Source organism: Giraffa tippelskirchi, chromosome 1, assembly GCF_054371585.1.
Source record: "Giraffa tippelskirchi isolate mGirTip1 chromosome 1, T2T-mGirTip1v1.2.pri, whole genome shotgun sequence".
Taxonomy (NCBI): Eukaryota; Metazoa; Chordata; class Mammalia; order Artiodactyla; family Giraffidae; genus Giraffa; species Giraffa tippelskirchi.
Window position 1 is genome coordinate 29,390,715 of NC_137275.1, and position 106,868 is coordinate 29,497,582.

General features: G+C 39.0%; 2 protein-coding genes across 7 annotated transcripts; one reads left to right on the top strand and one right to left on the bottom strand.

The window, feature by feature from the left end:
• Window positions 1-4,527: 4,527 nt before the first annotated feature.
• MOB1B (MOB kinase activator 1B) lies at window positions 4,528-58,982 on the bottom strand. 5 transcript variants are annotated; one of them, XM_081587509.1, is made up of 9 exons: window positions 58,658-58,982; window positions 56,337-56,440; window positions 56,148-56,223; window positions 28,442-28,463; window positions 26,695-26,861; window positions 20,528-20,621; window positions 15,901-16,034; window positions 13,306-13,469; window positions 4,528-10,344 (listed from the first exon to the last, which is right to left on the bottom strand). In XM_081587509.1, exons 5-9 carry the CDS (start codon window positions 26,747-26,749, stop codon window positions 10,267-10,269), a joined length of 525 nt encoding a protein of 174 aa, XP_081443635.1. In that variant the 5' UTR covers window positions 26,750-26,861; window positions 28,442-28,463; window positions 56,148-56,223; window positions 56,337-56,440; window positions 58,658-58,982; the 3' UTR covers window positions 4,528-10,266. The 5 variants fall into 5 exon arrangements, with proteins under 5 accessions (XP_081443635.1, XP_081443622.1, XP_081443624.1 ...); XM_081587496.1 differs by lacking the exon at window positions 28,442-28,463; XM_081587498.1 differs by lacking the exons at window positions 28,442-28,463; window positions 56,148-56,223; window positions 56,337-56,440.
• Window positions 58,983-85,626: 26,644 nt separating this feature from the next.
• Window positions 85,627-104,818, top strand: GRSF1 (G-rich RNA sequence binding factor 1). 2 transcript variants are annotated; one of them, XM_081587438.1, is made up of 10 exons: window positions 85,627-86,035; window positions 88,453-88,609; window positions 90,309-90,464; window positions 90,849-90,992; window positions 93,325-93,460; window positions 95,049-95,233; window positions 96,149-96,270; window positions 97,435-97,570; window positions 97,918-97,993; window positions 103,435-104,818. In XM_081587438.1, the coding sequence occupies exons 1-9, from the start codon at window positions 85,679-85,681 to the stop codon at window positions 97,965-97,967; spliced, it is 1,443 nt and encodes a 480-aa protein (XP_081443564.1). In that variant the 5' UTR covers window positions 85,627-85,678; the 3' UTR covers window positions 97,968-97,993; window positions 103,435-104,818. The 2 variants fall into 2 exon arrangements, with proteins under 2 accessions (XP_081443564.1, XP_081443567.1); XM_081587441.1 differs by lacking the exon at window positions 85,627-86,035 and adding an exon at window positions 86,196-86,321.
• Window positions 104,819-106,868: the final 2,050 nt, after the last annotated feature.

A 106,868-nucleotide genomic window follows, 5' to 3' on the forward strand; every position in this document is an offset into this window, starting at 1 on the left:
AGGGGAGAGGCAGTGCATAGTACAAAAATCAAACGGATTACCTTGTTCTCAGCTTCCCAGGGCTAGACTGTCATCAGGCCAGGTGGCGCTGGGCGATCCAGGCCTCAGGGAATGTATTGCAGTCTTATTGCATGCCAGACCTTATTTCGAAGGTTTTTCGTGGATTAACTAGCATCAAGTGCCAGAGGTCCTACTATTTATCGGCGAGTAAACAGACACTGAGGGGCTACTTGTTGAAAATCTCAAAGTCAGTGAGTGGAACTGGGATGGGAATTTAGGTATATAGATGCCATACCGGAAGAAGCCTTTCTTTATCTCTCATATCCTGGTTTGGATACCCCGTTTACGCTGAAGGGGAGCACATATGCCACCCCCAAGTTGGCCGCATTGGCATATTATTTTGAATTAAGGACACTCTGACTGTCTTTCGTGCCTCCTGGAAGCAGGAGCTAAACCTCTGGTGTGAACGGTACCCTCCGTGTATCAGGAGGGTAGAAAGCACAGTTCTCTCAGAGATGGGGAATTTAGGGCAGAGAAGGCTGGATAAATAAAACTTGTTACTGCTTCATCAACTTATTACACAAGGCCAGCACCCCTTCATCTTGAGAATTCTTCACAAATTTATTGTTTGTCTACAAGGTACAAAGCTTCTTGCTTTAGTTATTTTATTTACTCACGTTTTTATGGGGCATGCATGCAAGCATGCTAAGTCGCTTCAGTCGTGTCCCACTGTGCGACCCCATAGATGGCAGCCCACCAGGCTCCTCTGTCTACAGGATTCTCTAGGCAAGAATACTGGAGTGGGTTGCCAGTTCCTTCTCCGTTTATGGGGCTCCCCTATGTAATTGTTTTTCTCCTGTTAATCTGTCTAATGTCAATTTAATTATTACGCTAGCACCTAAGAGGAAAAATTTCTCCACCCTACAGTGCTATAAAGAAGTTACCATACCGGGTAGGTTTCTCTTCAGCGTAACAATAAGCTTAATTAACCTTGCATGCCTACACCCTGGTGGCTCAGTAGTAAAGGACCCACCGGCCAATGCAGGAGATGGGGTTCCATCCCTGGGTCAGGAAGATCCCCGGAAGGAGGAAATGGCAACCCACTCCAGTTTTCTTGCCTGGAAAATGCTATGCACAGAAGGAGCCTCATAGGCTACAGTCTGTGGGGTTGCCAAAGAGTGGAACATGACTTAGTCACTATACAAGAAAGCACAGTTAACAAATGCATGTTGAAGTTGTGAATGCCTACATACGTTCCATGTCCTCTTATAGATGACTCATCTTTGTTGTTGTTTAGTCACTGACTAGCTGGGGAAGGAAATGGCAACCCACTCCAGTATTCTTGCCTGGAGAATCCCAGGGACGGCGGAGCCTCGTGGGCTGCCGTCTGTGGGGTCGCACAGAGTCGGACCCGACTGAAGCGACTTAGCAGCAGCAGCTGGGGACAAATGCAGTGTGATAAAGATGTTTGGGGTTGAGTAGATGGACAAGACTCTTGAGAGTCCCTTGGACTGCAAGATCCAACCAGTCCATCCTAAAGGAAATCAGTCCTGAATGTTCATTGGAAGGACTGATGTTGAAGCTGAAACTCCAATACTTTGGCCACCTGATGTGAAGAGCTGACTCATTTGAAAAGACCTTGATGCTGGGAAAGATTGAAGGGAGGAGGAGAAGGGGATGACAGCGGATGAGATGGTTGGATGGCATCACCAGCTCAATGGACATGAGCTTGAGTAATCTCCGGGAGTTGACGATGGACAGGGAGGCCTGGCGTGCTGCAGTCCATGGGGTCGCAGAGTTGGACACAACTGAGCAACTGAACTGAACTGAACTGAAGAAATCTTTAAGTGTGTTTCTTCCTCCACCAAAACAAAATGAAACTTTTTAAAATATATATATAAAAAAACAAAAACCAAAACCACAATAGTACAGTGACTGAAATATTAAGCACAGGAAACTCTTGACATCAAATTCATTATCCTCCGTAACCAATGGCTAACACAAGGAAGAGACTAAAGAAAAACACTCTCAAAAGTACTCCCTGATTTTTGTCCACAGTCTCTTACCTGAAACCCTTGTAGTCAATTCAGTTTCAGAATTTTTAAAGTTTTGGAATTTAGAAAAGAAAAATAGTCACATATTACATACATTATGTAACCATTCCTCACCCTCCTGCAGAAGTGTTAAATACACTAACATTTTCCAGTGAAACATCAGTTTTCACCATGAAATAAAGACTGTTAACCTCAGATCAGGTTCAGCTTGCAGTGAACTGAAGAAAATACTTTGTTTTCTGAGCTTTTCAGATTTGGGAATTACAGATAAAATACAGGGTATTAGAGCACTCAACCAGGAACAAGTATGCTACCATCTTAACTCTTGCCAGAAATTATACTACTCCTTCAATTTAGGAATTCCTTTGCTCCCGCAGGAATGATGGTATAAGTAAAGAATGAGACAGGGTCTCCTGATAGCATACAGGTTTATTAAGAAAACTAAACCAACTGAGAAAATGAGAATAAAGGCAGAAAAAATAAGTGGTTACACAACCCATGCATTTGTGTATACCCACCCAACAACTTCTGTAAAAGGATGTTTATCAACATAGTAAACTTGCTTATAAATTTCTCCTATCCACCAACCCAAGTGTCCTGCATTGTAGGCAGATTCTTTACCATCTGAGCTGCCAGGGAAGTCCAAGAGTACTGGAGTGGGTAGCCTATCCCTTCTCCAGGGGATCTTCCCAATCCAGGAATCAAACTGGGGTCTCCTGCATTGCAGGGGGATTCTTTACTAGCTGAGCTACCAGGGAAGCCCTTTAATGGTCTACAATGAAGACAAAAGGACTGGAAAAGGTCAGTTTTCATTCCAATCCCAAAGAAAGGCAATGCCAAAGAATGCTCGAACTACTGCACAATTGCACTCATCTCACATGCTAGCAAAGTAATGCTCAAAATCCTCCAAACCAGGCTTCAGCAATACGTGAACCATGAACTTCCAGATGTTCAAGCTGGTTTTAGAAAAGACAGAGGAACCAGAGATCAAATTGCCAACATCCGCTGGATCATCGAAAAAGCAAGAGAGTTTCAGAAATACATCTATTTCTGCTTTATTGACTATGCCAAAGCCTTTGACTGTGTGGATCACAATAAACTGTGGAAAATTCTGAAAGAGATGGGAATACCAGACCACCTGACCTGCCTTTGAGAAATCAGTATGCAGGTCAGGAAGCAACAGTTAGAACTGGATATGGAATAACAGACTGGTTCCAAACAGGAAAAGGAGAACATCAAGGCTGTATATTGTCACCCTGCTTATTTAACTTATATGCAGAGTACATCTAGAGAAACGCTGGCCTGGAAGAAACACAAGCTAGAATCAAGATTGCCGGGAGAAATATCAATAACCTCAGATATGCAGATGACACCACCCTTATGGCAGAAAGTGAAGAGGAACTAAAAAGCCTCTTGATGAAAGTGAAAGGGGAGTGGAAAAGTTGGCTTAAAGCTCAACATTCAGAAAACTAAGATCATAGCATTTGGTCCCATCACTTCATGGGAAATAGATGGGCAAACAGTGGAAACAGTGTCAGACTTTATTTTTTGGGGCTCCAAAATCACTGCAGATGGTGATTGCAGCCATGAAATTAAAAGACGCTTACTCCTTGGAAATAAAGTGATGACAAACCTAGATAGCATATTAAAAAGTAGAGACATTACTTTGCCAACAAAGGTCCATCTAGTCAAGGCTGTGGTTTTTCCAGTACTCATGTATGGATGTGAGAGTTGGACGGTGAAGAAAGCTGAGTGCTGCAGAATTGATGCTTTTGAACTGTGGTGTTGGAGAAGACTCTTGAGAGTCCCTTGGACTGCAAGGAGATCCAACCAGTCCATCCTAAAGGAGATCATTCCTGGATGTTCATTGGAAGGACTGATGTTGAAGCTGAAATTCTAATACTTCGGCCACCGATGCGAAGATTTGACTCATTGGAAAAGACCCTGATGCTGGGAAGGACTGGGGGATGGAGGAGAAGGGGACAACAGAGGATGAGATGGTGGATGGAATCACCGACTTGATGGACATGAGTTTGGGTAAATTCCTGGAGTTGGTGATGGGCAGGGAGGCCTGCCATGCTGCGATTCATGGGGTCGCAAAGAGTCGGACACAACTGAGCGACTGACCTGAACTGAACTGAACTGGCTTAATGGAAAGGCCAACAATTATTCTGCTAACTATTCTTATAGTAATAGTATATTTAAAGAAAATAAAAGCACTGGCCTCAAGGTCAAGCATATTTAGGTTTTTAAACCCTGGTTCTCATCAGTGACTTCTACAGTTTCTAAGCTTTAGCTTTCTAGTATAAAAAATACTGAGATACTAACTTCCAGGGCTGTTGTGAACATTATCAAAAATAAGGCCCGACAAGTTTTAAATGTTCAAAATATTTCATAGACCTTCAATATTTCTCTAGGAATGTATGCAGTGTGGGAATACCTATAGCAAAAATGAACGGTAATGCAGTCAGGATTCATGTCCAAACATAACTATTTATTATTTTTTAAATAAACATTCAGTTTCTTCCTTAAAAAAAAAAAAAAACCTAGAAATTAAATAGTTCCAATCCCATCACATACAAGTCTGTATACTTTATTTACATCTCTCAAAACACATTACAGATTTTCTGACATTCAGTACCCTCTTTTTTTTTTTTTTGCCACATCCTGTGGCTTGCAGGATCTTAGTTCCCCAACCAGGGATCGAACCCAGGCCCAGCCAGTGAAAGCGCCAAGCCTTAACCACTTGACAAGAATTCCCTCAGTATCCCCTCTTAAAACAAAAATGATGAAATAGTTTAAAGTTTGATCAACAGTAACTATAATTTCAGTAATCTTGGCACAGTTTACAATACAGTGCCCATATTGTATTTCATGTTTTAGATGATTCCGCCCCTTCAGCTACTTTAATATAGAGAAACTGCCCATCCCCATGAGAGCGGGGTCCTGCCTTACTCATTCTCTACAACATTTGCACAGTGTGTATGCCACCACACGCTTCCATTTATGGCACTAGTGGTATTCTTCTGGTTTTGTCCTGTTTGATAGAAATGAGTCTATTAAAACTTTAAGTGTTCTTATAATTATTGTATTTCATGATGCTGTTCCTAGGTAATTGTAAATAATAATGTATAGGAAACATTCAAATAAAACAAAAGATTTTCCCTACAAGATTAGTGCCCTTACCACCCTAGCAATGCATGTACAAAAATAACAAATACAATTTAGTGGCTGTAAAAAACTATTTCCTCTAAAAATAGTTATCTCTGCAGAACAATTCAGGGAGAAAAGTGTTCTTGAAATGAAAATGTGCGAATCTATTTTACACCTTGCCCAATTAAGTAAACAATAAAAATTAAAACGTGCAAACCTGTAAGAAACAACCACACAAAAGAATTTATAACAGACATTAATATAACAGACATTAAATATTAATAAAATTTTAAATGTATATCACTAATAATATCAGCCTCAGTGACATAGTTTAAAGAAAGTTGTCAACCAAAATAAACCAAAAATGCTTCTTTCAGTTGTATTGTCCAACATTTCAGCCACAACCTATCTATTGACAGCAATCACTTTAGAATCACCAATAGTGTGGACCTATATAACAATCTGTTTTGTTTTTTGTCCATGTGAGTGTGTGTTGCAAGATGGGGGAGGGAGGAAGATATGGAAAGTCAAGAGCCATAAGGAAATAATTTACTTCCAAAGAGAAGGAGATAACAAGTAAACACACAGTTTGGAAAGGCCAGTGATTTCACTATCTTTGAGGATTTAATCCAAATTATTCTATTGTGTAGTATTATATGCAGAAAAGAAAATGTGTCATACTTGCAAAACTGAGAGTACTCAGTATAATAATCTGTATTTTCTCTTTTGTCAAAATTTAAGTATTAATATTAGTTCACTTACAAATGGCAGACACGGAAACACAGTTTTATAGCTCCAAAATGATTTTTTTCTCTATGATTAGCCCATTAGGAAAGCCTCAAAAATTCAAATTGTCTGCGATCAGAATTGTTACTATATATTAAAGTCATTTTCCATTAAATCATGAAATAACTTTACCTCTAAACAGTTTTCTCATACACCATTACACTGATAGCTGAACAACAGTAATTCCTATGTGAAACTGAATACTATGACAAAATGCTAATATTTAAATCATTTTAGGAGTGGTTCTTAAATTATAGATCTAAAATAGTGTTTCTAGGAATTGGTGTATTTTTTAATATCCCAGATATGTTTCAAAATAAGTTTTTCTCTTGGTATGCAGTGACATTTTCAAATATACTTCTTGATTGTATCTTTTAAAGACAATAAAATGTTAAAGTTATAAATGACATATGAAATGATTATACAGTTTGAAATATTTTACTATGATATACAGACTTAAATTCAGCATAATTGATATATAAAATGTGTTCCAATTTCTCCAGCCTTGAAATTTAAATTGTACACTTGCATGAAAGTAAGTTTTTTTTAAAAAAGGATAGAGGTAAGGGTGGTTGTTTTCTTAAGCTACTTCTATTTTAAATATTGGATCCTTTTTAAAAAGTTATTATATTTAACTGTAAGATAATTAAACTAAATTTTAAAAAATAAAAATGTATACATCCAAATGATATTGCCTACCTCAAAGTAGTGACATAAGGAAATTATGTTTTTATTAAATGATGCCACAAATCAATACTCAAAACATTCTCTTCTGCAATTCAGATCCTATGGCATATTCTTTTGAACTTCCTTAATAGTTTAGTTCTAAGAAAAAGAGCCAAAGCAGAATCGTTTTGGTAAATGAGATAGGTCATATTAAGCTTCCAGAAAAGTTTTTGGTGCAACTAAAATGATGAAATGGATTTTCTTGTATAGTCACACACCAACTCTCAAGGCATCTCTGAAAGTGATTACACCTCTACAGTGTAGCTGGAATAAGTAGTGCTCCCAAAGAAACCACTCCGAAGATCAACTCTCACTTCGCTGTTTAAGGTGTGGTATATTTATTTTAAAAGGAAGTCTTACAGCCTAATAATTGTATCTCCCATATCTTACCATTTCAGTGGTTATCAAAACCTCTCTCAGAGAGGGTGAAGACAAAAGTATAAAAGAGATCTGTTACTGTGCTATTTTCCCCTAAGCAAGGAAAATACTAATATATAAAATGGAGTATGGTGATTACATGTAAAATATAAATATGCACATTATCTGTAATTCCTGAATGTAAGAGATTGTAGTGCTTTCTTTCCTACTAAGCCAGGTGGTAACTCAGTCTGAGACATATTTATTATACTCTAAACATATCTTCTCCCATGTAGTTTTATGTTGACCACTTAGCATTTACATATAACAAGCAAAGGTAGGAAGAAACAGCTATCTAAAATCTTTCAATTTAAGGTAAATTGACCTCCAAAGCCTCTACCAGCTAACACATACTTACTGTTTTACTGCAGCCTAATGCCATGGTTTTTGTGGGAAACAGAATAATCAAGCCAGCAAATAAAAGCCAGTAGCACCACCTACAGCTAATGAAAAGATTTTCACTCTTTCTGTTACTAAGTTCTCTCCACCACCATTACTCCATCATTTAAAAGAATTCCTAAAACTTGCTTTATATCAACATTTAACCAAAGCACTGTGACATTAACACTATATAAACTTATTACTTTATATTTCATGCTGTCATCAGCAGATGAGAAAACCAACTTCTGCTTTGTATCTCTGTAAGAGGGTGGGACAGAGGGCAGGAATCATTATCCTGGTTATTTATAAATTAAGAGACTTGGAAAGAATCCAATAGACATTTGTAAGCAAACTCTGTTGCAAAACAAGATGTGACCCTTATTTGATAAAGGGCAACTTACTAATGCTCATGGGAACCAACTGAATCAAAGCAGCCTTTTATGAAATCCGTTATTTCGCACATGCTCTGGTGCTTCCCTACCTGCAGCCGTGTCAACACCATGTACTCTGCCAGGCCTCTGCCGGGAGAATGTCTCTACTTTGTTACTACATATACACATACATATGTCCTTACTTCCCAGTACCTCTTTTTCAAGGAATACTCAGAAGCAGGCACCTGAGATTCTGGCACAGTGACAAGAAACCCCTATCTACCTCGAGTGGAAAAGTCAGTCCTGCGACTAAACATTAATTTATAATAACATTTGTACAGTACTGTGTAAGGCTTAAATGAGCAAAACAAATGTTTCATTTTTCTCTCCACACTTGGCTACTGCAACCCCTTTATTATCAGGTTGATATGAAGTCAAATGCAGTATGGAAGACAATTTGAATAATCATGTGCTTCATTTTCCTAAATGGATAGGACCCAAATCATTGGATGTCAAATTTTATTTCTGAATCAACCAATAGTGGCTGATGTTGTATATATGGATACTAAAATATTTGTTTTAAGGAAATCAGCAGTTCTCACTGCAGTTTACAAATAAGTATTACCAATGAATGTCCAATGTATTTGCCTCTGCCAGGTTCTCCTGTTAATTCCATGTTGGCACCTGGAGAATGATTGCTAGAAATGAAATGGGAGAAAAAGTTCCTAGTGATCATAATTGTAATGGCATTAAATTGTATCACTATTCGATTTGTTAATGGCAAAACCAAACTGATTTTGTTTTACATTCTTTTCTATTAAGTGTTTTTAGTCTATACAGTTTCAGAGCAAGATTTCTAGTCTACAAGGGAAAAGGTATATATTTTGAACTTAAGGAAACAGTTTTACTAGAAACGACAAAATTAAAACTGCAAGTCTAAGAGGATATTTTGCAAGAATAAAACTGAAGTGAAAAATGTTAATATTTACTTTAAAAACTAAGTTTCTGAATTTTTTACTTATGGGAACAGTTCACTAGAAAGTCATGGCAAAAAAAGGTAAAAGTTAGTAAGTACTCATTTGACACTTTCATTATCTGATATCACTGCAAAGAAAGACTTCCTTTCACAGTGGAAAAATCAGAAGTCAGAATGCTTCGACCTACAACAAGCAAAGAAGGTACTGTATCATTTTAAAATGATAAAACACCAGCTCCATTCACTGAATGGAAATGCTGTAAAGTGATCAATTTTCCCACAGAGTCCTTAAATTCCATGTGTATGCCTATATCTAAAATTAGTAATTTATTTTTAACTTCACATGGAAGTTGATTCCTAAAAGGAAGTCTCTAAGACTTTGTTTACAAGATATTGATTAAAATCTTCATGCCATTCTAGTCAAGGGTTTTGAGAAAGGACTTTCTTGAACTTGACTCCCCATACTTAATCCCATCTATAACGCCCCATTCAAAGTAACCCCACCCTCGACCCTCACAAGCACACACCCCAGTCCTCTTCAAAGCAGAAGGGGATTTTGCAGACTTATGGCTCATTTGGCAATTGCTAAGAAACCTCACAGTTCAGCATCACCTCTGAAGATCGCAAACCTATATATAACCTGAATTTTTACACCTACAGTGCAGTTAAAGTGTAGAAAGAAGCCAAAATATAACAGCTATTACATTTCAACATCTTCAAGTTTCAATATCACAGATATCAAGAGATGGAAAAGACTTGCTTGTAGAACTTTAAGCATCTGTTGAACAGAATTACTATGAATATCAAAAATAATTAAGAAATACTAATTTTTTATGCCCTACACGCAGACCTTTACAAATTATGTTTCTCTAATGTAGTAAAAGTTGGAGATCATCAATTTAGGTAAACTATGGCTTCTATCAATATTTTAAAACATGCATCAGTAAGTGCCCTGGGTAGAAGTCCTAATATTGTTTCAAGCCCTGTTCAATTCTATGTTTGTGCTTTGCACCTCAGAAGTGAGCCTGCCAAGGCACTTAAAAATGTCTTTTGGGGACTTCAAAAATCAGCCACAATTTACACAAGGAGAACCCCCATCCATGAGCAGTCCAATCAGTAAGCATTTCTTTCAACATATAATATTATTAAAAATTCTCCAAGTTAAAAAAAATACTATATGCCACTAAGACAAAATTTACCCCTATCAAATGTATAGACAGTGGTTCTTGGCTTCCTCGAGCAATAGTATATGGTTTCATTTATTCAGATTAAAGAAAAAGGAACCCAACAAACCCTCCAAGCCTAAGATAAAAACAACCAAGATAAAAATAAAATACAACAAAATCCAAATACACTCCACACAGCTTCATTTGAGGAATAATTTGCATACGTCCCCATCCTTTTATCTGTCCTTTGAGGTGAGTTTTTCAATCAGTTCCTGGAGTGGTGCAAGTTCTCTTCTATCAATAAGGTTGAATTCCTGTGTGCCGACAAAGGCAGAAGAAAGAGCAAGAACATATTATTTACATATCATTCCAAAATAGATTTCCATTAACATTTGTTGGAAATTAGCTTTTAAAGTAAATACAAGTCAAATCTTAAAAAAAAATTTTTTTTTTTTTTCCTATTCCCTACCTCTTGCATCTTAGGCAAATCACTTAACCACTTTTGGTATTTTACATTTCTACTAATATTAGGATAAATTATCTCATAAGATTCTGGAGAAGAGAACGGCAATGCACTCCAGTATTCTTGCCTGGAGAATTCCATGGACAGAAAAGCCTGGCGGGCTGCAGTTCGTGGGGTTGCAAAGAGTTGGACATGACTGAGCAACTAACACACACACACACACACACATATCTCATAAGATTACTATGGGGACTAAATGTGATACTGTGTGTTAACTACTTCATGTAATCCCTGGCACAAAGTAAACAATAAATGAGACTTGCTGCTCCCTGTTAGGATGAATAATTGGGACACCATTTAGATATATCCAATCAAGTAGGGACCAAAAAAATTCTCAGGCAAATTTCAGCATTATATGAAGAATAAAAGATGTAGTTTATGTTATTAACTAACATATCTGCAAGCTACATACGATATGGTATGGGAATGACATGAATAATGTGGAGTCCACAGATGATAAATAATAAAATCCTGTAAAGAACAAATAAGAAAGCCTGGATTTAATTTGTGCTTCTTTAGAAGTTTATCACTGTCATTCCGAAATTCAATTCTGAATAGCTTTCCCCTATAAAAATAGCTTATAAATTATAAGGTTAAAACATAAAGGTTGTCGATATTTCTGGTCTTCTGCCACAGTGGGGCATTCTGAGCTCTCAATTTCACTCATTTATTAGCACCCACCCTGTGCCAACCACTACAGTAAGTACTGAGAAGAAACATTAAGGGGCATTTAACAGCAAGTCTACCACTAAGATTTATGGGGTGTGGACCAAGAACACAAATGGATATTTATATCACATGACTGCTGCTGCTGCTGCTGCTAAGTCGCTTCAGTCGTGTCCGACTCTGTGCGACCCCATAGACGGCAGCCCACCAGGCTTCGCCATCCCTGGGATTCTCCCAAGAATACTGGAGTGGGTTGCCATTTCCTTCTCCAGTGCATGAACGGGAAGTGAAAGTGAAGTCGCTCAGTCGTGTCCAACTCTTTTGCGACCCCATGGACTGCAGCCTACCAGACTCCTCCGTCCATGGGATTTTCCGGGCAAGAGTACCTTCCCTTAAAACAATGGACCAACAGAAAAGATCCATGCAGATCCTGGAAATACACCTGGGACCACATGGGCAGGGAATTCTGAATCTCAGGTACCCAAGCACATACCAGAAGGGATCTATGCAGGTATGTTCTTGGCCCTGTGGGTTTCTCACTCTTTGGGGAGGAGTAAGCTGGAGAAGGGCCAGGATAAAACTTCTAAATTGTGAGGTCCAGGGCAGGGGCCACTCTCACTCAAAGAGGTGATAATATATAACCAATGGACCCATCTTTAAAACCATCACAGTGTCCTCAGATGTAATGAGGCTCAGATGTGGTAAATGCCACATACCAATTTCTTACTATTTGCTAGGAGTTGGGAGATACAGGGTACTTTAAGATCATACAATAAGGTAAAACTAAACTTTCTGGTGAGAGAAATCCTCTCCCAAACCACTGAAACCTTAAGTAATCATGTTCTCCCTAAACCAGGCAGGGAGGCAGAAATTTAGTATAACATTATCTTTGTTTCTATTGGTGTCTATAGATGGGACACCACAGTAAAATAACTGCTCAGAGCAATGGTCATGGCAAGTTATTATCTCTTCAATTTTTTTTGTTTATATAGGTGAAATTAAGATACAAAACATGTGCCCTCAGAGTGAAGAGTGTGAATAGAAGGAAAATAAACAAAATTTTCTTTGTGGAGATGAGTGTGAGAAAGGCATTTATAAGTTTATATACAAAAACAGATAAAAAAACAACAGAGATATAAGTCATGGACATCTCCCACCTACCATCTTCCTTCTCCAACCTCCACTGAAAAATATCTGCTCAGTTTATGTATTTCTACCTTTTTCACTCCTACCTGTTGGTTCTCTAATTATTATAGCAGGGCAAGAATAACCTCATTTCTTTTAGTTTACATCTCTAAGGCCAGTTGTCTGAGAACTAAATAGTGAAGGAAGAGGAGGTCAACCTAAGGAGTCAGATCAAAGATTAATGGACCTCTGGAATATCAACGCTCTTTGGGACATTTTTCCCCCTTTGCAATAATGGACAGTATCAAATTCAGAACTTACTCAGAATATGGTTTTAAAAAGAGGGAAAAGATATGCTATTTAAAGTTCATTTCCATGCCAGATCTTCGAAAAAAGATCTAGATCAGACAAGAAAAAGGAGTAGCAGGAGTGCTCAGAGACAAGTTCAACTCATATGTCTACCAAACAAGCCAAGTTCCCTATTTAGCTGCTCCATTACAGACAGCTGAAGTAAGATTGCTCAGATTCACTGTAGACTTGCGATGGAATTCAGAAATTGAAGGCAAGTCTTTATCATCATGGCAAGTATTAAAGAGGATAAAGACTAAAGAAATAGAGCAAATTTTATTCTGACAGTATGGATGTAGTATTCACCTCATAACTCTGTAGATAACTGCTTTTACTGAGCAAAAAATATCTCCTAATCCAACTTGAAAGTGAAAGTCGCTCAGTCATGTCCAGCTCTTTGCAACCCGATGGACTAAACAGGCCATGGATTTCTCCATGCCAGAATACTGGAGTGGGTAGCCTTTCCCTTCTTCAGGAGATCTTCCCAACCCACGGGTCAAACCCAGGTCTCCCGCATCGCAGGCGGATTCTTTACCGAAGTCTGAGAATTTGAGAATTTACCAAATTCTTTACCAAATACTGAGCTATCAGGGAAGCCCCTAATCCAACTTACCTGGACAAAAAAAATAAAGTGCTTGAAAGATGTATTGAGATGTGCTTCCTCTTGAAGCTGGATCACAGGGTCAAAATGCTGATGATAAATGTGAGCATAAACCCTAAAGAGGCGTTTGAGTATAGTTTTTGCCACAGACATGAAATTCTTTGGAAATGGGACACCTAATAAAGAGATAAACAACTCCCTCTATTAACAAGAAGAGAACAAGGTAGTGTGAGTTTGTCAGCAAGTGACAACATAAGTTACCAAAACAAGGCTGAAAATAAGAAATATTTTTATTACCACTTAATATACCTATTGTACTTTTCAAATGTTCTCAACATATCACGAATGAAAACAAACTTCAGTGCTTCTATGGAATAAGAATCTGTCTTCAGTAGAGCCCCTTAGGCCTAAGTTTACCAAAACTACAACAAATAAATGTCTGAGATGGTAATGGAGCTAAAATGCACACTTAGTCCCTCAGATTTCTTATGCTGAACACAAATAATGTATTACCACATATAGCTTTCCGGCAATAAATTTCTGTACTTTTTTCCTATGTAAGTTATCGCATTACTACACCAGGACTACAACTATCTTGAAATTAGCTGCAGTCTCTGCTCAATTAGAGACTGGCTTTCTGAATTAGAGCACTTTTATAGCATTAAACAAATATAAAACTATAAAAATACAAAAATCCACATCTCTTGTTAAACTGGCTAAATGATCCAGACTGGCAAAACACAAGCCAAATACTAGTATGGTACTACTGGCTTCAATGTGATCACATTGCCTACTGCCCATTTAAAAGTATTATAAGTCACAACAAGGTCCTACTGTATGGCACAGTAAGGAACTCTACTCAATGTTATCTGGCAGCCTGGAAGGGAGGGGAGTTTGGGGGAGAAAGGATACATGTATATGTATGGCTGAGTCCCTTTGCAGCCTACCAGAAACTATCACAACATTGTCAATCAGCTATACTTCAATATAAAATTAAAAGTTTAAAAGAAAAAAGTTATAGGTCACAAGAAAACATAAGACATTTGGGGGGACATAACTGTCTCCCAAATGAAGGGACACTATACAAAATAGTATGTTACACTCTTCAAAAATGTCAATGTCATGAAAGACAAAAAAAGACTGAAAAATTGGAATAAGATCTGTAAATTAGACAATAATATTGTACTGGTATTAATTTCCTGATTTTGAAAGTTACTCTGTGGTTGTCTAAGAAAATACACATTGAAGCACATGGAGATAAAGGTCATCATATATGCAACTTACTCTCAAATCTTCAGGAAAAAGAAAGGATGTGGGATCAGGAGGGAAGAAAAAGTAGGGAAGGAGAGAGGCAGGGAGGGAAGGAGGAAGAGAGAGGGAAAGCAAATGAGTTAAAATGCTGGCAACTAATCTGGAAGAAGGATATATAGGGGTTCTTTGTATGATTCTTACAAATTTTCTATTAACAGAAGTCTGAAATTGAGTTAAAATAAAAAATTTAAAAATACAGAAGATAAAAGATGAGGGCACTTGTCCCATACCATACTATGTATATAAGGAATGCAGTTCTGAAAAATAGACCTTTCATTACAAAGGCTTTGAAGTAGTTAAAGCATTCAATGAATGTGTCATAACAGCAACTATTTACGTTGATGTCTCCTCCACCACATACTTCTCCCCAAAAGTAAAAAAGCATAAAATACAGTCAAGAAGTTGAAAAAGCAAATTCTTATTTTTTTCAGAAAACACAGCTGTAAGCAGTTTGACACAGTAAAATCATATGAACTGTCTAAATGTAAATAATTTCTGCTTGAAAGTTTAGCCCTTTAAAAGTCCAGCGAATATAAAAAAAGCAAAAGTCACTTAGGTGCTAACAGGCCAACCCATCAAATCTTCTTGTTTTCTTCTCACCTAGTTTTATTTCACAGTCTGCAAGGTTCATGCTATGGGTCATGAATACAAATACTCTGACAAAAATATAATGTAATACTGGGTTTATGTCATATAAAAATGAAAGAAAGTGCAAGTCGCTCAGTCGTGTCCGACTCTTTGCGACCCCATGGACCATACAGTCCATGGAATTCTCCAGGCCAGAATGCTGGAGTGGGTAGCTGGTCCCTTCTCCAGGGGCTCTTCCCAACCCAGGGATCGAACCCAGGTCTCCCTCATTGCAGGCAGATTCTTTATCAGCTGAGCCACGAGGGAAGTCCCTTATGTCATACAAACTCTCTTTCTAAATATGAAATGGATATGACTATAGTAGATGATTACAGGCTGTCTACCCAGCATCCAGGTCTCTTTTTTTTCCTTAACACAGGCCAGATTTGTTACAATCCAAGATATACGGATCTTCTTCTTGTTTAAAATTATAGGGTAAAATTATAGGTAAAATTATAGGTTAAATTAATTTATCTTATTAATACATGATAAACTTGGTATGAAAAAGACACTTTTCAAGCATATAAGATTAGAAACATTAGAAATATTTTGAAGTGGTAATTAATCTAGCATGGTTCCTTGAATATACAGGGAATTCTATTGTAAGTCCTAGAAAAGTATACAGGTAGATAAATCATAATGGATCCCAGTTAAACAAAACAATTATACCAATTTTTGATGGAAATAATGTCTCATCATCCAACTGGTCCTGAACCCAAGTCATCAGGTAATCAATATACTTTGGTGCAGAGCACTTAATAGGCTTCTTTATGTTTGTTCCATCTGCCCAATGATACTCATATCTGCATTGGAAAGATAAAAAGCACACAGAATATCAATATAATCTATACATAATGCCTGTATTTTTGGTATTACACATATGTTTATTATGAATATATTCAGTACATATTTTAATCTCCTCCAAATAAATATTTTTTTTGTATTTGGCATTTTAAAATTGCTATTAGATTATTTTGCATTTATCAGGATACAAACTAAGATTTCACCAAACTCACTTTTTGTGAGCTTTCCTTCATATATAACTTTTATATTTTCGAATCACATACAGTATAAATTGCCATAGTAGAAACCCTAAGTTTATTTCCCACTTCTATGACGATCATTTTTAATCTTTATAATTGTTGTCTTCTTCTTCAAAAAACATTTCTCCTTACACAGTACAATTCTCTTTAACTTGGAGCGTTAAAATTTAGGTTAAGTATAGAGAATGAAACAGAAGTGCCAAAGTAAAATGAATGAAAAAGAGAATGATTCATTATTTGAGTATACTTGGTTGAGGAGCTAAAATAAGCATTTGAGGAAGACTGGAACTCCAAATAAAGATGTCTACTGGGTATTAACCAGACACTAGCCTTTGGTATAATAAGCTTTTAATATGCACCTACAATATGAGAAATGATGAGTCAAGGAATGCTGCTCTTGAACAAGGGACACTGAAATGAAAGACGTTTTCTCTATTCTCACAGAGAAAAGACTGGTAGAGAAGACAAACTTGTAAATGAGTATGTAAAAACAGTACAACAGAATGCTCATAGAGTTAACTATACAAACATACACTCACAACCACAACCTGATTTTTACAGTAATAAGCATGCAGCTGAAACTCTAAAGTACAAAAATGTCTAAACTGAACTAGCATTTAGTTTCTGAAAGGTTACCTCTGCCTCTCCCTTTGAATCAGTTGTGTTTTTCTAACCTTGCCCCAGAGTTTGGACTGGCAGAACAACAGATGAGTAAGGGTTGAAAGAAAATATAATGGAATATAATGGAAAAATACTACAGGGTATTTTAAACAATGAAAACCATCTTGAGACAGGATAAATAAGGATGCTTTCTATTTAGTCATAGCTACTCACACTTGAATAGTAAATGTTAAATAGGATACACTCAAATAAATATTGTGACACCATGTTTTATTGCCAACCCTGGGAAACAGGGATGAAATGTCAAGTTTACTTTGAAGGTCTCCAATAGGCGATTCCCCAACACTTCCTGGCATCCTGTTTCACTATTTAATCACTTTCAGAGTCAAGAGATTCTTCCTAATATAAAACAAAGTCTCAAGTGCGACTTAAGCTTCTTCTTGTTTGATTCTCTTTGGAGATAGAGAATATGAATGGTAGGACTTTAAACCATCATTACTTAGTCTTCCTGGAGAAGAAAATGGCAACCCACTCCAGTATTCTTGCCTGGGAAATTCCACAGACAGAGGAGCCTGGCGAGTTACAACAGTCCATGGGGACATAAAGAGTCAGACAAGACTGAGTGACTAAACAACAGCAACAGCTTAGTCTTCACTTAAAAAGACAGGAATTCGCCTACATTTTTTCCCTTATGTTATGAATCTTTAATGTTTTTGCATTTCTCTTATAATCATGTTTTTCACCCTGTTAATGATTCCCAGGTGTTCTATATTCATTTTTTTAAATTTGCATTTTATTTATTTGGCTGCACTGAGTCTTAGTTGCAGTATACAGGATTTAGTTGTGGCACGTAGGATCTAGTGCTCTGACCAGGAATGGAACCTGCACCCCCTACATTGGGAGCTTGGAATCTTAGCCACTGGACCACCAGGGAAGTCCCCTATATTCATTTTTAAATGCAAAAGTCAAAAGCAGACATAGTAAACCAAAAATCATTTTTAATATCCTGAAGTTTTATTAAAAAAATACTAATTTTCAATGTCCTAAAGCTTTCTGAAAAACAAAACTGTATATTGCTTATATTTCTAGAGTTTATAACTATGATCCCCTGAATCTTTTTCTTTTGTCATGTTTATACTTAAGATGGGGATTCCCTGATAGCTCAGTTGGTAAGAATTCACCTGCAATGCAGGAGACCCCAGTTCAATTCCTGGGTCGGGAAGATCCGCTGAAGAAAGGATAGGCTATCCACTCCAGTATTCTTGGGCTTCCCTTGTGGCTCAGCTGGTAAAGAATCTGCCTGCAATGCGGAAGACCTGGGTTCAACTTCTGTGCTGGGAAGATCCTCTGGAGAAGGGAAAGGTTACCCACTCCATTATTCTGGCCTGGAGAATTCCATGGACTGTATGGTCCATGGGGTCGCAAAGAGTCGGACACAACTGAGCAACTTTCACTATACTTAAGATGACTTCATCTTCTATTTTGTCCCCAATGATTTTTTTTATTTCACCTTTGACAGATAGTTGTCTGAAATTTATTTCTGTCATCATGGTATGAACTTTTCAACTGCAAATTCCCAAATATTCATTTCTTGGTTAACAACAACAATAAATAATAGCAGAGAAACCACTCCAAGAAAAAGACTGCAAAAAGTACCAACAGGTGGAGTCTAAACAACATACTACCCAAAAACCAATGGGTCACTTAAGAAATCAAAAGGGAAATCAAAAAATACCTAGAGACAAATGAATACAAAAACATAGTGATGCAAAATATATGGGATGCAGCAAAAGCAGTTCTAAGAGGGAACTTTATAGCAATATAAGCCTACCTCAGGAAATAAGGAAAACCTCAAATAAACAATCTAAGCTTTAATTACCTGGGAAAATGGAACAAATAAAACCTAAAGTTAGTGGAAAAAAAGAAATAATGAGGAACAGAGCATAATTAATTGAGATAGAAACTAAGAAAAAAAACAGAAAAGATCAATGAAGCTGAGACTTGGCTCTCTGAAAAAATAAACAAAATTGATAAACCCAAAGAAATAAAATCAGAAATGAAAGAAGTTAAAAACAACAGCATAGAAGCACAAATGATCATTAAGAGATTACTACAAACAATTACAGCCAATCAAATGGACAACTTAGAGGAAAGTGATAACTCCTAGAAACATACAATCTCCCAAATCTGAATCTGGAAAAAATAGGAAATATGAGCAGATGGATTACCAGTCGTGAAACTGAATCAGTAATTTAAACAAACAAACAAACAAAAAAACCTCCCAACAAACAAAACTGAAAGACCAAATAGCTTCACAGGTGAATTCTACCAAAGAATTCATATAACTTAACATCAAAAAAATAAACAACCCAATTAAAAGACAGACAGAGGATCTGAATAGACTTTTTTACAAAGACATACAGATGGTCAACAGACACATTAAAAGATGCTCAATTTCATCAATCATGAGGGAAATGCAAACTAAAACCATAATGAGATAATGTTTCTCATCTGTTAAAATGGCTATTATCAAAAAGACAACAAATAATAAGTATTGGCAAGCATGTAACAAAAAGGAAATTTTTATTCACTGTTGATGGCACTGTGAATTGATGCAGCCACTATGGAAAAATGTATAGAGGTGCTTCAGAATATCTTCAGAATATTAAAAATAGAACTGCCATAAGATCCGGCAATTTCATTTCTCGGTATTTATGAAAAGAAAACACAGACACTAATTTGAAAAGATATATGCAAACTATTTTTCATTGCAACATTATTTTCAATACCTAAAATATGAAAGTAACTTAAGTGTCTATCAACAGATGAATAAATAAAGAATATGCGGTATGTGTATATATGTATATTTATTTAAAGATACAAACCTCCAGTTATAGTTCAGCTTGAGAATATACTATTCAGCATAAGGAGTATGGTCAATGACACTGTAATAACTTTGTATGGGAACAGATGAATACTAGACTTAACATGACAATCATTTCATAGTGTATGGAAATGTCAAATCATTATGCTGCTGCTGCTGCTGCTAAGTCGCTTCAGTCGTGTCCAACTCTGTGCAACCCCACAGACGGCAGCCCACCAGGCTCCACCGTCCCTGGGATTCTCCAGGCAAGAACACTGGAGTGGGTTGCCATTTCCTTCTCCAGTGCATGAAAGGGAAAAGTGAAAGTAAAGTCACTCAGTCGTGTCAGACTCTTAGCGACCACATGGACCATAGCCTACCAGGCTCCTCCGTCCATGGGATTTTCCAGGCAAGAGTAATGGAGTGGGGTGCCATTGCCTTCTCCGAATCATTATACAATACACCTGAAACTAACATAACATTGTATTATCAACAATTATTTCTATTTTTAAAATGTAATGAAAGCATTTTTAATATCCTAGTTTGGATAGAGAAGCAGAAGCACATAGAAAAATAGGCAGGATGGAGGACAATACAAGAGAGAGGATCATAAAGCTTAGGCTAAGGAACTCTCGACTCAAAATACTAGTCATTGGTGAATCACTGAAGGAGATAGTAAATATAGAAATTGTAAGGTCAGAAATTTTCTTCTTATCTAAGAACTGTATGATACAGTAAAATTGAGAACTGATCATAAATCATATCTTACTTTGGGCCAGCTGACATCACCGGACAACTTTCTTCTGTACAAAAATCTGTGATTGTTCCGTAAAGCATGTTGATCTGATTGAAGAAATCGACAGCTGCAAAGCAAATATCATTTATAGGTAAAAAGTTAGATTTTAATTTTACTCAAAGAGAATCTTTTATTTCAGCAAAATATGAGCTCTATTCATATTCTTTCCTCAACAAAGAACAGATAATAAGTATACAAGAAACAATACTTAACTCACTGAATTTGGGAGCTTCTGATCAAGTGACTCCTTTAAGAGAATAAAAAGGCAAGCACACCATGTTGATGTATGGCAGAAACCAACACAATATTATAATTACCCTTCAATTAAAAATAAATAAATTTTAAACCAGGCAAGCACAGAGTGGGAAAAATTATTTGCAACAAACATAATCAATAAAAATCCTGTATTCAGAATACATAAAGAACTTACATAGATCACTAAGAGTGAGACAGTTTCTGAGTCTCTTGGCTATCTCTATGGAAAAGAATAAAACTCAACTTTTCACTTAGCTCAGTACAGTTCAGTCACTCAGTTGTGTCAGACTCTTTGTGACCCCGTGGACTGCAGCATGCTAGGCTTCCCTGTCCATCACCAAGTCCTGGAGCTTACTCAAACTCATGCCCATTGAGTTGGTGATGCCATCCAACTATCTCATCCTCTGTCGTCCCCATCTCCTCCTGCCTTCAATCTTTTCCAGCATCAGGGTCTTTTCTAATGAGTCAGTTCTTCCCATCAGGTGGCCAAAGCATTGGAGCTTCAGCTTCAACATCAGTCCTTCCAATGAATATTCAGGACTGATTTCCTTTAGGATAGACTGGTTTGATCTCCTTGCAGTCCAAGGGACTCTCAAGAGTCTTCTCCAACACCACAGTTCAAAAGCATCAATTCTTCAGTGCTCAGCTTTCTTTATAGTCCAACTCTCACAACCATACTGGAAAAACCATACAGCTTTGACTAGACAGACGTCTGTTGTAAAGCAATGTCTCTGCTTTTTAATATACTGTCTAGCTTGGTTATAGCTTTTCTTCCAAGGAGCAAGTGTCTTTTAATTCTGTAGCTGCAGTCACCATCTGCAGTGATTTTGGAGCCCAAGAAAATAAAATCTCTCACTGTTTCCACCGTTTCCTCATCTATTTGCCATGAAGTGATGGGACTGCATGCCATGATCCTAGTTTTTTGAATGTTGAGCTTTAAGCCAACTTTTCCACTCTCCTCTTTCACTTTCATCAAGAGGCTCTTCAGTTCCTCTTTGCTTTCTGCCATAAGGGTGGTATCATGTGCGTATCTGAGGTTATTGATATTTCTCCTGGCAATCTTGATTCCAGCCTGTGCTTCATCCAGTCCGGCATTTCACTTGATGTACTCTGCATGTAAGTTAAATAAGCAGGGTGACAATACACAGCCTTAATGTACTCCTTTCCCAATTTGGAACCAGTCCATTGTTCCATGTCCAGTTCAAACCGTTGCTTCTTGACCTACATACAGATTTCTCAGGAGGCAGGTAAAGTGGTTCAGTATTTCCATCTCTTTAAGAATTAAAAAAAAAAAAAAAAGAATTTTCCACAGTTTGCTGTGATCCACACAGTCAAAGGCTTTAGTGTAGTCAGTGAAGCAGATGTTTTTCTGGAATTCTCTTGCTTCTTCTATGATTCAATGGATGTTGGCAATTTGATCTCTGGTTCCTCTGCCTTTCCTAATCCAGCTTGAACATCTGGAAGTTCTCATTTCATGTACTGTTGAAGCCTCGCTTGGAGAATTTGAGTATTACTTTAGTAGCATTTGAGATGAATGCAACTGTTCAGTAGTTTGAACATTCTTTGGCATTGCCTTTGAGACTGGAATGAAAACTGACCTTTTCCAGTCCTGTGGCCACTGCTGAGTTTTCCACATTTGCTGGCATATTGAGTGTAGCACTTTAACAGCATCATCTCTTAGGATTTGAAATAGTTCAGCTGGAATTCCATCACTTCCACTAGCTTTGTTCATTGTAATGCTTCCTAAGGCCCACTTGACTTCACATTCCAGGATGCCTGGCTCTAGGTGAGTGATCAGAACCATCGTGGTTATCTGGGTCATCAAGATCTTTTTTGTATAGTTCTTCTGTGTATTCTTGACACCTCTTCTTAATATGCTTCTGTTAGGTCCAGACCAGTTCTGTCCTTTATTGTGCCCATCTTCACATGAAATGTTCCTTTGGTATCTCTAATTTTTGGAAGAGATCTCTAGTCTTTCCCATTCTATTGTTTCCCTCTATTTATTTGCATTGATCACTTAGGAAGGCTTTCTTATCTCTCCTTGCTATTCTTTGGAACTTTGCATTCAGATGGATATATCTTTTTCTTTTTCTCCTTTGCCTTTTGCTCCTCTTCTTTTCTCAGTTATTTGCAAGGCTCCTCAGACAACCATTTTGCCTTTTTGCATTTCTTTTTCTTGGGGATGATTTTGATCACCACCTCCTGTACAATATCAAGAACCTTCATCCATAGTTCTTCAGGCACTCTATCAGAGCTAAGCCCTTGAATCTATTTGTCACTTCCACTGTATAAGCGTTAAGGAATTTGATTTAGGTCATACCTGAATGGTCTAGTGGTTTTCCCCACTTTCTTCAATTTAAGTCTGAATTTTGCAATAAGGAGTTCATGATCTCAGCCATAGTCAGCTCCTAGTCTTGTTTTTGCTAACTGTGTAGAGCTTCTCCATCTTTGGCTGCAAAGAATATAATCAATTTGATTTCGGTATTGGCCATCTGGTGATGGCCATGTGTAGAGTCATCTCTTGTGTTGTTGGAAGAGGGTGTTTGCTATGACCAGTGAGTTCTCTTGGCAAAACTCTGTTAGCCTTTGCCCTGCTTCATTTTGTACCCCAAGGCCAAACTTGCCTGTTACTCCACATATCTCTTGATTTTCTACTTTTGCATTCCAGTCCCCTATGATGAAAAGGACATCTTTTTTTGGTGTTAGTTCTAGAAGGTCATGTAGGTCTTCATAGGACTGTTCAACTTCAGCTTCTTCAGCATTATTGGTTGGGGCATAGACTTGGATTACTGTGATATTGAATGGTTTGTCTTAGAAACGAACAGAGATCATTCTGTTGTTTTTGAGATTGCACCCAAGTACCCATTGTGGTTTTTATTTGTATTTCTTGGATAATTAGTGATGCTGAGCATCTTTTCATATGCTTATTGGCCATCTGTATGTTTTCTTTGGGAAAATGTCTATTTAGTTCTTTGGCCCATTTTTAATTGAGTTGTCCTCCATGTGAACAAAGGGTAACCTACGGCTTTGAATCCCAACTCTATACTTAACAGTTGTTACTTAACTTCCCTGGATCTCAGTTTCCTACCTCTAAAATTTGCTTTATTACAGAGTGCTAAAAAAAAAAAGAAAGAAAATACTTGTCTATCATAAAGGAGACATTTAGTCATTGTTAGTTTTCTTCCAAAAAGACATGGCCTCGAGATTCTATGCAACAAAAATTAATTATAAGCTATCCATCTGCTTTTTCCATAACTCTGAATTTTCTATCTTCTTTAAGCTATCACTCTTTCTAGCAGCAGAATGTTCAAAAACAGCCTCTGGTTTCTGGTTATGAGATTAGTTATTGAATTTGTAAAATGTCCCATCTTCTACCATTTATCTTCATCTGGCAAGTAAACTGAAGCCAAAAGGCCATTAAGATGTCAATCTTATCAACAAATTCCCTTCAGCCTTTTATGTACCTGAAATGTTTACTTAATCACTGTCAGTGAATGGAAATTATCTTTTCAGTCTCAAATCCTATTCACTTTATCAAGTGTCATTTGGAAAGATTGCTATATATAAGAAAAAACTGTAATCCAATATTTCAGTCAATTGCTATATTTTAAAAGCAGAATTCCATGTTCTATGGGGATGTTCTAACACTTCTTCAGTTCAAAGTAATTTTCTTCCGGCTATAATTGCAAAATGTCTGTGAAATTTTAGAAGTTCCTGAAGTTCTAGACATTTCAATAGTACAGACAGTTCTGGTTATGGAGGCAGAATACAGACAGACAACAATGACCTGTTTTTATACTTAAAAGTCATAATCTCATGTAGGACAGAAGCTCTATGTTACACTGCTGTGTTAGTTTCTGCTGTACAATGAAGTGATTACAGCTATATGTATACATAAACCCCTGCCTCTTGGACGTCCCTCCCACTCCCCCTACCATCCCACCATCTAGGGTCATCACAGATCATCAAGCTGAGCTCCCTGTGCTATACCACAAGTTCCCAGTAGCTACCTACTTCCTCAGGTTTTTCAAATTAGAAAATGAGCTCTCAAATAAATGGTACAAGGCACAAAAAAAGTATCAAAAAAAAAAAAGAATATGCACATATGTTGGAAATTTATTCTGAATATTGTCCTTAAAGTATCATAGAACTATCTAATAAGTTAGATGAGTCTCAACAATAAAGCAAACAAATTACTTTTATCTCTTCAGTAAATAAAGTCTCTAGGGTCAGGAGGATAACCGTAGTGTAATAAATACTGCTCTTAAGAAACTGCTGTCACAGTGAGGTTTTAAGACATCTCAGTAAAATCCTTTAGGTTCCTAAAAGTTATCAGTGGGTGGCAGCTCAATTTATAAATCCCGTGATATGTTTCAAACCACGATAAAATACCATCAAATATTATAATAAAAATATGGTTCTGCTTTTCCTTAGTCAAAGCCTAGACATTTAGTATATATTTTCAATTAAATTTAATTTTATTTCTACTAGAGTCATATAAATTTCCTCCAATTATAAAACTTTATTATTTCCTCACCAAGGCCGATAAACCTTGAATACTAAAAGTACCACTTTTATTTCCCCACTTTCTCTGCTTAACTCTCAGGAATATATTTACTTTTTACTTATATTTTTTTCTTCCTAGAGGTTAAGAATATATCATAAATATATTTCACTAATTTCATAAGATCACTATTGAATTAAAAAAAAAAAAGCATAGTTAAGCCCAATAACTGAGTATGCTAGTCAAAGAGGCAATTTTGCATAGTAGTTAAAGCAGTCTCTGAAATTTTATAACTATATTTGAGCCCAGCCTCTACCGCTACTAGCTATATAACCTAGCCTAATTACTACAATTTTCTGTCTCAGATTTCTTATCAGTATACTCGGATAATAATAATACCTACATCATGAGGTTGTAAAGATGAAATAAAGTAACCCATGTAGAAGAAAATAGAAACAATAATTTGAAAAGATACATGCACCCCAATGTCAAAGCAGCATATGGAAGTTAATAGCCAAGATACAGAAGCAACCTAAAACATCCATCAACAGATAAATGGATAACGGTGTGTGTGTGTATTTATATATATATACATATATATATATCTCCCTCACACATCTATACACACACAATGGTACATTACTGAGCCACAAAAAAGAATGAAATTTACCATTTGCAACAACATGGATGGACCTGGAAGGTATTTTGCTGAGTGAAGTTAAGTCAAACACAGAAAGACAAATTCTATATGATATCACTTAAATGTAGGAACTAAAAAATTAAATGAATGAATATAACAAAACAGAAACAGACTCACAGATATAGAGAACAACTATTGGTTACCAGTAGGAAGAGAGAAAGGAAGAAGGGCCAGATAGAGACAGGGAATTAAGAGGTACAAACTAGCAAGTATCAAATAAATAAGCTACAAGGGTATACTGTACAGCACAGGGAAATAGAGCCATTATACTGCAATAACTTTAGATGCAGTATAATCTATAAAAATACTGAATCACTATATTATACGTGTGAAAACAATATTGTAAATCAATTAAACTTCAATAAAATAAATAAAAATAATCATGTAAAAGAATAGCAGAGTGCCAGACACATAGTGTCCTACAAACATCAGTTGCTGTATTATTATTTTTTCCAAGAAGATGGTAAATCTATGCTTTGTATTACATGATAACAGGAGATAATTTCATGTAATTCCATATTCAGAAATAAGGTATCATAAAGGTTACAGTGGGTTGAGGTACCACTATATCGTGGTATTAGGTTGCTAACTAAATGCTAGAAAACACAGCACCCAACATTCATCTGCAATGAGTCTACTAACCTAACTGAGAGTCCACTGAGAAACAGAAAGGCTACTTACTGTTCACTGCAACCCACTCATTTAGATCTTCCCCCTCGGGAAGCATGACGGCCATCCGGAGGTTGCCACTGCCAAGAGTGGCCTCTGCATGCTTTAAGAGCTCATACTGGTGAGAACCCTCTGGAATGTTCTTCTTTGGTTTAAACGTTTTAGATGAGCGACTCCCACTATGAATAGAAAAGAAAAAAAAGTGGTTAAGGCATGACCTTCCACAGAGTCTACCACACTATATACTACTGGACAAAACAACACAGAAGTGATCCTAAATGTCCACCAATATATAGCTTCAAATTGTACTGGCTACATTAAATCTTGGAAATATCATTGCTGTAACTACTGTTTGATACCCCAAACTCCTACAAACCTTCTCTATATTCTCTACTGTAACTATAAAGGAGAGAAAAGAATTTTTAGCTATAACTAATCCAGCTAACAAATCCAACAATAAATTAATGATTTAGGATTACAGGTAAGTAGTCTGTGATAATCTTTAATCATTGTATTCTTTTTTACCCCTATTCTAAGTCTCTCATCTAAGATAAATAATTTCCTTTGTACAGAAAGCACTGTAGCCCACCAGGCTTCTCTGTCCATGGGGATTCTCCAGGCAAGAATACTGGAATGGGTTGCCATGTCCCCCCTCCAGAGGATCTTCCTGACCCAGGCTCAACTCTTAACACTGACCCCTCTCCATGCCAGGGTGTGGTGTGTGTATGTCTGTCTGTCTGTCTCCTTGCCGGGAGTGGATGTGTGTGTGTGTGCACACACATGTGTTAAATCACTTCAGTCTCTACTCAATAGCCAAGAATCTGTTTAGAAACACTAATCAGGCGATGTTACTCCTCTGCTTAAAACCACACTCAGTGGTTTCCCAGTGGACTTCAGAGTAAACCCCAAAGTCAAATATTAAACATAGTAAGGCTCTGGACCCACATTAGAGTATGGAAACTCTTCTTCAGTTTAATCAGATAATGTATTAAAAGTCAAATTCTCTCCCAGCATCTCTGAAATATGAAATATGAAAACGTGGAAAAGATTATCATGCCTACCAAACTTGAGGCTTATTTCATTTTCCTCCCCCTCCTTCTCCTTTATCAAAATTTAGTATGAAAAATAAACTTGACTAATAATTTTTTTTTTTTTACATTTAAAATTTTTTGTTTGTTTGTTTGTTTTTTTTAATAAATTTATTTATTTTAGTTGGGGGCTAATTACTTTACAATATTGTAATTTTTTTTTGACAAAGGACATTTTTACTAATTTGTGTATGATTAAGTACAAAAATAGCTTTTCTAACACCAATCTGGTGTATGTATTCAGACCAAGTGTTACACACTCTCCCTTCAATTAGCCCACTGATCAGACCGGTGCCGCAACTGATGATGTAACAAAGCTGCTCTGAAAAGGGCCGGCAGAGAACATGAGAACAATAAGCACATCAACCGAGCCTGCACCCAGGAGGGTCCCCACAAATATCTACTTATTGAACCACTATCCCTTCAAGTGTTAGGCTTCCAAATGTTTTCTTGATTGATGACCCATTCAGAATTGGTCTTCCACAAAACTAAACACATTCTCCTCAAAGACCTTACACTTAGGTAAAAAGAAAAAAAAAAAAATCTGAGTTTGGTTTTGTGAAGGTCAGTTCTGACACTAATCAGCTATGTTATTTAAGGCAAATTACCCAACTTCCTTGAGCCTATTTCTTCTTTAATAGTGAGAGCCTAACAACAATAATAAAACTTACCATTACCTGTATCAGGCAAGAGCTGCAAAATGAGAAAATAATAAATGAGAAAAAAAGCTTTTAAAACTGTAAAATGCTGTGCAAATGTTAGTATCCTTCCTTTTCCTGAACCAGAATGACTCACAGTAAAAAATGAAATGGTAGTCCAACGTCCAAAGCTGGACTCAACCCCTACTCCCACTCTCATTTCCTAAGACTGGATGGGGAAATTTTTACTTTGGAAACAAATGCTCTTACACATTAAGTTACAAATAGAATTTTTTTTTTAATTGTTTTAGTTTGGGTTTTTTGGTGCTTTTCCTATTCAAGTGATCTCAGAATAATGGTGGGGATAGACAGGAAATCAAGAAAACAAGGTGCCAGTCCTCATTTTGCTATTTTCTTCTTATGTTACTTAGGAAACTACAAATTATCATCTGGGCTTCGATTTCTTTATTTTGCTTTTTTGAAAGTCTGGAAAATAACTTTTTACAGAGGGTATAATTTAGAGATGAGATGATGTTTATAAAATGCTTTCAGTTTCCTGAGTTCTCTCCCTTCTCAGTTCCTCATGTCCAAGCACAGTCATACTTCCAAAATGCTTTGAAGTCCTCCACTGAATTCCCCTTCTTTCTGACCCTTCTGCTTTATTCAGGCAAAATAATTAATCATTTCAGTATTCTGATTTTTTAAATGTTCTTTTTTTAAATTATATTCAACTTTTTCAACTGCTACCTGAAACTTCAACCAGGATGCATCCTACTCTGGAAGGGGTGATCAGTACTGCTCCTTATTCCCATGTCAAAAGACCAACTGAAGAGTCCTCAAGTTCAAAAGCACAAGTACCAAAACATGTACACAAAATTCCTCATCAGTGAGTTCAAGCTCTTACACTAACGAGTGCAAGCTCTTACACTAATGTGGCCAAATATATAAGGTCTATGTAAAAACCCAAACGAACTTTTCAGCTAACCCAGTATCTCACATGGCATGTTAAGATACTTGATGCAAATATTAAAAAACATTTTCAATAACAGAAAGTATGTAGTCCCCCCACCCCACCCTTTTCAGAGTCTGTCTATACAAGCATAAAAATGCTTGTGCTTGTTTTGTACAACTGTTGCATACTACAGTATACTAAAGAATGTTTTCCACTTTAATATGTCCAGAAGATTGTTGTACTTTAAAGTAGAAGTAGATCTACTTTATTCTTTTCAAAGACTGAATAATATTTCCTTATATAGATAGATAATATTTTCAACCAGTCACCTATTGATAAACATTTAGGTTGTTTCCAGTCATTTATCACTTTAAACAATGCTGCAGTAAGTCTCCTCATACCATAAAAGATAAATTCTTAGAAGAAAAATTGCCCTGCTAAAGGGCATATACATTTTTAATGTTTACATAAGGTCTGTTTTCCCCCCCAAAATAAGCTGGATTCTTTTTAAACTCATTAACAATGTATGAGAGTAGCTGTATACTGTTTTGGTCCTAGAGGACAGGAATTCAGCTAGTTTCTCTTGTATAGCTCCCAACAGGACATCATAATTATATTACAACTTAGAGCTTTCTGATTAGAATGTAAATGTGATTGACAAGCCATAGCATTACCCTGAAGTCTTTTCTTTTAAAATAAATACCCAGGAGTCAGGTTTGTTTATCCCAGTCCTTTTACTCATATTTGAAGGTCAATCAATTTCTAGAGAAAGATAGAATGGCTTGACAAGAAAATAACTGAGGCTTAAGGGAAAACTCTGACCACAAATCCCTTATAATTAGTCATTCAATTTGATCTATTTTTAGTAAATTTAATAAGCATTGTGTACTTCCTCTTTGAGACCCTAAAGAATAGACTGGTCCCCATTGTGACATCTACATTTATTCTCATAAACCATTTGTTACCATCTCAACACAGTTACACCCATCATTACCCTCAATTTGAACTATTTACTGTTCAATCCAACTATCAACAAAATTGATATTTTCTAAATTGGGTTGGAGAATCTTAAGGCTGAAGGAATTAGGGAGGGGGTTTTCACAGAGAACTCAAAACAGGGGTACTAGGAAGGACTGAAAAGTAAAAGTGTTAAGTCATTCAGTGGTGTCTGACTCTTTGCGACTCTTTGCGACTCTTTGTAGCCCTCCAGGCTCCTGTGTCCATGGGATTTCCCAGGCAAGAACTGAACTGGATAGCCATTCCCTTCTCCAGGGTATCTTCCCTACCCAGGGACCAAATCCAGGTCTCCTGCATTGCAGGCAGATTCTTTACCATCGAAGCCACTGGGGAAACCCCACTAAGAAGGTTTAGAAGAATATATATCTGTATATAATTTAGACAGTGAAAAACACGTCAATATATTCAAAATTAGGAAGAAATTTACATCAACTTATTTGCGTCAACAACTCCATATCTTCAAAGTTAAGCGACTTACTCTGATCACCTAGCTAATTAAATGGCAGAAGCTGGAATTCAACAAAAAGACAACTCACAGACTGGGAGAAAATATTTGCAAATGAAGTGACCAACAATGGATTAGTCTCCAAAACCTGCAAGCAGCTAATGAGGCTTAACATCATCAAAACAAACAACCCAATCAAAAAATGGGCAGAAGACCTAAATAAACATTTCTCCATAAAGGACATACAAATGGCCAAGAGGCACATGAAAGATGCTCAACACTGCTAATTATTAAAGAAATGCAGATCAAAACTATAATGAGATATCATCTCACACCAGTCAAAACAACTGTCATCATAAACATCCACAAACAATAAATGCTGGAGAGGGTGTGGAGAGAAGGGAACCTTCCTACACTGTTCAGAACATAAACTGGTACAGCCACTAGGAAGAAGAGTATGGAGGCTTCTTAAAAAAACTAAAAATAGAGCTATCATATGACCCTGCAATTCCATTCTTGGGCATACATCCAGAGAAAAACATAGTCCAAAAGGATAAATGCATTCTGAACTTCACTTCACTGTGGCACTATGCACAATAGCCAAGACATGGAAGCAACCAAAATGCCCATCAACAGAGAAATGGATAAAGAAAATGTGGTGCATATATACAATAGAATATTACGTGGCCACTAAAAAGAATGAAACGAAGCCATGTGCAGCAACAGGAGTAGACCTAGAGATTGTCATACTGAGTAAAGTTAAGTCAGACAGAGGAAAAATAGCATATGACATCCTTTTATATGCAGAATCTAAAAGTAAATGATACAAATGAACTTATTTACAAACAGACTCAAAGACTTAAAGAATGAACTTATGGTTGACAGGAGGAAGGCTGGGAGTAAGGGATAGTTAAAGTTTGGGATTGACACATATATAAGGCTATGTTCAAAACAGATGATCAACAAGGACCTACTGTATAGAACACAGAACTCTGCTCAATATTATGTGGCAGACTGGATGGGAGAGGAGTATGAGGGAGAATGGATACATGTATATGTATGGCTGAGTTCCTCTGCTGTCCACCTGCAACTGCCGCAACTTATAAATCACCTGTACCCCAATACAAAATAAAAAGTTAAAAAAAAACAACAAAAAACAGTCCATTATCTTCAAGTCACTTTACATTACCAAGCCTCAGTTTGTAATAATGATACCTACCTTACTATTGAACCCTGTAGTAACAATTCTATTAATACTAGCTCTCTTTGATCCACCTTCAGTACCAACCTGTCATTCACATCAGCAGCTCCTTCTATAGGTCTAAGTCCAACACTAGAGATCAGGGACTTGATAAACACTTGTTAATTTCAGTCAATGTCAGACTGAAAACTCCTGGATTACAATAGTAATGATGATGATTAATATTAACAACATTTACTGCAGACCTTGTACTCTTTAAGTATTTTACATACAATATCTCATTTAATCTTCATAACTCTATGATGTCTATCAGTTCAGTTCAGTTCAGTTGCTCAGTCGTGTCCGACTCTTTGCAACCCCATAGAATGAAGCAAGCCAGGCCTCCATGTCCATCACCAACTCCTGGAGCTTGCTCAAACTCATGCCCATCCAACCATCTCATCCTCTGTCATCCCCTTCTCCTGCCTTCAATTTTTCCCAGCATCAGGATCTTTCCTAATGAGTCAGTTCTTCACATCAGGTGGCCAAGTATTGGAGCTTAAGCATTAGACCTTCCAATGAACATTTAGGACTGATTTCCTTTAGGATGAACTGGTTTGATCTCCTTGCAGTCCAAGGGACTCTCAAGAGTCTTCTCCAACACCACAGTTCAAAAGCATCAATTCTTCGGCACTCAGCTTTCTTTTTCCAACTCTCACATCCATACATGACCATTGGAAAAACCACAGCTTTGACTGTACAGACTTTTGTCGGCAAAGTAATGTCTCTGCTTTTGAATATGCTGTCTAGGTTAGTCATAGCTTTTCTTTCAAGGAGCAAGCGTCTTCTAATTTCATGGCTGTGATCACCATCTGCAGAGATTTTGGAGCCCAAGAAAATAAAGCTTCCACTGTTTCCCCATCTATTTGCCATGAAGTGATGGGATTGAATGCCATGATCTTCATTTTTTGAATGTTGAGTTTTAAGTCAGCTTCTTCACTCTCTTTCACTTTCATCAAGAAGCTCTTCAGTTCCTCTTCACTTTCTGCCATAAAGGTGGTGTCATTTGCATATCTGAGGTTATTGATATTTCTCCTGGCAATCTTGATTTCAGCTTGTGCTTCTTCCAGCCCAGCGTTTCTCATGATGTACTCTGCATAGAAGTTAAATAAGCCAGGTGACAATATATAGCCTTGACATACTCCTTTCCAATGGACGTACGTCCGTTGTTCCACGTACGGTTCTAACTGTTGTTTTTTGACCTGCATACAGATGTCTCAGGGGGTAGGTATGATGTACTTTATTTTATGGGTAACAAAACTGAGGCTTAAAGTACTTAATTTGCTCAAGCTTTTAAAATTGGTAAAGTAAGGAGCCAAAATTTAAGCCTAGGATTTAAATATTCAAAGTCCATTCTTTTATCCACTACCCAACACTACATGATACTTATCTTTATCTTCTATAGCTGTGATGGATGTACAATTTTGTGAATATACTAAATCCACTAAACACTTTAAAAGACGAATTTTATAGTATGTTAATTATAGCATAATTTTTTTTAATGTTTAAAGAAAAATCTTTACTATTAAAAAACTAAGTAGCCTCACAATAATGTTCCTCACCACCTCAATGTCAGTTTCTTCCATTTATTTCACTCTTGCATTCCTTCATCCAACTAGAATATTCTGACCACCCACTTACTATATTCTAAGTAGCACTGTTCTAAGCCCTGGGACATAGCACTGAACAAGAGAATCTCTATTCTCATGGTAGGGAAAGGAGGCAGAAAAAAAACAAATAAATAAAACTAACAATACAGTATTGGTTAGTGCTAAGTGCTATGGTGAAAATAACATTTCACATCAATTATATGATGTGACAAATAATGTGATACGACAAGGAACTTTATTAGATTAGGTGGTTCGAGCAGGCCTCCATAAGGCCAGAAAGACAAGAAGGAATCAGCCATGTGACAACTAGCAAAGAGGGAAGAGCATTCCAGGCTTACAGGACAAACTAAGTGTTTGCACAAAGGTGACTTTTTCAGAAAGAGGGGTAAAAAGGTAACTGTAATGAGAGCATCATGAATGACAGTATACGAAATCAGAAAAAGCTTGTAGACCCACACTAGCTAAGATTTTAGAGTTCAAAGTATGGAATTTAGATTACTATTTTAAGTATAAATGGGAAGCCATGGCAGAATCTTTTTTTTTAAAAAAGGAAGTATAATATGACTTAATTTAATGATCTAAAAAAGACCATTCTAGTTTCCATGTAGATTGGCAGGAGGGTAAAAGTGAAAACAGAGAAACCAGTTAAGAAACTAGTATAAAGCAGAAAGATGGCCTGGTCTAATGGGGACAGAAAGATGAAGCCAGGTTCCAATATTTGTAGGTAGAACCAACAGGATTCACTTTGGATTTCAGAATTTGTCGAGTGGTAAAGACAAGATAATCAAGGAAGACTGCTAGGTTTTTAGACTCAAGTAGGTAGATAACAGGCCATTTATTAAGATAGGTTTGGGGAGATGGATTTTGCCCATATTAACTTAAGATATCTATTAAACACCCAAATGGGTAAGTTAGTATGCAGTTGCACCTAATCTTCAAGAAAATTAGAGATACCAAAGGAACATTTCCTGCAAAGATAGGCTTGATAAAGGACAGAAATGGTATGGACCTAACAGAAGCAGAAGATATTAAGAAGAGGTGGCAAGAATACACAGAAGAACTGTACAAAAAAGATCTTCACGACCAGAGATCAAATTGCCAATATCCGCTGGATCATCGAAAAAGCAAGAGAGTTCCAGAAAAACATCTATTTCTGCTTTATTGACTATGCCAAAGCCTTTGACTGTGGGGATCACAATAAACTGTGGAAAATTCTGAAAGAGATGGGAATACCAGACCATCTGACCTGTCTCTTGAGAAACCTGTATGCAGGTCAGAAAGCAACAGTTAGAACTGGACATGGAACAACAGACTGGTTCCAAATAGGAAAAGGAGTACGTCAAGGCTGTATATTTATTTAACTTATATGCAGAGTACATCATGAGAAACGCTGGGCTGGAAGAAAGACAAGCTGGAATCAAGATTGCCGGGAGAAATATCAATAACCTCAGATATGCGGATGACACCACCCTTATGGCAGAAAGTGAAGAAGAACTAAAGAGCCTCTTGATGAAGGTGAAAGAGGAGAGTGAAAAAGTTGGCTTAAAGCTCAACGTTCAGAAAACTAAGATCATGGCATCTGGTCCCATCACTTCATGGGAAATAGATGGGCAAACAGTGGAAACAGTGTCAGACTTTATTTTTGGGGGCTCCAAAATCACTGCTGATGGTGATTGCAGCCATGAAATTAAAAGACGCTTACTCCTTGGAAGGAAGGTTATGGCCAACCTAGATAGCATATTTAAAAGCAAAGACATTACTTTGCCAACAAAAGTCTGTCTAGTCAAGGCTATGGTTTTTCCAGTGGTCATGTATGGATGTGAGAGTTGGATGGTGAAGAAAGCTGCGTGCCGAAGAATTGATGCTTTTGAACTGTGGTGTTGGAGAAGACTTTTGAGTGTCCCTTGGATTGCAAGGAGATCCAATCAATCCATCTTAAAGGAGATCAATCCTGGGTGTTCATTGGAAGGTCTGATGTTGAAGCTGAAACTCCAATACTTTGGCCACCTCATGCAAAGGGTTGACTCATTGGAAAAGACCCTAATGCTGGGTAGGATTGGGGGCGGGAGGAGAAGGGGACGACAGAGGATGAGATGGTTGGATGGCATAACCGACTCGATGGACATGGGTTTGGGTAGACTCCGGGAGTTGGTGATGGACAGAGAGGCCTGGCATGCTGCAATTCATGGGGTTGCAAAGAGTCGGACACGACTGAGCGACTGAACTCAACTGAACTGCACCTACACATCTCATGCTAAGATGAATGATCAGACTGAAGGTAACTAATATTCTTGACATCTTCACTGGTTAGCGCACTGCCAAAAGATGCACTAGTATGTTATTAAAACGAGTATTTTATAAGCTATCAGAAGTCCTACAGTAAAGAAAATTTATTAGAAAAATCATTTATGGTTTATCTCAAGGTTTCCCAAAGATCATTAGTCATGGAAACTTTGCTTCCCCATTTAAAATCTTGCTCTTTAACATACATTCCCTGGAGGAGGGCACAGCAACCCACTTCATTATTCTGGCCTGGAGAATACCTTGGACAGAGGAGCTGGCAGGCTATAATCCAGAGAGTTGCAAAGAGTCGGACATGACTGAAGCGACTTAGCACGCATGCACACACTTTGAAGCATCACTAGGAACAAAGCTAGTGGAGGTGATGGAATTCCAGTTGAGCTATTTGAAATCCTAAAAGATGACTCTGTGAAAGTGCTGCACTCAATATGCCAACAAATTTGGAAAACTCAGCAGTGGCAACAGGACTGGAAAAGGTCAGTTTTCATTTCAATCCCAAAGAAAGGCAATACCAAAGAATGCTCAAACTCCCTCACAATTGCACTCATCTCATACACTAGTAAAGTAATGCTCAAAATTCTCCAAGCCAGACTTCAGCAATATGTGAACCATGAAATTCCAGATGTTCAAGCTGGTTTTAGAAAAAGCAGAGGAACCAGAGGTCAAATTGCCAACATCTGCTGGATCATCGAAAAAGCAAGAGAGTTCCAGAAAAACATCTACTTCTGTTTTATTGACTATGCCAAAGCCTTTGACTGTGTGGATCACAATAAACTGTGGAAAACTCTGAAAGAGATGGGAATACCAGACCACCTGACCTGTCTCTTGAGAAATCAGTATGCAGGTCAGGAAGCAACAGTTAGAACTGGATATGGAACAACAGACAAGGCTATGGTCCGTGTGATCAGATTAGCTAGTTTTCTGTAATTTCAGTTTCAGTGTGTCTGCCCTCTGATGCCCTCTCGCAACACCTACCGTCTTACTTGGGTTTCTCTTACCTTGGAAATGCACAAACCACCATTATGGCAGAAAGTGAAGAAGAACTAAAGAGCCTCTTGATGAAAGTGAAAGAGGAGAGTGAAAAAGTCATGGACATGTAAAACTTGTTCATAAACCTGGAAAAAGAACTCCTGCCCTAGTCTGTCTCCTTTCTCTGAAGCTATCATGAGAACATTCATTTTCTCCTAAAATCTAAGAGCTCCACATTTATTTTCTAATCCTTTAGAGATATGCTTTTGGATAAAGCCACACAGATGTTCAGGATGGTAAGTACAGGTCTTTTATTGGATGAAAAAAAATCTACAGTTTATAGTCTATGGTTTATTCTTTGTCTATAAAATAGTAACTCTAACAGAAAGCTTTCATCATATTTGTGTAATAATTCATATTAAAGTTCAAAACTATGGCATTTATTATTATAACTATGGCATTTAAAACTATGGCATTAAACTAATATTCTTAAGAAAATAAAAAGCCCACATGATGCCTATAAAACTGATCAAGTGTAATGGGAAATGGGAAAAACCTTTATTTCTTTTATTATTCAAAGGAAGATACTGGAAACATGAACACAAATGATATCATTTTTCTCCTATAAATCTAATTTCAAGTGTAGCTGACTGGTTTTGTTTTGTTTTTTTTTTAATGTATAACAGAGATAATTCCTAATTTGGAGATAAATTTTAACCAATGAATAATTAAGGTCAAAGACATTAAAGTTTAAATGAGATTTGTCAAAGCATACTTTAGAAGCATACCTGAATAATCTAGAATATAAGTGAGGAATAATAATAAATAGTAAAGAAATAAAATAGTTCCTTGCAGCTCAAATTTAGATTAATCTGTATTTTTATAAAAATTAGAGTTATTGAACTGTGTCAGGTAGAAAAGGGACTCTTAGACTCACTACTTACTAATACATTGCAATATAAAAGAACTCAAAAAATATTAAGTAGTTTAACTCATTGACAGATCCCTTTCAATTTCCTTTTACTTAGTGACACCATACAACTATGGATGCTTAACAGAACATGGCAATACAATAAATCTGTACCTGTAAGAAGACTGTTTTGAAGAGTGACAGTCAAAGATTGTGGGCTAAAAACAGACATTACCTTCCACTCCTTACTCAAAGCAATAATAATGTGAATTAAGAAAAAAATCAATCCCATAAGGAAAAGGAGAATAAAAGATGAGAAAACAGTAATTTTAGGAATTAGCAAGTAGATGAATAAATAATTGAATTAATATACCTAAGGAAACCTAACCCTGAACTTTGAAACCACCCAATTTACACCAGAGACTCCATAGAACGTTCAGGAATTACTAGCAGTAGGATACTCTGGAAGTAGGAATAGAGATGGAACAAGACTTCCTCAGTCTGTTTAAGAAGAGGTACACACCCAGATCCCCTCTGCAATCTACACAGTAGGCTTTTGTATTACCCCCTCATCCTGAGAAAAGACTAGAAACTAACGGTGTATTCTATAAAAAGAGGGCACAACAGAGAGGGTGTCTGGCTTAAGAGATACGATCACAGGCACAGTTGTAGGCAGATGCACCATATGTAACACTAGGTGATTACATGAGTTTGAAAAAAATCAATGTTGAGACTCCTTGCCTTTTCCCACAGAAGGATCTCTAAAACATTACAGTGCAGATAATAATCTCCAAGCAAAAACCAACTGTGCTTTTTTTTGGGGGGGGGGTAAATCTGACCATACCATATAAAGTTATAGAAAGAAATTTACACCAGGGATTCCTCAAGGTAACAGCCTAGCCATATCACCCTTCAGCAAATCCCATAGTTGATATGCCCCCCACACACAGAGATTCCAATTTGCTTTTCAGTTGTCCTACTTGTAAATAAAGTGCTTTCCAGGTGGCTCAGTGGTAAAGAATCCACCTGCAATGCAAAAGACACAGGTTTGATCCTTGGGTCAGAAATGGCAACCCACTCCAGTATTCTTGCCTAGGAAATCCTATGGACAGAGGAGTCTGGCAGGCTACAGTCCATGGAGTCACAAAAGAGTCGGACACAACTTACCAACTAAACAACAACTTATAAATAAAAACAGAAAGCAAAAGAGTTATCAGGACTTGAGGGAAGCCTCTAATATGCAAGAAGACATCAAAATACGAAAAAAAAAGAAAAAGCAACTTAAAGGATAAACAACGGAGAATAAAAATGCCCCCCAAAAACTATTAACATCCTCAGTGATAGAAAAAAAGTTATTGCTTTTGAAATAAGAAAGGAATATGAAATATGAAATAAGAAAGGAATACTATATAAAATAAGAGAAAGAAAAAAGGACTTTAAAATTTTTTTTTAAATGGTAGCAGAAATTAAAACCACAATAAAAAGAACAGAAAATAAAACCAAAGTAATCTCTTAGAACACAAAGCCTAAAAAACAAAGAAAGATATGGAAAAAGAAAAACATCAAGGGTCTGTCCAGGAGGCCCAAATTCTAACTAACAAGAATTCCAGAAGCACGTAAAAAAAAAACAAGGAAATATTCTGTCAAGAAAATACTTTACCAAGGAAATAAACCAATAAATTTTCTCAGAATTGAAAATGCCTTTTTAGACTGAGAGACCACCAACTCGGTGGATGAACCCACAACAGAAGAAGAAACTAAGAAATTTCAGAACAAAGAAGAGACCTTACAACAGTCCAGAAGAAAAAAAACAAGATACAAAGCATCAAAAGCCAGAAAGGTATTTGGACCTCTCAGTAACAAATGGAGCACCTCATCCATAAAAATTAAAATTCTGTGAGAAATTTTACAACCTAGAACTTGATACTCTGATATGATATCAATCAAGTACGAAGGTATATTCCTAGATATATAAGGTCTCAAAATATTAACAGTCCACTTACTGTTTTTAGTGAGCCTTTAGACAATCTTCCGCACCAAAAGTGAAGTGAAGTGAAAGTCACTCAGTCATGTCCGACTCTTTGCAACCCCATGGACTATACAGTCCATGGAATTCTCCAGCCCAGAACACTGGAGTGGGTAGCCTTTCCCTTCTCCAGCCGCACCAAAAAGAAAGGAGTAAATCAAGAGAGAGGACATGAGGTCCAAGAAAGAGAAAATCCAACCCAAAAGCCATGCAAAGGGAATCCCCAGAATGAAGGCAAAAGGAGATCCCAAATAACAGCTATACAGCAAGATTTATGTAACATTAGCCAACGGACTGGAGCAGATAAGAAAGCTCCAACAGACAGTATTCAAGAAGATAAAGTGACAGAATCTGAAATGTATTTCAAGGTTAACTAGGGAAGTGTTTGGGGGTTAAAAAAATGTATTAAGTACACAGAAAATAAAACAAAAAATTTCCAGATACAGCAAGAAGCTGTTCAGGAAAGAAAACAAAATTACAGTATATACACGGCTCAACTATCAACAGTGTTTATTTATATAGGGTTAATTATATTGAGAAGCTGGTAGGATGGAAGGATGTATATATAAGATGGGATGTATACAGATATAAATATAGATATACATGGGGATACCATGGGAGTGATACCCTCTTCTTCCATAATAAGAATGTGTGTGTGTTAGTCACTCAGTCGTGTCTGACTCTTTGTGACCCCATGGACTGTAGCCCACCAGGCTCCTTTGTCCCTGGGATTCTCCAGGCAAGAATACTGGAGTGGGTTGCCATTTCAATAGTTAATGCCTAAAGTGAAAAAAAAAATCAGCATGTAACAATATAAACTAGTTTGAGATAAGAAATTAAAAATTAAGACAATCAGGTAAAAGAGTTCATATGGGTGTATCCAGAAACAGGAAAAGAGGGATGGTTTTTCTGACAAGTCTTAGAGAACTATTTGATTCTACTGAATTAAATTGTCATGTACATGCATAATACTGACAAAAATCAAAACTAAATTTTTAGAAGTTTAAAAGCTTAATAAAAAAATAGTTCGAAAGCTTGCTAAAACTTGGCAATAAAATGAGTCATGTACAGAAATGTTAATAAACTATCTTTAAAATCTAAGCATCATGTACAATATATTTCTGACTCCAGCACTATTTACAGTACACTATAGACAAGGAACCCCAAAGAGATGGGAATACCAGACCACCTTACTTGTCTCCTGAGAAGCCTGTTTGAGGGTCAAGAAGCAAAAGTTAGAACCAGACATGGAACAACAGACTGGTTCCAAATGGGGAAAGGAGTATGACAAGGCTGTATATTGTCACTCTGCTTATTTAACTTATATGCAGAGTATATCATGTGAAATGCCAGGATGGAAGAATCACAAGCTGGAACAAGACTGCCAGGAGAAATATCAACAACCTCAGATATGCAGATGATACAACTCTAATGACAAAAAGTGAAAAGGTGCTGGGGTCACAAAGAGTCAGACATGACTGAATGACTGAACTGAACTGAAGAGGAACCAAAGAGCCTCTTGATGACGGTGAAAAAAGAGAGTAAAAAAGCTGGCTTAAAATTCAACATTCAAAACACTAAGATCATGGCATCTGGCCCTATCACTTCATGGCAAATAGAAGGAGAAAAAATGGAAACAATGGTAGATTTAATTTCCTGGGCTCCAAAATCAATGCAGACAGTGACCACAGCCATGAAATTAAAAGATGCTTGCTCCTTGGAAGGAAAGCTATCACAAATTTAGACAGCATATTAAAAAGCAGACATCACTTGGCTGACAAAGGTCCAGACAGTCAAAGCTATGGTTTTTCTGGTAGCCATGTACGGATGTGAGAGTAGAACCATAAAGAAGACTGAGCACCAAAGAACTGATGCTTTCAAATTTATGGTGCTGGAAGACTCTTAGGAGTCCCTTGAACTGGAAGGAGATCAAATCAGTCAATCCTAAAGGAAATCAACCCTGAATATTTATTGGAAGGACTGATGCTGAAGCTGAAGCTCCAATACTTTGGCCACCTGATGCAAAGAGGCGACTCAATGGAAAAGACCCTTATGCTAAGGAAGACTGAGGGCAGGAAGAGTAGGGGACGACAAAGGATGAGATGGTTGGATGGCATCACTGGCTCAATGGACATGAATTTGAGCAAATTCCAGGATATAGAAGACAGAGGAGGCTGGTGTGCTGCAGTCCATGGGGTAACAAAGAGTTGGAAACGACTTTGCAGCTGAACAACAAGTAGATAAGGAAACCAAAATCACTTATATATATATATATATATATGCAGACTTCTACCACTAATGCTTTATTACCTGGTGGCTGCTACTGCTACCATCCTTAGCTCTATTATCAAAATCGTTTCAAAAACATTCACCTTAGAAACTTTGTCAGATTCAATCAGTTTGATATGCCAGCGGCCCCTGAGGAAACCCAAAGTTATCAGTTAAATATATATCAAGATGAGATTTGTAAAAGCAGCATGCAGCACAGGGTAGTATGAAAATACTGCCAGCTAACCGACCTATGGCCCTGGAATCAGAGTACCTGTACTACTTAGTGAGAGACTCTGATTTAGTTACTTATTACTGAGCCTCTCAGGAGCCTTATCTGCCTCATCTGAAAACGAAGGAAGCATTATGTTGCAGAGTTGTTTTGAGGATTAGAAATCAGTAAGTAAATACTAATGCAATGCCTGGCACAAGCATCAATAAAAGCCATCAACGGACTTCCCTGGTGGCCCAGTGGTTAAAAGTTCTCCTTTCAATGCAGGGGTGCAGTTTGATACCAGCTTGATCCTTGGTTGGGGAGCTAGGATCCCACATTCCTCAGAGCCAAAAAGGCAAAACACAGAACAGAAGCAGTGTTGTAACAAATTCAAAGACATCAAAAAAATACATATTTAAAAATATTTTTTTAAGGCCATCTACCATTATTATTTACCTTGAGCATTATCTACTTCATATGGTATAGGAGAAACCTTGATTTTGCAGCTGGGTACTCTGGGCTGGAATCCCTAATTTGCCTTGTATTGGTCAGGTGACTTTGAGAAAGTTACTTAATCATTCTGACTGCAAAAAAGGAGAAATCACATCGCCTTGCATAAGGGATGGTTTATCTGAAAACCAAACTATATGCACAGAAATACAGAGCATAGGAGATTCAAGAGGAAGGGGACATATGTATACCTATGGTTGATTCACGCTGATGTACAGCAGACACCAGCATAATATTTAAAGCAATTATCCTTCAATTAAAAATAGATTAATTAAAAAAAAAGAAATACAGAGCATAAGCTGGTGTATAGTCAGTGCTCAGTAATTGATGGCAGTTAAATATATGTGTACCATCTCTTTAACTTTTGCAGTGAAGGTCCATCATAGACATAAGTTGAGTTATGGCTACATATTATCCTTTTATAATAAGCAATTGCAAAAAATGGGAAATCTGTAATATCAAAAAATACCAGTAAAACAGTAAGACACTTGGAATTCCTGTTATCATCGAGAATTTGTTTTTATAATTGACTAAGTGTAGCCTTGGAAATCACAAGATCTTAGTCTCAACTGATTTTTCTAAAAATAAGATGTGGGAACAAAATCTTTTCCATTTCTAAAAATCACTAAATGTAAATTACTTCTCCAGAGATTTGATCTCATTCTTACCAATTTCACAAGTCACCATAAATCTTTCCAAATACCATTAGGAAGAAACACTGAATGCTGTCAAATATAAAACTGTTCTTTTAGAACTAAGGAGATAAGGCACAAAAGTACAGTGATTTTGCCCAGCCTACATACTCCAGATAACAAGCATAACTGAATTCTTCCATAAAGGAACTGGGATAAAATAATTCTTTCATTCAAGACTGTTTCATTCTCCCCTTCTGCTCAAAAGCAAGGATTTCCATCTTTCAGATCACCAATGGTTTAAGCATGAGCTTACGGTACCCAAACACAGAACAATCACAATACCTCTAAATAAAGACTAAAAACAGAAGAAGGCTGGGTGCCGAAGAACTGATGTTTTTGAACGGCAGTGTTGGAGAAGACTCTTGAGAGTCCCTTAGACTGCAAGGAGTTCAAACCAGTCAATCCTAAAGGAAATCAACCCTGAATATTCATTGGAAGGACTGATGCTGAAGCTGAAGCTCCAATACTTTGGCCATCTGATGCAAAGATAAGACCCTGATGCTGGGAAAGATTGAAGGCAGGAGGAGAAGGGGATGACAGAGGATGAGATGGTTGGATGGCATCACCGACTCAATGGACATGAGTTTGAGCAAGCTCTGGGAGATGCAAGACAGGGAAGCCTGGCATGCTGCAGTCCATGAGGTCGCAGAGTCAGACATGACTGAGCGACTGAACAACAACAACAAAGAAAGGACTCATGGATAGTAGTATGTCAGGAAAGTCCCTGTGGAAAATAATACATCAGTTTAGTTTCAGTTCAGTCACTCAGTCATGTCTGACTCTTTGCGACCCCATGAACCGCAGCACGCCAGGCCTCCCTGTCCATCACCAACTCCCAGAGTCCACCCAAACCCATGTCCACTGAGTCGGTGATGCCATCTAACCATCTCATCCTCTGTCATCCCTTTCTCGTCCTGCCCTCAATCTTTCCCAGCATCAGGGTCTTTTCAAATGAGTCAGCTGTTCGCATCAGGTGGCCAAAGTATTGGAGTTTCAGCTTCAGCATCAGTCCTTCCAATGAACACCCAGGACTGATCTCCTTTAGGATGGACTGGTTGGATCTCCTTGCAGTCCAAGGGACTCTCAAGAGTCTTCTCCAACACCACAGTTCAAAAGCCTCAACTCTTCGGTGCTAAGCTTTCTTTATACTCCAACTCTCACATCCATACATGACTACTGAAAAAACCATAGCCTTTACTAGACGGACCTTTGTTGACAAAGTAACATCTCTGCTTTTTAATATGCTGTCTAGGTTGGTCATAACTTTCCTTCCAAAGAGTAAGCATCTTTTAATTTCATGGCTGCAATCACCATTTGCAGTGATTTTGGAGCCCAGAAAAATAAAGTCAGCTACTGTTTCCACTGTTTCCCCATCTATTTCCCATGAAGTGATGGGAGCAGATGCCATGATCTTAGTTTTCTGAATGTAGGTAAACCTAGGAACCAAAGGCAGAGCAAGAACCGTATTGTACAAGAAAGGTACAATTAAAAAAAAAAACAAAGCCCCTTTAATCCTAATATTGTCATCTATAAAAGTTACATTTGATATTATCTGAGTTTCACCTATACTCTCTAGTATCTGGAAAGGGCTTCAACTATGGCCATTTAAAGCTAAGAGTGTGCATGCATGCTCAGTCGTTTCAGTCGTGTATGACTCTTTGCAACCCTATGGATGGCAGCCTGTCCATGGGATTCTCCAAGAAGAATACTGGAGGGAGTTGCCATGCCCTCCTCCAGGCAATCTTCCCAACCCAGGGATTGAACCTGTGTTTCCTGCACTGCAGTCAGATTCTTTACCACTGGGCCACCAGGGAAGCCAACAACTGAGAGAGAGTAACACAAATGAGCGAAAACCATCAAAGAAGAGAAAAAACACAAAACTAAATGCAAGATTCTTTCCCCTTCTCCCCAGTTTCTTTATGAACTAAGTGAAATGTGAATATCAGAACTGCCGTGAAAAAAAAGAACAAATTAATTAAAACTAGCATGGTTTCTCACACAAAAAATTATGCAAAGTATTTATTGATAAAATGATGGTGTTCTGAATTTTCATAACATATAACTTACTTTTGCTTACCACAGTTTGACTAGTAAGTGCTCAAAAACAATAAGCATATCATAAAGGCATATTCTTCAGAAACACTAGCAATTAGACACAACTACTTCTTCATAGTTTGGGGAAAAGACTCCACTTTGAAACAATTCAGAAAGAAAAACCCTGGCAGAGCTCTCTATCAGATTTCATAAGAAAGGCAATAAATGCGTTGAGAGTAAGTGAAAAGCAGTTTTACATCTACCTCCAGAACCTGTAGGTCATTTTTACAGTATGTCACCTGTTTCTCAAACGTGTTGATTACTTGCATTAAATTATCAGTTGCTTATCTACATTAAAATATCATAAAGATAACTAAGAAACAGGAAATTCAATAGAGTTAAATATCTCATTCTGTAATAAAATCCATCTCTATGGATAATTCATGCTTATCTTGGAGAAAAGTAGTATTTTCCTGTGTGCAACATGCTCAGGCATGTACGACTCCTTACCACCCCAGGACTGTAACCCTCCAGGTTCCTTGGTCTATGGGATTTTCCTGGCAAGCAAACTCGAATGGGTTGCCATTCCTCCTTCAGAGGATCTTCTTGATCCAGGGATTGAACCTGCGTCTCCTGCGTTGGCAGGCAGGTTCTTTACCACTGAGCCATATGGAAATAATTACATTCTACTGTTACTTTTCACATGACTATTAATTTTTAAATTTCACTTATTAAAAAACTGTACTCTAAATTTCAACATAAAAGATGTTACTTTCACCTTTTAAGATAAAGAGTAAAAAGGTTGATGACAATAAAAGCAAGCACCCTAAATATGCCATTAGAAATAAAGAAGACAAACAACCCAATAACAAAAAAAAAATAACCCAGTCAAAAATGGGCAAAGACCTAAAGACAGTTCCCCAAAGAATACATACAGATGGCTGATTAAGCACATGAAAAGATACCCAACATCACTAATTATTCAGTTCAGTTCAGTTGCTCAGTTGTGTCCGACTCTTTGAAACCCCATGGACTGGAGCACACCAGACTTCCCTGTCTATCACCAACTCCCAGAGCTTGCTCAAACTCATGTCCATTGAGTCGGTGATGCCATCCAACCATCTTATCCTCTGTTGTCCTCTTCTCCTGCTGCCTTCAACCTTTCCCAGCATCAGGGTCGTTTCCAATGACTCGGTTCTTCACATCAGATGGCCAAAGTATTGGAGCTTCAGCTTCAGCATCAGTCCTTCCAATGAATGTTCAGGGTTGATTTCCTTTGGGATTGACTGGTTTGATCTCCTTGCTGTCCAAAGGACTCTCAAGAGTCTTCCCCAGCACCACAATCTGAAAGCATCAATTCTTCTGCACTCAGCCTTCTTTATGGCCCAACTCACATCCGTACATGACTACTGGATGTATACATATATGAAGGCCAAGAAGTTCTCATGATTAGGATTCTCAGTGGTGTGATGGTGGTAGGGGATGCAGGGATTTGAGCACTTGTATTCACTGCTATTGGAACACAGTTTACCTTGGCAGGTAGAGAACATGCCTGGCATACGTAAGTCTTTGAAAGGATAAGACAACCGCGTCTCTATACAAAATTGTAAAATAAAGATTCAATAAATGAGTGTTTCAGATCTTTCTGTATATAACAGTCACCTATTTCCATTTCTCCAAAAGTCTCTGGAAGGGGAAAATTAGACCAGAATAAAGGAGAAATCACTCTTACCTCCACCTACCAGTATGAAAATACTTGAAAAATTTTTTTACTTCTAATTTATCTTTCCCTCCACCCCCGCCTCCCATCCCCTTTGGTAATCGTAAGTTTGTTTTCTAAGTCTGTGAGTCTGTTCTGTACATAAGTTTACTTGTATTATTTTTTAGATTCCACACGTAATCGATAACATATATAAAAAATTGTGACCAAGTATCAAATATGTAACAGGTACTATGCTAAATGATAAGCGATTTAAAAATGACTTTTGAAACTGCTGCATCCTCAAAGAGGTCACATACTCTGATGAGGAAGAAAGGCCTGAAAACTGACAAGTATAACATCTTTTTGATACGAGTTATAATAAGGACTGTGGAGGAGGACACTGACATGATATCTAACAAATTGGGAAGGAAGCATAAGTCAGAGAAAATGAGTTGGCTCCAGAAAGAATCAGCCTGCCAATGCAGCAGACAGGAGACACAGCTCGATCCATAGGTGGGTAAGATCCCCTGGAGGAGGAAATGGCAGCCCACTCCAGTATCTTTGCCTAGTAAGTACAGTCTGTGGAGTCGCAACGAGTTGGACATGCCTGAGCATGCACGCATGCCTGAACTAAAGAAATGGGGGTGGGATGGAGAAGGGCAGTCCAGACAGAACAGGAATGACATTTTACAAAGGTAGGCTGGCTTGGGAGTAATGTGTTGAAAGAAGTGGGAATAAAGGGGTAAACGGGTTGGGGGGTAGGGACATGGGGAGGGAATGGAGTGGGGAGGGGGTGGAGGGGTAGACAAGGAAGGAGTGAGCAGAGGAGGCTGGAGTGGTAAGCAAACACCATTATCATGAGGGCCCTCTATGCTTGGGACTTTGCCAACCCCTTCCAGCCCATTCCAATCTCTACTTGAGATCCCCAAGTGAACTGCAGAAAAAAACTGGGTCAAAGGATTCCAGCCACCTCCTTTCTGTATTAAAAAAAAACACAATGTGGGACTTCCCTGGTAGTCCAGTGGTTAAGATAACATTCTTGAAATGTGGCGAGGCGTGGGTTCAATCTCTGGTGGGGAACTAAGATCCCACACGTTGCAAAGCCAAAAAAACAGCAAAGAACACACACACACACACACCCATCCTCCCCACCATGTCACGGAATTCCCTGGAGGTCCAGTGGTTACGCTTGCTTTTCTTGCCATGGCCTGGGGTCAATCCTTGCGGTACAGCCAAAACAAAAACAAAAAATGTGATGCTAGAATGGAGCAATAGAAGCAGCAGTGCCAAAACTAAGCAAAATGGTCCCTCAAACCCATCCTCATAGAAACGGCCTCTGCTTAAAAATACAGAAGCACATATCTGCAAAACTTTTGTAGACCCATCTAAAAAAAAATTTTTTTTAGCCACCATGCAGCATGCAGGATCTTAGTTCCCCAACTAGGGACGGAACCCTCACTCCCTTCACTGGAAGTGCCGTGTCTTAACCACTGGACTACCAGGAAGTCCCATCTTACAACTTTTATAAACGCTTCTCTATTTCACACAAAGATGTTTGTACACTCAATGGGACATTAATAATAATCTCAATAATCTTTAACCTCATTAACCAATGGACTTCAAACCAATGAATCAAAAAAAAAAAATTATTGAAGAGCACATCCATGTTAACATGCCAGTCTCCAATTTTAAGATTCTTGAGAACAGAGACCACATTATATTTATTTCCGAACCCTTACCTTTCTTCTCCTGCCACTAGCAGCTAATAACACTATGCTTATACACAGGAGATGCCAATAAATATTTATTGTAATATTCAGCAATACGATGCTGAGATAGCTAAAAAAAAAAATTGAATTCAGAAAGAGTTTACATACTGGCTTGGGAATTTCATGACCAAGGATAACACTGTTTTGTACAGGACTCTCTGGTTGTTGAAAACCTCCATATACATTCTCTCATTTAATTCTCACATTTACCCAATGGCACAGGCATTTCTTTCACCCCAGTAAACAGAGAAAACAGAAGAAATTAAGTGATGTGCCCAAGGTCACATGGCCAGTGACAGACCAAAGACTCTTAAAACTCAGGCCTCCTCACTCACAAGCCACTGTTCTATGACAACCTTCAGTTAATCAAAAATATTTATATACTGAGGACATACTTGCCAAGCAAGTACATGCCAAGCATGTACTAACATGCTGGGAAATAAAACAGTGAACAAACCTTATGAAACTTACAGTCTAGGAAAGAGGAAAAGACCTTAAATAATAATTATAAATAATTATAAGTGTATAAAGACAACCAGAGAATTTAACCTTGAGGACTGTTAAAGAAAAAAAAGTATTCACTGACATTTGTTAAAAATGGTAAGGTAGATTTTATTCAGGAACAATCCGGCAGGTACAGGGGCCACTGCAGTGGGATTTTACAGTAGGCTAGACAGACTGAGCTCAACTCCAAATACAGCATTAGCAAGGCAAGTGGGAATTTATAACCAAGCAGCAGGGTGCAGGGGTGAATGAAAAAATTACCAAGACAATACATCAGGGGGACGGGCCTGAGTGGGGGGGGGGCAGTCTTGGTTAAACTGACCTAACAGGATTCTGAATAGTCCATGGAGTCGCAAAGAGTCAGACATGACTGAGCGACTGAACTGAACTGAATAGGATTCTTGTTGAACACGGGCCAAGGTGATCAGACATCACCTGAGGGATGGTGGTGGATGAGGAAGCAGATCAGATCCTGAGGATGGTAGGGGATTCTAGTTAAACTGACAAGTAGGGTTCTTACTAAAGCTAGACTTTTTACAAGGAAGTGCGCAGATAGGCCTAGGAGAAGGTTCAAGACTTGACCGAAGTGTGGTAAAGAATCTTTGTCAGGGCCTCGCAGAGTCTCTCAAGGACAGAGGTAGTGTTTTGCTGAACACCAAAGAATTTTCTTCTTTATTTTGAATCATTTAACTCAATATACAGACAAACTCCACTTACTATTGTCTAAAACGTCTCAAGCTTGAAGGTGCTTTTTAAAATCACTCCTAAGTGGTGCCAAAGCTCCATACTTTGTCTAAAGTAGACTTCTCAAGAGTTATATATAAATATTGATCTCAGCCCAGGAGATGACCTTCTGTCACCAGAGGGTCAAGAGTCACCTTTTGTCCCAATGGTGCTAAATAAAATGACAGTGATACTTTCTTTTAAATATTGAATGACAAAAAAAGGTAAAGGTATCTCTAGAACCTAGTTATCATTTGACAATACAGTCCCAACACCTTATAAAGATGCTCCCACTTGAGCAAAAGCTAAAATTAGTACAGTTCAACTGAGGAACACTTTCCCAATGTCTAGCCACTTAGAATTGTATTTTTTGGTATAGTTTGGCTCACTATAATCTGAAAAAAAGAATTATTTTTTTAAATTTCAGTTCTTGATAAACTGCCATGTCTCAAATTAAAAGCTTGAAAAGTTTAAGAAAGGATTGATTTAAAGGTTGAACAGTCTGACAGATAAAGACTCCTCTGGGAGTCCTTAACAAATAGGGTGGAGACACAAGCATCAGTACTCCAAACAATGCTGTGCTCCAGTTAGAGAGACTTCAGTTTTTACAAATCGGTTTGTTGTTCACTGGCTCAAAAGTGCAATTTCTAAGAGTCGAAACTAGGAGAACCAGCTGAACATTTGGCAGGGTTTGAGGAAGGGCTAGGGAGAATGGAGCCAGGCATATGTGAGTAAAACCTATAACCAATGGGGAGTTTTTACACAAAGAGCTACTTCAGTACTTAAATCTAATGCTACAGGCCACCAGCAAACAGATTCTCTAAAGAGGGTGTCATGCTGCTGCCCATCTGTCTAGACCATAATCTGGGCATCAAGACTCCAGAAAAGTTGTCATAGAAGACTTTGACTCCTACTGCTTCCATTTTATTCTATGTTTCTACTGAATAATAAGAAAGTATTTAAGTTAAACCATTAACTATCCCTACAAAGAAACACACAAAAATTAATACCCAATACTACAACTACTAAACTATTCTCATGAAATTTCAGTTTGAGAACAGGAGAACTTAGGCAAAAAGATAAAAACAATAGTAGCAATAAAATAAGACCCAGTCTTTCCACTGCAAATAATAACAATAAGGCCACCTGGCTATGAGGTTCTTAGACTATTACCCAAATATGTTTATTTACCTTCAAACTCCTGCTTTTAAGTTCTAATTTCAGAAAATCAAAGTAGCACTAATACAATGATAATAAACCTATACAAATTGGCTCTGATTTAGTAATCAGAAATGACTATGTTTATAAAAAAACAAGAACAGTTACAAGCAACCATCATACTGTTGAGATGCTGACAACAAACTAGATATCACTGCTACATGAACTACAATTTATTGAGCTAGAACTTTTACATTCAGGATAAACTATCCTCCCAACATGTCTGAGGTATCAGTCTTAAACACAGGATTCCATGAGGAAATAAATTAGATTACTATCACACTCATACCATGCACAACAGAGTATCAGACTGCTTTCATCCTTATTATGGCCGAAGTGGGGGTCCACACGTGCTCGGGAGAGGAGTAATGGTGGCTGGATGACGGCTGGAGGCCAAGCCACAGAGAGGTGGTCAGGCAGAGTTAGGAGAATCGCTTCAGATAGAGAGAAGTCTGAACAACTGAGTATACTGAGTATAAAGAGCCAGGTTTCTCACTGACAAAGGAGGAAGTGAAAAATATGTAAAGGTATGAGACTCTGAGGAATCTTGTGCTCAGAACTGCAAGTATTAGTGTGAACTCATTCAACACAGATGAACAGACACAGAAAAAGTATTTGGATTTAAATTCGTGTGGGTATGGATTTTTCTAGCATTGTCCAGTGAGAGGGGCGGGAGCAGCAAAACATCTGCAGTAATGAGGACACGTATCACCTAAATTCTGGTTCCCAAATACTATCCACTGCTGGCTAGAACCAAGGCCCTCAGGGAAATGGTCAGTCCCAGGGTTGAGGCATGGAAAGTATAAGATAAACGTGGAATGTCTGATGGTGCCGAAAGGAATGGAGTGCTCAGAGAAGACAGGAACGAATTAAAGGGACCCAGAAGACAGCCTGAAAAGGACTCCCACTAGCCAAAACTGAGACAATCTGAGCACCAAAATAAGCTATGATGGTCAAAATTAACTCATTAAATAAAACAGAAACCCATGAGCCCATGCTGATATTAAAAAATAAATTAATTAATGGAAAAGATAAAGTCTCCCTTACAGTAAAAATGTCAAATAATAAATATAAAAGCAGTGATAGAATGATAACATTGTCAAGCATCATAATAATAATACAGAAAAGAAATTTCAACAGACATCAGAACTCGTAGGTGAAAATGGAATGAGGAAGGGGATAGGTATATAGTCTCAAAACAGCTCTAAAAAATATTAAATATTAATTATAACCCTTTGGATTATAGCCTGTCAGGCTCCTCTGTTCATGGGATTTTTCAGGCAAGAATTCTGCAGGGGTTTGCCATTTCCTCCTCCAGGGGATCTTCCCAACCCCGGGATCAAACCAGAGTCTCTTGTGTCTCCTGAATTGTAGGCAGATTCTTTATGTGTAGAGCCATCAGGAAAGCCCCGCTTCAATACCTCCTAATCAAATATACAACTAAAGGGAAGTACTACATGTGTTTTCATATATCCAAAACTCTAAAGGTACAAGAACTCTTCAACTACAACAAGAAAAAAAATCATTAATGGTAAAAGTAATCAAAGAGTAACTATTTTGCACTCAGTGATGTAAAATAAATGCAACTCTGTAACAGATGGTAAAAGTAAACCAAGGCCAGCCAAGTAGTCACAATTCCCAAAACTAAAGTTCTGAAAACATGACCAAACTGACTTCAATTCCCTCTGCAAAACAAGCATACCATATTTAATTGGGTTGACAAACAAAACTGTTAAGATAATACTTGGTCAATAGATATTCAAAGTGATGCTGCAGTAGTATACTGACATAAAAAATTCACAAGTGAAAAACTTGATCTATGCACAGTAGAGATCCATTTGCATATTTTTAAATATATACAAACAAAATATGACGGAAAAGATTAGGAAGTGATATCACAAAATACAATAGCTATCTCTGAAGGTACAATTATGAGAGATTTTTATTTTCTTCCTTTTCTTATCAGTGTTTTGTGATTTCACCAAAATGTGTATTACTCCTACACTAAAACTCAAAAATAATGTTAAAGTATTATTTAAATTTAAAGGTTTCTATTTTCTCTTCCACCATTACATTCCTTTTTTTTTTTAAGATTTTTTTTTTGAATTTATTTATTTTTTTACTTTACAATATTGTATTGGTTTTGCCATTCATTGACATGAATCCGCCATGGGTGTACACGTATTCCTCTTCCAGAACCCCACGCTCCCTCCCATCCCTCTGGGTCATCCCAGTGCACCAGCCCTGAGCACCCTGTATTATGCATCAAACCTGGACTGGAGATTCGTTTCACATATGATAATTTACATGCTTCAATGCCATTCTCCCATATCATCCCGCCCTCGCCCTCTCCCACAGAGTCCAAAAGACTGTTCCATACATCTGTGTCTCTTTTGCTGTCTCGCATACAGGGTTATCGTTACTAGCTTTCTAAATTCCATATATATGTGTTAATATACTGTATTGGTGTTTTTCTTTCTCGCTTACTTCACTCTGTATAATAGGCTCCAGTTTCATCCACCTCATTAGAACTGATTCGAATGTATTCTTAATTATAATTCCACTGCTGAGCATACACACCGAGGAACCCAGAATTGAAAGAGACATGTGTACCTCAATGTTCATTGCAGCACCGTTTATAATAGCCAGGACATGGAAGCAACCTAGATGTCCATCAGCAGACGAATGGATAAGAAAGCTGTGGTACATATACACAATGGAATATTACTCAGCCACCATTATATTCTTGATGAACCTTAGAAAACAGTCCTAACAGTATGGACGACTTCTCTGAAAAACAAGGCCCATCTATCTGAATACTACTTTTTTATATAATTTTATCAATTATGGATCAGGTAATATGAGGCAGGTTCTCTGGATTGAGACCGCCAGGATTCAAATTCCAGCTACCCCACGGACTGGCCACATAATTTGAGCAATTATTTAACCTCTCTTTGTCAGTTTCTTTATCTGTAAAAATGAGGTTCCTATTTGTTATTAAACTACTTATTTAAAGCATTTAGTGCCTGGTACATAGCATTTAGGTTATTTTACTATGAATTTCTTTTATAGGTGAGGATGTTCAGGTACTAAAATCAGTTAAATCATCTGAATGAAAACAAAGATGTTGGGATGGGTGGGGCAGAGGGGTCTTTGAAAGAAAGGAAAGAAGAGAGAAGCAGAAGAGACAGATGGAGAGACAGCTATTAACCCAGCTGAAAACCTGGGTCCCCTTTCCTAAACTGCTATTCTTTGGAAAACACAAATGGCAGCGGTCCACCATAATGCTTAATAAATATTTCTTTCCTTTCTTCCTTCCTTGTCCAACCTCTTTGCTTCTTCCTATATAGAAATAGGTTTGGCTTATATTCATTCACATTCTTAAACCACCTTTCCTACAAATGTCCATTTTAAAGTTAACTATATATATTTTAACTCTGTTCCAACTGAGTAGTCTTACATTAGGAAATTACACCTTGGGGGGCTTTCCTGGTGGCTCAATCTGTAAAGAAACTGCCTGCTATGCAGGAGACCCGAGTTCAGTGCCTGGGTCTGAAAGATCCCCTGGAGAAGGAAATGGCAACCCACTCCAGTATTCTTGCCTGGAGAACTCCATGGACAGAAGAGTCTGGTGGGTTACAGTCCAAGGAGTCACAAAGAGTCAGACACAACTGAGTGACTTTCACTTCATTTTTCCTAGTCAAATGTTTCTGTGGAATTACATGTCAGAAGAGACCTGCAATCTAAAAATGCTAGAAACAAAGAGAACACACTATATATTAATATTTGTTGAATGATACTGTTAAAAACTCACGCTGATACTACATCTCCCTGAATTTTATACTCATAAAATGTCAGCATAGGAAAAGCCCTAAATCAAGAAAACTGTGTTCCGATTCTACCCAGGCCAATAATTAGGTGAGTAACCTGAAGCTGGGATGTTGCCACTTGAGCAAGATGAGGGGAGCAGGCCATGCTACTGGAAGATCCCATCCAGGTCCCAAATTCTGCAGCCTCTTGAACAAACCTGAACAAAACGGAGAATTCCATGCCTCCCCGATGCTTCCTCTGACTGAAATCTCCCATTTCCCCTTTTACAGAACTCCTGTTATACCTTCCATTCATCATTTCTTCCATGAAAGGACAGGACAAAATGCTCTGTATTCTCTGGACCCCTGGGCTTGCAGAGCATCTCTTACAGATGACTATTTATACACACTCTACCATTTCTGGAGTCTCACATCTTGCCCAATGCCTAGCACACAGCAGGTGCTAAGGATGTGTTTAAAGATTTGAGTCTACAAAGTTAAATTAGGTTCCTGTAAAGTTTTTGTATGCATCATCTGGCAGTTTAGCTAAATTTGAAGACACACACAGGCCAATATGGAGCACAACCAAAGCTCTGCCCCAGTCAGATTCATATATGAAGTGCAAATTTACTCTGAGCCATTTGTATAAAAGATACACAAAGGTAACACTGCTGCAGATTATCTAAACACCTCCCCCAAGGACTACCTAAAATTACTTCACTTCCTATCTAAAACATCTTTATCAGGGACTTTGGTCCATGGCACTTACAACCTCCTACCATACTATAAAAGGTACGGATGTTCAGTGTTTATGGTCACTTACCAGAAAATAAGCTCCACTAAAGCAGGAATTTTCATCTGTTTTGTTCAGAAATGATTCCCAGTGCCTACACCAGTGCCTGCATACGAATGATTTTTTTAAATCAGTAATTCTTTCCTTCTATCTTACAGCCTGCAAAAGTTACAAATCATCACCTTCATATGCTTATCTCACATTGCCCTATTTCCTCACCTTCATCCACTTATGGCAGCCTTACAAGCAAGCTTCCAAGAACTGGGGAAAACATTTGTATTTAACTCCTGAAGTGCAGCTTTTATTTTACTTTCTCTGCTTATCTGTTGGAACAGAAATAATATCCAGGAAACTATACCAAATAACGAACAGATAATAACCAAAACTTTGTTCTTTCACTTCTGATAATTATCTATATTTCTCTACTTCATATTTTAAAACTACTAGCAGACGAAAATCAAAACCAAAAATATTAGATTAACTTTTTTGGACAGTCAAGCACGTGGACCAATACTTTGAGAATTAATTAACTGCTACATGTGACCTGACTGAAAAACTGTGTTCCAAAATTGTTGTTTAGAAGCTAATTTGTGTCAGACTCTTTGTGACCACATGGACTGTAGCCCGTCAGTCTCTTATGTCCATGGGATCTCCCAGGCAAGAATACTGGAGTGGGTGGCCATTTTCTTCTCCAGGGGATCTTCCAGATCCAGGGATCAAACCCATGTTTCCTGCTTGGCAGATGGATTCTTCACCACTGTGCCCCCTGAAAAGCCCATGTACTACATACATTAGCTATGGCAAGGTTCTTTTTTATGATTTATGTAGCTAATATGCTTCAGGAAAATGAACTTATACACAGCATTTCTGTAATTATCAAATATTGAGCCACAGAAGAGTAGGATACTACTGTATTTATACTCAGAAAATACCACCAAAACTTTATCTCCTGGTTTCAGCCAAATATGGTTCCTCCCTGCTTCAGCCAATGTTAGCTATGAGTTCTCAGAGACAAAGGCCCATCAGAAGCAGTCAAGGACATCATCTACACTGCTATCTCAAAGATGGCTTTTAAATTCTTGAAGAAATCAAACAGCAGCAATATAAAAAAAAATACTTAAGATGAAAAGTTTCAAGCTGAGATGTTTGGATATGTTGACTGAAACTAAAATAGGAAATGAGGATTTTTATGAAGTCACTCAGTCCTCTCATCTAGAACTACCTAGCTGACAAACTCAGAATCAACTTCCAGGATGAGCTTAAGAAAGACGTTTCACAAGCTCAAACGTGTTAAGGCAGGTTGACACAAGCCAGGCCCCTCACTACCCTGTGCATATCAGAAATACTAGCAAGTCTAACCTGCCTGTTAGCCTCTGCGATATCTCAGTTTTGCTTAAACATCCTAAAAAAGATTAATATTCTAGATATCAGCTTGTGAAAATAAAGGTGAATTAAATTCTCAGGATTCAGGTGCCAGTGTGATGATGAAAAATCATGGGAGGCGGGAAAAGAAAATTGGGACAAAAAAATAAATCTTTAAATGCTAATTTTCTCCACTACAGTAAAGGAGCATATAGGGTGGGTTTCAATCTCCGAATTTTTACTAGCTAACCACAGATTAAACAAAGGTGAATCACAACCAAGCCTTCAAAAGAGCAGTCCCCCAAGGCGTAAGGTCCTGTTTTCGGAGGAGCTGAGGCTTGTCTGCTGCCACCATGCTTCCAAGCCAGCCAGCCCATCTTTCTGCCCATCCCCCTCAATTCGTCTGCAATAAACGATAAGTAAGGGAAATAATGACCAGCACTAAATGTGACACGGAGTTGGCATTTACAAATGATTTGCAAAACAACTCTCCAGCGGACCTAATCAACCCAGGGCAGAAGACCAGACCCTATATGGTGGCTGTCTAGAAAGATAAAAGCCCGTGCTCTTCAGGGGAGCACGCGGGGAGGAGGGGCACCTCGGGAAAGCCAGGCGCTCCATCCCCAAGACCCCAACCTGTCACCAGGGGATCTCGACCCGCCAGCAGCCGCGTTAAGTATGTTACAGCCACGAGACTTTCGCCCCAACTACCCGCTCCTAAAACCTGCGAGGGGAGTGAAAAGGATCCTAGGGGGACAGGTTAAAGCTCTATCTTCTGTGCTTGGGATCCAGGAAAAAGCAATGGACAGGGGAAAGGGAAACAGGCGACCCTGCACGCCTCGGGTACTGGTCACGCGGAAGAGTGGGAGGTATCCCTGTAGAGCGTGCAAACAAACAAACGCAGAAGAGCGAGAGGAGAGGATGGGGTGATGCAGAAACGCAGCCGCAGGCATCGATCGGGGTTGTAGGGACTCGGGGTCCGGGGATAAAGAGCCTCCTTGGGGGCTGGAGATTCCCGGCGTGCTCGAAGCCGGCCCGGGAGGCGGCAGCGGTCAGGCAGCCCGAGCACTCGGGACAGGTTCCGGGAGACCTGCCCGGCGCGGGGCCAGGCGGGAGGGCGGGGGCCGCGGCCCAGGTCGCCTGAACAAAGCCGGCGCGCGCGGGGCCTGGCTACTCACAACAAGAAGCTCATGTCGGCCGCGGCTTGGGCTGCGGGCTCGGCGGTCGCGGGGCCTCGGGACGGCGGTGGCCAGGCCTGGAGAGCAAGGAGGAGGAGGAGAGGATGAGGAGGCGGGGAGCGCCAGCTGCTCGGCGGCCGCAACTTGTTTGGCTTCGCTAGTTCCAAAGGCTCGCAGAGGGGGCGGAAGTGGGAAGCGCACGGCTTGAATCACTCAATGGGAGGGGAAGGAAAAGAAGGCGGGGAAAGGGCCGCTCGCCTGCTCCCCGGAGGAGGGCCGCCGCGAGGCTCCCCCACCTCCGGGTCCCCAGCCCCTCGCTGCCCCCACCTCGTGAGCTCTCGCGAGAGCGGAGGGCGCCCACCCCGCCCCTCACGCTGCGATGCCCCGGTCCCTAACGTTCTGGACACCTAGGCAGCCGCGGACCACGCCCCGCCAGTGCAGGGTGGCTGCCCGGCCGGTCGAGGGCAGTCCACCCCGTTGGAGGTTGTGGCGGTGGCAGAGCGCTCCAAGCTGCTTAGCTGTGTGTCAGCGATTTGGAAGGAAGTTGGCTTCAACTCTGGGATGTTAGGGTCCTGCACTGAGGGATGGAATTGCCAGCCGAGTTCTGTCCACTGTGAATGTCCAGATGAAAGGCTGTGGAGTCTCTCTGCTAAGTATGTAAAAAGAAGAGTGAATTTCATCTGGTAGGAATGGTTTGGGTGTGGTTCCGCCCGAAGAGAGGAAAGGATCTAAGTGGGTTGTTTTATGGGCATATTTAAAAGCCAGAACTAGGAGATAGCCAGGGTCCAACACTGCCTCTGCAGGAGAGTGGGGCTGTCATCAGCGGCTGGGAAAACTGCTGTGGTGACATACTCAAGGTATGTTGAGCAAATACTGTAGATTATAAAGCTTTGACCTGGGTCCCTTAACTATGTGAAATGCAAGTTCCTCTGTAAGGGGGACTGAATTCCTTCTAGCTTCTAGAATGTTTTGTGCATCAGAGTGCTCAATGGCAATAATGCGCTGAGGCGAATAAATGCTTTAATAGCCGTTGCGGACTGATAACCAGCCTTCCACAGCATTATGAATTTGGGTATCTATTTATTTTACTGAAAGATGTCCATCTTCTTTGCTTACGAGATCCATCAAATCTACGAGTAACTTTTCAAAGAATTTGAATAAAACTTAAATTTTATATAGCTTGTAACCCTCTTTGGGCTCTTAGGGGGACTTGAAGGAGATGCCAGTATGAAATGTGTTCTGTTGACTTTATGCACTAGAAGTTTGGCATGTTGATAAAGCAAACCATTTTTAAAAACAAGAAAATATTAGTCTCAGTACTATCTGAGGACAGCAGAGGTCACTGGAATAATTTGAAAAGACTTAAAGGAAAAATGCTGGAAAAGAGGGAAAAGGAGGCATTATCTTACTATAACAAAAACAATGGATTTATGACATAAAAGCTCTGTGTTCTACATTTTGATATGATACAAATTTACTATTCAATTCCTTAAGGGTCTTCTGAAAATAAGATTTGCATTACCAGATTAGGATATTATCTTTTACTTTGGGAAGAGTAAGTTTGTAAACCTATTAGAACAACAGTTTCACCCCCTTTAAAATGAGGAGGTTTGGGATTATTACATATTCTCTTAGATGTCTTCCAGTTCTAAAATTCTGTCATGCCAGGGACATCCTTTAGATGACTGGCAGATAGTGTCTATCTGCTCCTTGGTTTGGCAGACTGGCTTATGTAGCTGTGTTTTTGGTGTAACTAAATATAAATGAATCCTATGACTCTGAATCAGTACAATGATTGGCAAAGGACAGAATCTGCAAAAATACCTGCTGAGTTTTTCTTTATCATTCCACTAGGAGAATTGCCTGAAATTAACAGTTCATAAGACTTACATGTATTGGTAGTAAAAATGAGAGAGGTGTCATGTTAGTGATACAAAATATAATTTCAGAGGTTGGGCATTTAAATTAAACAGTTACTGTGATTTAAAATTATTTAGCACTTTAAAATATTGGGCAGTTTAGAACCAAAGAGAGGGTATATTCAGATAGAGATTTCTAATTCTGCTTTCTCCTTCACCAATCCATATTGCATACTACTATCTTCCTAAAATTTCAATTTCAGGAAGTTACTCTCCTGATCAGAATCTTACTTTGCTTATAAATCTGTGTTTATGAAGCAAGATTATTAAAATTTGTATTGTATCCACCAGTTTCTCAAAGAATTGGAGTTATGAGTAGAATAGAATGTGAGTGGGTATATGCCTTAGAATATCTTTTTTTAAAGGTATTTGTTTATTTGCTTAGCTGCACTAAGTCTTAGTTGCAGCACTTGGGATCTTCTATCTTTGTTGTGACATGTGGGATCCTTAGTTGCAGCATGCGAACTCTTAGTTGTGGCATGTGGGATCTAGTTCCCTGACTAGGAATCAAACCCCGGCCCCCTGTTTTGGGAGCACAGAGTCTTAGCCACTGGACCACCAAGGAAGTCCCATGCCTTCAGATATCTTTAACTACTCATTTAAGTTAATTTCTTATTGTAATAAACAAGTGCATGTCCAATGTGTATGTTAGTGGCTCAGTCATGTCTGACTCTTTGCAACCCCATGAACTGAAGCCTGCCCGGCTCCTCTGTCCATGGAATTCTCCAGGCAAGAATACTGGAGTGGCTAGCCATTCACCTTTTATTTATATATAAACAAACAAGATACTTATAAACTATGGTAGGGTATAAAATAAACAGAATAATGTGATAGAAAGGAAGATGATCTAATTTAGATTGAGCAGTTTTGTTGAAACCTGAAGGAAGAGAAGGAGCCAACCACGCAAAGAGCTAGGGAATGATCATTTTCTAGTAGAGGGAATAACAAGTACACATGCTCTAAGATAAGAAAGAGCTTAAAGTTTTCTCAAAACTGACTGGTTATGGCCTGGGCACCCTGAGCAGGAGGAGTGGCATCATACAAAGCTGGACATGTAAACAGAGGGCTGGCTGGGCTCACAGGCTTAGGTAAGACATTTCAATTTTATTCCAAGAACATAGAAGAGTCATCCAAGAAGTACAATAATAAGAAGGTAAATAATCTGAATAACATTTTGTTTTATTTTATTTTTTAATTTATTATTTTTGGGTGTAAAGCACGTCTTATGGGATTTTAGTTCCCTGACCTGGCCCTCAACAGCGAGAGCAGAGTCCTAATCACAGGACTGCCGGCAAATTCCCATCATTTTATTTTTTTAATTTGGAAAAGTTCAAACATATAAACAGGGCAAGAAATTGGTGTAATGAATCCATCACATAGCTTCAACAGTTATCAACTCATGATCCTTGATTGACATTTTAAGAGAGGTCACTCTCTCTTCTTGTGGAGAATGTTCTAGAGGAGGCCAGCATGTCAGCCTGGATGCCAGAAGACTCTTGTAATAGCCGAGTTGTTTCTCAACAGTTGTGACATGATTTAGGGTAGAAACATTGATAAGAGAAAGAAGTTAATAATCTGAAAATGAACAGCACTTGGTGATTGATTGATTGATTGACTCTAGGGATTAGAGGAAAGAAGGAGTCAAAGACTACTATTTTTTTGTCTTTAGTAACTGGCAGGTGGTGCTGCCATTTATTGAAATAGGGAAGATCTGAATCACAATTTCTGAGATGAAACTAAAAGTTCCATGTTAGATATGTTAGCTCTGAAATGTCTTTTAGACATCAAAGTAGCCATGTCAGGTAGAGCTTTGAGTGCTGTGCAAAACCTGGGGAGAGATCTGAACAGGAGGTAAGAATATAGGACTCCTCAATAAACAAACATTATTCAAAACCTTAAGGTAAGCTTCCAAATAGGAACTTATATGTCAGATAAGAATAGACTTAGCAAAGTGCTACCTGTAAGCACTAAAGTTTCTTCTTTCATCTCTTCCCAAATATCTCAGGTTTGTTTTTGTTTTTAATCTCAGGTTTTTGATCAACATTTACTTCCTCTCTATCAGTTGTAGTTATATTCTCCTTTTTTCTCAAGGTGAGGGTTTCTACAGTCTTAAAGAAAATGATTCATTATACCTTTTTAATAGGATAAGTTAATCACTGCTAGTGTGTTAATACGTTATCATTCCCAAAGAAAATAACACCAGTTAAATCCAAGTTTTCAAATAGTAGATCTGGGGAAATTTTTCTCCTTATGGAAGTATTTCAGTTTTAAAAAATGAAATAGGAATGAAAAATGAAATAGGAAATTGAATTAGTATTAGAATGTCACCATTTTGCAACCCCAAATGGGTCTAGAAATTGATCACCAATGGCTTGCTGGTATTACAAAAGAGAAAACCACACTTTATGTGTGTCCTAACAGAAGAATATATCATCACCTGTGAAGAAGTCTTGCCAAAAAACTAGAAGCTGAACCTGGTCAAGGCTCTACGATGAGATATATTGAATTATAGGAAATATAGGGAACAGAAGAATATGATAAAGAACACATTAAATGACACAACATGGAAGCAAGCAGCAAGTCCAGACTGTGGGGAAAACATGCAGGACCTAATTTCTTCAACAAATGAATCACAAGGAAAAAATAGAGCTGAAGAAACTTAGAGGTTGAAAGAAACATAAAAGGCATATCAACTAGTTGTAATGTATACGTTCATTTGTATCTTGATTCAAACATGCAGTCTCAAAAAGAACAATAGCAAATGTCTGTGCATTTATAGAGAATCAAAAAATTAAAAAAAAAATTTAACCATTGGATATTTGATGTGACTAATAATTATTAATTGTAGTGATGATGTGTCTATATTTTTCAAGAGCCTTTATTTTTTAGAAAAGTGTCCTGAAATAATTGCAGATTAAATAACATGCCTGGAATGTGCTTCAGAATAGCATGGGAGGAGGAGTGGAAGTAGGAGTATAGATGAATTGTTAAAGCCAGGTGACAAGTACATGAGGAGCATTATACCATGGTGTCTTTTTATGTAGTTTTGGAATTTTCCATAATTACAAGAAAATGAACAAATAGCAGGTCTCATTTAGAAAAGGCCTAGAAAAAGTGTTACTATTAACGGGGATTTAAAATTGTAAATGTTGATATAGAAGATGAATTTTTGGATTAGACAGTTCTTTCCTTGCCCTCACATTAGCCTGCTTTTTCTACTCATATATATATATATAGAAAGATATTTTTACCTGTAAAACTAAAAGCAAATGTTCCTAATGCCAGAGAGGAGAAACACAAAATCCAAACTCTATGGCTAACTCTGAGCCTCAGTATTTCTTAAGTACCTTTTCTCTTCTGATGCAGAAATGTGATCTGCTCTGAAAGAATAGCTACCTGACCAACAAACCCGAGATACAGTATACCAGGGCAACAAATTCTTAGTAATCTGATAAAATGCATTCATTTGTGCAGGAGTGTTTTGGTTATGTAATATCTACATTGATATAGTAATTATTCCATCTAATTAGTTTATTATATAATATTATTTTTGCTTTTATATTAATGTGTGCTAAGTCGCTCAGTCATGTCTGACTCTTTGCGGCCCTATGGACCGTAGCCCGCCAGGCTCCTCTGTACTTGAGGATTCTCCACGCAAGAACATTAGAGTGGGTTGCCATGCCATTTATTGAGTATTTCTGAAAGTGAAAGTTGCTCAGTAGTGTCCGACTCTTTGCAACCCCATGGACTATACAGTCCTTGGAATTCTCCAGGCCATAATACTGGAGTGGGTAGCCTTTCCCTTCTCCAGGGGATCTTCCCAACCCGGGGATCGAACCCAGATCTCCTGCATTGCGGGCGGATTCTTTACCAGCTGAGCCACAAGGGAAGCCTGAGTATTTCTGATGGGCCGATTATTCTGCTAAGCTTTTCGTATATTTTATCTCTATTTTTCTTATTTCCCCATCAGGTTGATATTAGGTGTTATAGTCCCTCTTTTATAAATAAGGAAACTAATGTTGAGAGATGATGTATGGAATTTTCTCAAGATCACATAGCTCGTAAGTAGAATCTGAATTAGTAAAGTTCGTTTCTTTTCCCCCTTCCCACGATGACCTCAATTAGAATGAATGAATAAATTCTAAATGAATTTTGGCATGCCACATGATCTCATTTAACATAACAATTCAGCCTGATCCTTATCAGTGGCCTTTAGATTTTAATTCTATATCTTCATTAAAGACAGACTTGAGAATGGCTCTAAATGCTTCTCAAGGACATATTATTTGAATGTAATAGGAAAGAATGAAAGTATTAAAGACTGATTGTTGAAGCTTCGTGTCTCTCCATGCATTCACTTATCACTCAAAACTGTAAAGCATCAAAACACATTATAAGGTATTATAATAGAAGAAAGATCTTCCATTGATCCCAAACCTCACCCAGTACCTTCCCCTTCAAGCTGTTTATTCTTTTGAAGGTGAATTTTGTGCAATAAAATGCCAGGTTTATGGGAATGATGAGGTGCAAATCATTCATCAACTAGACAAGTATTTCTTGTCTATTATGGGCCTCTGTGAGCAAAAAACAAGGATAAAGTCCCTGCCTTCATCATGAATCCTATAGATCATTGGTAAATACAGGCAGTCAAACAAATAAAATAAAAATTAGAAGTCTGTGTGTAAGGAAGGAAAGGTCCATTTTGTATGTGAGTCTGTTACAGGGACCTCACCTATTTTGATGGTCAGAGAATTAGATCCTGCACATTCAGAAGTAAACAATATGTGTTTACTCCTTGCATTCAGAGTCTCTTGGACTCCAAGGAGATCCAACCAGTCAATCCTAGAGGAAATCTGTCCTGAATATTCATTGGAAGGACTGATGCTGAAGCCAAAACTCCAATACTTTGGCCACCTGATACAAAGAACTGACTCATTGGAAAAGACCCTTTTGCTGGGAAAGATTGAAGGTGGGAGAAGAAGGGGACGACAGAGGATTAGATGGTTGGATGGCATCACCAACTCAATGGACATGAGTTTGGGTAGGCTCCAGGAGTTGGTGATGGACAGGGAGGCCTGGCGTGCTGCAGTCCATGAGGTCACAAAGAGTTGGACCCAACTGAGCAACTGAACTGAACTGACTCCTTGCATTTAAATTCTTGATATATTTTATAGAAATGGCATAATTTAATAAAACTTCTACCTCTGCACTCATTATTGCCAAAGCATTTTGGTGTCTTAAAGCACCATGATATAGAAATTTATCTTTGTTTTTGAGTAGCCAATCTTTAAGAAAGTTGCTCATTCGTGTCCAACTCTTTATGACCCCAGGGACTATACAGTCTATGGAATTCTCCAGGCCAGAATACCGGAGTGGGTAACCTTCCCCTTCTCCAGAGGATCTTCCCAACCCAGGGATCGAACCCAGGTCTTCCACATTGCAGGTGGATTCTTTACCATCCGAGCCACCAGGGAGGCCCAAGAATACTGAAGTGGGTAGCCTATCCCTTCTTCAGTGGATCTTCCCAACCCAGGAATCGAACCAGGGTCTCCTGCATTGCAGGTGGATTCTTTATCAACTAAGCTACCAAGGAAGCCCAATCTTTTCAGAACTTTTCAGAAAGTGCTACTTTGAGGTTACGTTGAGGATCTTAGTAATAGGACAGACAACTTAAAAGATTTCTTGCATGTGCCTTGGACTTGCTTAATAAATATTGAATTTCTTAATCTTTCCAATTTACCATGGTTTATAATTAATTGTTTTTCCTATTAAACCACGCAGCCACTTTTCCAGTCAGCTGCATGGGGAGAAGGCAGAGGAAGGCTCCTTTTGAACCTATTCAGAGCCGCTTTTCCCCAGTTGACAGAACATTGCCAAGGTCGGTAAGCCTAAAATTAACTCCACCAGCTGTGTTTTGGTTTGCTTCATATAGCACATGGGCTCAGGGGGCTCAATCTGCTGGGCTTGCTTGCTGCTTCAATCTGCTGTGCTCTTCAAGTTTGTTTGCCTGGCATGCATGTTGTGCACAAGAGGTGGTAACTGAACAGCTTGAAAGTATATGGAGACTGACAAATAAGTCTCTCCTTTAAGCTAAAAAAAAAAAACAAACCTAGCAACGATGATGGGGAGGCGGGGGTTGGGGGATGGAGGAGTCCCTGCTGAGTATGTCAGATGAGAGGCATAACTTTTAACCTCACTGAAGTTTCCCAGAGAGCAGGCTGCTGACATGCTGTCAAAGACCGAGATGACGCTGTAGTTTCAAGGAGTCTGCGTTTTTAGCCCACTCATCTCTGTGAGGTCCTGTAGCATGAAGGACCATATATAGACATAAAGAGTATCCCAACTAGCTGCAACTTAAAAATATCCTAAGGATCAGCAGCTGTTATTTCACCCACACAGTTTCACAGTTGGCGTAATTAAATTGTGCCTGTTCTCAAGTTCTGCAGCCCTTTGGGTTGTGTCCTAAGGACTCATGTTCCCTCTCCATTCCCTTCCTCAGGGTAACTTAAAGCAGAATGGATGAATGAAAGGGATCAACCATGAGCAGCTTGGGGTTTGCATCAATACAAATAAATAATGAAATGTGGAAGTCACATCTTGAATTCCTGCATAGACAACCACTGGACTCCAGGGACCCTGGGCAGTCACTAGGCTTAGCTGTTTGTTCTCTCCTGCCCTTGGTGCTACCACACTATCTTCTTGGCATCTCTCTCGTATTTTCCATAGTTGTCATAGTTACAACCACAGCAACCTGAGCAGGCCACAATCCTCTTATAGCTGGAGACATGAACTACTACTTTACAATAAGATACAATTCCCCTGTCCTGCACCAACAATAATCGTGTCCCAGATAATCAAAGCATTGTTTTTTCCTTGGCAGAAGTATTCCAACCCTCCCAGAATATTACTGTCCTTAAGGTCTGTATGGCATCAGGGCAACCAGGAAGCATCTACAGAGAAGACAACCAAGGTAATCAGTCCTACCTTGAAATGTGAACAAGTATATCCAAATCCCTAATTTATAGGCTGTCTCTGTGTTTCCACACCAATCATTCTATTTGAGTACAGGACAAAGAGATTTAGTAAAATAAAGCCATAGTGGGCAGGAAGATTTCCTCTCCAAAATAGAGCTTTTAAAGGAAGTAATCTGATAATGCACTCCTTAAAAGGGATCTGAGATCTTCCTGGAGTCATGAAGGATAAAGGACCACTTACAAGGTTCAGTCAGTCAGTAATATTTTTTGAAGATCGGTTACCCATGTTAAGGGTAAACCAGTTACCCCCATTAAGAGCGAGGACACAAAAGAAATGCACCACATTACAACTGTCAAGGGGTTCATTTCTAGTGGCAGAAACTAACTTGTAAACAAGTAGTTACAGCACAAAGCCATCCCTCATAACAGGATTATATACAGGAGCCCAGCTAGTGAAAGAGTGTTAATGTGAGGAGGAAGATGGGGTCAAAGAGAGTTTTATCCAAAAAGCAAGTCTTAAAGGGTTGGTAGACTTTCTCCCAGTAAGGAAGAGGGGCAGGTGATAGAGGAGTAAAAGGCAGACAAAAGCACTGCAGAAAGATGATGCAGCACATGTAAAGCCAAGAGACATGAAAACATACATGTGCAGCAAAAGAAATGTTGACTGCTACAACCATTTACACCTTAGTATGAACTCTTATTCATTTGACAAATATTTACTAAGCACTAACTATATGCTAGTTAATTATGTAGGGTTTGGGGATTTGGTAGGGTACAAAACTAAGTCCCTACCCCCAAGACGTTTACATTCTAGTGGGCAGTAGATACTCTGAATTTGTCAGTGTTTTTACTCTCTAGTTGTATTTGCATTTTAATTATCCATGATTATGGCATGAAATCTCAAGCCTTATTAAAGGAATATTTTAAGAGAATAAAGGTATCCATAATCAAGTAAGGAAGAGATTCTAGAATCAAAATTCTAAAGACAAAAGCAAACAATATTACCTAACGTATAGCACATGGAACTCTGCTCAATGTTATGTGGCAGCCTGGCTAGGAAGGGAGGTTGGGGGAGAATGGATACATGTATATGTATGGCAGAGTCCCTTTTCTGTTCACCTGAAACTATCACAACATTGTTAATTGGCTACACCCCAATACAAAATAAAAAGTTTTTAAAAAGCCAACAATATTTCCAGTGCTTATTTGAACTCGGCTTCAGTTGATACCACAGAATCACTAATACAATCCTCTAGGAGGTGCTGTGAATATTTAAAGTACAGCCTTTTGCCATAAACTCAATGGTTGTGTGGCCATACAGCAGACCTAAAATTGGAGCCAATGTGTGTGTGTTTAGAAATTCAGATGGACCCACTGCTCTGTTCCTAAGAACAAAATCTCCCCTTTATCTCCTTCCTCTTTCCTCCCTCTGGTAGCCTCCAGGGACCTGTGTCGTCTATCAGAGTCACTGTCTCAGGACTGTCATGCTTGCAAATCCCATAACTTGTCCCTGGACGATCAACAACCCTCACATGATGTATTGGGGAGAAGGGAGGTGGTACACAGCATGGCTCAAAAGGCCACTTCCTCCCAGGAGACCTCAGCGGTTACCCTGGATAGAGCAGCTCTTTGTTCCCTGTGGCACTCTGGAGCCAACTGTGGCTGCCTGTCCTGCCATGGCTCTTAGAGAGCTTGTGTATGGAAGATCCCGTGGAGGAGGAAATGGCAACCCACTCCATTATTCTTGCCTGGAAAAATCCCATGGACAGAGAAGCCTAGTGGCCTACTGTCCATGGGGTTGCAAAAGAGTTGGACACAACTGAGCAACTGAATAACAAATCATGGAAGTATATAAGAATCTAAGTTGGTGCTGGAAAGAGACCACAGAATCTTCAGGAAATGAAAGGAAATTTACACAAATTCTGTTGTGTAATTTTCTGCCAGTTTCTTGCAAGGTTTTTTATAACTCATTTAATTAAATGGCAACCCACTCCAGTACTCTTGCTTGGAGAATCTCATGGACAAAGGAGCCTGGAAAGCTACAGTCCATAGGATTGCAGAGTCAGACATGACTGAAACGACTTAGCACAGCACACATAATCCTATGAGGCAGATGTTATTGTCCCAGTTCTCTGGATGAGGACATAAAATCATATCTAGTATACGTATCTAATATCATATCTCTGTGTCATATCTAATATACATATCAGTAATAAGTAGCAGATACAGAATTTGAATCTAAGTCTGTCTATCTCATGTGTGCATGCTAAGTCCACTTCAGTTGTGTCTGACTCTTTGTGACCCCATGGAGTGTTAGCCCACTAGGCTCCTCTGGCCATGGGATTCTCCAGGCAAGAATACTGGAGTGGGCTGCTGTGCCCTCCTCCAGGGGATCTTGCCACCCCAGAGATCGAACCCACATCTCTTAAGTCTCTTGCATTGACAGGTGGGTTCTTTACCACTAGCACCACCTGGGAAGTATAGGTCTAACTCATGGGAAACCAAAATGTTCTAGAGTTTGTATATTTAAAAAAGTTGGGACTTTAGGTGATACACAAACACAGCGTTGTATAATATTGAATTACATAATAGGAAAATTGTCCCCTTTAAATTCATTTTCATTTCTTCTTATTATGTCAAGAAGGAAATCTTGGTTTGATGCTTGTTGTTTGTTGTTCAGTCACTAAGTTATGTCTGACTCTGCAACCCCATGGACTGCAGCACACTAGGCTCCTCTGTCGTCCGCTGTCTCCTGGAGTTTGCTCGACTTCTTGTCCATTGAGTCCATGATGCTATCTAACCATCTCATCCTCTGCCATCCCCTTCTCCTTTTGCCTTCAGTCTTTCCTAGCATCATGGTCTTTTCCAATGAGTTGGCTCTTTGCAACAGGTGGCCAAAGTATTGGAGTGGTCAGCTGAATTAGATGCTAGCGTGGTTTGATGCTAGCATGTCTCTAACACTGAAGTCTCCCTTTACATGAGAGGGCCCCACTCTTCAGACCCAGAGACTTCAGCAGGCAACAATATCTAGCTAGAGCTTAACAATATTTTGCTCTGATTAAATTTATTTATATGTTCTTCTAGTACATGACATGTGATACTGGTTTTCAATTATAGTAGTGATATAAAATAGGGCGTATTAGTTAAGCTGAGGATCCCAAGCATCATGCCATCCAGATTCAGCTACTTTCTGGTTGTTTGACTTTGGACAAGTTAATTAGCCCTCTGTTTCCTTACTTGTAAAATAAGTTTAATGGTGTCATCTACCACATAAGATTGATGTGTGAATTCAAAGAAGTATGTCATTCACTTGAACAATATTTAAAATATCCTACTGTATAGCACAGGGAATAATATTCGGTATTTCATAATAACCTATAGGGATAAGAGCCTGAAAAAATAGATATATTAATGTATAACTGAATCACTTTGCTGTACACCTGAAACTAGCACAACATTGTAAATCAACTATCCTTCAATAAAAAATCTATACTGTTGCTCAATAAATGTTAGTTATAATGGAGTTTAAACAAAAATGAGCTGATTTAAATCAGGATTTCTCCTCTTTGGTACTGCTGACTTTGTAAGAGGCTGTGCTGTGTGTTGTAAAGTGTTTAGTAGTACCCCTGCCCTCTAGCCACTAGGCGCCAGTAGCACCCAGTTATGACAAACAAAAATGTCTCCAGACATTGCCAAATGTTCCCCGGGGGGCAAAATCACCCCTGGTTGAGAATCACTGATTTAAGGTAAAATATTAGGTGAAAACCAGATTTGGATATAACAAATATCTAAGTATGGAGTGGGAAAAAATGAATTGAAAAACACTGATCTAAGACAGTGCTATTTGAATTTAATTCTAAAAGTCAGAAATTACTATTTCTATTTGCAAGTTTATGACTATGTTCTAAGTTTTCTATCAAAGCTAAAAGTATTCAAACAACTTAGAAGGGGCTTCTAGTAAGTACATGAAATTCATCTTTATTTTTCTTTGACCTCCTTTTCTTCTACTTTCTTTTCCAGAGTGTCACCCAAAACCTCCCTCTATAGACATACCCAGGAACTACCTGGATAACATCCTTTATCCAGAATTCTTGTACCCCTCCCTCCCAATCAGGGGTACCCTTGCCTCCCCCCACGGCCCTATTCCCTGCTTTTTTTAAAAATATTTTTTTGATGTGGCGTTTTTAAAGTTTTTATTGATTTTTTTTTTTACAATATTGCTTCTGTTTTATGTTTTGGTTTTTGGGCCGAGAAGCATGTGGGATTGTAGCTCCCCAACCAGGGATCGAACTCCTGCCCCCAGCAGTAGAAACACAGAGTCTTAACCACCCAACTGCCACGGAAGTCCCAGCAGACATATTTTAACTGTTTTCATTACCCTCCTACTTATATCTCTTTTAAGAATAAAATTATGTCGTGCAATACTAGTAACTTATCTTCGGTCTGGGCATTTAGGAGGTGAAAATGGGAGTTGCTTTTTTCATTATTATCCCTCATGATTCACTAGCAAACTTTTCTTTCTGTCTCTGTGACTTTAGGTTTAGTATAGAAGCCTTGGAATAGGAAATGGCAACCCACTCCAGTATTCTTACCTGGAGAATCCCTTGGACAGAGAAGCCTGGCAGACCACAGTCCATAGGGTTGCACAGTTGGACACAACTAAAGCAACTTAGCGCAAAGAGGTCTTAGTTCCAAAGGAAGGAATGCTTGCTTCCACTAGAGGTCACAACCAAGGTTCCGTGAAGCTGGAAATTGGGACTGCCATCTGGCCACTTTGGGCTCCTCATACCAATGAATCAACAGGCAAAACAGGTGATTACTGTACCTATTGTGGTGATCTATCCTGACTACCAAGGGGAAATCAGATTTCTACTGCAAATGGGGATAAGGAAGAATATGTCTGAATTGTGGGAGGTCTCCCAAAGTGCTGTTGCTACTCCCATGTCTTGAGACTTCTGGCAAGGAAAAAACTACCACCCAGAGTGGGCAGCAAAAATGAAGGTTTGGGTCACCCTACCAGACAAGGAACCAGGGCAATGGGACTCTGGAATTAATACTAATTATAAATATCAGCTACAGCCATGTGACCAGGAGTAAAAGTGAGGTGTGTAATAGTTATAAGCATGAAACTGAGAAAATTGCTCTAGCCACATCAGTGATTACATAAACCTCCCTAATGCTTCAGAGTATTCACCTTCTATTTGAGTCTATTCTGGAATTTCCATTTCAGAAGGAAAAGAACTTTTTTAAGTCTACTTTTTAAAGTTACCCTTAAGCACATTACATAATATTAAATAAACCAACTAAATGTTTTCCACTGAAGGTTTGATTTAATAGTTTAACATCTTTAAAATTAGCACACTAAATCACAGCTGAGGCAGTGTCAGCTTCCTATTAGTCACAAAAGTGCTTTGTGGATATTCCTAAGCGGTATTCATACTTTACACTCTAGTTATTTATTCACTGATAAAGTTCCCAGGCTAGCCTACACTCTATATAGGCATTTTATTTTTTCTTTGTATGTCCAGTGCCCAGCTAATGTCCAGGTCCTAGAAATACGTTACCTGGGAAAATACGTATATGTGGCTCTTCAAATGAATGAGTGAACATGGCATGTGTGTAAATTAGTAATTCTTAAGGGACTAAAAATTAATGACTGTTAATAAATATCCTTATAATCATTAAAGAAAGATGTAATGAAAAGTTTGGAATCAGAAAGATGGGAGTTTGCCAGCTTTGCAACATGTTAATTATTAAGAACCTCATTTAACCTGAGTCTCAGTTTCCTCTTTTGCAAAATGAGATAACATCTTAACATCTTGCAGCATTGTCATAATGAGAGAGCTAATTCTTAGGTAGGAGTCCAGGGCCCTCAAGGAGGAAGGGGTCCAGGGCCCTCAAGGAGGAGAAAAGGACAAATGTTGTTTTTCCTGCATGGCTTTGTTTAGTCAATATAACAATGTATCTTGCTCGAGGACACCTTTTGACTAACCTTGTTATCTTAAGATGTCTGTTGTAGGAGTGGGTCTGGTAAGACCTTTCTATTCTATTCTTGTTAATTTCAGATGTCTGTTGTGGCAGTGGGTCTGGTAAAAGTATATAAGGCCTTGATAAGACTAGTAAGGGGGGCACGCTCCATCCCCCTTCAGATGTCTATGTCAGAAGCTTTCCCTGTCCCTTTTTTGCTACACAAAACCTCTTGAGTGATCGAGCCTAGTCCCTGGTCCCGAAGCTAAATCTTCGGAGATCACAAATCCGACATCGTTCACCTTAAGTTATCATCTTGGGGGCTCGTTCAGGATCTTCAGGACAAGATAAGAACACTCAGAGCTGTAGCCTCTCTGCTCTCTCAGTATACACGTTTTCTGCTTTATTTTACTAACTCTATGGTGTGCCTGTGTGTGTGAGTGATTGAAACCTGTGGGCGAAACGTGTGAACCGAACTTTGGTTTCTTGGTCAGCTTTTCCTGGTCTCTTTAACCATTCTGTAACTGCCTGGGGAATTAGAACTACTAACCTAATCGTCAGATTACAGACATTCAAGGGACTTGTAATCCATGCCGTTACTGTGTACTTTTACTTAGACCCCAAGCTTGGTAGTCATGGGGAACCCAGACTTGCTAGGAGCACATTTGGGAATGAGGTGGAACTCTAGCTCCAGTAGCATCTCTCTTGGCTTCTTCCATACAGGGCCAGAGTCCCAAAAGCGAGTCCTTGTCGTAGCTGTGCCCCAAACTTTATGGATGGAAGCGCTGCCAGCAAGCGTGAAGTTTCTAATCCCAGGTTAGAAATCTGGTTCGGAATCCCAGATTGGAAGTACAGTGTGCTTCTTCCTTGGGTAGTGTTAGCTCTTAGCAGACTAGATAAAGCTCTCCAGTGGCTTACTGATGTGGCAATGACTCACCGCTTCTACTGCAGTCAGGACTGTATTCAGGAATGTAAGCTATCAATAAGAAGTAGAGATAATTTACACACCTGACACAGCATTTAGCTCAGAGTAAGTTCCCAGTAAAACGTAGTTCTATTATTATTTACTGCATATGTCCAGGAGTAATTAAACAAGTCTTTGTATAAATCATTAAAATTTCTGAATTAACATTGAGTTTACTAGAATTATTTAGAAAACAGAAAACAATGTATGACATTCTCCCTCTACAGGGTCTTTACCACTTTCTCTAGTTGTGTGAGCTCAAAGATCCAGCACAGCCAAAAAACAAATAAAATTGGTACCCCAACACCTATCCTACCCATGTTACAGAATTCTTAGATGAATCAAATATACAAATGAATGTTGTAAACTGTAAATGTTAAACAGATTGCTAATTTTTATTTTTATATCTTCCATCTGAGTGCTTTGGCTATCATTTTGACTTTTTTTGTCATTGCACAATTTAAAAATGCATTTTTATGTCCTTGGAAAAATTTCCTTGTCTAATTTTCTTAAGAAAAATCAAAGCTAAAACTTGCCACTTACTTAAAAAGATATCATGAGCCCAGTGACCTAATATTTGCTACAGATTCATAAAATTCTCATCCTAAGAGACATAGATATTGAAATAGCCAAAAGAAGTTTTAAAGGCAAAGTGTTATGAATTGTTCTCATCACCATAGTTCTGCTCCCTGAAAGCAGAAATTGAAGAAAACTTAGAAACTTAAAAAGTCAGTGGCAGATTTCATCAGGCCCCAAATGTGCCATTGACTCTCCTATTAGCCCTTACCTTAGAAACTTAGGACATGAGCTTTATAGGAACATTGACTTTGTGTGTTTATGAGGTGAATCTGTTATTTGGGGTTTTTAATGGGGGTTCACAGCTAATAGTTCCTAAATTTAGCTGCATTATCAGAATCACCCAGAAATCCACCCCAGATCTATTGTGACAAAATTATATGAGTCCTAGAAACAGTATTTTGAACAAACTCTCCACTTTTAGTGCTCTTCCCTTTGCTAGTGGTTCTGTACTTCTCAGGCTTCCCAATGTCAGGACGAAATCTATCTGACATGTCATAAACATCCTAGTGTGACTTAATTTAATGTGCCATTTCTTCAGAAATGCTAATGGTGGAATTTGGGCCTTTATTATAGCTTGGGATAGGGGTGGTTGAGGGAGGAGAAACTTTGCTTCCTGGCTGCCCCAAATGACATTACCTAGGGAAAGCTTCCTTTTATTACCTTCCCATAAAATCATATAAATTATGCATCACTAAACAGAGTTGAATTTCAGGAAGAGAAAATGTAGGCAAAGTCAATGGAAAATCTGGAGAGCACCTGGAATATTGACTAGGAAGTCCCTACAAGCTTGCTGTTTGTCTTTTTTTTTTTTTTTCTTTTAAATGAAAGCAAATGTATATGACCTTTCTTAGGGACTAGAGAATTGTTCTCATTGGAGTTACTTAACATGGGCTGGATCCCTGCTTAGCAAGGATGTTGTAAGGGGATTCAAGCATTAGGTTAGAATCTCTCAAAAACAACATAGCAAAAATTATTCTTTTGGTTTGATATTTCCCCAGTTAGTGACAAGTAGGATTAAAGCCTTTACTGTTTGTTTGTTATTTATTTTTTTTGGCTGCTCTGCTGCATGCAGGATCTTAGTTTCCCTTACCACAAGGGATTGAAACTGAGCCCTCTGTACTGGAAGCTCAGAGTCTTAACCACTGGATCCCCAGGGAAGTCTCTAAAGCTTTTTCTTGTAAGTTTTGGTTGCACTAGGTCTTCATTGCTGCACACAGGCTTTCTCTAGTTGCAGCAAGTGAGGGCTACTCTTTGTTGCATTGCACTGGCTTCTCATTGTGGTGACTTCTCTTGTTGTGGAGCACAGGCTCTAGGTGTGGGCTCAGTAGTTGTGGCTCGAGAACTCTAGAGTGAGGTCTCAGTAGTTGTGACACTGGGGTTAGTTGCTCTGTGGCATGTGGCATCTTCCAGACCAGGGATCGAACTTGTGTCCCTTGCATTGGCAGGCAGATCTTTATCCACTGTAACACCAGGGAAGGCCAAGCCTTTACTTTTGATATATGTCTGTCAGCTCCTTTAGTTTGATCTTATGGGCTGCCATAAGGCTCACAGAAGATGATTTCAGAATAGCAAGATTTCTATAGACAGTCTAAACAGCTCCTGAAGTTGCTCTTATGGTCTAGGCACTCCTATTTCTCCTGTAAATTATCTGTCCTCCTATAATTCATCTTCCAAACCACTGCCAGAGCCCAGTTTCCAAATGTAAATCTGCCTATATCACTTTCAGTGGGCACCCCAATATCTTCCAGATAAGTTCAAGTTCTTTACAATGCACCTATAAGCCTTTTTAATGATCTGGACTTTTCATCATCCCCACTATGTTAGCATTCTTGCCACAAACCATTGCTATTCCTTAAATTCTCTAAATCTTATGTTTCTGAGATTGTGTAAAAATTCCTCCCTTGATCATGGACAGTATTCCCTTAATTTTGCTAATATTTATTGGTTCCTTCAAGATCCAACTTTGTTGTCAACTCTCTTGACATGGTCTTTGACCCCATAAGAGCATGAAAGTGCCCCTTTCAAGTCCAATGGTATCCTATTAATATTAATACCTCATTATCACAGTAAATGCAATATGTTGCAATAAATTTCTTATCCATCTTCCTTACTAGACTGTGAGAACCTGGAAAGAAGGAACTACTTTCATTATACATTTCTCAGTACATTTCTCAGTCTAGTACAAAAAGTGCATTAATAAATATCTCTGAAATGAATGACTGTCAGAATAGATCACTCACTCCTTACTAAGATATGAGGTCAGATTCATGGTCAAAAGTCAAGATAACTGTCACCAATAGAAATTGTAATGAGTAGAAAGATTGTGGGGGGTGCTATTGAAATATGGTCCAGGCAGGGGAGGGAGGCTCAAGAGGAAAGGAACATACATATATGACTGATTCACGTTGTTGTCTGGCAGAAATCAATACAAAATCGTAAACAAATTTTCCACCAACTGAAAAAAAAAGAAGAAAATATAGTCTAGTGTACAAATTCTGAATGGAGAGTAGGCCTATGAGCTCACAAAGATGTCTGGAAGTTGTAAGAACAAAACAAGAATGGAGTTGGTGGAAGTACAACTACTTTATTGAATTTTTCCAACTTAGACTTCTATCCCAAGTTTTATTTGAAGAAAAATACCTAGAAAGTAGGTGCCATGGATTAGTTAATCCTTTTTTCTCCTTGAAATCTTGAGATTAACTTGTGATTATAATGTTAAATGGAATAATTAATTTTGTGTAAATGAAGTATAACAAGTGATCATTATAAAATTATATGCTAGGTGAATTATTTCACATGCAGCCTTGTAAATAATAACAGTATTGTATTTGCTCAAATGACTTCAATATAAATTAGTACTATGTTTGTACTTACAGCAGACTCTAGTGTTGTTATAAATGGAGCCTACAAATAGAATCAAATTTGAAATATACATGAAGATTATTTTATTTTTTAGATTTTAGAATATTTTATTTGTAATAGTAAATAATGCTTCAGATAAAGATACACAACTTCTAAAAATATCCTTTCAGTATTTTGTTTGGTTTTTAAATGGAAAAATATATACATATGGCATACAAATCAATCACATATATACAATAAAAAACTTATTCCTCTCATCCAATTTCTCTCCAGATGTTGCTATTGTTAACAATTTCCAGAAATGCACTCAACATTTTCTTTCCAAGTACAAACTTAGACATGTGTGTGTTTTTGTGTACAAATAGATGTGAGTGCATATAAATATAAATATACATATTCTAAGTAGAAATGGTAATATATTTACTCTTCTGAACATGGTTTTTATTCTTCAGTATACCTTAGAGATCATGCCATACCAGCACGTATAGATCTACTTCATTCTTTTTAATGGTTGTATAGTATTCCATTTTAATGAATAGACTTAATTTCTTAAATCATTTGTTTAAATTGATGGTTAACTTTTATTCTTCCATTTTTATGATACATAATGCTTCATTGAACATTTCCACACAGATCTTGGCTTAAAGATTATTTTAAAATACAGGTTTATATTTTTATTAGAAAAATATCCTATCCAATGTCCAATTTACTGTTGACTTTTTCATTTTTGTTACTTTTTGGTCAAATTTAAATGTTACTTATAAAACCAGCATTATATCTCTTAACCCACACATGTATACACACACACACACACACACACACACACACACACATATATCATACAGATACAGGTGGGCATGGAGGTAGAGAGATAGAGTATCAGGATTTTATGACACAGACTTTTGTTTTAAGTGTAGAGGGGAAAGCAGACTAAATGTAACATATAAGAAACACATACTTCCGGAATTCTCTGGAGGTCCAGTGGTTAGGACTCCGCACTTTCACTGCCAAGGGCCTGTGTTTGATCCCTGGTCGAGGAACTAAGATTCCATAATCTCTGTGGTGTGGTCAAAAGGAAAAAAAAGAAATAGGTACTTCCAAGTCCCTTGGACTGGAGGAGATCAAACCAGTCAATCCTAAAGGAAGTCGATCCTGAATATTCATTGGAAAGACTGATGCTGAAGCTGAAGCTCCAATACTTTGGCCACCTGATGCGAAGAGCTGACTCACTGGAAAAGACCCCGATGCTGGGAAAGATAGAAGGCAGGGGAAGAAGGGACGACAGAGGACAAGATGGTTGGATGGTGTCACCAACTCAACAGACATGAGTTTGAGCAAACACCGGGAGAGGGTGAAGGACAGTGAAGCTGGTGTCCTGCAGTCCATCGGGTCGCAGAGTTGGACACGACTGAGCGACTGACAAAAACAAAAGATCTCTTTACAGTGATGAGTCTCAATCCTCTGATGTCCTTCAGACCAGCAGGGTATATATATCTGCCATAGACCCTAGAATACGCTTGAGCAGTTATCTTAGAGCTTAGCCTTCAGCTTGGTATTTTCTAATTTGATAGAATTTATCTAGAAGAAAATTTTATTTTCCTGGGAAAGAAACTGTTTTAAATCCTTAGATACATATTAACAAATATTGAGGTGACTATGCCAATTATATGTCAGTTAACCTATAAATAAATACTAAGGTGGGATCAGAGGAAAGAAGCAGAATTAAAATACATTTCCTTTAAATAACGCCTAAGAAAATAATAATAGTTGCCACTTATTTTTTTCTAGGTGCCAGGTAACTCACAACTCTGTGCAGGAGTTAGTTAACATTATCTGTATCTTTTAATTTAGGAAAACAAAGCTCAGAGAGATTAAGTAATGGCCAGTGTTACACAGCTAGACAGTGATATAGCCAGAACTTTATCAGCCTCTCTGACTCTGAAGTCTTGTTTTACCTAATTAAGTTCTTGTTAAAGAGGGAAAAAATCATTCTTCCAAGCAGCATAGTAGATTCACCTTTCTTTCATGCCTCTTCTCCCCAGTGTCCTTTGATCCTTGTGACACTAGAGCTCATTTGTCTATTGTGCTTCCTTTTCCTTTTGCTCTCGGTTTAGAAACGCAGTCTTCAGAACATCCTTTCACAGCAGGTGGAAAACTTGTCAAAAATCCCAAGTATAGCAGAATTACCAAATTTAAAAGTGATGAAACACTGCACACACCATCACGGCAAGGGTACACAAGAAACTGCAAACACATCTGAGGAGAACTGGATGGCTGGAGGACAGTGGTTGGCGGCAAACCTCACTTTCTGTGTGTGTATGTGTGTGCGGGTGTGTGTGTGTGGGGGTCTATACACATGCTTCCACATGTGTGTACGTATCATCTTGTATGGCTTGAATTTTATTTAAACACTTAAGTTCCTTTATTATCTATTTTAAAGAGACGATTATTCAGAATGAGAGCTATTAACAAAGGCTTCTCAGGTATTCTGCATCCTGTGGTTGATGCTCAGAGCTTTGACTCTGTTGGCACCCTAGCTTTTGCCCTCCTAGGAAAACCTGGTTGATACAACTACTACTCAGTTCCTGACGAATCCAAAGCACTCCCACTTGATCTTTGTAAATATGGCCAGAGGATGCCATAGCTCATCATTCCACTTTCTAAATATCCTCAGTTCAGTTCAGTTGCTCAGTTATGTCCGACTCTTTGTGACCCCATGGACTGCAGCACGCCAGGCCTCCCTGTCCATCACCAACTCCCGGAGTTTACCCAAACTCATGTCCATTGAGTCGGTGATGCCATCCAGCCATCTCATCCTCTGTCTTCCCCTTCTCCTCCTGCCTTCAATCCTTCCCAGCATCAGGGTCTTTTCAAATGAGTCAACTCTTTGCATGAGGTGGCCAAAGTATTGGAGTTATAGCTTCAACATATCTTGGAGTAAATCAGTTCTTTGTGATAACTGAGTAGACATTATATTTTAACTCTACTGTGCTGTTTGTCCTGACTTTTAAAAAAATTAATTATTTTAATTGGAGGATAATTACTTTATAATATTGTGATGGTTTTTGCCATACATCAACATGAATCAGCCACAGTTATACATGTGTCCCCCCCATCCTGAAACCCCTCCCACCTCCCTCCTCACCCTATCCCTCTGAGTTGTCTCAGAGCACCAATGTCCTGACTCTTTACCGAACTACATCCTAACTCTTTTCCTCCCTAAAGCCTGACTCTGTTCCTCACTACATCCTGACTCTTCACCTCTCTATGGCCTGACTCTACCTCATTACATCCTGCCTCTTTTCCTTTTCATGGCCTGACTCTCAACCTCTCTATGGCCTGACTCCTTACCTCACTACATCCTGTCTCTTTTCCTTTCTATGGCCTGACTCTGGTCCTCACTACATCCTGACTCTGGCTTCCAATCTTGTTAATTTAAAAATATTTGCCGTGGGAAAAAATGGACTACTAATATAAAATAATCCTTTTTTAAAAAAGTTACTATTTCTTGACTATTTCATTTAAACGATGAATCAGCTATTCTACTTCCCAGATACTTTAACAGGCTAATTTTAGTAAGTGAAGAAGCTGCAGTATTTGGAGGTTTGTTGGTCGGTCATGTGTCCATCATAAATATTATGATTATTATTTTTACTCCGTCACAGAACGATTATCCAAATGCAATCTATAGAAAAGATAAAAATTGGTTACCATGGTCTTATTGGTGATGGACAGGGAAGCCTGGCATGCTGCAGTCCACGGGCTCACAAAGAGTCGGACACAACTGAGCGACTGAACTGAACTGATGGTCTTATTAATGTGAATATAAACCAAATGACAAAGCTAACCTAAGAAATACATCATTGCATCAAAAACAAATCTTTGAACTTGTGGATCCAGTGGATCAATTTTTCCTGTCAGATAAAAGAATGAAGCAGTGATAGTGGTGATAAAATGCACCTTTGTCTTTCCTTGGAAGTAACTGGTAGCTTCAATTCCTGAAGTTCTTTTGTATCTACTCAATGTAATAAACTTCCTTTAATCTTGGATGATGAATAGCACCTTAATCACAGGTTACACAAATGGGCACTGTTTCTTTATGGTACTTGACTTCAATTCCTTTTCCTTTTGCCACCCTAGGCTTATTGACATCCATGGTTCATGATTTTTTGTTGCTTTCAAATGCAAAGGCAGCTGTGGGGTGGGATCCTTTGAGATTAGCTCAACTTCATTGCATATCAGAAGAAAAGTATGTTCACCTTTTGGAATTGAAGGGCACAGACAATAAAATGAGTTCCTTCATTTATTTGTTAGTAATCAGAACAATTGTCCCCTTCCAGCTCCTTTCCCAGCCCCTAATAATGTGCTCTTTAGAGCCAAGAGGGCTTCTTTTGAAGACTTTCCTACTGATGGGAGGCAGTTGTTTTTCTCATTCCCTTTTCTTACTTTCTGCCAAATCCAGAGTGTATCTTTCTACCAATTTAGACTAGTTCTACCTCTGAAATTCTTGTCAGAGAAACAGGCTGACACCCTATCAGTGCTGTGCTGTGCCTTGCCTAGTCACTCAGTTGTGTCCGACTCTTTGCAACCCCCCAGGCTCCTTTGTCCCTGGGATTCTCCAGGCAAGAATAACGGAGTGGGTGGCCATTCCCTTCTCCAGGGGATCTTCCTGACCCAGGGATTGAACCTGGGTCTCCTGCATTGCAGGCAGATTCTTTACCATCTGAGCCACCAGGGAAGCCCATTTAGTACTGTGAAGGTGAAAAGTGAAAGTGAAAGTCACTCAGTCCTGTCTGACGCTTTACGACCCCATGGACTACATAGTCCATGGAATTCTCCAGGCCAGAATACTGGAGTGGGTAGCCTTTCCCTTCTCCAAGGGATCTTCCCAACCCAGGGGTTGAACCCAGGTCTCCTGCATTGCAGACAGATTCTTTACCAGCTGAGCCACAAGGGAAGCCCATTTAGTACTGTAGTAAGTGCTAAATAACCATACTAGAACATATGCTTTATGATTAACTTATCACAGACAAGGTGCTGGAGTTCTCTCTTATTTAAAGTTAATCTCTGCATCTGAGCTTGGATGCCTCTCCTCTTTCACCTTTCTAGGACCCCACACACCAATTATGCCTACTTTCTTCTAGCTACGCAACTAAATTTTTATCACCAGAATCCTTTCCCATCATTATTTCAACATTACTCTCACTCAACTTAATCCAAACAAAGCAAAACATAGCCCATTTTTGACCTATACTTCCTTTACTGCCTTGGGCTTCCCTAGTGGTTCAAACAATAAAGAATCTGCCTGCCAATGCAGGGGACACAGGTTCGATCCCTGACCCAGGAAGATCCCACATGCTACAGAGTAAGCCTATGCACCACAACTATCGAGCCTGTGCTCTAGAGCCTGGGAGCCACAACTACTGAGGCCACGTGCCACAACTACTGAAGCCCGTGTGCCCTAGAGCCCGGGCTGAGCAACAAGAGAAGCCATGGCAATGAGAAGCCAGCACACTGAAACTAGAGAGTAGCCCTTGTTTGCTCTGAGATAAAGCCATGCAGCAATGAAGACTCAGCACAGCCAAAAATAAATAAAAAGAAGATGAAGGCAAGACTAAATATGGGCAGAATCCCTAACATGTCCACATACTGTGATTTGTAGTAGTGATAATCTGTCAAGAAGGGCTAACCCATTTTCCTTCTTGAATGGGAGACCTAAGAAAAAAACAATCTCTAAGATTCCTAAATGTTGTAGAAGACGTTCTCTTCTCTTTGATACTCCAGGTCCATAGAGCCAAGCCAATCAGACGTTTTTCTGTTCACTTTTTTTTTGTCGAGGAAAGGGTTTTCTAGGAAATACTGAACTTCCCCCTAAAAGTAGGCCAGAGTAAACAACTCAAACTTAAAATGCAATAATCTTGAAACTTTACATTATTAAAAACAAGACAACAGGGCCAAAATGGAGTCACTTATGCTAAGCCTCACATTTTCCGCTTTCCCAGAAATAGAATCTTAAATGAGTCAGTCAGGAATTACCTTGTCCCCACTAGGGATATAATCTTCCTGATAGACCCCAACTACCCCCTAAAGGAAAGAGACCTTGGCACAACCAATCCACTTTTTGCTAGTATAATTTCTCTGTCCTGTCCTCTTCTGCCTAGAAAAGTCTTTCATTTTGTACAGCTCCTGGGAGCTTCTTTTTACCTACTAGATGGGATGCTGCCCAATTCATGAATTGTTAAACAAAGCCAGGAAGATCTTATAAAATTATACTCTGTTGAATTTTGTTTTTTAATGCAACTAATCTGAATGTCATTTTTTCCTAAGTCATCAGTTTAAGATGAATACTGAAAGGGTGATTGACATGATTTTTGGAGTTTGCTTTGAAATATTCCAATTAAGAAAAAAAAAATGGTTGGGAGTGGTGGTGAAGGCAGATGAAACAAGAATGAAAAATGCTGATAATTTCTGAAAGTCTAGAAATTTATCACACTTTTGAGATTTTCCACAACAAAGTTTTAAAATTTTAGCTTTTTCTATTTTTCACTCTCTGAATTTTTTTTTTTTTTTTTTTTTTGCCTACTAAAACCTGAGATGCTTGCCTGGGAAATTACATGGACAGAGGAGCCTGGTGGGCTATAGTCGATGGCATGTCAAGAGTCAGACAGGCCTTAGCAACTAAACATCATGGATTTGTCAGTTTCAGTTATTTGAGTACTTTAAGAGGCTAAATGGTTAAAAGCATTATTTGTGATCAAAAAAAACAAAACACAAAACCTGAGGGGGGGTTCTGGCCACAGGAAGAAAACAGCACAAGCAGTCCTTCGCAAACTTCTTGTATATTCGTGAATACACTGAATCCTCAGGGGATGTTACACACGTTTCGCTCGAAAGCAGAGGGTTCCTATGAAACCTGTTGGAAGCCAAAATGGCATAAAGAGAGCAAGCAATTACCCCAGCACACATCTTGCTAAGGCGATAAAGCACAGACGCTCAAAGATGCAGTTCAAAGCTATGGCAGGGAGATGTTGAGTACAGTTTCCCAAGAGGAAGCTTGGTGATGCCACCTCAGCCTCTACCAAGGCTGCTGCAAAACAAATGCTGTTATTTTCAATTTTCATCCTTTCACATAAAAGTAAAAAAAAAAAAAAAATCACAGCTTTCTACTAACAAAAATAGGTACTAGTGTGGGTCTTCCATAAACGCTAAGTGGCCTGGAGTGAATTTTCCAACACTGGAAGAATATCTATATACGTTATTAATATATAACTATCTACAGATTTCATTTTATAACTAATAAAGTTGGCTTTCCGCACATAACCCAAGCTGGGCAGGGGGGAGGGGGGGCGTTATTAGATCTCCGCCGGCATCATCAAATATAACTAGAGTATCACAATTTCCTCCAGACGGCGCTTTGGCCCCTCACCTAAGGCGGGAGAAAGCGCCCGACATCGGGCGTCTCCAGGGGGCAGCCCTCTCAGAACCGGAAGTCCTCTTCAAGCCTCAGTTTCCACAAAGCGAAAGAACCACCGGCGGGTCGTACTGGTCCCGCTCCTCCCTACCGCGGGCAGCCACGCCCCCAGGGCGGAGACCGGGCGGAGCCGCGAGCTCTCCTCCGCCTCCTCCCGACTCGCCGCTGCCCCCGGTGCCGGCGGCGCATGTGCCTGGCCACCCCTCCCCGGCCCTGGATTCCACTTCCTCTCCGCTGGCGCTGCCGCCGCAGCCGCCTTCAGGCCCTGCGCCGCCTCCGGAGTCCATGGCCGGGACGCGCTGGGTGCTCGGGGCGCTGCTCCGGGGCTGCGGCTGCAATTGCAGCAGCTGCCAGCGCACCGGCGCCGCCTGCCTGCCTTTCTACTCGACCGCCGGCTCCTTTCCCTCGGGAGTCTCGGGCCGCCGCCGCCTGCTGCTGCTGCTCGGGGCCGCCGCGGCCGCGGCCTCTCAGGCGCGGGGCTTCCAGAGCGGGCCTGTGACTGCCGGGAGGCTGGCGGGCCCTCCCACCGCGGCCGCGTCCGCCGCCGCCGTGGCCGCCGCCTCGTACTCGGCCCTGCGCGCCCCTTTGCTGCCGCAGTCACTGGCGGCGGCTGCGGCGGGCCCGGCGCGGGGCTACAGCCGGGTACGTGGGTGCCTAGAAGAGCCGCGCGCCGGACGCTCCCCCGGCCGCGCGCCCGAGCCCCTCGGCGTGCGTCTCGCCGGCGCGCGCGGGGTTCCGCGGCACGCGCCGCACCCCCCTTCCGCTCCCACCCCCGCCCGCCCAGTCCTCCTATTGGGCCCCTGAACAAGGGACGCTTTCCCAGGCCTCGGGTTTTCTTTTTTTGTTCTCCTCTCGAGTCTGTGGTCGGTTGGGCAGTGTAAGTGTGACTGGGGGTGAATGTTGAGGCCTTGTTTCCCGCCGACCTATGGTAGGTTTTGTGAGGAGGTCTCCGTCCCCGCCGCGCATCCCTGTCGCTCCTCGCCCCCCCCGGTCGTGAAGTTGGGAGGCTAGACCCCCGGAGTGTCGGGACTTTAGGTGTCGCCCGAGGACTAGGCCTGGGCGGCCCTCGGCGCACCTCGCGGTCCGCTGCTGCGAAGCTTCTGCACTCGCGTGGGCTGGGTTGGTGGGAGGTGGGGGGCAGAAGCAGGCTGGTACCCGGCACTGTCCTTGCTCTCGAGTCTCGGGGGAAAGGCGGGTTGCCCCAGTTACTGAAGGTCACCTCCGCCTCTTCTGACGTAAGGTCCTTTAGGGCCGTGGGTCACCGCCGTGGGAAGGACAGCTTGAAGACCGATATGGGGGGAGAGGGGCCGAGGAGAGGAGGCATCTGGGGCTGATGATGACTTGGGGACCCAGGAGTGAGTCTACCGTAATTTACTTGTTTTTTTTAGTGAGTGTGTACGGATTGCAAATGTTTTGTGCCTCATAGGAAGCTTTCCTTCTGCTTGTTAACGTGGCGTCTGGGAAATGTCAGCACACTTTTTTGACTACCATGTTCTTGATGCCTTGGGTCATATTTATCTTAATAGTTGGTTCTTCTCCTTGAACTTAGGGAAACTGGGAAGCTGATCAGCATGGCTGCTCTCTGCCAGTGGCTGAGCTAATGGATTTGAATCCGGGCCCAATAGTTTTTGCTGCCCATTTTTGTAAAAGCTTGTGATGCTTATGGAATTCTGGGAATATGGGGAATGCTGTTTTATTAAAAGAAAATAGTATGCCTTTGTGACCTGGCTGCTCTCTTTTTCTGATATTTTTTTCTGTGAATTTGTCTAATATAATGATATGTGTTGAGCCCTTACTAGTATTATACTGTGCTTGCATTATTGATTGCTTAAAATTATGTGTAAATCTTCGTGAAAATAACAGGAACATAAAAAAGAAATATCTCTCTTCAGTAGAGTGCAAGTCACTTGACTTAAAGCCTGTCTTCCCTTGTTGATAATTGTAGTGCTTGTTGCATTCTTATTAAATACTTATTAGGCCTGTGCTAGACGTTTACATTTATCCCTGACTTCTTAAAATTAGACAAGTTTTCATGTAAATGGTAGGATGGTACAAAGGAATCTTTCCTTAGCCTAGTAGAGTGCAAGTCTTAAAACCTGAGTTACCTTTCCTGGTTATGGTTGTGGTGCTTGTTAGAACCTTGTTACGTTCCACTTTCGTTTAGTCTGGTAAAATAGAGTTTTTTGGATGTGTCTCAAGCACACTACTGCTTTTGTGATTAATGATCTTTTATTCAGTTGACCTGACATGCCTAAGTTGACAGGTTACTCTTTCCAAGCATCCTGCTGACTTGTTGATTTATACACTCCTAAATGTCTTTTATTAGCTCCCCTTTGCCTACCAGTTTAAGGGCACACACTGAGCCTGACACTCAAGTCCCTCTGCTGTGTGGTACCCAGGTCCTTTTGCCAGCTCATCTTCTTTGGCTCCTAATTGCACCCTGCAGTTTAGCCAAATGCAATTATTGCTGTTTTGCAAATGGGCTTCTGTTCCTACTGTTGCTTCCCCTTCAGACTGGAATGTCTGGCCTTTATATACTGCTCTCAGAATTCTAGCCTTCCTTCAGTGCTCATTTCATATCTTGTCTTGATTCTTCTGTTTGTGCTCTGTTTTCAGTTTCTATAATATCTTGTATCATAACTATAACACTTAAAACATCTTGTCTGTGTCCTTGTCCTATGCGACATGGTAAGCTTTTTGAGATGGAGGCCTAGTTATGGCCTACTGTGGTTAGGAGGTGTTTATATGTTTGTCAAATTGAAGGGACCTCTTTTGTCCCACCTTAGCTAAAACACTATTAGGTGGAATTTGAGATTGATAAATTTAAAAACAAGCCTGGAATAAAATTTATGTTCTGCCAAGCCATTAGGCTGTGTATGCTTCTTGCTTTAGGATGTGCACTGTAAGCCAGAACAGGATAAGTTAGATTTGTGAATTTTCCTTGCCTCTGAAATAACTGATTGTCCCTAAAGAATAACATTCAGTGTTTTTGTAGAAATAAACATTTGCTAAGTACGTGTTCAAGAGATATTTCTGCAATTCTTCATTTCTTTTGGAAGGAATCCAAAACTACCTACCTGGAGGACCTTCCACCTCTCCCTGAGTATGAATTGCCTCCGTCCAAGTTGGGAGAAGAAGTGGATGATGTTTATCTCATTCGAGCCCAAGGATTGCCATGGTCGTGCACTGTAGAAGATGTGCTTAGCTTTTTCTCAGGTATATTTTATGTATGTTTTAAATATGTAACTTTGGGACTCCACTGCAATCCAGTGGTTTAGACTGTGCTTCCACTGCAGGGGCACAGGTTCGATCCTTGATGAGGGGTACTAAGATCTCACATGCCACATGGTATGGCCAGAAAAAAAGTTGTAATTTCATCTGCGTAAAAGGTAGTGCCATAAAATCCAAGTTGGACTATACTGTAGACATCTTATTTGATGGATGGAAATTGTCCCATTCTGGGGACATCATATGTATTATTTGTCATATATACCAGATGTAAAGACCTTAAATATGGCAAAAATTTTAATGTTAAAACTATATGGTATGAAACCAGTTTTCTCAGAAGTTTTAATGTGTGCATAACCTGTTAGTGGAAATATGTTAGAATATACTTGAGTAGCTCTTTGTGTAACACATACATTTGTTGTTGTTGTTGTTCCCTTAATAACATGTTTGAAGGTTTATGTATTTATGGTTGATTTTAAGCTTTTGTGTCTTCATATGATTTTTAATTTTCCTGCTTCTTAAGAGGCTTCTAGAAGATGGTGACTTAAATGTTACATGTTAAATGAACATGTAATACTATATTAAGTACCTGATGTGCATTGTATTTACACCTTCAGCTTGCTCCCAATATAAGAAGTGTGCAGTTTGGGGATGTCTTTTCTTTGGTAATGAAAAATAGGGAAAGTTAAATTATGTTGCAAAATTATTCTGATAGGAGATATTTTAGAGTTCTTATGGATATGGTCATAACAAAGAAGACTTATGCATAAACCTTTTCAAAGCAGGGAGCCACAGTCTTATTAACAGTTACCAGCAACTCATATAATTTCACTTATTTGTGGAGTCTAAAATATGAACCTATGAACCTATCTATAAAACAGAAACAGAATTAAGGACAAAGAGAATAGACTGGAGGTTGCCAGAGGGGTGGGAGAGGGTTGGATTGGGAGTTTGGAATTAGTAGATGCAAACTGATATATATAAAATGGATAAATAACAAGGCACTACTGTGTAGCACAGGGAACTATACTCTATATCCTGTGATAAACCAAAATGGAAAATAATATGAAAAAGAATGTATATTCGTATATATGTGTGTATATTAATGGAGTTACTTTCCCTCGTAGCTCAGTCGGTAAAGAATCTGCCTGTAGTGCAGGAGACCCGGGGTCAATCCCTGGGTTGGGAAGATCCCCTGGAGAAGGAAATAGCAACCCACTCCAGTATCCTTCCTGGAAAATCTCATGGACAGAGGAGCCTGGTGGGCTGCAGTCCATGAGGTCACAAAGAGTCGGGCACGACTGAGTGACTAACACTTACTTACTTACTTACTCAACCATATTTTAATTCCTTGAATGATGTCAAACCAATTGTAGAAACATTTGGAAGGACGTATTAATCACATTTTGTCTTGAGCCTAGCCTGACTTGCCATTTACTGATCATAAGGTCATAAACTTATGTGCTAAGGTTTGCTTATCTTTTCCACACGGAACATTTAAGAGACTACCGCCATCATTAGCATTTGGATGCCTTTGGTGCTGAGAGTTTGTGTAAGGAAAATGGGGGGCAGTTCGGATCCTGCTTCATTTTGTTGTTGGAAGATTGCAAATCTGATTATTGTATTGATATGATTGAGCTAAAACTTTGATTTCTGGTTTTGATTGATTTTACTAACAAACTTTCAGACTGCAGAATTCGCAATGGTGAGAATGGAATTCACTTCCTCTTAAATAGAGATGGGAAACGAAGGGGTGATGCCTTAATTGAAATGGAGTCAGAGCAGGATGTGCAAAAAGCCTTAGAAAAACACCGCATGTACATGGGGCAGCGGTATGTGGAAGGTACGTGAAGTCATATTATTGCTTTTTGGGATCATTACATTAGACTGTACTTTTCAAGGCAGTTTCATTTGATCCTATGTTAAATATTATGAATAGTGAAGTAGTTAGATACTATGAACAACCCTTTTCCAAGGTGTGAAAATGAAGCCAAAAATAATCTCTGTTTCTTGTCTGTAAAATGAGGATGTTGACAAAGTTTACCTCTGATGTTATGATGTTACAGCTGGCTCACGGTAAACATCTGACAAATGTCATTTATTATTTTCGCCAGAGAAGTATTAATACATATGTTTTTAGATTCTTATATAATACCCAATGTGATTCTTTTTTTAATGGAGTCTTTGTTATGTAAATTTTGCATACCTTTTGTGCTCTTTTGCTTAGTTTATGAGATAAACAATGAAGATGTGGATGCCTTAATGAAGAGCCTGCATGTCAAATCTGCACCTGTGGTAAATGATGGCGTGGTTCGCTTGAGAGGACTTCCTTATAGTTGCAACGAGAAAGACATCGTAGATTTCTTTGCAGGTGCTTTTCAGTTATATCATGTTTGGGACCTCATATCATCTTCCTCTGGGCTTCCCTAGTGGCTTAGTGGTAAAGAACCCGCCTGCCAGTGCAGGAGACTTGAGTTCAGTCCCTGGGTCAGGAAGATCCCCTGGAGAAGGAAGTGACAATCCACTTCACTATTCTTGCCTGGGAAATCCCATGATCAGGGGAGCCTGGCAGGCTAGAGCCCATGGAGTCACGAAGAGTCGGACACGACTAAGTGACTAAACAATAGCAACAGTCTTCTCTCTCCATTGTTTCCTTTTTATCTTAGGTGAGCATTTTCCTAGTCAGTCAGTTCAGTTGTGTTCAGTTGCTAAGTCGTGTCTGACTCTTTGCAGCCCCATGGACTGCAGCATGCCAGGCCTCTCTGACCATCGCCAGTTCCTGGAGTTTACTCAAAATCATGTCCATTGAATCGGTGATGCCATCCACCCATCTCACCCTCTGTCGGCCCCTTCTCCTCCCGCCTTCAGTCTTTCCCAGCATCAAGTCTTTTCAAATGAGTCAGTCCTTCACATCAGGTGGCCAAAGTATTGGAGTTTTAGCTTCAGCATCAGTCCTTCCAATGAACATTCAGGGTTGATTTCCTTTAGAATGGACTGGTTGGATCTCCTTGTAGTCCAAGATATTCTCAAGAGTCTTCTCCAATACCACAGTTCGAAAGCATCAATTCTTCGGCACTCAGCTTTCTTTATAGTCCCAACTTTCACATCTATACATGACTACTGGAAAAACGATAGCTTTGACTAGACAGACCTTTGTAGGCATAGTAATGTCTCTGCTTTTTAATATGCTATCTAGGTTGGTCATAGCTTTTCTTCCATGGAGTAAGCCTCTTAATTTCATGGCTGTAGTCACCATTTGCAGTGATTTTGGAGCCCCCAAAAATAAAGCCTGCCACTGTTTTCACAGTTTCCCCATCTGTTTGCCATGAAGTGATGGGACCAGATGCCATGATCTCAGTTTTCTGAATGTTGAGTTTTAAGCCAACTTTTTCACTCTCCTCTTTCACTTTCATCAAGAGCCTCTTTAGTTCTTCTCTTTCTGCCATATGGGTGATGTCATCTGCATATCTGAGGTTATTGGTATTTCTCCCAGCAATCTTGATTCCAGCTTGTGCTTCATCCAGCCCAGCGTTTCTCATGATGTACTCTGCATATAAGTTAAATAAGCAGGGTGGCAATATACAGCCTTGATGTATTCCTTTTCCTATTTAGAACCAGTCTGTTGTTGCATGTCCAGTTCTAACTGTTGCTTCCTGACCTGCATACAGATTTCTCAAGAGGCAGATCCGGTCGTCTGGTATTCCCATCTCTAAGAATTTTCCACAGTTTGTTGGGATCCACAAAGGCTTTGGCATAGTCAGTAAAGCAGAAATAGATGTTTTTATGGAACTCTTGCTTTTTCGATGATCCAGTGGATGTTGGCAATTTGATCTCTGGTTCCTCTACCTTTTCTAAAACCATCTTGAACATCTGGAAGTTCACAGTTCATGTACTGTTGAAACCTGGCTTGGGGAATTTTGAGTATTACTTGTATGTGAGATGAGTACAACTGTGCAGTAGTTTTAGCATTCTTTGGCATTACCTTTCTTGGATTGGAATGAAAACTGACCTTTACCAGTCCTGTGGCCAGTGCTCTGTTTTCCAAATTTGCTGGCATATTGAGTATAGCACTTTCACAACATCATCGTTTAGGATTTGAAATAGCTCAACTGGAATTCCATCACCTCCACCAGCTTTGTTCATAGTGATGCTTCCTAAGACCCACTTGTTTAGGGGAGAAGTCTTCATTTGGAGTTCCAATATTTATAGATTATATAAGTGTTTTGACCTATCATGGTGATCTTTGAGGGTGTCATATTTAAAAGTGATTTCACATGAAGTTTTTATTTTTTTCTATGAGGAAAACATTCTTTCATAAAAGTGGCTGTATTTGTCTAAGACAGCAATTTATATGACTTAAAAGCATTATTATCTAATTCTTGGCAGTAAGATATGCATCAGTAGTGATGTTAGTCTAAATTTCTATTTCCCCTAATGTGTAATTAATGGCAAAAAAAAAAAAAAGTGTGTTTTAGATGGACTGCTTGGACCCTAAACATTCTGGGAATAGGTGGGTGTTACTGGCTTTTGGCTGCATAATAATTTTCTCCCCATTAGGCAGGTATAGGCTTTGAGACTGGCAAACTAGCCTTACAATTTTACTAATAAAAAAAATTCTTAGTATGTGATTGAATGTATTAAGTCGTAAGACTAAAAAGGCTCCTGTTAGCAACACTAATTTGTAATAATTTTTGGACACCTAGGACTGAATATAGTAGACATTACTTTTGTCATGGATTATAGAGGGAGAAGGAAAACAGGAGAAGCCTATGTGCAGTTTGAAGAACCAGAAATGGCCAGCCAAGCCCTTTTGAAACACAGGGAAGAAATTGGCAACCGGTGAGTGAAGCAGATAGTAATGATGTAGAAAGATCAAACATTGGGTCATTTTGATGAACACAGTGTAACATGACTGTAAAATTATTTCAGTACAAACCAGACATGAGCTGTCAAATGTCCATCACTTAGATGAATAAATTGTTAACATTTGTTATATTTGCTGCATCTGTTTTTTCAGTTTATGTCTTTTTTTTTTTAAACATGATCTCAATATTTATTATCTAATGCCAGTCCGTAATCACATTTTCCTGTTTATACCCAAAGTGTCCTTTTCTAGTTGCCTTTTTTTTTTCCCCACCAAAATCTAGACGTGGTCCACACGTTGCATTTGATTATTATGCTTCCAGTTCTGTTAAGTTTGAGCAATTCCCCTTTCCCTTTTTATTCCCTTCTCCTTTTTATTATTTTTCCCCCATTAGACCATACCACGTAGCTTGTGGGATCTACGTTCCCCGATTAGGGATTGAACCCACGCCCATGGCAATAAAAGCACTGAGTCCTAGCCACTTGACCACCAGGGAATTCACCCCACCCCCCCTTTAAAATCCAGTTGGCTTTTGAAGAAATTGAGTCAGTGGTCCTGTATAGTGTTTCACATTCTGTATTTAATATTTTTGCTTCCTCATGGTGTCCTTTAACTTACTCCTTTGTAGCCTGTGTTATTTCCTGATAACTAGATGTTAAAATCTTGGATTTATTCAGGTTAACATTTTGCTATGGATACTCTATAGAGGCTTCCCAGGTGCTCAGCGGTAAAGAATCTGCCTACCAATGTAAGAGATGTGGGTTGGATCCCTGGGTTGGGAAGATCCATGCTGGAGGAGGATATGGCAACCCGCTCCAGTATTCTTGCCTGGAAAATTCCATGGACAGAAGCCTGGTAGGCTAGAGTCCATGCAGTCACAAAGAGCTGGACACAACTAAGCATGAGCACAATAAATTTCTTTAGTAAATTAAGAAATGTTGCCCATCTAGGTCTGTAAATGCAAATGACTCCTATAATTTGAGCTTGATAACCTAATTTGGAAGAGCATTGTTCAGGAAAAGGAAACTGGTTCCAGAAGCTTGAATTTAATAGTTGCACAGGCATACAGAAAGCAAGTTAGAACTGATATTTAGTTCATGAATTCTTCTTAGCCTCTAGTTAAGTCCTGAGGCAAGTTAGCTCCTCATATACAGTGACTTTTAATGTCTTGTCAGATATGATGAATTTTCACAGAAGTGTTTTGTAAGACCTCAAGAGATTATTAATCAACTGTATTAAAAAAAATAACAAAACCTTTCTTAACAGATTCTTTATAATATACATTTGACCTTTGCATATTTGTCCTTGTGAAGTGAAATGGGTAGAAAAATTGGTAAAAGAAACTGTTATCTTGAGGAGGATTAAATCATTGACCTGGTCTGTTGAGAGTACTTTTTCATGGGCTAATGTCTATGTCCATTCTTACTTTTTTCCCCCACCTGTTATCTTTGGACACCCATGTTTGTTAACCTTTGGAAATATATGTGCATATTTTATTTTAAAAGAGTTCACTACGAAGTTAATTTGTACCATTTGTACATATTCACTTTTGTTTTGACATAGATATATAGAGATATTTCCAAGCAGAAGGAATGAAGTTCGAACACACGTTGGTTCTCATAAGGGAAAGAAAATAGCATCTTCTCCCACTGCTAAATATATAACTGAGCCAGAAGTGGTCTTTGAAGAACATGAAGTAAATGAGGATATCCGACCCATGACAGCTTTTGAAAATGAGAAGGAAATAGGTAAGGACTTGCCTCTTATTGAAACTCATTGGATCTGCCTTGTATGTTTTGATACTTGTTAAAAAAAAAAAAAACTGTTTTATGACCATGTTGTATGACATTGTAAGAGTGTAGGATAAAGGGTATTGAGTTAAATATTTAATATGTCTTTGAGTGTAGTGTGTACTGTGAACACACAGTCCTCCCTCAGTACTCACAGGGGATTGGGTCCAGAACTCGTCATGGATACCAGAATCCATGAGTGCTTACGTCTGACAGTCAGCCCTCTGTATCCAGAACTTCCACATACAGGGTATGGAGGGTTGACTATGCAGGTTTTTAAAAACTTTACTTATTTTTTTGTAGATTCCATGTCAAAAGCCAGGTTTCACATATATAACAAAAAAGAAGTAAGTTTGTCAGCATTTTAAACTTAAGTTGGGAAAAGATGTGTGTAAGAGAGCAGGATTGTTGACGAAAGGAAGGAATGTTGTCTGCCTCTGTATTTAATTATTCCTTTGATTCTTAATCCCAAAACAGTGTTTAGAATCTTGAAAGTTTGATAAATACGTTCTAAGTTTGTGCCCTAGAAATATCCCGTTACCATATTAATTTTTTTTAAGTGATTATAACCCAGGAAATTTTTCTTGCCTTTATTTTTTCATTCATAATCGTTTTTCCTTCCCTTTGTTGTTAGAAAAAGATATGTTCTTTATAATCTGGTAATGATTTGAGACACTAAATCCTTATAAGTGTTCAGGTGATATCTGTTAGGCGGGGGAAATTTCAGATGACTGGCTTTTAAAATGGAAGCCCTCTTCCTTACTATTTGAAGAGGAATTGAGGATTTTGACATTAAAGTCATTCCTAATTGCAATCTGCTAATAACTCCGAAGCTTTGATGTTCCTGACAGTGCTTTTTGTTCCACTTCTCAGAATTGCCGAAGGAGATGTCAGAAAAGCTTCCAGAGGCTGTTGATTTTGGAACTACGTCTTCACTACATTTTGTCCACATGAGAGGATTGCCTTTCCAAGCCAATGCCCAAGACATTATAAATGTGTGTGACAGTAAGATATCCAGTCTCAATAGCTTTGAACGACAGTTCTGAAGTTTTGAACTTCTATTCAGGGAAGGTAGAGAAGAAAAATAACAGTGATTCTGTAGTATTTTTGGACAGTAAGATGGCATCTCCATGACTCTGGAAGCTTGTTTTATTTTCGTTGGCTGAGAAGTGTGGGTTTTATTACATTTTAAAGTCATATATATAATGGATAAAAAGATTTTACAGATGTAGAATAATATGGTATAGGTTTAGTATTCAAAGTAAAAAAGCTTGGTCTTCTCTAAATTAGTTCAATCAGTTAATTTTTGAGTTTAAAAAAAGACTCAGAGCTTTTGTCACAGGGTAATTATCTACTAGACATGAATCTACTCCTAAATTCCTGGAGCTTTCAGTAGACCATATAACCTTCTTGCATCCAGCTTCCCTGAGTTTTGAGAAAAGAAATTTTTAAAATATTTTTGTTTTATGATAGATACTATATGAAATGAAAAGATATGAAACAACAAAGTACTTACTGATTTTCTGAACTTGAGGATGTATACTTAAGGTAGATCCAAAGCTGGAGCCTTCAGTTAGCAGTGGGACATCAGAATTGTCTTCATTATTTCTAAAAGCCTAATAGGAATCATATCTATACCCAAATGAAAGTTGCACAGTCTCATTAGAGAATTGCTTTCTGTTGCTTTGGTTTGGAATATTAACCACTCAGTGTGGTAGCTCTCTTTAGGTGGTGCTGGTAAGAAAATGATTATTAGCTGCATGTCTGGTTAAAACATGGTAAAAATGAATGATTATTAAAAAATGAAGTATTTTTGATGGGTGATTTTTTAGAAACACAGAAGGATGTATGTGGGAGGAAAAATAAAAGTAGTCCTTGTTGGTATAAAGGAAAGTTTGAAAACTATTTGTGTATTATTGTATTTGTAGTGTAAGTTCTCTGTGAACAGATATTTGAAATATAACCTTGAGTTCTAAGAAGATCAGAAGAGCCAAAAGAAGTGGTAGATGTGTAATTACATAGTTGCTTAAAGAGATTTCCTAAAAATAAATTTATTAGATGTATGAATTAGAATCTGAAAGAAAAGTACAGGGCCACCAGACTTCTAGAAATTGGACCTAGTAACGTTATGCTCATTTTGGCTCCCTTTGTTTGTTTAGTTTTTTGCTCCGTTGAAGCCTGTTAGAATCACCATGGAATACAGTTCCAGTGGGAAGGCCACTGGAGAAGCTGATGTGCACTTTGATACCCATGAGGATGCTGTTGCAGCTATGCTCAAGGATCGGTCCCATGTTCGTAAGTGCTGCCCATGATTTTTGTTATCAATTTTGACAACAAATCCCTTTTTCTTTTGTAGAGTTTACCCAGAAGTCTTTCATGGGGGAACTGTACTCTACTAATACTATTAAATAAATGTAAAGAAGACAGAACTCTACATTATAATGAGAAGCATTTATTTGTCTATTTACTATTCTGCGTATTTCTATCCAGAGTTAGGAGGGTTTTTTTTGTTTTGTTTTAGTTTTTAACTAAGGAAAGGATGGGACAGACGGTTTGGGTTGCTGGCTAAACTCAAAAAAATGGCTGCAGTATTACTTCTGCCTTTGTAGCTTTAAAAATGGACCCTTTTATGTCATTCTCAGACCATAGGTATATTGAATTGTTCCTGAATTCATGTCCGAAAGGAAAATAAGACTTCAAAGGATTCCAGATAATAAGGTAAATTTAAGAGGTAGAATTGTAGAAATTATTTTCAGCTGATAAATTAATCATTAACTCACCAGTTTGTAATATGTAAAATCATTCTCTTTTTAATAAAGATCAAACTAATCATGACTGAAGCCTCACTATAAGAAGTGAAATTCTCCTGGGAAATAGAATTCATTATGATCATATAGTGGTTTTATTTTCCCGTTAGAATCTCTTTCCATCATTCCCAGCATTCATCATGCTGTGTGCCTAAAAAGAACTTTTCACCTTTAGTAGCTGTATATTATAATACACTGAAAATGTGCCTCATATTAGCTTGTCTTCCTAAAAAATTGACTCACATTTCTTAGTTCTAAGGTACAGCCTTCTAAGTCAGTGAAACTATGAGCCATGCCTTGTAGGGCCATGCAAGATGGATGGGTCATGGTGGAGAGTTCTGAGAAAATGTGGTCCACTGGAGAAGGAAATGGCAAACCACTTCAGTATTGCCTTGAGAACCCCATGAACAGTATGAAAAAGCAAAAAGATATAACACTGAAAGATGAATTCCCCAGGTCGGTAGGTGCCTGGTATGCTGCTGGAGAAGAGTGAAGAAATAACTTGAGAAAGAATGAAGAGACCAGACCCAAAGCAAAAACAACACCCAGTGGTTGATGTCACTGGTGGTAGAAGTAAAGTCCAATGCTGTAAAGAACTATATAGCATAGGAACCTGGAATATTAGGTCCATGAATCAAGGTAAATTGGAAGTGGTCAAACAGGAGAATGCAAAAGTGAACATCGACATTTTAGGAATCACTGAGCTAAAATGCACTGGGATGGGCAAATTTAACTCCAGTAGTCATGTGTGGTGGAGAAGGCAGTGGCACCCCACTCCAGTACTCTTGCGTGGAAAATCCCATGGATGGAGGAGCCTGGTAGGCTACAGTCCATGGGGTCGCTAAGAGTCGGACACGACTGAGCAACTTCACTTTCACTTTTCCCTTTCATACACTGGAGAAGGAAATGGCAACCCACTCCAGTATTCTTGCCTAGAGAATCCCAGGGACGGGGGAGCCTGGTGGGCTACCGTCTATGGGGTCGCACAGCGTCAGATACAACTGAGGCGACTTAGCAGCAGCAGCAGTCGTGTGGATGTGCGAGTTGGACTATAAAGAAAGCTGAGCACCGAAGAATTGATGCTTTTGAACTGTGGTGTTGCAGAACACTCTTGAGGGTCCCTTGAACTGCAAAGAGATCCATCCAGTCCATCCTAAGGGAGATCAGTCCTGGGTGTTCATTGGTAGGACTGATGTTGAAGCTGAAACTCCAATACTTTGGCCACCTGATGAGAAGAGCTGACTCATTTGAAAGGACCCTGATGCTGGGAAAGTTTGAAGGCAGGAGGAAAAGGGGATGACAGAGGATAAGATGGTTGGATGGCATCACCGACTCAATGGACATGAGTTTGGGTAAACTCCGGGAGTTGGTGATGGACAGGGAGGCGTGGCGGGCTGAGGTCCATGGGGTCACAAAGAGTCAGGCACAACTGAGCAACTGAACTGAACCATTATATCTACTACTGTGGGCAAGAATCCCTTAGAAGAAATGGACTAGCCCTCATAGTCAACAAAAGAGTCTGAAATGCAAATCTGGGGTGCAATCTCAAAAACGACAGAATGATCTCTTGTCTGTTTCCAAGGCAAACTATTCAATATCACAGTAATCCAAGTCTGTGTCTCAACCAGTAATACTGAAGAAGCTGAAGTTGAATGGTTCTATGAAGACCTACAAGACCTTCTAGAACTAACACCCAAAAAAGATGTTCTTTTCATCATAGGGGAATGGAATGCAGAAGGAGGAAGTCAAGAGATACCTGGAGTAACAGGCAAATTTGGCCTTGGAGTACAAAATGGAGCAGGCCAAAGGCTAACAGTTTTGCCAAGAGAACGCACTGGTCATAGCAAACACCCTCTTCCAACAACACATGAGAAAACTCTACACATGGACATCACCAGATGGTCAATACTGAAATCAGATTGATTCTTTGCAGCCTAAGATGGAGAGGCTGTATACAGTCAGTGAAAACAAGATCAGGAGCTGACTGTGGCTCAGTTATGAACTCCTTATTGCCAAATTCAGACTTAAATTGAAGAAACTAGGGAAAACTATTAGACCATTCAGGGATGACTTAAATCCCTTATGATTATACAGGGGAAGAGACAAATAGATTCAAGGGTTTAGATCTGATAAGACAGAGTGCCTGAAGAATGATGGACATTGTACAGGAAGCAATGATCAAGACCATCCCCAAGAAGAAGAAATGCCAAAAGGCAAAATAGTTGTCTGAGGAGGTCTTACACATAGCTAAGAAGAGAAGCGAAAGGCAAAGGAGAAAAGGAAAGATATACCCATTTGAATGTAGAGTTCCACAGAATAGCAAGGAGAGGTAAGAAAGCCTCCCTAAGTAATCAGTGCAAAGAAATAAAGGAAGACGACAGAATGGGAAAGACTAGAGATCTCTTCGAGAAAATTAGAGATATCAAGGGAACATTTCATGCAAAGATGGGCACAATAAAGGACAGAAACGATCTGGACCTAACAGAAGCAGAAGATATTAAGAAGAGGTGGCAAGAATACGTGGAAGAACTATACAAAAAATATCTTCATGACCCAGATAACCATGATGGTGTGATTATCCACCTAGAGACAGACATCCTGGAATGCGGTCAGGTGGGCCTTAGGAAGTGTCACTACGAACAAAGCTAGTGGAGGTGATGGAATTGCAGTTGAGTTATTTCAAATCCTGAAAGATGATGCTGTTAAAGTGCTGCACTCAAGGGATATGTCAGCATATCCGTGTCAAATATGGAAGCAAATGTGGAAAACTCAGCAGTGGCCACAGGACAGGAAAAGGTTAGTTTTCATTTCAATCCCTAAGAAAGGCAATGCCAAAGAATGTTCTCATTAACCACACAGTTGCACTCATCTCATATGCTAGTAAAGTAATGCTCAAAGTTCTCCAAGCAAGGCTTCAACAGTATGTGAACCATGAACTTCTAGATATGCAAGCTGGATTTAGAAAAGGCAGAGGAACCAAAGATCAAATTGCCAACATCACTGGATGGTCAAGAAAGTAAGAGAGTTCCAGAAAAACACACACTTCTGCTTTATTGACTATGCCAAAGCCTTTGACTGTGTGGATCCCAACAAACTGGAAAATTCTTAGAGATGGAAATACCAGACCACCTTACCTGCCTCTTGAGAAATCTGTATGCTGGTCAGGAAGCAACAGTTAGCACTGGACATGGAACAACACACTGGTTCAAAATTGAGAAAGGAGTACGTCAAGGCTGTATATTGTCACCCTGCTTATTTAACTTATATACATAGTACATCATGCGAAATGCCAGACTGGATGAAGCACAAGCTGGAATCAAGATTGCTGGGAGAAATATCAATAACCTCAGATATGCAGATGACACCACCCTTATGGTAGAAAGTGAAGAACTAAAGAGCTTTTGGATGAAAATAAAAGAGGAGAGTGAAAAAGGCTGGCTTAAAACTCAACATTCAGAAAACTGAGATCATGGCCTCTGGCCCCATCACTTCATGGCAAACAGATCGGGGGAAACAATGAAAACAGAGACTTTGTTTTCTTGGGCTCCAGAAATCACTGCAGATGGTGACTACAGCCATGAAATTACAAGACGCTTGCTCCTTGGAAGGAAAGCTACGACCAACCTAGACAGCATATTCGAAAGCAGAGACATTACTTTGCCCACAAATGTCCGTACAGTCAAAGCTGTGGGTTTTGCAGTAGTCATGTATGGATGTGAGAGTTGGACCATAAAGAAAGCTGAGCACTGAAAAATTGTGCTTTTGAGCTGTGGTGTTGGAGAAGACTTGAGAGTCCCTTGGACTGCAAGGAGATCAAACCAATCTATCCTAAAGGAAATCAATTCTGAATATTCATTGGAAGGACTGATCCTGAAGCTGAAACTCCAATACTTTGGCCACCTGATGTGAAGAGCTGACTCATTGGAATAGACCCTGATGCTGGGAAAGATTGAAGGCAGGAGGAGAAAGGGATGACAGAGGATGAGATGGTTGGATGGTATTAGCGACTCGATGGTAATGTGTTGGGATCAGTGACAAACAGGTAAATGTGTTTGATGTTGCTTCCCTGACTCAGTTCTGTGTGGTATCTTTGTCCCCATAATTAATGTATTGTGATCACTTTTCTACATGTAGTGGTGCTTTCCTTTAAAACATTTTGCTGTAACGATTTCTTGAAAACACATGGGGCATTTCTTTACTGTTCAGTTCAGTTGCTCAGACATGTCCGACTCTTTGCGACCCAGTGAACCGCAGCACGTCAGGCGTCCTTGTCCATCACCAACTCCAGGAGTCCACCCAAACCCATTTCCATTGAGTTGGTGATGCCATCCAACCATCCTCTGTTCCCTTCTCCTCCTGCCCTCAATCTTTCCCAGCATCAGGGTCTTTTCAAATGAGTCAGCTCTTCGCATCAGGTAACCAAAGTATTGGAGTTTCAGCTTCAACATCAGTCCTTCCAATGAACACCCAGGACCGATCTCCTTTAGGATGGACTGGTTGGATCTCCTTGCAGTCCAAGGGACTCTCAAGGGTCTTCTCCAACACCACAGTTCAAAAGCATCAATTCTTCAGTGGTCAGCTTTCTTTATATTTCAAGTCTCACATACATACATGACTACTGGAAAAACATAGCCTTGACTAGACAGACCTATGTTGACAAAGTAATGTCTCTGGTTTTTAATATGCTAAGTTGGTCATCACTTTCCTTCCAAGGAGTAAGCATCTTTTAATTTCATGGCTGCAGTACCATCTGCAGTAATTTTGGAGCCCAGAAAAATAAAGTCACCCACTGTTTCCCCATCTATTTGCCATGAAGTGATAGGACCGGATGCTATGATCTTAGTTTTCTGAATGTTGAGCTTTAAGCTAACTTTTTCACTCGCCTCTTTCACTTTCATCAAGAGGCTCTTTAGTTCTTCACTTTGTGCCTTAAGGGTATCTTAAGGCAAAGGGTATCTTAAGGGTATCTATCTGCAAATCTGAGGTTATTGATATTTCTCCCGGCAGTCTTGATTCCAGCTTGTGCTTCTTCCAGCCCAGCGTTTGTCATGTTCTTCACTGTAGTCATAGGCCATTTTTGGATATAAAATCCCACAGTTGTGGGCCTTATATATTTACATTAGCTAAAATCTGTGTAAAATATATTTTGTGTTCAACCTTGAAAATCTGCTACCTTCCTATCAGGCTATAAACACTCATGCCTAACTAATTTTCTTTACCTTAATTGTTTCTTAGATAACTTGCAGTAAATCAAAAAAATTATTGAATTTGTAGTTTTTAAATGATATGAGAATGTGTGCAGCACTTTTTTAGTTTGAGTAAAAATGTGCAACTTTTTTGTTTTATTTTCAGAATGAAGCAAGAAGCATTTCATTTGCACGTCTTTCTTGGACTTGGGATCTAAAGTTCCAGTTTTTTAGGAGCAACTGCTAGAGAAGTGATATCAAGATTTTGGATTAATTGTTTATAAGAAAAATTCCATAGTGGACTGTTCAGAGAAAACGATTCAGTTTAGGATTATGATACAAACCTCAAATTTAGTTTTTTTGTTTAAATTGTCCAGGATCTAGTTTAAATATCTGGTCTTTATTTTATACAATTAAATAGTTTGTTTTCATAGATGATTTGTGACCCAGAAGGCTACATATTTTTATTCAGCACTGTCCTTTAAAATCTTTCTCCCATTTTAAAAATTATCCATTTGAGATTTTGGTTTTTGCCTATGAATTAAGAGATACAATGTAAAACTTTTCATGGAATAAAATACTGATTTATTTTAGCCAGATACTCACCAAAGCAAGGAAAGGTTTCAGGCCCTTGAACCATTATAGTTTCGCAGAGTTATTTTAATTTTAGATGTATTTGATTACTTAGATAGGGGTAGGAATTAAAAAAAAAAAATCAAAACAAAATAAATACCACATTAGTGAGTGTAAATGACAATAATTTGGCAGTTTTATATCTTTAGAAATGTTTTGCCTTTTCAGCCTTGTGCTAAAGGCATTTAAATTGGTGCCTGTATAATTAAGGAGGGAATTATAGTCTCAACTTAAAAGTTGGCTGACCCATCCCCTCCTCATCCCTGCCCTCCCCCCCATAACCCTGTTTTGATTCTTGGGTAAACCTTAAGGTGTGTGTTAGTCTAAGAACTGTGAAGTGACATGTCATAACAGTCCTGACTTGTAAGGACATTAATGGCTTCACTTGAATTTAAACCAGCGCTAGGTAGGAAAAAAATCTTGTCTCCTCATTTGCTTTTCCAGTGGGGTAGCACTTCCCATATTTTAGAATAAGTAGGGGTGCCTTGCTTAAATAAAAATAGCATTTAATGTATAATTGTGTGAAAGGTTTATGGGTAAAGCTGTATTTCTGTCACATTGTGGCAGTACCTTCTGCTTCAATATTAAACAGCTTGTTATTTAAATACTGGATCAAAATGGCTGGCTTCAAACTGTAGTCATTAATAAACTAACTTAATGTGTACCTGTGTAGGAGAATCAAAGTTCTATATAGTTTCTTTGCCTTGTTCCTGTTCTCAGGGTGACAACTGTCATGTGGTTACCAGGAGATGCAATTCTAGTTCTTAAAGTTGAATTAGTCCAGATTTCTGAGAGGTGGTATCTGAAAGAGAGATTATGTCTTCTCTCACTTAAAACATAACCATCTTTGAATACCAGCTAAGATGAAATCGCTGTACTGTAAGTAGTCAATAAATGAAGACTTGTTTCAGGCTGAAGATTACCTAAGAGTATTTATTTTGAGTATTTTGGAGTGTGAATCAACCTAATATATTTTTGTTACATCAAGTCCTGGTATATTAATATAAGAAGAAATGGTTAATTTTTAGTTGTGTTTGTTTTTATCATCCTATAAGAATGTGATTCAATCAACCAGCTTAACATCTTCCATGTTACTACCTAGATAGAAATGTAATTTTCATACATGGTTGAGTGTACTGAGCTATGTGAACTGGTGTCTGTAGCTGTATGAGCTATTAGAATATGATCTTTTCTCTCTCTCTCTGTACAACTCTTAGAAAAGAATGAGAGCAAAAACATTAAGATGTTCTGCAGTGGGTAAGCTTAAAGGGGTATATCTTAACCGTACTAGTTGCCGAGTTCTCAAAGAAAAAAGACCGGTGTGCATTCTTGGGAAGTCATTTCATGAATTCATGTAATACTTTCCAATACTCCCTTTAATAGGTTATTGCTCATAATTTATGTTAGTGAGTGAGTAATAGCTGACAAGGCAAATGTGGTTCAGGAAAGGGAAGAAAAGCACATAATAAAAGTAATTTTTATTTTTATCCAATCTAAAGACATACTTGCCCCCCTCTCAAAATGTGACAAAACTGGTTTGTGCATCATCATTTTCTGTTGAAAGAAATAGTGCCAGTGAATTTGCTCTTGTCTTTGGGTCCTTTGTGTCTTTATCATCTCCTCTGTGGTAAAGCTGTCAAAAATAGTGGGATTGGATGTGTTGAGGTTTACCTGTATCCTTCTTTGGCCCGCTCAAAAGAATTACAAGGGGGTATACTGATATGGAGCATATAGATGCCAAGGGGAAAATTGCTGAAGACTGTGTTCTGATCTGATATACTCACTAGAGTGAAGCAGAACCGTTTTGTTTGTCCCTCTGTGTCTGGGTGAGAGGCTTCCGCCAGGTGTGAAGGGAGACTGAACCCACTATGGAGTGAAAGGCTCTGAATCCTCCTCAGTATTTCTGCAGTGTGGTCAGGAAGAACCAGGAGAAAGCCACTGCCATCTCTGTGACATTTTGAGAAAGTGACCCTACTAATTATTAGTTAACATGCTCTATTGGCATCCTCTGCCCTATAGTCCCTTAGCACAATGGTCCGCAACCTTTTTGGCACCAGGGACCGGTTTTGTGGAACAGTTTTTCCACAGATGGTTTCATAATGATTCAAGGGCATTACATTTATTATGATGCAGCTGATCTGATAGGAGGTGGAGCTTAGGTGGTACTGTGAGCAATGGGGAATGGCTGTAAATGCAGATGAAGCTTTTCTTGTTTGCTTGCCCGCCTTCTTCTCACCTCCTGCTCTGTGGCTCAGTTCCTAACCGGAGTGCTCCATGGCCCAGGGGTTGGAGACCCCCTGCCTTAGCAGGTTCTCATTTGGAGATTTTTCTCTGGGTTACATCCTATTTATCTTATAATTTAAAACATACTGTTACTTTGAGAATTTTCCATAAATTAAGTGAAAGGGTTGATATTCAATTGATAGGACGTGAATTAGTAGAATGGTATATCTCAGCAGTAAAGTGCCTAAGTTTCAGCAGTTTATGAAAAAAAAAAATTGCTCTATGTAGTAGGAATACATTTTCCTTGCTTGAATTCAGCAGATTAGAAAATAAATCTCTGAAGTTTGTACTAAGGGAATAAAGCTGCTATAAACATTTGTGTGTAGGTTTTTTGTGTATATATAAGATTTCAGCTCATTTGGGTAAATACCAAGGAGTGTGATTGCTGGATCATATGGTAACACTATGTTTAGTTTTGTGAAAACCTGCCAAAATGTCTTCCAAGATGGTTGTACCATTTTGCATTTCCACCAGGAATGAATAAGGATTCCTGTAGCAACTCATCCTTGCCAGCATTTGGTGTTGTCAGTGTTTTGAATTTTAGCTGTTCTAATAGGTGTGTAGTGATAATTAGTTTTAATTTGAAGGTCCATAAATTGTGTAAGATATTGACATCTTTATATACATTTGCATGGGCATGTTGTCTTTGGTGAATTGTCTGTTCAGATCTTTTGCCCGGTTTTT

Excerpts from the sequence above, each read along its gene's own strand:
- MOB1B (XM_081587496.1), bottom strand. The coding sequence starts at position 56,182 with ATGAAAATTCCTGCTTTAGTGGAGCTTATTTTCTG. Across the intron at positions 13,470-15,900 it reads ATTATTTCCATCAAAAATTG|GTGTCCCATTTCCAAAGAAT; the intron begins GTATAATTGTTT and ends TCTCTTTATTAG. Across the intron at positions 10,345-13,305 it reads ACTTTATTTTTTTTGTCCAG|GAATTCAACCTTATTGATAG; the intron begins GTAAGTTGGATT and ends GTCGGCACACAG.
- GRSF1 (XM_081587438.1), top strand. The coding sequence starts at position 85,679 with ATGGCCGGGACGCGCTGGGTGCTCGGGGCGCTGCTCCGGGGCTGCGGC. Across the intron at positions 88,610-90,308 it reads TGTGCTTAGCTTTTTCTCAG|ACTGCAGAATTCGCAATGGT; the intron begins GTATATTTTATG and ends ACAAACTTTCAG. Across the intron at positions 97,571-97,917 it reads CAAGGATCGGTCCCATGTTC|ACCATAGGTATATTGAATTG; the intron begins GTAAGTGCTGCC and ends TGTCATTCTCAG.